This window comes from Garra rufa, unplaced genomic scaffold (assembly GCF_049309525.1).
Source record: "Garra rufa unplaced genomic scaffold, GarRuf1.0 hap1_unplaced_002, whole genome shotgun sequence".
Taxonomy (NCBI): Eukaryota; Metazoa; Chordata; class Actinopteri; order Cypriniformes; family Cyprinidae; genus Garra; species Garra rufa.
The window spans coordinates 4,413,965-4,558,143 of record NW_027394277.1 but is presented as its reverse complement, the minus strand read 5'-3'; the positions used below and the strand labels follow the sequence as shown (position 1 = coordinate 4,558,143).

General features: G+C 37.7%; 2 protein-coding genes across 2 annotated transcripts; both read right to left on the bottom strand.

The window, feature by feature from the left end:
• Positions 1-66,655: 66,655 nt before the first annotated feature.
• On the bottom strand, positions 66,656-85,608 carry gmppb (GDP-mannose pyrophosphorylase B). The gene is made up of 10 exons (XM_073832509.1): positions 85,454-85,608; positions 76,973-77,169; positions 76,642-76,722; positions 76,500-76,548; positions 76,270-76,412; positions 75,020-75,178; positions 72,121-72,199; positions 70,440-70,567; positions 69,690-69,872; positions 66,656-67,340 (listed from the first exon to the last, which is right to left on the bottom strand). The coding sequence occupies exons 2-10, from the start codon at positions 77,099-77,101 to the stop codon at positions 67,209-67,211; spliced, it is 1,083 nt and encodes a 360-aa protein (XP_073688610.1). The 5' UTR covers positions 77,102-77,169; positions 85,454-85,608; the 3' UTR covers positions 66,656-67,208.
• A 7,457-nt stretch (positions 85,609-93,065) lies between these two features.
• ip6k1 (inositol hexakisphosphate kinase 1) lies at positions 93,066-124,796 on the bottom strand. Its single transcript, XM_073832508.1, has 5 exons — positions 124,526-124,796; positions 108,841-109,045; positions 108,091-108,272; positions 105,040-105,215; positions 93,066-94,953 (listed from the first exon to the last, which is right to left on the bottom strand). Exons 1-5 carry the CDS (start codon positions 124,746-124,748, stop codon positions 94,438-94,440), a joined length of 1,302 nt encoding a protein of 433 aa, XP_073688609.1. The 5' UTR covers positions 124,749-124,796; the 3' UTR covers positions 93,066-94,437.
• Positions 124,797-144,179: the final 19,383 nt, after the last annotated feature.

The following is a 144,179-nucleotide window of genomic DNA, read 5'->3' as shown; positions in this document are numbered from 1 at the left end:
ATAGTAAATATAGCTTAAGCTCTGTCTACCAGTAAATATAACTTAGGCTCTGCCCAATAGTAAATATAGCTTAAGCTCTGTCTTCGAGTAATATAGCTTAAGCTCTGCCCAATAGTAAATATAGCTTAAGCTCTGTCTACCAGTAAATACAGCTTAGGCTCTGACTAACAAATTTACCTTACACTCTAAAAAGTGCTGGGTTATTTTTGTAAACACATTGCTGGGTTAATTGTGCTGGGTCAAAATTCTGGGTTGTTTGAGGCACTGTAAACACACAGTTGGGTTGATCATGCTGGGTCTTTTACTATGAACACCTGGGTTGGGTTATTTTGACCCAACCGGTTTGTTTATTTTTTTCACTTCATCGAACATTCTGGATTCTTCACTCGTCTCGTCGCCAGGCGGTCCCGCACCTCGCAGCAAGCAGGATTATAAGGTAAATTAATAATATGATCATATAATTATTTACCTTTATTTTTAATAAGTTGTGTTTTAGAGCACACTGATTTCACTGTTTAATGCAATATTTGATATGTCGCTGTGCGGGGTTGGCATTTTATTCCGTGAATGATGAACGTTGTAACTTAAGCAGCCTAGCGATGTACTTTTTTGCCTCAACAATCGCTTTATTGTTATATAAAGTGTGTGTGTGTGTGTGTGTGTGTGTGTGTGTGTGTGTGTGTGTGTGTGTGTGGTGTTATTTGTATAACTTACAGTATACATATGGCCTTTATTTTAACGCCTTATGGAAAGAGTACGTCAGAAATACGGGGGTAAGTTCCTTTACTGTCTGCATACTGTATGGCTTTGTAATGTTTTGTCAAAATTAGATAATTTCATACACAAATTGATCTTTTAAGGGCATATTTTTTCAAGTAAATGTCTGCGACATGCCGAATCCGACGATAGATCCATATGTTTTATGTTGAGCATTTTCGCGCTTTTTTCCTTGAGTATCTGCATTAGCTAAAACGCTATGTCCCTTACTTTAATAATGTTAAACCACAATATGACTCGTATGTACTATTGTTTATCACTTAAATGTAATGTTGTCTTAGCTACAGTATGTAAAGTTAGACTGAATCTCTCGTGGTGTATGTGGCCGTTCACATGTCGCGTTTTTTGCGCACTGAAGTTCGTTAATTCAAATGTAGATGCCAATATACGCTCATAATGGAAGCTCGTTTTTTCCAGGCGCGGGACATGGTTGCTTAGCAACGGCAGACGCCATGGGAGAGCAAGCTGCGTTTTGGAAAGAAAGAAAGCGACGCGCCTTGCGTTTTCACGCGTTTTTAGGCGCGGCATGTCAACGGCCCCTAACTCTTCCTCTATTTTAGTGAATGCCTGTGTTGCATTACAAACTAGGAGACCAGTATAAACTTTAAACTTATTGAACCACATTTGTTTTTCAGATTTTATCAGATTTCACAAGACTTTAGGAAGCTATATCCAGAGGCAGACTTTTTGAAGACTGGGCTACAGTTGCAGACCTAATTCTTGCCAGTGCTCAGCAAGGGACATTCCTGGGTGACATGACTTAAGGTAAGCTTTTTCTTATAATATGTCAATCTATAAAAACAATATGCAACTGTATTTGACACACATCAACTGGTAAATACAATGGTACAGTAACACTTAACTAGTTGCTTATTAGCTTGTATATTGGCTGTTAATTAGTACTTATGAAGCACATACTGATGCCTTATTCTGCATGAGCATATTCTACATCCCTGAATCTGACCCCATACCTAAACTTAACCTGCAGTAGTTGAATGAGGGTGGGAATTAATTTGCATTATTTAAAGGAATGAAGAAATCTTCATATGAAAGTGTTTCAGTTTGTTGTTTTGATTATAAAATATGTTTCACAGTTTGCATATTATTCCTATTTTTTAGATGCTAAAGGGGAAAGTGCTTTCAAAGTCCTGCCCACTCTGGATAAAAGGTCTTCAGACCCACAACCACGGAATCCCGGAGGCCATTCATTGACGTACAACCTGTAAGTTTTGTTTTACGTTTTCTGCTCTAATAAGGGTGTATATATATATATATATATATATAAACACAGTGGTGGCCAAAATTATTATAACAGTAGTATTTTCACCAGCTAAAAAATGATTTTAAGTAAGTGTTTGTTATCTTTTGCTGTAGTGTGTCAGTAAGAAATATCAGTTTACATTTCCAAACATTCATTTTGCCTTTAATTGTGATAATCCAGTGAGGTTTTTGTTTGCACAACAGCCAATCCTCCACACAGAGATCTGATCTCATCATCATCCAGTCCGTCTGGAATGACATGAAGAAACAGAACAAACTGAGACAGACTAAACCCAGAAGAACTGTGACAACGTCTCCAAGATGCTTCAAGAGACCTACCTGCAAAGCTACCTGAAAAACTATGTGCAAGTGCACCTATAGGGCAAAAGCGGCTTTAAACGCAAAAGGATGGTCAAACCAAATGTTGATTTAATTTAGTTAATCAAGCTTAATTGATAAAGAACATTTATGACATTATTTTTGACAGCATCATTTTGTGACATTTTTAGACAAGTGCTTAAAACTTTCAACAGTACTGTAGCTTTGCAGGTAGGTCTCTTGGAGCATCTTGGAGACGCTGTCACAGTTCTTCTGGATGATGATGAGATCAGATCTCTGTGTGGAGCACTGGCTGTTGTGCAAACAAAAATGTCACTGGATTATCACAATGGCAAAATGAATGGAAATGTAAACCGATATTTCCTACTGACACACTACAGCAAAAAATAGAAATCACTGACTTAAAACATTATTTAGCTGGTGAAAATAAAAGTGTTCTAATAATTTTGGCCACAACTGTATGAAAAGTTGAGATGTAAAATGAGCATTTATTTCATGCCTCTGTGTTTGTTCATAAAATACACTTAACTTAAAATGTTAGTTATGTTGCAAGACTAAATGCCGTATAATTAACAGGTGGGGACCAACATGGTGGATTTGAGCCTTGGGATGAGACAACAACATTTCTAGACCTTCGCCGTTGTTCCAGGCCATGCCATTGAAGCGGACTTGTTGCCCGGGAATTTCTCCAGCTTGCAGTATATCATATTGATGGACATAAGTCTTCATGTGTGAAGTTTTTGAGAGCAACAGTTTTTTGTTTTTTTTTGGCCACTTGTAACATGTTTTGTAAGAATTGTCTGGTGGACTCTTTGTTTGGCTTAGTTTTAATGGCACAATGTTTGGAATGATTCTAATGTGGTAATAATTAATTTGAGTGTTCTGCTGCTGTAATGTTGACATAAAGAATAGGAATATATTGTGCCTTGTTTACAGTTCTGTGTTTAAAAGAAACTGATCTACTAAAACCGTTATTTGTGTCTGTAAGTGTTTGACAAAATGTGTGACAGCTGCACCTATTTGAAAACTGTATTAAAAAGAAATATGTAAACTCATTAAATTGACATTTACAGATGCATTTTTTTGTGTTGTGTAACTGTATTACAGAAAAACAATAATAATTTTACATTCTTTTGTGATTTATATATTATTATTGGTAAATATAAAGGTAGCAAGGCAATTAGACAACAAATAACCCAATATTTAGGTAGTGTTTAACCCAGCAACACAGTTAATCTGACCCACTGGTTGGGTCAAATAAACAACCCAGCATTTTGGGTCAAATAATTTAACCCAGCACTTGGGTCAAAACAACCCAACGCGTGTTCTGTCCCATAGTTACCCAGCAGCTGGGTTATGGTTGGGTTATTTTTTAACCCAGCACTTTTTAGAGTGTAGGCTCTGCCTAATGGTAAATATAGCTTAAGCTCTGTCTACTCGTAAATATAGCTTAAGCTCTATCTACCAGTACATATGGCTTAGGCTCTGTCTACCAGTAAATATAGCTTAAGCTCTGTCTACCAGTAAATATAGTTTAGGCTGTCTTCGAGTAAATATAGCTTAAGCTCTGTCTACCAGTAAATATAGCTTAAGCTCTGTCTACCAGTAAATATAGCTTAAGCTCTGTCTACCAGTAAATATAGCTTAGGCTCTGTCTTCCAGTAAATATAGCTTAAGCTCTGTCTACCAGTAAATATAGCTTAAGCTCTGTCTACCAGTAAATATAGCTTAGGCTCTGCCCAATAGTAAATATAGCTTAAGCTCTGTCTTCGAGTAATATAGCTTAAGCTCTGCCCAATAGTAAATATAGCTTAAGCTCTGTCTTCGAGTAATATAGCTTAAGCTCTGCCCAATAGTAAATATAGCTTAAGCTCTGTCTTCGAGTAATATAGCTTAAGCTCTGCCCAATAGTAAATATAGCTTAAGCTCTGTCTACCAGTAAATATAGCTTAAGCTCTGTCTACCAGTAAATATAGCTTAAGCTCTGTCTACCAGTAAATATAGCTTAGGCTCTGTCTTCCAGTAAATATAGCTTAAGCTCTGTCTGCCAGTAAATATAGCTTAAGCTCTGTCTACTCGTAAATATAGCTTAAGCTCTATCTACCAGTACATATGGCTTAGGCTCTGTCTACCAGTAAATATAGCTTAAGCTCTGTCTACCAGTAAATATAGTTTAGGCTGTCTTCGAGTAAATATAGCTTAAGCTCTGTCTACCAGTAAATATAGCTTAAGTTCTGTCTACCAGTAAATATAGCTTAAGCTCTGTCTACCAGTAAATATAGCTTAGGCTCTGTCTTCCAGTAAATATAGCTTAAGCTCTGTCTACCAGTAAATATAGCTTAAGCTCTGTCTACCAGTAAATATAGCTTAGGCTCTGTCTTCGAGTAACTATAGCTTAAGCTCTGTCTACCAGTAAATACAGCTTAGGCTCTGACTAACAAATTTACCTTAGGCTCTGCCTAATGGTAAATATAGCTTAAGCTCTGTCTACTCATAAATATAGCTTAAGCTCTATCTACCAGTACATATGGCTTAGGCTCTGTCTACCAGTAAATATAGCTTAAGCTCTGTCTACCAGTAAATATAGTTTAGGCTGTCTTCGAGTAAATATAGCTTAAGCTCTGTCTACCAGTAAATATAGCTTAAGCTCTGTCTACCAGTAAATATAGCTTAAGCTCTATCTACCAGTAAATATAGCTTAGGCTCTGTCTTCCAGTAAATATAGCTTAAGCTCTGTCTACCAGTAAATATAGCTTAAGCTCTGTCTACCAGTAAATATAGATTAGGCTCTGTCTACCAGTAAATATAGCTTAGGCTCTGACTAACAAATGTACCTTAGGCTCTGCCCAATATTTAATATAGCTTAGGCTCTGTCTACCAGTAAATATAGCTTAAGCTCTGTCTACCAGTAACTATAGCTTAGGCTCTGCCCAATAGTAAATATAGCTTAAGCTCTGTCTACCAGTAAATATAGCTTAGGCTCTGTCTTCGAGTAACTATAGCTTAAGCTCTGTCTACCAGTAAATATAGCTTAAGCTCTGTCTACCAGTAAATATAGCTTAAGCTCTGTCTACCAGTAAATATAGATTAGGCTCTGTCTACCAGTAAATATAGCTTAGGCTCTGACTAACAAATGTACCTTAGGCTCTGCCCAATATTTAATATAGCTTAGGCTCTGTCTACCAGTAAATATAGCTTAAGCTCTGTCTACCAGTAACTATAGCTTAGGCTCTGCCCAATAGTAAATATAGCTTAAGCTCTGTCTACCAGTAAATATAGCTTAGGCTCTGTCTTCGAGTAACTATAGCTTAAGCTCTGTCTACCAGTAAATACAGCTTAGGCTCTGACTAACAAATTTACCTTAGGCTCTGCCTAATGGTAAATATAGCTTAAGCTCTGTCTACTCATAAATATAGCTTAAGCTCTATCTACCAGTACATATGGCTTAGGCTCTGTCTACCAGTAAATATAGCTTAAGCTCTGTCTACCAGTAAATATAGTTTAGGCTGTCTTCGAGTAAATATAGCTTAAGCTCTGTCTACCAGTAAATATAGCTTAAGCTCTGTCTACCAGTAAATATAGATTAGGCTCTGTCTACCAGTAAATATAGCTTAGGCTCTGACTAACAAATGTACCTTAGGCTCTGCCCAATATTTAATATAGCTTAAGATCTGTCTACCAGTAAATATAGCTTAAGCTCTGTATACCAGTAAATATAGCTTAAGCTCTGTATACCAGTAAATATAGCTTAGGCTCTGACTAACAAATGTACCTTAGGCTCTGCCCAATAGTAAATATAGCTTAAGATCTGTCTTCGAGTAAATATAGCTTAAGCTCTGTATACCAGTAAATATATCTTAGGCTCTGTCTTCGAGTAAATATAGCTTAAGCTCTGCCCAATAGTAAATATAGCTTAAGCTCTGTCTTCGAGTAAATATAGCTTAAGCTCTGTATACCAGTAAATATAGCTTAGGCTCTGTCTACCAGTAAAAACAGCTTAGGCTATGACTGACAAATGTACCTTAGGCACTTCCTAATAGTAAATATAGCTTAAGCTCTGTCTTCGAGTAAATATAGCTTAAGCTCTGTCTACCAGTAAATATAGCTTAAGCTCTGTCTACCAGTACATATAGCTTAAGCTCTGTCTACCAGTAAATATAGCTTAAGATCTGTCTACCAGTAAATGCAGCTTAGGCTCTAACTAACAAATGTACCTTAGGCTCTGCCTAATAGTAAATATAGCTTAAGCTCTGTCTACCAGTAAATATAACTTAGGCTCTGCCCAATAGTAAATATAGCTTAAGCTCTGTCTTCGAGTAATATAGCTTAAGCTCTGCCCAATAGTAAATATAGCTTAAGCTCTGTCTACCAGTAAATATAGCTTAGGCTCTGTCTTCGAGTAACTATAGCTTAAGCTCTGTCTACCAGTAAATACAGCTTAGGCTCTGACTAACAAATTTACCTTAGGCTCTGCCTAATGGTAAATATAGCTTAAGCTCTGTCTACTCGTAAATACAGCTTAAGCTCTATCTACCAGTACATATGGCTTAGGCTCTGTCTACCAGTAAATATAGCTTAAGCTCTGTCTACCAGTAAATATAGTTTAGGCTGTCTTCGAGTAAATATAGCTTAAGCTCTGTCTACCAGTAAATATAGCTTAAGTTCTGTCTACCAGTAAATATAGCTTAAGCTCTGTCTACCAGTAAATATAGCTTAAGCTCTGTCTACCAGTAAATATAGCTTAAGCTCTGTCTACCAGTAAATATAGCTTAGGCTCTGTCTTCCAGTAAATATAGCTTAAGCTCTGTCTACCAGTAAATATAGCTTAAGCTCTGTCTACCAGTAAATATATCTTAGGCTCTGCCCAATAGTAAATATAGCTTAAGCTCTGTCTTCGAGTAATATAGCTTAAGCTCTGCCCAATAGTAAATATAGCTTAAGCTCTGTCTACCAGTAAATATAGCTTAGGCTCTGTCTTCGAGGAACTATAGCTTAAGCTCTGTCTACCAGTAAATACAGCTTAGGCTCTGACTAACAAATTTACCTTAGGCTCTGCCTAATGGTAAATATAGCTTAAGCTCTGTCTACTCGTAAATAAAGCTTAAGCTCTATCTACCAGTACATATGGCTTAGGCTCTGTCTACCAGTAAATATAGCTTAAGCTCTGTCTACCAGTAAATATAGTTTAGGCTGTCTTCGAGTAAATATAGCTTAAGCTCTGTCTACCAGTAAATATAGCTTAAGCTCTGTCTACCAGTAAATATAGCTTAAGCTCTGTCTACCAGTAAATATAGCTTAAGCTCTGTATACCAGTAAATATAGCTTAGGCTCTGTCTTCGAGTAACTATAGCTTAAGCTCTGTCTACCAGTAAATACAGTTTAGGCTCTGACTAACAAATGTACCTTAGGCTCTGCCCAATAGTAAATATAGCTTAAGCTCTGTCTTCGAGTAAATATAGCTTAAGCTCTGTATACCAGTAAATATAGCTTAGGCTCTGTCTTCGAGTAACTATAGCTTAAGCTCTGTCTACCAGTAAATACAGCTTAGGCTCTGACTAACAAATTTACCTTAGGCTCTGCCTATTGGTAAATATAGTTTAAGCTCTGTCTACTCGTAAATATAGCTTAAGCTCTATCTACCAGTACATATGGCTTAGGCTCTGTCTACCAGTATATATAGCTTAAGCTCTGTCTACCAGTAAATATAGTTTAGGCTGTCTTAGAGTAAATATAGCTTAAGCTCTGTCTACCAGTAAATATAGCTTAAGCTCTGTCTACCAGTAAATATAGCTTAAGCTCTGTCTACCAGTAAATATAGCTTAGGCTCTGTCTTCCAGTAAATATAGCTTAAGCTCTGTCTACCAGTAAATATAGCTTAAGCTCTGTCTACCAGTAAATATAGCTTAGGCTCTGTCTACAAGTACATATGGCTTAGGCTCTGTCTACCAGTAAATATAGCTTAGGCTCTGTCTTCCAGTAAATATAGCTTAAGCTCTGTCTACCAGTACATATAGCTTAAGCTCTGTCTTCGAGTAAATATAGCTTAAGCTCTGTATACCAGTAAATATAGCTTAGGCTCTGTCTTCGAGTAATATAGCTTAAGCTCTGTTTACCACTAAATACAGCTTAGTCTCTGACTAACAAATGTACTTTAGGCTCTGCCTAATAGTAAATATAGCTTAAGCTCTGTCTACCAGTAAATATAGCTTAAGCTCTGTATACCAGTAAATATAGCTTAAGCTCTGTCGACCAGTAAATATAGCTTAGGCTCTGACTAACAAATGTACCTTAGGCTCTGCCCAATAGTAAATATAGCTTAAGATCTGTCTTCGAGTAAATATAGCTTAAGCTCTGTATACCAGTAAATATATCTTAGGCTCTGTCTTCGAGTAAATATAGCTTAAGCTCTGCCCAATAGTAAATATAGCTTAAGCTCTGTCTTCGAGTAAATATAGCTTAAGCTCTGTATACCAGTAAATATAGCTTAGGCTCTGTCTACCAGTAAAAACAGCTTAGGCTATGACTGACAAATGTACCTTAGGCACTGCCTAATAGTAAATATAGCTTAAGCTCTGTCTTCGAGTAAATATAGCTTAAGCTCTGTCTACCAGTAAATATAGCTTAAGCTCTGTCTACCAGTACATATAGCTTAAGCTCTGTCTACCAGTAAATATAGCTTAAGATCTGTCTACCAGTAAATGCAGCTTAGGCTCTAACTAACAAATGTACCTTAGGCTCTGCCTAATAGTAAATATAGCTTAAGCTCTGTCTACCAGTAAATATAACTTAGGCTCTGCCCAATAGTAAATATAGCTTAAGCTCTGTCTTCGAGTAATATAGCTTAAGCTCTGCCCAATAGTAAATATAGCTTAAGCTCTGTCTACCAGTAAATATAGCTTAGGCTCTGTCTTCGAGTAACTATAGCTTAAGCTCTGTCTACCAGTAAATACAGCTTAGGCTCTGACTAACAAATTTACCTTAGGCTCTGCCTAATGGTAAATATAGCTTAAGCTCTGTCTACTCGTAAATATAGCTTAAGCTCTATCTACCAGTACATATGGCTTAGGCTCTGTCTACCAGTAAATATAGCTTAAGCTCTGTCTACCAGTAAATATAGTTTAGGCTGTCTTCGAGTAAATATAGCTTAAGCTCTGTCTACCAGTAAATATAGCTTAAGCTCTGTCTACCAGTAAATATAGCTTAGGCTCTGTCTTCCAGTAAATATAGCTTAAGCTCTGTCTACCAGTAAATATAGCTTAAGCTCTGTCTACCAGTAAATATAGCTTAGGCTCTGCCCAATAGTAAATATAGCTTAAGCTCTGTCTTCGAGTAATATAGCTTAAGCTCTGCCCAATAGTAAATATAGCTTAAGCTCTGTCTTCGAGTAATATAGCTTAAGCTCTGCCCAATAGTAAATATAGCTTAAGCTCTGTCTTCGAGTAAATATAGCTTAAGCTCTGTATACCAGTAAATATAGCTTAGGCTCTGTCTTCGAGTAATATAGCTTAAGCTCTGTTTACCACTAAATACAGCTTAGTCTCTGACTAACAAATGTACTTTAGGCTCTGCCTAATAGTAAATATAGCTTAAGCTCTGTCTACCAGTAAATATAGCTTAAGCTCTGTATACCAGTAAATATAGCTTAAGCTCTGTCGACCAGTAAATATAGCTTAGGCTCTGACTAACAAATGTACCTTAGGCTCTGCCCAATAGTAAATATAGCTTAAGATCTGTCTTCGAGTAAATATAGCTTAAGCTCTGTATACCAGTAAATATATCTTAGGCTCTGTCTTCGAGTAAATATAGCTTAAGCTCTGCCCAATAGTAAATATAGCTTAAGCTCTGTCTTCGAGTAAATATAGCTTAAGCTCTGTATACCAGTAAATATAGCTTAGGCTCTGTCTACCAGTAAAAACAGCTTAGGCTATGACTGACAAATGTACCTTAGGCACTGCCTAATAGTAAATATAGCTTAAGCTCTGTCTTCGAGTAAATATAGCTTAAGCTCTGTCTACCAGTAAATATAGCTTAAGCTCTGTCTACCAGTACATATAGCTTAAGCTCTGTCTACCAGTAAATGCAGCTTAGGCTCTAACTAACAAATGTACCTTAGGCTCTGCCTAATAGTAAATATAGCTTAAGCTCTGTCTACCAGTAAATATAACTTAGGCTCTGCCCAATAGTAAATATAGCTTAAGCTCTGTCTTCGAGTAATATAGCTTAAGCTCTGCCCAATAGTAAATATAGCTTAAGCTCTGTCTACCAGTAAATACAGCTTAGGCTCTGACTAACAAATTTACCTTAGGCTCTGCCTAATGGTAAATATAGCTTAAGCTCTGTCTACTCGTAAATATAGCTTAAGCTCTATCTACCAGTACATATGGCTTAGGCTCTGTCTACCAGTAAATATAGCTTAAGCTCTGTCTACCAGTAAATATAGTTTAGGCTGTCTTCGAGTAAATATAGCTTAAGCTCTGTCTACCAGTAAATATAGCTTAAGCTCTGTCTACCAGTAAATATAGCTTAAGCTCTGTCTACCAGTAAATATAGCTTAGGCTCTGTCTTCCAGTAAATATAGCTTAAGCTCTGTCTACCAGTAAATATAGCTTAAGCTCTGTCTACCAGTAAATATAGCTTAGGCTCTGCCCAATAGTAAATATAGCTTAAGCTCTGTCTTCGAGTAATATAGCTTAAGCTCTGCCCAATAGTAAATATAGCTTAAGCTCTGTCTTCGAGTAATATAGCTTAAGCTCTGCCCAATAGTAAATATAGCTTAAGCTCTGTCTTCGAGTAATATAGCTTAAGCTCTGCCCAATAGTAAATATAGCTTAAGCTCTGTCTACCAGTAAATATAGCTTAAGCTCTGTCTACCAGTAAATATAGCTTAAGCTCTGTCTACCAGTAAATATAGCTTAGGCTCTGTCTTCCAGTAAATATAGCTTAAGCTCTGTCTGCCAGTAAATATAGCTTAAGCTCTGTCTACTCGTAAATATAGCTTAAGCTCTATCTACCAGTACATATGGCTTAGGCTCTGTCTACCAGTAAATATAGCTTAAGCTCTGTCTACCAGTAAATATAGTTTAGGCTGTCTTCGAGTAAATATAGCTTAAGCTCTGTCTACCAGTAAATATAGCTTAAGTTCTGTCTACCAGTAAATATAGCTTAAGCTCTGTCTACCAGTAAATATAGCTTAGGCTCTGTCTTCCAGTAAATATAGCTTAAGCTCTGTCTACCAGTAAATATAGCTTAAGCTCTGTCTACCAGTAAATATAGCTTAGGCTCTGCCCAATAGTAAATATAGCTTAAGCTCTGTCTTCGAGTAATATAGCTTAAGCTCTGCCCAATAGTAAATATAGCTTAAGCTCTGTCTACCAGTAAATATAGCTTAAGCTCTGTCTACCAGTAAATATAGCTTAAGCTCTGTCTACCAGTAAATATAGCTTAGGCTCTGTCTTCCAGTAAATATAGCTTAAGCTCTGTCTACCAGTAAATATAGCTTAAGCTCTGTCTACCAGTAAATATATCTTAGGCTCTGCCCAATAGTAAATATAGCTTAAGCTCTGTCTTCGAGTAATATAGCTTAAGCTCTGCCCAATAGTAAATATAGCTTAAGCTCTGTCTACCAGTAAATATAGCTTAAGCTCTGTCTACCAGTAAATATAGCATAAGCTCTGTCTACCAGTAAATATAGCTTAGGCTCTGTCTTCCAGTAAATATAGCTTAAGCTCTGTCTACCAGTAAATATAGCTTAAGCTCTGTCTACCAGTAAATATAGCTTAGGCTCTGCCCAATAGTAAATATAGCTTAAGCTCTGTCTTCGAGTAATATAGCTTAAGCTCTGCCCAATAGTAAATATAGCTTAAGCTCTGTCTACCAGTAAATATAGCTTAAGCTCTGTCGACCAGTAAATATAGCTTAGGCTCTGTCTTCCAGTAAATATAGCTTAAGCTCTGTCTACCAGTAAATATAGCTTAAGCTCTGTCTACCAGTAAATATAGCTTAGGCTCTGCCCAATAGTAAATATAGCTTAAGCTCTGTCTACCAGTAAATATAGCTTAAGCTCTGTCGACCAGTAAATATAGCTTAGGCTCTGACTAACAAATGTACCTTAGGCTCTGCCCAATAGTAAATATAGCTTAAGATCTGTCTTCGAGTAAATATAGCTTAAGCTCTGTATACCAGTAAATATATCTTAGGCTCTGTCTTCGAGTAAATATAGCTTAAGCTCTGCCCAATAGTAAATATAGCTTAAGCTCTGTCTTCGAGTAAATATAGCTTAAGCTCTGTATACCAGTAAATATAGCTTAGGCTCTGTCTACCAGTAAAAACAGCTTAGGCTATGACTGACAAATGTACCTTAGGCACTTCCTAATAGTAAATATAGCTTAAGCTCTGTCTTCGAGTAAATATAGCTTAAGCTCTGTCTACCAGTAAATATAGCTTAAGCTCTGTCTACCAGTACATATAGCTTAAGCTCTGTCTACCAGTAAATATAGCTTAAGATCTGTCTACCAGTAAATGCAGCTTAGGCTCTAACTAACAAATGTACCTTAGGCTCTGCCTAATAGTAAATATAGCTTAAGCTCTGTCTACCAGTAAATATAACTTAGGCTCTGCCCAATAGTAAATATAGCTTAAGCTCTGTCTTCGAGTAATATAGCTTAAGCTCTGCCCAATAGTAAATATAGCTTAAGCTCTGTCTACCAGTAAATATAGCTTAGGCTCTGTCTTCGAGTAACTATAGCTTAAGCTCTGTCTACCAGTAAATACAGCTTAGGCTCTGACTAACAAATTTACCTTAGGCTCTGCCTAATGGTAAATATAGCTTAAGCTCTGTCTACTCGTAAATATAGCTTAAGCTCTATCTACCAGTACATATGGCTTAGGCTCTGTCTACCAGTAAATATAGCTTAAGCTCTGTCTACCAGTAAATATAGTTTAGGCTGTCTTCGAGTAAATATAGCTTAAGCTCTGTCTACCAGTAAATATAGCTTAAGTTCTGTCTACCAGTAAATATAGCTTAAGCTCTGTCTACCAGTAAATATAGCTTAGGCTCTGTCTTCCAGTAAATATAGCTTAAGCTCTGTCTACCAGTAAATATAGCTTAAGCTCTGTCTACCAGTAAATATAGCTTAGGCTCTGCCCAATAGTAAATATAGCTTAAGCTCTGTCTTCGAGTAATATAGCTTAAGCTCTGCCCAATAGTAAATATAGCTTAAGCTCTGTCTTCGAGTAATATAGCTTAAGCTCTGCCCAATAGTAAATATAGCTTAAGCTCTGTCTTCGAGTAATATAGCTTAAGCTCTGCCCAATAGTAAATATAGCTTAAGCTCTGTCTACCAGTAAATATAGCTTAAGCTCTGTCTACCAGTAAATATAGCTTAAGCTCTGTCTACCAGTAAATATAGCTTAGGCTCTGTCTTCCAGTAAATATAGCTTAAGCTCTGTCTACCAGTAAATATAGCTTAAGCTCTGTCTACCAGTAAATATATCTTAGGCTCTGCCCAATAGTAAATATAGCTTAAGCTCTGTCTTCGAGTAATATAGCTTAAGCTCTGCCCAATAGTAAATATAGCTTAAGCTCTGTCTACCAGTAAATATAGCTTAGGCTCTGTCTTCGAGTAACTATAGCTTAAGCTCTGTCTACCAGTAAATACAGTTTAGGCTCTGACTAACAAATTTACCTTAGGCTCTGCCTAATGGTAAATATAGCTTAAGCTCTGTCTACTCGTAAATATAGCTTAAGCTCTATCTACCAGTACATATGGCTTAGGCTCTGTCTACCAGTAAATATAGCTTAAGCTCTGTCTACCAGTAAATATAGTTTAGGCTGTCTTCGAGTAAATATAGCTTAAGCTCTGTCTACCAGTAAATATAGCTTAAGCTCTGTCTACCAGTAAATATAGCTTAAGCTCTGTCTACCAGTAAATATAGCTTAGGCTCTGTCTTCCAGTAAATATAGCTTAAGCTCTGTCTACCAGTAAATATAGCTTAAGCTCTGTCTACCAGTAAATATAGCTTAGGCTCTGCCCAATAATAAATATAGCTTAAGCTCTGTCTTCGAGTAATATAGCTTAAGCTCTGCCCAATAGTAAATATAGCTTAAGCTCTGTCTTCGAGTAATATAGCTTAAGCTCTGCCCAATAGTAAATATAGCTTAAGCTCTGTCTTCGAGTAATATAGCTTAAGCTCTGCCCAATAGTAAATATAGCTTAAGCTCTGTCTACCAGTAAATATAGCTTAAGCTCTGTCTACCAGTAAATATAGCTTAAGCTCTGTCTACCAGTAAATATAGCTTAGGCTCTGTCTTCCAGTAAATATAGCTTAAGCTCTGTCTACCAGTAAATATAGCTCAAGCTCTGTCTACCAGTAAATATAGCTTAGGCTCTGCCCAATAGTAAATATAGCTTAAGCTCTGTCTTCGAGTAATATAGCTTAAGCTCTGCCCAATAGTAAATATAGCTTAAGCTCTGTCTACCAGTACATATAGCTTAGGCTCTGTCTACCAGTAAATATAGCTTAAGCTCTGTCTACCAGTAACTATAGCTTAGGCTCTGCCCAATAGTAAATATAGCTTAAGCTCTGTCTACCAGTAAATATAGCTTAGGCTCTGTCTTCGAGTAACTATAGCTTAAGCTCTGTCTACCAGTAAATACAGCTTAGGCTCTGACTAACAAATTTACCTTAGGCTCTGCCTAATGGTAAATATAGCTTAAGCTCTGTCTACTCATAAATATAGCTTAAGCTCTATCTACCAGTACATATGGCTTAGGCTCTGTCTACCAGTAAATATAGCTTAAGCTCTGTCTACCAGTAAATATAGTTTAGGCTGTCTTCGAGTAAATATAGCTTAAGCTCTGTCTACCAGTAAATATAGCTTAAGCTCTGTCTACCAGTAAATATAGCTTAAGCTCTATCTACCAGTAAATATAGCTTAGGCTCTGTCTTCCAGTAAATATAGCTTAAGCTCTGTCTACCAGTAAATATAGCTTAAGCTCTGTCTACCAGTAAATATAGATTAGGCTCTGTCTACCAGTAAATATAGCTTAGGCTCTGACTAACAAATGTACCTTAGGCTCTGCCCAATATTTAATATAGCTTAGGCTCTGTCTACCAGTAAATATAGCTTAAGCTCTGTCTACCAGTAACTATAGCTTAGGCTCTGCCCAATAGTAAATATAGCTTAAGCTCTGTCTACCAGTAAATATAGCTTAGGCTCTGTCTTCGAGTAACTATAGCTTAAGCTCTGTCTACCAGTAAATACAGCTTAGGCTCTGACTAACAAATTTACCTTAGGCTCTGCCTAATGGTAAATATAGCTTAAGCTCTGTCTACTCATAAATATAGCTTAAGCTCTATCTACCAGTACATATGGCTTAGGCTCTGTCTACCAGTAAATATAGCTTAAGCTCTGTCTACCAGTAAATATAGTTTAGGCTGTCTTCGAGTAAATATAGCTTAAGCTCTGTCTACCAGTAAATATAGCTTAAGCTCTGTCTACCAGTAAATATAGCTTAAGCTCTATCTACCAGTAAATATAGCTTAGGCTCTGTCTTCCAGTAAATATAGCTTAAGCTCTGTCTACCAGTAAATATAGCTTAAGCTCTGTCTACCAGTAAATATAGATTAGGCTCTGTCTACCAGTAAATATAGCTTAGGCTCTGACTAACAAATGTACCTTAGGCTCTGCCCAATATTTAATATAGCTTAGGCTCTGTCTACCAGTAAATATAGCTTAAGCTCTGTCTACCAGTAACTATAGCTTAGGCTCTGCCCAATAGTAAATATAGCTTAAGCTCTGTCTACCAGTAAATATAGCTTAGGCTCTGTCTTCGAGTAACTATAGCTTAAGCTCTGTCTACCAGTAAATACAGCTTAGGCTCTGACTAACAAATTTACCTTAGGCTCTGCCTAATGGTAAATATAGCTTAAGCTCTGTCTACTCGTAAATATAGCTTAAGCTCTATCTACCAGTACATATGGCTTAGGCTCTGTCTACCAGTAAATATAGCTTAAGTTCTGTCTACCAGTAAATATAGCTTAAGCTCTGTCTACCAGTAAATATAGCTTAAGCTCTGTCTACCAGTAAATATAGCTTAAGCTCTGTCTACCAGTAAATATAGCTTAGGCTCTGTCTTCCAGTAAATATAGCTTAAGCTCTGTCTACCAGTAAATATAGCTTAAGCTCTGTCTACCAGTAAATATATCTTAGGCTCTGCCCAATAGTAAATATAGCTTAAGCTCTGTCTTCGAGTAATATAGCTTAAGCTCTGCCCAATAGTAAATATAGCTTAAGCTCTGTCTACCAGTAAATATAGCTTAGGCTCTGTCTTCGAGTAACTATAGCTTAAGCTCTGTCTACCAGTAAATACAGTTTAGGCTCTGACTAACAAATTTACCTTAGGCTCTGCCTAATGGTAAATATAGCTTAAGCTCTGTCTACTCGTAAATATAGCTTAAGCTCTATCTACCAGTACATATGGCTTAGGCTCTGTCTACCAGTAAATATAGCTTAAGCTCTGTCTACCAGTAAATATAGTTTAGGCTGTCTTCGAGTAAATATAGCTTAAGCTCTGTCTACCAGTAAATATAGCTTAAGCTCTGTCTACCAGTAAATATAGCTTAAGCTCTGTCTACCAGTAAATATAGCTTAGGCTCTGTCTTCCAGTAAATATAGCTTAAGCTCTGTCTACCAGTAAATATAGCTTAAGCTCTGTCTACCAGTAAATATAGCTTAGGCTCTGCCCAATAGTAAATATAGCTTAAGCTCTGTCTTCGAGTAATATAGCTTAAGCTCTGCCCAATAGTAAATATAGCTTAAGCTCTGTCTTCGAGTAATATAGCTTAAGCTCTGCCCAATAGTAAATATAGCTTAAGCTCTGTCTTCGAGTAATATAGCTTAAGCTCTGCCCAATAGTAAATATAGCTTAAGCTCTGTCTACCAGTAAATATAGCTTAAGCTCTGTCTACCAGTAAATATAGCTTAAGCTCTGTCTACCAGTAAATATAGCTTAGGCTCTGTCTTCCAGTAAATATAGCTTAAGCTCTGTCTACCAGTAAATATAGCTCAAGCTCTGTCTACCAGTAAATATAGCTTAGGCTCTGCCCAATAGTAAATATAGCTTAAGCTCTGTCTTCGAGTAATATAGCTTAAGCTCTGCCCAATAGTAAATATAGCTTAAGCTCTGTCTACCAGTACATATAGCTTAGGCTCTGTCTACCAGTAAATATAGCTTAGGCTCTGTCTTCGAGTAACTATAGCTTAAGCTCTGTCTACCAGTAAATACAGCTTAGGCTCTGACTAACAAATTTACCTTAGGCTCTGCCTAATGGTAAATATAGCTTAAGCTCTGTCTACTCATAAATATAGCTTAAGCTCTATCTACCAGTACATATGGCTTAGGCTCTGTCTACCAGTAAATATAGCTTAAGCTCTGTCTACCAGTAAATATAGTTTAGGCTGTCTTCGAGTAAATATAGCTTAAGCTCTGTCTACCAGTAAATATAGCTTAAGCTCTGTCTACCAGTAAATATAGCTTAAGCTCTATCTACCAGTAAATATAGCTTAGGCTCTGTCTTCCAGTAAATATAGCTTAAGCTCTGTCTACCAGTAAATATAGCTTAAGCTCTGTCTACCAGTAAATATAGATTAGGCTCTGTCTACCAGTAAATATAGCTTAGGCTCTGACTAACAAATGTACCTTAGGCTCTGCCCAATATTTAATATAGCTTAGGCTCTGTCTACCAGTAAATATAGCTTAAGCTCTGTCTACCAGTAACTATAGCTTAGGCTCTGCCCAATAGTAAATATAGCTTAAGCTCTGTCTACCAGTAAATATAGCTTAGGCTCTGTCTTCGAGTAACTATAGCTTAAGCTCTGTCTACCAGTAAATATAGCTTAAGCTCTGTCTACCAGTAAATATAGCTTAAGCTCTGTCTACCAGTAAATATAGATTAGGCTCTGTCTACCAGTAAATATAGCTTAGGCTCTGACTAACAAATGTACCTTAGGCTCTGCCCAATATTTAATATAGCTTAGGCTCTGTCTACCAGTAAATATAGCTTAAGCTCTGTCTACCAGTAACTATAGCTTAGGCTCTGCCCAATAGTAAATATAGCTTAAGCTCTGTCTACCAGTAAATATAGCTTAGGCTCTGTCTTCGAGTAACTATAGCTTAAGCTCTGTCTACCAGTAAATACAGCTTAGGCTCTGACTAACAAATTTACCTTAGGCTCTGCCTAATGGTAAATATAGCTTAAGCTCTGTCTACTCATAAATATAGCTTAAGCTCTATCTACCAGTACATATGGCTTAGGCTCTGTCTACCAGTAAATATAGCTTAAGCTCTGTCTACCAGTAAATATAGTTTAGGCTGTCTTCGAGTAAATATAGCTTAAGCTCTGTCTACCAGTAAATATAGCTTAAGCTCTGTCTACCAGTAAATATAGATTAGGCTCTGTCTACCAGTAAATATAGCTTAGGCTCTGACTAACAAATGTACCTTAGGCTCTGCCCAATATTTAATATAGCTTAAGATCTGTCTACCAGTAAATATAGCTTAAGCTCTGTATACCAGTAAATATAGCTTAAGCTCTGTATACCAGTAAATATAGCTTAGGCTCTGACTAACAAATGTACCTTAGGCTCTGCCCAATAGTAAATATAGCTTAAGATCTGTCTTCGAGTAAATATAGCTTAAGCTCTGTATACCAGTAAATATATCTTAGGCTCTGTCTTCGAGTAAATATAGCTTAAGCTCTGCCCAATAGTAAATATAGCTTAAGCTCTGTCTTCGAGTAAATATAGCTTAAGCTCTGTATACCAGTAAATATAGCTTAGGCTCTGTCTACCAGTAAAAACAGCTTAGGCTATGACTGACAAATGTACCTTAGGCACTTCCTAATAGTAAATATAGCTTAAGCTCTGTCTTCGAGTAAATATAGCTTAAGCTCTGTCTACCAGTAAATATAGCTTAAGCTCTGTCTACCAGTACATATAGCTTAAGCTCTGTCTACCAGTAAATATAGCTTAAGATCTGTCTACCAGTAAATGCAGCTTAGGCTCTAACTAACAAATGTACCTTAGGCTCTGCCTAATAGTAAATATAGCTTAAGCTCTGTCTACCAGTAAATATAACTTAGGCTCTGCCCAATAGTAAATATAGCTTAAGCTCTGTCTTCGAGTAATATAGCTTAAGCTCTGCCCAATAGTAAATATAGCTTAAGCTCTGTCTACCAGTAAATATAGCTTAGGCTCTGTCTTCGAGTAACTATAGCTTAAGCTCTGTCTACCAGTAAATACAGCTTAGGCTCTGACTAACAAATTTACCTTAGGCTCTGCCTAATGGTAAATATAGCTTAAGCTCTGTCTACTCGTAAATACAGCTTAAGCTCTATCTACCAGTACATATGGCTTAGGCTCTGTCTACCAGTAAATATAGCTTAAGCTCTGTCTACCAGTAAATATAGTTTAGGCTGTCTTCGAGTAAATATAGCTTAAGCTCTGTCTACCAGTAAATATAGCTTAAGTTCTGTCTACCAGTAAATATAGCTTAAGCTCTGTCTACCAGTAAATATAGCTTAAGCTCTGTCTACCAGTAAATATAGCTTAAGCTCTGTCTACCAGTAAATATAGCTTAGGCTCTGTCTTCCAGTAAATATAGCTTAAGCTCTGTCTACCAGTAAATATAGCTTAAGCTCTGTCTACCAGTAAATATATCTTAGGCTCTGCCCAATAGTAAATATAGCTTAAGCTCTGTCTTCGAGTAATATAGCTTAAGCTCTGCCCAATAGTAAATATAGCTTAAGCTCTGTCTACCAGTAAATATAGCTTAGGCTCTGTCTTCGAGTAACTATAGCTTAAGCTCTGTCTACCAGTAAATACAGTTTAGGCTCTGACTAACAAATTTACCTTAGGCTCTGCCTAATGGTAAATATAGCTTAAGCTCTGTCTACTCGTAAATATAGCTTAAGCTCTATCTACCAGTACATATGGCTTAGGCTCTGTCTACCAGTAAATATAGCTTAAGCTCTGTCTACCAGTAAATATAGTTTAGGCTGTCTTCGAGTAAATATAGCTTAAGCTCTGTCTACCAGTAAATATAGCTTAAGCTCTGTCTACCAGTAAATATAGCTTAAGCTCTGTCTACCAGTAAATATAGCTTAGGCTCTGTCTTCCAGTAAATATAGCTTAAGCTCTGTCTACCAGTAAATATAGCTTAAGCTCTGTCTACCAGTAAATATAGCTTAGGCTCTGCCCAATAGTAAATATAGCTTAAGCTCTGTCTTCGAGTAATATAGCTTAAGCTCTGCCCAATAGTAAATATAGCTTAAGCTCTGTCTTCGAGTAATATAGCTTAAGCTCTGCCCAATAGTAAATATAGCTTAAGCTCTGTCTTCGAGTAATATAGCTTAAGCTCTGCCCAATAGTAAATATAGCTTAAGCTCTGTCTACCAGTAAATATAGCTTAAGCTCTGTCTACCAGTAAATATAGCTTAAGCTCTGTCTACCAGTAAATATAGCTTAGGCTCTGTCTTCCAGTAAATATAGCTTAAGCTCTGTCTACCAGTAAATATAGCTCAAGCTCTGTCTACCAGTAAATATAGCTTAGGCTCTGCCCAATAGTAAATATAGCTTAAGCTCTGTCTTCGAGTAATATAGCTTAAGCTCTGCCCAATAGTAAATATAGCTTAAGCTCTGTCTACCAGTACATATAGCTTAGGCTCTGTCTACCAGTAAATATAGCTTAAGCTCTGTCTACCAGTAACTATAGCTTAGGCTCTGCCCAATAGTAAATATAGCTTAAGCTCTGTCTACCAGTAAATATAGCTTAGGCTCTGTCTTCGAGTAACTATAGCTTAAGCTCTGTCTACCAGTAAATACAGCTTAGGCTCTGACTAACAAATTTACCTTAGGCTCTGCCTAATGGTAAATATAGCTTAAGCTCTGTCTACTCATAAATATAGCTTAAGCTCTATCTACCAGTACATATGGCTTAGGCTCTGTCTACCAGTAAATATAGCTTAAGCTCTGTCTACCAGTAAATATAGTTTAGGCTGTCTTCGAGTAAATATAGCTTAAGCTCTGTCTACCAGTAAATATAGCTTAAGCTCTGTCTACCAGTAAATATAGCTTAAGCTCTATCTACCAGTAAATATAGCTTAGGCTCTGTCTTCCAGTAAATATAGCTTAAGCTCTGTCTACCAGTAAATATAGCTTAAGCTCTGTCTACCAGTAAATATAGATTAGGCTCTGTCTACCAGTAAATATAGCTTAGGCTCTGACTAACAAATGTACCTTAGGCTCTGCCCAATATTTAATATAGCTTAGGCTCTGTCTACCAGTAAATATAGCTTAAGCTCTGTCTACCAGTAACTATAGCTTAGGCTCTGCCCAATAGTAAATATAGCTTAAGCTCTGTCTACCAGTAAATATAGCTTAGGCTCTGTCTTCGAGTAACTATAGCTTAAGCTCTGTCTACCAGTAAATACAGCTTAGGCTCTGACTAACAAATTTACCTTAGGCTCTGCCTAATGGTAAATATAGCTTAAGCTCTGTCTACTCATAAATATAGCTTAAGCTCTATCTACCAGTACATATGGCTTAGGCTCTGTCTACCAGTAAATATAGCTTAAGCTCTGTCTACCAGTAAATATAGTTTAGGCTGTCTTCGAGTAAATATAGCTTAAGCTCTGTCTACCAGTAAATATAGCTTAAGCTCTGTCTACCAGTAAATATAGCTTAAGCTCTATCTACCAGTAAATATAGCTTAGGCTCTGTCTTCCAGTAAATATAGCTTAAGCTCTGTCTACCAGTAAATATAGCTTAAGCTCTGTCTACCAGTAAATATAGATTAGGCTCTGTCTACCAGTAAATATACTGTAGCTTAGGCTCTGACTAACAAATGTACCTTAGGCTCTGCCCAATATTTAATATAGCTTAAGATCTGTCTACCAGTAAATATAGCTTAAGCTCTGTATACCAGTAAATATAGCTTAAGCTCTGTATACCAGTAAATATAGCTTAAGCTCTGTATACCAGTAAATATAGCTTAAGCTCTGTCGACCAGTAAATATAGCTTAGGCTCTGACTAACAAATGTACCTTAGGCTCTGCCTAATAGTAAATATAGCTTAAGCTCTGTCTAGCAGTAAATATAGCTTAAGCTCTGTATACCAGTAAATATAGCTTAAGCTCTGTCGACCAGTAAATATAGCTTAGGCTCTGACTAACAAATGTACCTTAGGCTCTGCCCAATAGTAAATATAGCTTAAGATCTGTCTTCGAGTAAATATAGCTTAAGCTCTGTTTACCAGTAAATATATCTTAGGCTCTGTCTTCGAGTAACTATAGCTTAAGCTCTGTCTACCAGTAAATATAGCTTAGGCTCTGACTAACAAATGTACCTTAGGCTCTGCCCAATAGTAAATATAGCTTAAACTCTGTCTTCGAGTAAATATAGCTTAAGCTCTGTATACCAGTAAATATAGCTTAGGCTCTGTCTTCGAGGAACTATAGCTTAAGCTCTGTCTACCCGTAAATACAGCTTAGGCTCTGACTAACAAATTTACCTTAGGCTCTGCCTAATGGTAAATATAGCTTAAGCTCTGTCTATTCGTAAATATAGCTTAAGCTCTATCTACCAGTACATATGGCTGAGGCTCTGTCTACCAGTAAATATAGCTTAAGCTCTGTCTACCAGTAAATATAGTTTAGGCTGTCTTCGAGTAAATATAGCTTAAGCTCTGTCTACCAGTAAATATAGCTTAAGCTCTGTCTACCAGTAAATATAGCTTAAGCTCTATCTACCAGTAAATATAGCTTAAGCTATATTTATATAAGCTCTGACTAACAAATGTACCTTAGGCTCTGCCCAATATTTAATATAGCTTAAGATCTGTCTACCAGTAAATATAGCTTAAGCTCTGTATACCAGTAAATATAGCTTAAGCTCTGTATACCAGTAAATACAGCTTAAGCTCTGTATACCAGTAAATATAGCTTAAGCTCTGTCGACCAGTAAATATAGCTTAGGCTCTGACTAACAAATGTACCTTAGGCTCTGCCTAATAGTAAATATAGCTTAAGCTCTGTCTACCAGTAAATATAGCTTAAGCTCTGTATACCAGTAAATATAGCTTAAGCTCTGTCGACCAGTAAATATAGCTTAGGCTCTGACTAACAAATGTACCTTAGGCTCTGCCCAATAGTAAATATAGCTTAAGATCTGTCTTAGAGTAAATATAGCTTAAGCTCTGTATACCAGTAAATATAGCTTAGGCTCTGTCTTCGAGGAACTATAGCTTAAGCTCTGTCTACCAGTAAATATAGCTTAGGCTCTGACTAACAAATGTACCTTAGGCTCTGCCCAATAGTAAATATAGCTTAAACTCTGTCTTCGAGTAAATATAGCTTAAGCTCTGTATACCAGTAAATATAGCTTAGGCTCTGTCTTCGAGGAACTATAGCTTAAGCTCTGTCTACCCGTAAATACAGCTTAGGCTCTGACTAACAAATTTACCTTAGGCTCTGCCTAATGGTAAATATAGCTTAAGCTCTGTCTATTCGTAAATATAGCTTAAGCTCTATCTACCAGTACATATGGCTTAGGCTCTGTCTACCAGTAAATATAGCTTAAGCTCTGTCTACCAGTAAATATAGTTTAGGCTGTCTTCGAGTAAATATAGCTTAAGCTCTGTCTACCAGTAAATATAGCTTAAGCTCTGTCTACCAGTAAATATAGCTTAAGCTCTGTCGACCAGTAAATATAGCTTAGGCTCTGACTAACAAATGTACCTTAGGCTCTGCCTAATAGTAAATATAGCTTAAGCTCTGTCTACCAGTAGATATAGCTTAAGCTCTGTATACCAGTAAATATAGCTTAAGCTCTGTCGACCAGTAAATATAGCTTAGGCTCTGACTAACAAATGTACCTTAGGCTCTGCCCAATAGTAAATATAGCTTAAGATCTGTCTTCGAGTAAATATAGCTTAAGCTCTGTATACCAGTAAATATAGCTTAGGCTCTGTCTTCGAGGAACTATAGCTTAAGCTCTGTCTACCAGTAAATATAGCTTAGGCTCTGACTAACAAATGTACCTTAGGCTCTGCCCAATAGTAAATATAGCTTAAACTCTGTCTTCGAGTAAATATAGCTTAAGCTCTGTATACCAGTAAATATAGCTTAGGCTCTGTCTTCGAGGAACTATAGCTTAAGCTCTGTCTACCCGTAAATACAGCTTAGGCTCTGACTAACAAATTTACCTTAGGCTCTGCCTAATGGTAAATATAGCTTAAGCTCTGTCTATTCGTAAATATAGCTTAAGCTCTATCTACCAGTACATATGGCTTAGGCTCTGTCTACCAGTAAATATAGCTTAAGCTCTGTCTACCAGTAAATATAGTTTAGGCTGTCTTCGAGTAAATATAGCTTAAGCTCTGTCTACCAGTAAATATAGCTTAAGCTCTGTCTACCAGTAAATATAGCTTAAGCTCTATCTACCAGTAAATATAGCTTAAGCTATATTTATATAAGCTCTGACTAACAAATGTACCTTAGGCTCTGCCCAATATTTAATATAGCTTAAGATCTGTCTACCAGTAAATATAGTTTAGGCTGTCTTCGAGTAAATATAGCTTAAGCTCTGTCTACCAGTAAATATAGCTTAAGCTCTGTCTACCAGTAAATATAGATTAGGCTCTGTCTACCAGTAAATATAGCTTAGGCTCTGACTAACAAATTTACCTTAGGCTCTGCCTAATGGTAAATATAGCTTAAGCTCTGTCTACTCATAAATATAGCTTAAGCTCTATCTACCAGTACATATGGCTTAGGCTCTGTCTACCAGTAAATATAGCTTAAGCTCTGTCTACCAGTAAATATAGTTTAGGCTGTCTTCGAGTAAATATAGCTTAAGCTCTGTCTACCAGTAAATATAGCTTAAGCTCTGTCTACCAGTAAATATAGCTTAAGCTCTATCTACCAGTAAATATAGCTTAGGCTCTGTCTTCCAGTAAATATAGCTTAAGCTCTGTCTACCAGTAAATATAGCTTAAGCTCTGTCTACCAGTAAATATAGATTAGGCTCTGTCTACCAGTAAATATAGCTTAGGCTCTGACTAACAAATGTACCTTAGGCTCTGCCCAATATTTAATATAGCTTAGGCTCTGTCTACCAGTAAATATAGCTTAAGCTCTGTCTACCAGTAACTATAGCTTAAGCTCTGCCCAATAGTAAATATAGCTTAAGCTCTGTCTACCAGTAAATATAGCTTAGGCTCTGTCTTCGAGTAACTATAGCTTAAGCTCTGTCTACCAGTAAATACAGCTTAGGCTCTGACTAACAAATTTACCTTAGGCTCTGCCTAATGGTAAATATAGCTTAAGCTCTGTCTACTCATAAATATAGCTTAAGCTCTATCTACCAGTACATATGGCTTAGGCTCTGTCTACCAGTAAATATAGCTTAAGCTCTGTCTACCAGTAAATATAGTTTAGGCTGTCTTCGAGTAAATATAGCTTAAGCTCTGTCTACCAGTAAATATAGCTTAAGCTCTGTCTACCAGTAAATATAGCTTAAGCTCTATCTACCAGTAAATATAGCTTAGGCTCTGTCTTCCAGTAAATATAGCTTAAGCTCTGTCTACCAGTAAATATAGCTTAAGCTCTGTCTACCAGTAAATATAGATTAGGCTCTGTCTACCAGTAAATATAGCTTAGGCTCTGACTAACAAATGTACCTTAGGCTCTGCCCAATATTTAATATAGCTTAAGATCTGTCTACCAGTAAATATAGCTTAAGCTCTGTATACCAGTAAATATAGCTTAAGCTCTGTATACCAGTAAATATAGCTTAGGCTCTGACTAACAAATGTACCTTAGGCTCTGCCCAATAGTAAATATAGCTTAAGATCTGTCTTCGAGTAAATATAGCTTAAGCTCTGTATACCAGTAAATATATCTTAGGCTCTGTCTTCGAGTAAATATAGCTTAAGCTCTGCCCAATAGTAAATATAGCCTAAGCTCTGTCTTCGAGTAAATATAGCTTAAGCTCTGTATACCAGTAAATATAGCTTAGGCTCTGTCTACCAGTAAAAACAGCTTAGGCTATGACTGACAAATGTACCTTAGGCACTTCCTAATAGTAAATATAGCTTAAGCTCTGTCTTCGAGTAAATATAGCTTAAGCTCTGTCTACCAGTAAATATAGCTTAAGCTCTGTCTACCAGTACATATAGCTTTAGCTCTGTCTACCAGTAAATATAGCTTAAGATCTGTCTACCAGTAAATGCAGCTTAGGCTCTAACTAACAAATGTACCTTAGGCTCTGCCTAATAGTAAATATAGCTTAAGCTCTGTCTACCAGTAAATATAACTTAGGCTCTGCCCAATAGTAAATATAGCTTAAGCTCTGTCTTCGAGTAATATAGCTTAAGCTCTGCCCAATAGTAAATATAGCTTAAGCTCTGTCTACCAGTAAATATAGCTTAGGCTCTGTCTTCGAGTAACTATAGCTTAAGCTCTGTCTACCAGTAAATACAGCTTAGGCTCTGACTAACAAATTTACCTTAGGCTCTGCCTAATGGTAAATATAGCTTAAGCTCTGTCTACTCGTAAATATAGCTTAAGCTCTATCTACCAGTACATATGGCTTAGGCTCTGTCTACCAGTAAATATAGCTTAAGCTCTGTCTACCAGTAAATATAGTTTAGGCTGTCTTCGAGTAAATATAGCTTAAGCTCTGTCTACCAGTAAATATAGCTTAAGTTCTGTCTACCAGTAAATATAGCTTAAGCTCTGTCTACCAGTAAATATAGCTTAGGCTCTGTCTTCCAGTAAATATAGCTTAAGCTATGTCTACCAGTAAATATAGCTTAAGCTCTGTCTACCAGTAAATATAGCTTAGGCTCTGCCCAATAGTAAATATAGCTTAAGCTCTGTCTTCGAGTAATATAGCTTAAGCTCTGCCCAATAGTAAATATAGCTTAAGCTCTGTCTTCGAGTAATATAGCTTAAGCTCTGCCCAATAGTAAATATAGCTTAAGCTCTGTCTTCGAGTAATATAGCTTAAGCTCTGCCCAATAGTAAATATAGCTTAAGCTCTGTCTACTAGTAAATATAGCTTAAGCTCTGTCTACCAGTAAATATAGCTTAAGCTCTGTCTACCAGTAGATATAGCTTAGGCTCTGTCTTCCAGTAAATATAGCTTAAGCTCTGTCTACCAGTAAATATAGCTTAAGCTCTGTCTACCAGTAAATATATCTTAGGCTCTGCCCAATAGTAAATATAGCTTAAGCTCTGTCTTCGAGTAATATAGCTTAAGCTCTGCCCAATAGTAAATATAGCTTAAGCTCTGTCGACCAGTAAATATAGCTTAGGCTCTGACTAACAAATGTACCTTAGGCTCTGCCTAATAGTAAATATAGCTTAAGCTCTGTCTACCAGTAAATATAGCTTAAGCTCTGTATACCAGTAAATATAGCTTAAGCTCTGTCGACCAGTAAATATAGCTTAGGCTCTGACTAACAAATGTACCTTAGGCTCTGCCCAATAGTAAATATAGCTTAAGATCTGTCTTCGAGTAAATATAGCTTAAGCTCTGTATACCAGTAAATATAGCTTAGGCTCTGTCTTCGAGGAACTATAGCTTAAGCTCTGTCTACCAGTAAATATAGCTTAGGCTCTGACTAACAAATGTACCTTAGGCTCTGGCCAATAGTAAATATAGCTTAAACTCTGTCTTCGAGTAAATATAGCTTAAGCTCTGTATACCAGTAAATATAGCTTAGGCTCTGTCTTCGAGGAACTATAGCTTAAGCTCTGTCTACCCGTAAATACAGCTTAGGCTCTGACTAACAAATTTACCTTAGGCTCTGCCTAATGGTAAATATAGCTTAAGCTCTGTCTATTCGTAAATATAGCTTAAGCTCTATCTACCAGTACATATGGCTTAGGCTCTGTCTACCAGTAAATATAGCTTAAGCTCTGTCTACCAGTAAATATAGTTTAGGCTGTCTTCGAGTAAATATAGCTTAAGCTCTGTCTACCAGTAAATATATCTTAAGCTCTGTCTACCAGTAAATATAGCTTAAGCTCTATCTACCAGTAAATATAGCTTAAGCTATATTTATATAAGCTCTGACTAACAAATGTACCTTAGGCTCTGCCCAATATTTAATATAGCTTAAGATCTGTCTACCAGTAAATATAGTTTAGGCTGTCTTCGAGTAAATATAGCTTAAGCTCTGTCTACCAGTAAATATAGCTTAAGCTCTGTCTACCAGTAAATATAGATTAGGCTCTGTCTACCAGTAAATATAGCTTAGGCTCTGACTAACAAATGTACCTTAGGCTCTGCCCAATATTTAATATAGCTTAAGATCTGTCTACCAGTAAATATAGCTTAAGCTCTGTATACCAGTAAATATAGCTTAAGCTCTGTATACCAGTAAATATAGCTTAGGCTCTGACTAACAAATGTACCTTAGGCTCTGCCCAATAGTAAATATAGCTTAAGATCTGTCTTCGAGTAAATATAGCTTAAGCTCTGTATACCAGTAAATATATCTTAGGCTCTGTCTTCGAGTAAATATAGCTTAAGCTCTGCCCAATAGTAAATATAGCTTAAGCTCTGTCTTCGAGTAAATATAGCTTAAGCTCTGTATACCAGTAAATATAGCTTAGGCTCTGTCTACCAGTAAAAACAGCTTAGGCTATGACTGACAAATGTACCTTAGGCACTTCCTAATAGTAAATATAGCTTAAGCTCTGTCTTCGAGTAAATATAGCTTAAGCTCTGTCTACCAGTAAATATAGCTTAAGCTCTGTCTACCAGTACATATAGCTTAAGCTCTGTCTACCAGTAAATATAGCTTAAGATCTGTCTACCAGTAAATGCAGCTTAGGCTCTAACTAACAAATGTACCTTAGGCTCTGCCTAATAGTAAATATAGCTTAAGCTCTGTCTACCAGTAAATATAACTTAGGCTCTGCCCAATAGTAAATATAGCTTAAGCTCTGTCTTCGAGTAATATAGCTTAAGCTCTGCCCAATAGTAAATATAGCTTAAGCTCTGTCTACCAGTAAATATAGCTTAGGCTCTGTCTTCGAGTAACTATAGCTTAAGATCTGTCTACCAGTAAATACAGCTTAGGCTCTGACTAACAAATTTACCTTAGGCTCTGCCTAATGGTAAATATAGCTTAAGCTCTGTCTACTCGTGAATAGAGCTTAAGCTCTATCTACCAGTACATATGGCTTAGGCTCTGTCTACCAGTAAATATAGCTTAAGCTCTGTCTACCAGTAAATATAGTTTAGGCTGTCTTCGAGTAAATATAGCTTAAGCTCTGTCTACCAGTAAATATAGCTTAAGTTCTGTCTACCAGTAAATATAGCTTAAGCTCTGTCTACCAGTAAATATAGCTTAAGCTCTGTCTACCAGTAAATATAGCTTAAGCTCTGTCTACCAGTAAATATAGCTTAGGCTCTGTCTTCCAGTAAATATAGCTTAAGCTCTGTCTACCAGTAAATATAGCTTAAGCTCTGTCTACCAGTAAATATATCTTAGGCTCTGCCCAATAGTAAATATAGCTTAAGCTCTGTCTTCGAGTAATATAGCTTAAGCTCTGCCCAATAGTAAATATAGCTTAAGCTCTGTCTACCAGTAAATATAGCTTAGGCTCTGTCTTCGAGTAACTATAGCTTAAGCTCTGTCTACCAGTAAATACAGTTTAGGCTCTGACTAACAAATTTACCTTAGGCTCTGCCTAATGGTAAATATAGCTTAAGCTCTGTCTACTCGTAAATATAGCTTAAGCTCTATCTACCAGTACATATGGCTTAGGCTCTGTCTACCAGTAAATATAGCTTAAGCTCTGTCTACCAGTAAATATAGTTTAGGCTGTCTTCGAGTAAATATAGCTTAAGCTCTGTCTACCAGTAAATATAGCTTAAGCTCTGTCTACCAGTAAATATAGCTTAAGCTCTGTCTACCAGTAAATATAGCTTAGGCTCTGTCTTCCAGTAAATATAGCTTAAGCTCTGTCTACCAGTAAATATAGCTTAAGCTCTGTCTACCAGTAAATATAGCTTAGGCTCTGCCCAATAGTAAATATAGCTTAAGCTCTGTCTTCGAGTAATATAGCTTAAGCTCTGCCCAATAGTAAATATAGCTTAAGCTCTGTCTTCGAGTAATATAGCTTAAGCTCTGCCCAATAGTAAATATAGCTTAAGCTCTGTCTTCGAGTAATATAGCTTAAGCTCTGCCCAATAGTAAATATAGCTTAAGCTCTGTCTACCAGTAAATATAGCTTAAGCTCTGTCTACCAGTAAATATAGCTTAAGCTCTGTCTACCAGTAAATATAGCTTAGGCTCTGTCTTCCAGTAAATATAGCTTAAGCTCTGTCTACCAGTAAATATAGCTCAAGCTCTATCTACCAGTAAATATAGCTTAGGCTCTGCCCAATAGTAAATATAGCTTAAGCTCTGTCTTCGAGTAATATAGCTTAAGCTCTGCCCAATAGTAAATATAGCTTAAGCTCTGTCTACCAGTAAATATAGCTTAGGCTCTGTCTTCGAGTAACTATAGCTTAAGCTCTGTCTACCAGTAAATACAGCTTAGGCTCTGACTAACAAATTTACCTTAGGCTCTGCCTAATGGTAAATATAGCTTAAGCTCTGTCTACTCGTAAATATAGCTTAAGCTCTATCTACCAGTACATATGGCTTAGGCTCTGTCTACCAGTAAATATAGCTTAAGCTCTGTCTACCAGTAAATATAGTTTAGGCTGTCTTCGAGTAAATATAGCTTAAGCTCTGTCTACCAGTAAATATAGCTTAAGTTCTGTCTACCAGTAAATATAGCTTAAGCTCTGTCTACCAGTAAATATAGCTTAGGCTCTGTCTTCCAGTAAATATAGCTTAAGCTATGTCTACCAGTAAATATAGCTTAAGCTCTGTCTACCAGTAAATATAGCTTAGGCTCTGCCCAATAGTAAATATAGCTTAAGCTCTGTCTTCGAGTAATATAGCTTAAGCTCTGCCCAATAGTAAATATAGCTTAAGCTCTGTCTTCGAGTAATATAGCTTAAGCTCTGCCCAATAGTAAATATAGCTTAAGCTCTGTCTTCGAGTAATATAGCTTAAGCTCTGCCCAATAGTAAATATAGCTTAAGCTCTGTCTACTAGTAAATATAGCTTAAGCTCTGTCTACCAGTAAATATAGCTTAAGCTCTGTCTACCAGTAAATATAGCTTAGGCTCTGTCTTCCAGTAAATATAGCTTAAGCTCTGTCTACCAGTAAATATAGCTTAAGCTCTGTCTACCAGTAAATATATCTTAGGCTCTGCCCAATAGTAAATATAGCTTAAGCTCTGTCTTCGAGTAATATAGCTTAAGCTCTGCCCAATAGTAAATATAGCTTAAGCTCTGTCTACCAGTAAATATAGCTTAGGCTCTGTCTTCGAGTAACTATAGCTTAAGCTCTGTCTACCAGTAAATACAGTTTAGGCTCTGACTAACAAATTTACCTTAGGCTCTGCCTAATGGTAAATATAGCTTAAGCTCTGTCTACTCGTAAATATAGCTTAAGCTCTATCTACCAGTACATATGGCTTAGGCTCTGTCTACCAGTAAATATAGCTTAAGCTCTGTCAACCAGTAAATATAGTTTAGGCTGTCTTCGAGTAAATATAGCTTAAGCTCTGTCTACCAGTAAATATAGCTTAAGCTCTGTCTACCAGTAAATATAGCTTAAGCTCTGTCTACCAGTAAATATAGCTTAGGCTCTGTCTTCCAGTAAATATAGCTTAAGCTCTGTCTACCAGTAAATATAGCTTAAGCTCTGTCTACCAGTAAATATAGCTTAGGCTCTGCCCAATAGTAAATATAGCTTAAGCTCTGTCTTCGAGTAATATAGCTTAAGCTCTGCCCAATAGTAAATATAGCTTAAGCTCTGTCTTCGAGTAATATAGCTTAAGCTCTGCCCAATAGTAAATATAGCTTAAGCTCTGTCTTCGAGTAATATAGCTTAAGCTCTGCCCAATAGTAAATATAGCTTAAGCTCTGTCTACCAGTAAATATAGATTAAGCTCTGTCTACCAGTAAATATAGCTTAAGCTCTGTCTACCAGTAAATATAGCTTAGGCTCTGTCTTCCAGTAAATATAGCTTAAGCTCTGTCTACCAGTAAATATAGCTCAAGCTCTGTCTACCAGTAAATATAGCTTAGGCTCTGCCCAATAGTAAATATAGCTTAAGCTCTGTCTTCGAGTAATATAGCTTAAGCTCTGCCCAATAGTAAATATAGCTTAAGCTCTGTCTACCAGTACATATAGCTTAGGCTCTGTCTACCAGTAAATATAGCTTAAGCTCTGTCTACCAGTAACTATAGCTTAGGCTCTGCCCAATAGTAAATATAGCTTAAGCTCTGTCTACCAGTAAATATAGCTTAGGCTCTGTCTTCGAGTAACTATAGCTTAAGCTCTGTCTACCAGTAAATACAGCTTAGGCTCTGACTAACAAATTTACCTTAGGCTCTGCCTAATGGTAAATATAGCTTAAGCTCTGTCTACTCATAAATATAGCTTAAGCTCTATCTACCAGTACATATGGCTTAGGCTCTGTCTACCAGTAAATATAGCTTAAGCTCTGTCTACCAGTAAATATAGTTTAGGCTGTCTTCGAGTAAATATAGCTTAAGCTCTGTCTACCAGTAAATATAGCTTAAGCTCTGTCTACCAGTAAATATAGCTTAAGCTCTATCTACCAGTAAATATAGCTTAGGCTCTGTCTTCCAGTAAATATAGCTTAAGCTCTGTCTACCAGTAAATATAGCTTAAGCTCTGTCTACCAGTAAATATAGATTAGGCTCTGTCTACCAGTAAATATACTGTAGCTTAGGCTCTGACTAACAAATGTACCTTAGGCTCTGCCCAATATTTAATATAGCTTAAGATCTGTCTACCAGTAAATATAGCTTAAGCTCTGTATACCAGTAAATATAGCTTAAGCTCTGTATACCAGTAAATATAGCTTAAGCTCTGTATACCAGTAAATATAGCTTAAGCTCTGTATACCAGTAAATATAGCTTAAGCTCTGTCGACCAGTAAATATAGCTTAGGCTCTGACTAACAAATGTACCTTAGGCTCTGCCTAATAGTAAATATAGCTTAAGCTCTGTCTAGCAGTAAATATAGCTTAAGCTCTGTATACCAGTAAAAATAGCTTAAGCTCTGTCGACCAGTAAATATAGCTTAGGCTCTGACTAACAAATGTACCTTAGGCTCTGCCCAATAGTAAATATAGCTTAAGATCTGTCTTCGAGTAAATATAGCTTAAGCTCTGTTTACCAGTAAATATATCTTAGGCTCTGTCTTCGAGTAACTATAGCTTAAGCTCTGTCTACCAGTAAATATAGCTTAGGCTCTGACTAACAAATGTACCTTAGGCTCTGCCCAATAGTAAATATAGCTTAAACTCTGTCTTCGAGTAAATATAGCTTAAGCTCTGTATACCAGTAAATATAGCTTAGGCTCTGTCTTCGAGGAACTATAGCTTAAGCTCTGTCTACCCGTAAATACAGCTTAGGCTCTGACTAACAAATGTACCTTAGGCTCTGGCCAATAGTAAATATAGCTTAAACTCTGTCTTCGAGTAAATATAGCTTAAGCTCTGTATACCAGTAAATATAGCTTAGGCTCTGTCTTCGAGGAACTATAGCTTAAGCTCTGTCTACCCGTAAATACAGCTTAGGCTCTGACTAACAAATTTACCTTAGGCTCTGCCTAATGGTAAATATAGCTTAAGCTCTGTCTGTTCGTAAATATAGCTTAAGCTCTATCTACCAGTACATATGGCTTAGGCTCTGTCTACCAGTAAATATAGCTTAAGCTCTGTCTACCAGTAAATATAGTTTAGGCTGTCTTCGAGTAAATATAGCTTAAGCTCTGTCTACCAGTAAATATAGCTTAAGCTCTGTCTACCAGTAAATATAGCTTAAGCTCTATCTACCAGTAAATATAGCTTAAGCTATATTTATATAAGCTCTGACTAACAAATGTACCTTAGGCTCTGCCCAATATTTAATATAGCTTAAGATCTGTCTACCAGTAAATATAGTTTAGGCTGTCTTCGAGTAAATATAGCTTAAGCTCTGTCTACCAGTAAATATAGCTTAAGCTCTGTCTACCAGTAAATATAGATTAGGCTCTGTCTACCAGTAAATATAGCTTAGGCTCTGACTAACAAATGTACCTTAGGCTCTGCCCAATATTTAATATAGCTTAAGATCTGTCTACCAGTAAATATAGCTTAAGCTCTGTATACCAGTAAATATAGCTTAAGCTCTGTATACCAGTAAATATAGCTTAGGCTCTGACTAACAAATGTACCTTAGGCTCTGCCCAATAGTAAATATAGCTTAAGATCTGTCTTCGAGTAAATATAGCTTAAGCTCTGTATACCAGTAAATATATCTTAGGCTCTGTCTTCGAGTAAATATAGCTTAAGCTCTGCCGAATAGTAAATATAGCTTAAGCTCTGTCTTCGAGTAAATATAGCTTAAGCTCTGTATACCAGTAAATATAGCTTAGGCTCTGTCTACCAGTAAAAACAGCTTAGGCTATGACTGACAAATGTACCTTAGGCACTTCCTAATAGTAAATATAGCTTAAGCTCTGTCTTCGAGTAAATATAGCTTAAGCTCTGTCTACCAGTAAATATAGCTTAAGCTCTGTCTACCAGTACATATAGCTTAAGCTCTGTCTACCAGTAAATATAGCTTAAGATCTGTCTACCAGTAAATGCAGCTTAGGCTCTAACTAACAAATGTACCTTAGGCTCTGCCTAATAGTAAATATAGCTTAAGCTCTGTCTACCAGTAAATATAACTTAGGCTCTGCCCAATAGTAAATATAGCTTAAGCTCTGTCTTCGAGTAATATAGCTTAAGCTCTGCCCAATAGTAAATATAGCTTAAGCTCTGTCTACCAGTAAATATAGCTTAGGCTCTGTCTTCGAGTAACTATAGCTTAAGATCTGTCTACCAGTAAATACAGCTTAGGCTCTGACTAACAAATTTACCTTAGGCTCTGCCTAATGGTAAATATAGCTTAAGCTCTGTCTACTCGTAAATATAGCTTAAGCTCTATCTACCAGTACATATGGCTTAGGCTCTGTCTACCAGTAAATATAGCTTAAGCTCTGTCTACCAGTAAATATAGTTTAGGCTGTCTTCGAGTAAATATAGCTTAAGCTCTGTCTACCAGTAAATATAGCTTAAGTTCTGTCTACCAGTAAATATAGCTTAAGCTCTGCCCAATAGTAAATATAGCTTAAGCTCTGTCTACCAGTAACTATAGCTTAGGCTCTGCCCAATAGTAAATATAGCTTAAACTCTGTCTACCAGTACATATAGCTTAGGCTCTGTCTACCAGTAAATATAGCTTAAGCTCTGTCTACCAGTAACTATAGCTTAGGCTCTGCCCAATAGTAAATATAGCTTAAGCTCTGTCTACCAGTAAATATAGCTTAGGCTCTGTCTTCGAGTAACTATAGCTTAAGCTCTGTCTACCAGTAAATACAGCTTAGGCTCTGACTAACAAATTTACCTTAGGCTCTGCCTAATGGTAAATATAGCTTAAGCTCTGTCTACTCATAAATATAGCTTAAGCTCTATCTACCAGTACATATGGCTTAGGCTCTGTCTACCAGTAAATATAGCTTAAGCTCTGTCTACCAGTAAATATAGTTTAGGCTGTCTTCGAGTAAATATAGCTTAAGCTCTGTCTACCAGTAAATATAGCTTAAGCTCTGTCTACCAGTAAATATAGCTTAAGCTCTATCTACCAGTAAATATAGCTTAGGCTCTGTCTTCCAGTAAATATAGCTTAAGCTCTGTCTACCAGTAAATATAGCTTAAGCTCTGTCTACCAGTAAATATAGATAAGGCTCTGTCTACCAGTAAATATACTGTAGCTTAGGCTCTGACTAACAAATGTACCTTAGGCTCTGCCCAATATTTAATATAGCTTAAGATCTGTCTACCAGTAAATATAGCTTAAGCTCTGTATACCAGTAAATATAGCTTAAGCTCTGTATACCAGTAAATATAGCTTAAGCTCTGTATACCAGTAAATATAGCTTAAGCTCTGTATACCAGTAAATATAGCTTAAGCTCTGTCGACCAGTAAATATAGCTTAGGCTCTGACTAACAAATGTACCTTAGGCTCTGCCTAATAGTAAATATAGCTTAAGCTCTGTCTAGCAGTAAATATAGCTTAAGCTCTGTATACCAGTAAAAATAGCTTAAGCTCTGTCGACCAGTAAATATAGCTTAGGCTCTGACTAACAAATGTACCTTAGGCTCTGCCCAATAGTAAATATAGCTTAAGATCTGTCTTCGAGTAAATATAGCTTAAGCTCTGTTTACCAGTAAATATATCTTAGGCTCTGTCTTCGAGTAACTATAGCTTAAGCTCTGTCTACCAGTAAATATAGCTTAGGCTCTGACTAACAAATGTACCTTAGGCTCTGCCCAATAGTAAATATAGCTTAAACTCTGTCTTCGAGTAAATATAGCTTAAGCTCTGTATACCAGTAAATATAGCTTAGGCTCTGTCTTCGAGGAACTATAGCTTAAGCTCTGTCTACCCGTAAATACAGCTTAGGCTCTGACTAACAAATTTACCTTAGGCTCTGCCTAATGGTAAATATAGCTTAAGCTCTGTCTATTCGTAAATATAGCTTAAGCTCTATCTACCAGTACATATGGCTTAGGCTCTGTCTACCAGTAAATATAGCTTAAGCTCTGTCTACCAGTAAATATAGTTTAGGCTGTCTTCGAGTAAATATAGCTTAAGCTCTGTCTACCAGTAAATATAGCTTAAGCTCTGTCTACCAGTAAATATAGCTTAAGCTCTATCTACCAGTAAATATAGCTTAAGCTATATTTATATAAGCTCTGACTAACAAATGTACCTTAGGCTCTGCCCAATATTTAATATAGCTTAAGATCTGTCTACCAGTAAATATAGCTTAAGCTCTGTATACCAGTAAATATAGCTTAAGCTCTGTATACCAGTAAATACAGCTTAAGCTCTGTATACCAGTAAATATAGCTTAAGCTCTGTCGACCAGTAAATATAGCTTAGGCTCTGACTAACAAATGTACCTTAGGCTCTGCCTAATAGTAAATATAGCTTAAGCTCTGTCTACCAGTAAATATAGCTTAAGCTCTGTATACCAGTAAATATAGCTTAAGCTCTGTCGACCAGTAAATATAGCTTAGGCTCTGACTAACAAATGTACCTTAGGCTCTGCCCAATAGTAAATATAGCTTAAGATCTGTCTTCGAGTAAATATAGCTTAAGCTCTGTATACCAGTAAATATAGCTTAGGCTCTGTCTTCGAGGAACTATAGCTTAAGCTCTGTCTACCAGTAAATATAGCTTAGGCTCTGACTAACAAATGTACCTTAGGCTCTGGCCAATAGTAAATATAGCTTAAACTCTGTCTTCGAGTAAATATAGCTTAAGCTCTGTATACCAGTAAATATAGCTTAGGCTCTGTCTTCGAGGAACTATAGCTTAAGCTCTGTCTACCCGTAAATACAGCTTAGGCTCTGACTAACAAATTTACCTTAGGCTCTGCCTAATGGTAAATATAGCTTAAGCTCTGTCTATTCGTAAATATAGCTTAAGCTCTATCTACCAGTACATATGGCTTAGGCTCTGTCTACCAGTAAATATAGCTTAAGCTCTGTCTACCAGTAAATATAGTTTAGGCTGTCTTCGAGTAAATATAGCTTAAGCTCTGTCTACCAGTAAATATAGCTTAAGCTCTGTCTACCAGTAAATATAGCTTAAGCTCTATCTACCAGTAAATATAGCTTAAGCTATATTTATATAAGCTCTGACTAACAAATGTACCTTAGGCTCTGCCCAATATTTAATATAGCTTAAGATCTGTCTACCAGTAAATATAGTTTAGGCTGTCTTCGAGTAAATATAGCTTAAGCTCTGTCTACCAGTAAATATAGCTTAAGCTCTGTCTACCAGTAAATATAGATTAGGCTCTGTCTACCAGTAAATATAGCTTAGGCTCTGACTAACAAATGTACCTTAGGCTCTGCCCAATATTTAATATAGCTTAAGATCTGTCTACCAGTAAATATAGCTTAAGCTCTGTATACCAGTAAATATAGCTTAAGCTCTGTATACCAGTAAATATAGCTTAGGCTCTGACTAACAAATGTACCTTAGGCTCTGCCCAATAGTAAATATAGCTTAAGATCTGTCTTCGAGTAAATATAGCTTAAGCTCTGTATACCAGTAAATATATCTTAGGCTCTGTCTTCGAGTAAATATAGCTTAAGCTCTGCCCAATAGTAAATATAGCTTAAGCTCTGTCTTCGAGTAAATATAGCTTAAGCTCTGTATTCCAGTAAATATAGCTTAGGCTCTGTCTACCAGTAAAAACAGCTTAGGCTATGACTGACAAATGTACCTTAGGCACTTCCTAATAGTAAATATAGCTTAAGCTCTGTCTTCGAGTAAATATAGCTTAAGCTCTGTCTACCAGTAAATATAGCTTAAGCTCTGTCTACCAGTACATATAGCTTAAGCTCTGTCTTCGAGTAACTATAGCTTAAGATCTGTCTACCAGTAAATACACCTTAGGCTCTGCCTAATAGTAAATATAGCTTAAGCTCTGTCTACCAGTAAATATAACTTAGGCTCTGCCCAATAGTAAATATAGCTTAAGCTCTGTCTTCGAGTAATATAGCTTAAGCTCTGCCCAATAGTAAATATAGCTTAAGCTCTGTCTACCAGTAAATATAGCTTAGGCTCTGTCTTCGAGTAACTATAGCTTAAGATCTGTCTACCAGTAAATACAGCTTAGGCTCTGACTAACAAATTTACCTTAGGCTCTGCCTAATGGTAAATATAGCTTAAGCTCTGTCTACTCGTAAATATAGCTTAAGCTCTATCTACCAGTACATATGGCTTAGGCTCTGTCTACCAGTAAATATAGCTTAAGCTCTGTCTACCAGTAAATATAGTTTAGGCTGTCTTCGAGTAAATATAGCTTAAGCTCTGTCTACCAGTAAATATAGCTTAAGTTCTGTCTACCAGTAAATATAGCTTAAGCTCTGCCCAATAGTAAATATAGCTTAAGCTCTGTCTACCAGTAACTATAGCTTAGGCTCTGCCCAATAGTAAATATAGCTTAAGCTCTGTCTACCAGTAAATATAGCTTAGGCTCTGTCTACCAGTAAATATAGCTTAAGCTCTGTCTACCAGTAACTATAGCTTAGGCTCTGCCCAATAGTAAATATAGCTTAAGCTCTGTCTACCAGTAAATATAGCTTAGGCTCTGTCTTCGAGTAACTATAGCTTAAGCTCTGTCTACCAGTAAATACAGCTTAGGCTCTGACTAACAAATTTACCTTAGGCTCTGCCTAATGGTAAATATAGCTTAAGCTCTGTCTATTCATAAATATAGCTTAAGCTCTATCTACCAGTACATATGGCTTAGGCTCTGTCTACCAGTAAATATAGCTTAAGCTCTGTCTACCAGTAAATATAGTTTAGGCTGTCTTCGAGGAAATATAGCTTAAGCTCTGTCTATCAGTAAATATAGCTTAAGCTCTGTCTACCAGTAAATATAGCTTAAGCTCTATCTACCAGTAAATATAGCTTAGGCTCTGTCTTCCAGTAAATATAGCTTAAGCTCTGTCTACCAGTAAATATAGCTTAAGCTCTGTCTACCAGTAAATATAGATTAGGCTCTGTCTACCAGTAAATATAGCTTAGGCTCTGACTAACAAATGTACCTTAGGCTCTGCCCAATATTTAATATAGCTTAAGATCTGTCTACCAGTAAATATAGCTTAAGCTCTGAATACCAGTAAATATAGCTTAAGCTCTGTATACCAGTAAATATAGCTTAAGCTCTGTATACCAGTAAATATAGCTTAAGCTCTGTCGACCAGTAAATATAGCTTAGGCTCTGACTAACAAATGTACCTTAGGCTCTGCCTAATAGTAAATATAGCTTAAGCTCTGTCTAGCAGTAAATATAGCTTAAGCTCTGTATACCAGTAAATATAGCTTAAGCTCTGTCGACCAGTAAATATAGCTTAGGCTCTGACTAACAAATGTACCTTAGGCTCTGCCCAATAGTAAATATAGCTTAAGATCTGTCTTAGAGTAAATATAGCTTAAGCTCTGTTTACCAGTAAATATATCTTAGGCTCTGTCTTCGAGTAACTATAGCTTAAGCTCTGTCTACCAGTAAATATAGCTTAAGTTCTGTCTACCAGTAAATATAGCTTAAGCTCTGCCCAATAGTAAATATAGCTTAAGCTCTGTCTACCAGTAACTATAGCTTAGGCTCTGCCCAATAGTAAATATAGCTTAAGCTCTGTCTACCAGTAAATATAGCTTAGGCTCTGTCTACCAGTAAATATAGCTTAAGCTCTGTCTACCAGTAACTATAGCTTAGGCTCTGCCCAATAGTAAATATAGCTTAAGCTCTGTCTACCAGTAAATATAGCTTAGGCTCTGTCTTCGAGTAACTATAGCTTAAGCTCTGTCTACCAGTAAATACAGCTTAGGCTCTGACTAACAAATTTACCTTAGGCTCTGCCTAATGGTAAATATAGCTTAAGCTCTGTCTATTCATAAATATAGCTTAAGCTCTATCTACCAGTACATATGGCTTAGGCTCTGTCTACCAGTAAATATAGCTTAAGCTCTGTCTACCAGTAAATATAGTTTAGGCTGTCTTCGAGGAAATATAGCTTAAGCTCTGTCTACCAGTAAATATAGCTTAAGCTCTGTCTACCAGTAAATATAGCTTAAGCTCTATCTACCAGTAAATATAGCTTAGGCTCTGTCTTCCAGTAAATATAGCTTAAGCTCTGTCTACCAGTAAATATAGCTTAAGCTCTGTCTACCAGTAAATATAGATTAGGCTCTGTCTACCAGTAAATATAGCTTAGGCTCTGACTAACAAATGTACCTTAGGCTCTGCCCAATATTTAATATAGCTTAAGATCTGTCTACCAGTAAATATAGCTTAAGCTCTGAATACCAGTAAATATAGCTTAAGCTCTGTATACCAGTAAATATAGCTTAAGCTCTGTATACCAGTAAATATAGCTTAAGCTCTGTCGACCAGTAAATATAGCTTAGGCTCTGACTAACAAATGTACCTTAGGCTCTGCCTAATAGTAAATATAGCTTAAGCTCTGTCTAGCAGTAAATATAGCTTAAGCTCTGTATACCAGTAAATATAGCTTAAGCTCTGTCGACCAGTAAATATAGCTTAGGCTCTGACTAACAAATGTACCTTAGGCTCTGCCCAATAGTAAATATAGCTTAAGATCTGTCTTAGAGTAAATATAGCTTAAGCTCTGTTTACCAGTAAATATATCTTAGGCTCTGTCTTCGAGTAACTATAGCTTAAGCTCTGTCTACCAGTAAATATAGCTTAGGCTCTGACTAACAAATGTACCTTAGGCTCTGCCCAATAGTAAATATAGCTTAAACTCTGTCTTCGAGTAAATATAGCTTAAGCTCTGTATACCAGTAAATATAGCTTAGGCTCTGTCTTCGAGGAACTATAGCTTAAGCTCTGTCTACCCGTAAATACAGCTTAGGCTCTGACTAACAAATTTACCTTAGGCTCTGCCTAATGGTAAATATAGCTTAAGCTCTGTCTATTCGTAAATATAGCTTAAGCTCTATCTACCAGTACATATGGCTTAGGCTCTGTCTACCAGTAAATATAGCTTAAGCTCTGTCTACCAGTAAATATAGTTTAGGCTGTCTTCGAGTAAATACAGCTTAAGCTCTGTCTACCAGTAAATATAGCTTAAGCTCTGTCTACCAGTAAATATAGCTTAAGCTCTATCTACCAGTAAATATAGCTTAAGCTATATTTATATAAGCTCTGACTAACAAATGTACCTTAGGCTCTGCCCAATATTTAATATAGCTTAAGATCTGTCTACCAGTAAATATAGCTTAAGCTCTGTATACCAGTAAATATAGCTTAAGTTCTGTCGACCAGTAAATATAGCTTAGGCTCTGACTAACAAATGTACCTTAGGCTCTGCCTAATAGTAAATATAGCTTAAGCTCTGTCTACCAGTAAATATAGCTTAAGCTCTGTATACCAGTAAATATAGCTTAAGCTCTGTCGACCAGTAAATATAGCTTAGGCTCTGACTAAGAAATGTACCTTAGGCTCTGCCCAATAGTAAATATAGCTTAAGATCTGTCTTCGAGTAAATATAGCTTAAGCTCTGTATACCAGTAAATATAGCTTAGGCTCTGTCTTCGAGGAACTATAGCTTAAGCTCTGTCTACCAGTAAATATAGCTTAGGCTCTGACTAACAAATGTACCTTAGGCTCTGCCCAATAGTAAATATGGCTTAAACTCTGTCTTCGAGTAAATATAGCTTAAGCTCTGTATACCAGTAAATATAGCTTAGGCTCTGTCTTCGAGGAACTATAGCTTAAGCTCTGTCTACCCGTAAATACAGCTTAGGCTCTGACTAACAAATTTACCTTAGGCTCTGCCTAATGGTAAATATAGCTTAAGCTCTGTCTATTCGTAAATATAGCTTAAGCTCTATCTACCAGTACATATGGCTTAGGCTCTGTCTACCAGTAAATATAGCTTAAGCTCTGTCTACCAGTAAATATAGTTTAGGCTGTCTTCGAGTAAATATAGCTTAAGCTCTGTCTACCAGTAAATATAGCTTAAGCTCTGTCTACCAGTAAATATAGCTTAAGCTCTATCTACCAGTAAATATAGCTTAAGCTATATTTATATAAGCTCTGACTAACAAATGTACCTTAGGCTCTGCCCAATATTTAATATAGCTTAAGATCTGTCTACCAGTAAATATAGCTTAAGCTCTGTATACCAGTAAATATAGCTTAAGCTCTGTATACCAGTAAATATAGCTTAAGCTCTGTATACCAGTAAATATAGCTTAAGCTCTATCGACCAGTAAATATAGCTTAGGCTCTGACTAACAAATGTACCTTAGGCTCTGCCTAATAGTAAATATAGCTTAAGCTCTGTCTACCAGTAAATATAGCTTAAGCTCTGTATACCAGTAAATATAGCTTAAGCTCTGTCGACCAGTAAATATAGCTTAGGCTCTGACTAACAAATGTACCTTAGGCTCTGCCCAATAGTAAATATAGCTTAAGATCTGTCTTCGAGTAAATATAGCTTAAGCTCTGTCTACCAGTAAATATATCTTAGGCTCTGTCTTCGAGTAAATATAGCTTAAGCTCTGCCCAATAGTAAAAATAGCTTAAGATCTGTCTTCGAGTAAATATAGCTTAAGCTCTGTATACCAGTAAATATATCTTAGGCTCTGTCTTCGAGTAAATATAGCTTAAGCTCTGCCCAATAGTAAAAATAGCTTAAGCTCTGTCTTCGAGTAAATATAGCTTAAGCTCTGTCTACCAGTAAATATAGCTTAAGCTCTGTCTACCAGTAAATATAGTTTAGGCTGTCTTCGAGTAAATATAGCTTAAGCTCTGTCTACCAGTAAATATAGCTTAAGCTCTGTCTACCAGTAAATATAGCTTAAGCTCTGTCTACCAGTAAATATAGCTTAAGCTCTGTCTACCAGTAAATATAGCTTAAGCTCTGTATACCAGTAAATATAGCTTAGGCTCTGTCTTCGAGTAACTATAGCTTAAGCTCTGTCTACCAGTAAATACAGTTTAGGCTCTGACTAACAAATGTACCTTAGGCTCTGCCCAATAGTAAATATAGCTTAAGCTCTGTCTTCGAGTAAATATAGCTTAAGCTCTGTATACCAGTAAATATAGCTTAGGCTCTGTCTTCGAGTAACTATAGCTTAAGCTCTGTCTACCAGTAAATACAGCTTAGGCTCTGACTAACAAATTTACCTTAGGCTCTGCCTAATGGTAAATATAGCTTAAGCTCTGTCTACTCGTAAATATAGCTTAAGCTCTGTCTACCAGTACATATGGCTTAGGCTCTGTCTACCAGTAAATATAGCTTAAGCTCTGTCTACCAGTAAATATAGTTTAGGCTGTCTTCGAGTAAATATAGCTTAAGCTCTGTCTACCAGTAAATATAGCTTAAGCTCTGTCTACCAGTAAATATAGCTTAAGCTCTGTCTACCAGTAAATATAGCTTAAGCTCTGTCTACCAGTAAATGTAGCTTAGGCTCTGTCTTCCAGTAAATATAGCTTAAGCTCTGTCTACCAGTAATAGCTTAAGCTCGGTCTACCAATAAATATAGCTTAGGCTCTGTCTACAAGTACATATGGATTAGGCTCTGTCTACCAGTAAATATAGCTTAGGCTCTGACTAACAAATGTACCTTAGGCTCTGCCCAATATTTAATATAGCTTAAGCTCTGTCTTCGAGTAAATATAGCTTAAGCTCTGTATACCAGTAAATATAGCTTAGGCTCTGTCTTCGAGTAATATAGCCTAAGCTCTGTTTACCACTAAATACAGCTTAGTCTCTGACTAACAAATGTACTTTAGGCTCTGCCTAATAGTAAATATAGCTTAAGCTCTGTCTACCAGTAAATATAGCTTAAGCTCTGTATACCAGTAAATATAGCTTAAGCTCTGTCGACCAGTAAATATAGCTTAAACTCTGTCTACCAGTAACTATAGCTTAGGCTCTGCCCAATAGTAAATATAGCTTAAGCTCTGTCTACCAGTAAATATAGCTTAGGCTCTGTCTTCGAGTAACTATAGCTTAAGCTCTGTCTACCAGTAAATACAGCTTAGGCTCTGACTAACAAATTTACCTTAGGCTCTGCCTAATGGTAAATATAGCTTAAGCTCTGTCTACTCATAAATATAGCTTAAGCTCTATCTACCAGTACATATGGCTTAGGCTCTGTCTACCAGTAAATATAGCTTAAGCTCTGTCTACCAGTAAATATAGTTTAGGCTGTCTTCGAGTAAATATAGCTTAAGCTCTGTCTACCAGTAAATATAGCTTAAGCTCTGTCTACCAGTAAATATAGCTTAAGCTCTATCTACCAGTAAATATAGCTTAGGCTCTGTCTTCCAGTAAATATAGCTTAAGCTCTGTCTACCAGTAAATATAGCTTAAGCTCTGTCTACCAGTAAATATAGATTAGGCTCTGTCTACCAGTAAATATAGCTTAGGCTCTGACTAACAAGCTCTGACAGTGAGTTCAGTCCTCAGACGAGAAAGAACGACGGCGCGTAAGTGTCTACTTTAATACTATTTCACTAGGCGGTCGTTACTTAGAGTTGCTGCTAAAAGCACTTTGTCGTTTCTGTTTAATTACTTATTCCTAAGTATTAATTTTAAGCCGCTGTTCTCTTAAGCACTCTGTAGTTTCTATTCACTTATTCGTTAATATTAAATTTGAGCTGCTTCTAAAACGCACTCTGTAGTTTCTATTTACTTATTGGTTAATATTAAATTTGAGCTGCTTCTAAAACGCACTCTGTAGTTTCTATTTACTTATTGGTTAATATTAAATTTGAGCTGCTTCTAAAACGCACTCTGTAGTTTCTATTTACTTATTGGTTAATATTAAATTTGAGCTGCTTCTAAAACGCACTCTGTAGTTTCTATTTACTTATTGGTTAATATTAAATTTGAGCTGCTTCTAAAACGCACTCTGTAGTTTCTATTTACTTATTGGTTAATATTAAATTTGAGCTGCTTCTAAAACGCACTCTGTAGTTTCTATTTACTTATTGGTTAATATTAAATTTGAGCTGCTTCTAAAACGCACTCTGTAGTTTCTATTTACTTATTGGTTAATATTAATTTTGAGCTGCTTCTAAAACGCACTCTGTAGTTTCTATTTACTTATTGGTTAATATTAAATTTGAGCTGCTTCTAAAACGCACTCTGTAGTTTCTATTTACTTATTGGTTAATATTAAATTTGAGCTGCTTCTAAAACGCACTCTGTAGTTTCTATTCACTTATTCGTTAATATTAATTTTGAGCTGCTTCTTAAAGTACTCTGTTGTTCTATTTAATTATTCGTTTGTTTTATTTACATCTATTCACTGTTAGAAAAGGAGTGTTCTTCTGTTATTTGTCCTGCGATTGTTTTTGCTTTAAATTCTAGTTTTTATTGCAATCATTAAAATTGATAACTGAGCGTACGGCCAAGGGAAGCTTTTGTTTTTGTCATATCGTTCCCTTCTGGAGCTATTACAAGTGCGAAGCTGTTGCTTTTTGAGTTTCGATTGAGCCATTTTGCGTGCGGGCGAGACATTCGCGGCTCACTGAGCCTAGGAGGCGTCCCTAGCTTTTATCATTGAAGCACTGTTTGGTTGTCTATTTAACTGCGTCAGAACAGCTGACGCTGAAGCGTCAGCGGAAGCGTTCAGCCTCCTCGCGTGAAGACCGACGAGAGTAAAGACTGCGACTTTTCCTGCGCGACTTCTCCGAGCAACGACACCGACAACGCACTTAAGTACTCCTCTCCTTTATTTCACTCTTCTTTCTGTCCTCCTCTATCATGTGTTTCCAACTCATTCCGGTGGTCTCTTCACACCGCACTAATATCACACGCACACGTCGACGCAATATTTCTAACCTGCGTCCTATCGACACTTCTTCCACTGAACCTTTCTCTTTCACGGTTGGACTCTGGAACTGTCAATCAGCTGTCAACAAATCTGACTTCATTTCAGCATTTTCTGTGCAATCTGGTTTGAGCATTCTAGGCTTGACTGAGACCTGGATTCGTCCAGAAGACTCTGCAACCCCAGCTGCTCTTTCTAATAACTTTTCCTTCTCTCACACCCCTCGTCAGACTGGAAGGGGTGGGGGGACGGGACTTCTTATTTCTAACAACTGGAAATACTCAACCCATTCTCCTCTATGCAATTATAGTTCATTTGAATCTCATACAATCACTGTAACATCTCCTATCGAACTCCACATTGTGGTAATCTACCGCCCTCCTACTCAACTTGGCATCTTCTTAGAAGAGCTGGATGGGCTGCTGTCCTCGTTTCCAGAGGATGGCAGCCCACTTCTAGTCTTTGGGGACCTCAACATTCACCTTGACAAACCCTATGCTGCTGACTTCAATTCACTTCTAGCTTCATTTGATCTACAACGTGTTATCACTACATGCACTCATAAATCTGGCAACCAACTTGATCTCATTTACATGCGAAATTGTATTTCAGACAATATTGTGGTCAAACCTATATACATCTCTGACCACTTCTTCATTACATTTGACCTACATCTTGCTACTTGTGCACTCCCAACCCCTCTACCTGTTACTTTTAGAAGAAACCTACGCTCTCTCTCACACTCCCATCTTTCTTCTTTAGTATCCTCCTCCCTTCCCTCTCCTACTCACTTCTCATCCCTGGACACTAATGCAGCAACTGACACCTTATGCTCCACTATTACCTCCTGTCTAGATGCTATATGCCCTCTCTCCTCCAGGCCAGCACGATCTGCTCCGACAACCCCTTGGTTATCCGATGTTCTTCGTGAGCATCGTTCCAAACTTAGGGCAGCTGAGAGAAAATGGCACAAATCTAAGGATCCATCCGACCTCAGTATGTATCGGTCTATGCTCTCATCTTTCGCTACCCAAGTACATACAGCCAAATCTTCATACTTCCACAACAGGATCAACAATTCCCCGGACGCACGCAACCTTTTCAAAACATTTAATACACTGCTTTGTCCCCCTCCACCACCTCCCACAACTTCTATAACAGCTGATGATTTCGCCACATTTTTTACAGACAAAACTACATCGATCAATAATAAGTTCTCAGCTCCACACATACAGGAACTAAAATTGACCACAATCACGGCTGGAACCCCCCACTTCTCCTTCTGTCCTTGCTCGGAGGCAGAAGTAACCAAACTTTTCCTCTCCAGCCATCCGACGACATGTCCTTTAGATCCTATCCCCTCACACCTTCTCCAAGCAATCTCCCCTACAATCCTACCGGCGCTCACACACATCATCAACACATCTCTTCTCACAGGCACTTTTCCCACTACATTTAAGCAGGCCCGGGTAACCCCACTGCTCAAAAAACCTACACTTAACTCCTCACTCATAGACAACTACAGACCTGTCTCCCTCCTTCCATTCATAGCAAAAACACTGGAACGGGCTGTTTTCAACCAGCTATCCTTATTCCTCTCACAGAACAATCTACTGGACTCTAACCAATCAGGGTTCAGAAGCGGCCATTCAACTGAGACTGCGCTACTGTCTGTCACTGAAGCCTTGCGGACGGCAAAAGCTGAGTCCAAATCATCGGTACTCATCTTGCTGGACCTATCTGCAGCTTTTGACACTGTGAATCACCAGATCCTCCTGTCCACCCTCTCAATGCTGGGTATTACAGGGACTTCACTTCGCTGGTTCAAATCCTACCTCTCTGGTAGGTCTTTCAGAGTGGCCTGGGGAGGCGAGGTATCCAAAACTCATCAACTGGTCACTGGGGTTCCTCAGGGTTCAGTTCTTGGACCTCTCCTCTTCTCCATATACACTACATCTCTGGGCCCCATCATACAGGCACATGGCTTCTCCTACCATTGCTATGCTGATGACACACAGCTCTATCTTTCTTTCAAACCAGACGATCCATCGGTAGCTGCACGGATCTCAGGTTGCCTAGCGGATATCTCTGCATGGATGAAGGAACACCATCTACAGCTCAATCTAGCAAAGACGGAACTCCTTATCTTTCCTGCCACTCCATCTCTACAGCATGACTTCTCCATCCAGTTAGGTTCATCAACAATTACCCCATCAACTTCAGCCAGAAATCTGGGTGTTATCTTTGACAACCAACTGACTTTTAAAGACCACATAGCTAAGACCGCTCGATCTTGCAGGTTTGCATTGTACAACATCAGAAAGATCAGGCCCTTCCTAACAGAGCATGCTACACAACTCCTCGTCCAGGCCCTGGTCATTTCCAGGCTGGACTACTGCAATGCTCTTTTAGCTGGTCTTCCAGCATGTACAATCAAGCCTCTACAAATGATTCAGAATGCAGCAGCACGACTGGTCTTCAACGAGCCCAAAAAGGCCCATGTTACACCTCTCTTCATATCCCTGCACTGGCTACCGGTTACAGCACGCATCAAATTCAAGACACTGATGCTGGCCTATAGGACAGCCACCGGATCATCACCTGCCTACCTCCATTCACTACTACACATCTACACTCCTTCCAGAAGACTGAGATCCTCTAGTGAAAGACGCCTCATTGTACCACCACAGAGAGGCATGAAATCACTGTCCAGAACATTCTCGTTCAACGTTCCTGCCTGGTGGAATGATCTTCCCACCCCTATCCGGAATGCAGACTCCTTAACAGCTTTCAAACGACTGCTGAAAACCCATCTTTTTCGACACTATCTGACTCAATAAAAAAAAAAAAAAAAAAAAAAAAAAAAAATATCCTCCCTTCTAGCCTGTTTTTCCTCTCTTTCTTGATCTTCTCCTTCTAGCCTGCACTCTTCTAACAACGCCTGATATATGGTATTTTTGAACACTTCCTATGTTGATCTGCCTCCTTAGGATGAATCACTTGTTGTATTCCCAATTGTAAGTCGCTTTGGATAAAAGCGTCGGCTAAATGAATAAATGTAAATGTAAATGTAACAAATGTACCTTAGGCTCTGCCCAATATTTAATATAGCTTAGGCTCTGTCTACCAGTAAATATAGCTTAAGCTCTGTCTACCAGTAACTATAGCTTAGGCTCTGCCCAATAGTAAATATAGCTTAAGCTCTGTCTACCAGTAAATATAGCTTAGGCTCTGTCTTCGAGTAACTATAGCTTAAGCTCTGTCTACCAGTAAATACAGCTTAGGCTCTGACTAACAAATTTACCTTAGGCTCTGCCTAATGGTAAATATAGCTTAAGCTCTGTCTACTCATAAATATAGCTTAAGCTCTATCTACCAGTACATATGGCTTAGGCTCTGTCTACCAGTAAATATAGCTTAAGCTCTGTCTACCAGTAAATATAGTTTAGGCTGTCTTCGAGTAAATATAGCTTAAGCTCTGTCTACCAGTAAATATAGCTTAAGCTCTGTCTACCAGTAAATATAGCTTAAGCTCTATCTACCAGTAAATATAGCTTAGGCTCTGTCTTCCAGTAAATATAGCTTAAGCTCTGTCTACCAGTAAATATAGCTTAAGCTCTGTCTACCAGTAAATATAGATTAGGCTCTGTCTACCAGTAAATATAGCTTAGGCTCTGACTAACAAATGTACCTTAGGCTCTGCCCAATATTTAATATAGCTTAGGCTCTGTCTACCAGTAAATATAGCTTAAGCTCTGTCTACCAGTAACTATAGCTTAGGCTCTGCCCAATAGTAAATATAGCTTAAGCTCTGTCTACCAGTAAATATAGCTTAGGCTCTGTCTTCGAGTAACTATAGCTTAAGCTCTGTCTACCAGTAAATACAGCTTAGGCTCTGACTAACAAATTTACCTTAGGCTCTGCCTAATGGTAAATATAGCTTAAGCTCTGTCTACTCATAAATATAGCTTAAGCTCTATCTACCAGTACATATGGCTTAGGCTCTGTCTACCAGTAAATATAGCTTAAGCTCTGTCTACCAGTAAATATAGTTTAGGCTGTCTTCGAGTAAATATAGCTTAAGCTCTGTCTACCAGTAAATATAGCTTAAGCTCTGTCTACCAGTAAATATAGCTTAAGCTCTATCTACCAGTAAATATAGCTTAGGCTCTGTCTTCCAGTAAATATAGCTTAAGCTCTGTCTACCAGTAAATATAGCTTAAGCTCTGTCTACCAGTAAATATAGATTAGGCTCTGTCTACCAGTAAATATAGCTTAGGCTCTGACTAACAAATGTACCTTAGGCTCTGCCCAATATTTAATATAGCTTAAGCTCTGTCTACCAGTAAATATAGCTTAAGCTCTGTATACCAGTAAATATAGCTTAAGCTCTGTATACCAGTAAATATAGCTTAAGCTCTGTATACCAGTAAATATAGCTTAAGCTCTGTCGACCAGTAAATATAGCTTAGGCTCTGACTAACAAATGTACCTTAGGCTCTGCCTAATAGTAAATATAGCTTAAGCTCTGTCTAGCAGTAAATATAGCTTAAGCTCTGTATACCAGTAAATATAGCTTAAGCTCTGTCGACCAGTAAATATAGCTTAGGCTCTGACTAACAAATGTACCTTAGGCTCTGCCCAATAGTAAATATAGCTTAAGATCTGTCTTAGAGTAAATATAGCTTAAGCTCTGTTTACCAGTAAATATATCTTAGGCTCTGTCTTCGAGTAACTATAGCTTAAGCTCTGTCTACCAGTAAATATAGCTTAGGCTCTGACTAACAAATGTACCTTAGGCTCTGCCCAATAGTAAATATAGCTTAAACTCTGTCTTCGAGTAAATATAGCTTAAGCTCTGTATACCAGTAAATATAGCTAAGGCTCTGTCTTCGAGGAACTATAGCTTAAGCTCTGTCTACCCGTAAATACAGCTTAGGCTCTGACTAACAAATTTACCTTAGGCTCTGCCTAATGGTAAATATAGCTTAAGCTCTGTCTATTCGTAAATATAGCTTAAGCTCTATCTACCAGTACATATGGCTTAGGCTCTGTCTACCAGTAAATATAGCTTAAGCTCTGTCTACCAGTAAATATAGTTTAGGCTGTCTTCGAGTAAATACAGCTTAAGCTCTGTCTACCAGTAAATATAGCTTAAGCTCTGTCTACCAGTAAATATAGCTTAAGCTCTATCTACCAGTAAATATAGCTTAAGCTATATTTATATAAGCTCTGACTAACAAATGTACCTTAGGCTCTGCCCAATATTTAATATAGCTTAAGCTCTGTCTACCAGTAGATATAGCTTAAGCTCTGTATACCAGTAAATATAGCTTAAGCTCTGTATACCAGTAAATATAGCTTAAGCTCTGTATACCAGTAAATATAGCTTAAGCTCTGTCGACCAGTAAATATAGCTTAGGCTCTGACTAACAAATGTACCTTAGGCTCTGCCTAATAGTAAATATAGCTTAAGCTCTGTCTAGCAGTAAATATAGCTTAAGCTCTGTATACCAGTAAATATAGCTTAAGCTCTGTCGACCAGTAAATATAGCTTAGGCTCTGACTAACAAATGTACCTTAGGCTCTGCCCAATAGTAAATATAGCTTAAGATCTGTCTTAGAGTAAATATAGCTTAAGCTCTGTTTACCAGTAAATATATCTTAGGCTCTGTCTTCGAGTAACTATAGCTTAAGCTCTGTCTACCAGTAAATATAGCTTAGGCTCTGACTAACAAATGTACCTTAGGCTCTGCCCAATAGTAAATATAGCTTAAACTCTGTCTTCGAGTAAATATAGCTTAAGCTCTGTATACCAGTAAATATAGCTTAGGCTCTGTCTTCGAGGAACTATAGCTTAAGCTCTGTCTACCCGTAAATACAGCTTAGGCTCTGACTAACAAATTTACCTTAGGCTCTGCCTAATGGTAAATATAGCTTAAGCTCTGTCTATTCGTAAATATAGCTTAAGCTCTATCTACCAGTACATATGGCTTAGGCTCTGTCTACCAGTAAATATAGCTTAAGCTCTGTCTACCAGTAAATATAGTTTAGGCTGTCTTCGAGTAAATACAGCTTAAGCTCTGTCTACCAGTAAATATAGCTTAAGCTCTGTCTACCAGTAAATATAGCTTAAGCTCTATCTACCAGTAAATATAGCTTAAGCTATATTTATATAAGCTCTGACTAACAAATGTACCTTAGGCTCTGCCCAATATTTAATATAGCTTAAGATCTGTCTACCAGTAAATATAGCTTAAGCTCTGTATACCAGTAAATATAGCTTAAGCTCTGTATACCAGTAAATATAGCTTAAGCTCTGTATACCAGTAAATATAGCTTAAGCTCTGTCGACCAGTAAATATAGCTTAGGCTCTGACTAACAAATGTACCTTAGGCTCTGCCTAATAGTAAATATAGCTTAAGCTCTGTCTACCAGTAAATATAGCTTAAGCTCTGTATACCAGTAAATATAGCTTAAGCTCTGTCGACCAGTAAATATAGCTTAGGCTCTGACTAACAAATGTACCTTAGGCTCTGCCCAATAGTAAATATAGCTTAAGATCTGTCTTCGAGTAAATATAGCTTAAGCTCTGTATACCAGTAAATATAGCTTAGGCTCTGTCTTCGAGGAACTATAGCTTAAGCTCTGTCTACCAGTAAATATAGCTTAGGCTCTGACTAACAAATGTACCTTAGGCTCTGCCCAATAGTAAATATAGCTTAAACTCTGTCTTCGAGTAAATATAGCTTAAGCTCTGTATACCAGTAAATATAGCTTAGGCTCTGTCTTCGAGGAACTATAGCTTAAGCTCTGTCTACCCGTAAATACAGCTTAGGCTCTGACTAACAAATTTACCTTAGGCTCTGCCTAATGGTAAATATAGCTTAAGCTCTGTCTATTCGTAAATATAGCTTAAGCTCTATCTACCAGTACATATGGCTTAGGCTCTGTCTACCAGTAAATATAGCTTAAGCTCTGTCTACCAGTAAATATAGTTTAGGCTGTCTTCGAGTAAATATAGCTTAAGCTCTGTCTACCAGTAAATATAGCTTAAGCTCTGTCTACCAGTAAATATAGCTTAAGCTCCATCTACCAGTAAATATAGCTTAAGCTATATTTATATAAGCTCTGACTAACAAATGTACCTTAGGCTCTGCCCAATATTTAATATAGCTTAAGATCTGTCTACCAGTAAATATAGCTTAAGCTCTGTATACCAGTAAATATAGCTTAAGCTCTGTATACCAGTAAATATAGCTTAAGCTCTGTATACCAGTAAATATAGCTTAAGCTCTGTCGACCAGTAAATATAGCTTAGGCTCTGACTAACAAATGTACCTTAGGCTCTGCCTAATAGTAAATATAGCTTAAGCTCTGTCTACCAGTAAATATAGCTTAAGCTCTGTATACCAGTAAATATAGCTTAAGCTCTGTCGACCAGTAAATATAGCTTAGGCTCTGACTAACAAATGTACCTTAGGCTCTGCCCAATAGTAAATATAGCTTAAGATCTGTCTTCGAGTAAATATAGCTTAAGCTCTGTTTACCAGTAAATATATCTTAGGCTCTGTCTTCGAGTAACTATAGCTTAAGCTCTGTCTACCAGTAAATATAGCTTAGGCTCTGACTAACAAATGTACCTTAGGCTCTGCCCAATAGTAAATATAGCTTAAACTCTGTCTTCGAGTAAATATAGCTTAAGCTCTGTATACCAGTAAATATAGCTTAGGCTCTGTCTTCGAGGAACTATAGCTTAAGCTCTGTCTACCCGTAAATACAGCTTAGGCTCTGACTAACAAATTTACCTTAGGCTCTGCCTAATGGTAAATATAGCTTAAGCTCTGTCTATTCGTAAATATAGCTTAAGCTCTATCTACCAGTACATATGGCTTAGGCTCTGTCTACGAGTAAATATAGCTTAAGCTCTGTCTACCAGTAAATATAGTTTAGGCTGTCTTCGAGTAAATATAGCTTAAGCTCTGTCTACCAGTAAATATAGCTTAAGCTCTGTCTACCAGTAAATATAGCTTAAGCTCTGTCTACCAGTAAATATAGCTTAAGCTCTGTCTACCAGTAAATATAGCTTAAGCTCTGTATACCAGTAAATATAGCTTAGGCTCTGTCTTCGAGTAACTATAGCTTAAGCTCTGTCTACCAGTAAATACAGTTTAGGCACTGACTAACAAATGTACCTTAGGCTCTGCCCAATAGTAAATACAGCTTAAGCTCTGTCTTCGAGTAATATAGCTTAAGCTCTGCCCAATAGTAAATATAGCTTAAGCTCTGTCTACCAGTACATATAGCTTAGGCTCTGTCTACCAGTAAATATAGCTTAAGCTCTGTCTACCAGTAAATATAGCTTAGGCTCTGCCCAATAGTAAATATAGCTTAAGCTCTGTCTACCAGTAAATATAGCTTAAGCTCTGTCTACCAGTAAATATAGCTTAAGCTCTGTCTACCAGTAAATATAGCTTAAGCTCTGTCTACCAGTAAATATAGCTTAGGCTCTGTCTTCGAGTAACTATAGCTTAAGCTCTGTCTACCAGTAAATACAGTTTAGGCACTGACTAACAAATGTACCTTAGGCTCTGCCCAATAGTAAATACAGCTTAAGCTCTGTCTTCGAGTAAATATAGCTTAAGCTCTGTATACCAGTAAATATAGCTTAGGCTCTGTCTTCGAGTAACTATAGCTTAAGCTCTGTCTACCAGTAAATACAGCTTAGGCTCTGACTAACAAATTTACCTTAGGCTCTGCCTAATGGTAAATATAGCTTAAGCTCTGTCTACTCGTAAATATAGCTTAAGCTCTATCTACCAGTACATATGGCTTAGGCTCTGTCTACCAGTAAATATAGCTTAAGCTCTGTCTACCAGTAAATATAGTTTAGGCTGTCTTCGAGTAAATATAGCTTAAGCTCTGTCTACCAGTAAATATAGCTTAAGCTCTGTCTACCAGTAAATATAGCTTAAGCTCTGTCTACCAGTAAATATAGCTTAGGCTCTGTCTTCCAGTAAATATAGCTTAAGCTCTGTCTACCAGTAAATATAGCTTAAGCTCTGTCTACCAGTAAATATAGCTTAGGCTCTGTCTACAAGTACATATGGATTAGGCTCTGTCTACCAGTAAATATAGCTTAGGCTCTGACTAACAAATGTACCTTAGGCTCTGCCCAATATTTAATATAGCTTAAGCTCTGTCTTCGAGTAAATATAGCTTAAGCTCTGTATACCAGTAAATACAGCTTAGGCTCTGTCTTCGAGTAATATAGCCTAAGCTCTGTTTACCAGTAAATACAGCTTAGTCTCTGACTAACAAATGTACTTTAGGCTCTGCCTAATAGTAAATATAGCTTAAGCTCTGTCTACCAGTAAATATAGCTTAAGCTCTGTATACCAGTAAATATAGCTTAAGCTCTGTCGACCAGTAAATATAGCTTAGGCTCTGACTAACAAATGTACCTTAGGCTCTGCCCAATAGTAAATATAGCTTAAGCTCTGTCTACCAGTAAATATATCTTAGGCTCTGTCTTCGAGTAAATATAGCTTAAGCTCTGCCCAATAGTAAAAATAGCTTAAGATCTGTCTTCGAGTAAATATAGCTTAAGCTCTGTATACCAGTAAATATATCTTAGGCTCTGTCTTCGAGTAAATATAGCTTAAGCTCTGCCCAATAGTAAAAATAGCTTAAGCTCTGTCTTCGAGTAAATATAGCTTAAGCTCTGTCTACCAGTAAATATAGCTTAAGCTCTGTCTACCAGTAAATATAGTTTAGGCTGTCTTCGAGTAAATATAGCTTAAGCTCTGTCTACCAGTAAATATAGCTTAAGCTCTGTCTACCAGTAAATATAGCTTAAGCTCTGTCTACCAGTAAATATAGCTTAAGCTCTGTCTTCGAGTAAATATAGCTTAAGCTCTGTATACCAGTAAATATAGCTTAGGCTCTGTCTTCGAGTAACTATAGCTTAAGCTCTGTCTACCAGTAAATACAGCTTAGGCTCTGACTAACAAATTTACCTTAGGCTCTGCCTAATGGTAAATATAGCTTAAGCTCTGTCTACTCGTAAATATAGCTTAAGCTCTATCTACCAGTACATATGGCTTAGGCTCTGTCTACCAGTAAATATAGCTTAAGCTCTGTCTACCAGTAAATATAGTTTAGGCTGTCTTCGAGTAAATATAGCTTAAGCTCTGTCTACCAGTAAATATAGCTTAAGCTCTGTCTACCAGTAAATATAGCTTAAGCTCTGTCTACCAGTAAATATAGCTTAAGCTCTGTCTACCAGTAAATGTAGCTTAGGCTCTGTCTTCCAGTAAATATAGCTTAAGCTCTGTCTACCAGTAATAGCTTAAGCTCTGTCTACCAGTAAATATAGCTTAGGCTCTGTCTACAAGTACATATGGATTAGGCTCTGTCTACCAGTAAATATAGCTTAGGCTCTGACTAACAAATGTACCTTAGGCTCTGCCCAATATTTAATATAGCTTAAGCTCTGTCTTCGAGTAAATATAGCTTAAGCTCTGTATACCAGTAAATATAGCTTAGGCTCTGTCTTCGAGTAATATAGCCTAAGCTCTGTTTACCACTAAATACAGCTTAGTCTCTGACTAACAAATGTACTTTAGGCTCTGCCTAATAGTAAATATAGCTTAAGCTCTGTCTACCAGTAAATATAGCTTAAGCTCTGTATACCAGTAAATATAGCTTAAGCTCTGTCGACCAGTAAATATAGCTTAGGCTCTGACTAACAAATGTACCTTAGGCTCTGCCCAATAGTAAATATAGCTTAAGCTCTGTCTACCAGTAAATATATCTTAGGCTCTGTCTTCGAGTAAATATAGCTTAAGCTCTGCCCAATAGTAAAAATAGCTTAAGCTCTGTCTTCGAGTAAATATAGCTTAAGCTCTGTCTACCAGTAAATACAGTTTAGGCTCTGACTAACAAATGTACCTTAGGCTCTGCCCAATAGTAAATATAGCTTAAGCTCTGTCTACCAGTAAAAACAGCTTAGGCTATGACTGACAAATTTACCTTAGGCACTGCCTAATAGTAAATATAGCTTAAGCTCTGTCTTCGAGTAAATATAGCTTAAGCTCTGTCTACCAGTAAATATAGCTTAAACTCTGTCTACCAGTACATATAGCTTAAGCTCTGTCTACCAGTAAATATAGCTTAAGATCTGTCTACCAGTAAATGCAGCTTAGGCTCTAACTAACAAATGTACCTTAGGCTCTACCCAATAGTAAATATAGCTTAAACTCTGTCTTCGAGTAATATAGCTTAAGCTCTGCCCAATAGTAAATATAGCTTAAGCTCTGTCTACCAGTAAATATAGCTTAGGCTCTGTCTTCGAGTAACTATAGCTTAAGCTCTGTCTACCAGTAAATACAGCTTAGGCTCTGACTAACAAATTTACCTTAGGCTCTGCCTAACGGTAAATATAGCTTAAGCTCTGTCTACTCGTAAATATAGCTTAAGCTCTATCTACCAGTACATATGGCTTAGGCTCTGTCTACCAGTAAATATAGCTTAAGCTCTGTCTACCAGTAAATATAGTTTAGGCTGTCTTCGAGTAAATATAGCTTAAGCTCTGTCTACCAGTAAATATAGCTTAAGCTCTGTCTACCAGTAAATATAGCTTAAGCTCTGTCTACCAGTAAATATATCTTAGGCTCTGCCCAATAGTAAATATAGCTTAAGCTCTGTCTACCAGTAAATATAGCTTAGGCTCTGTCTTCGAGTAACTATAGCTTAAGCTCTGTCTACCAGTAAATACAGCTTAGGCTCTGACTAACAAATTTACCTTAGGCTCTGCCTAATGGTAAATATAGCTTAAGCTCTGTCTACTCGTAAATATAGCTTAAGCTCTATCTACCAGTACATATGGCTTAGGCTCTGTCTACCAGTAAATATAGCTTAAGCTCTGTCTACCAGTAAATATAGCTTAAGCTCTGTCTACCAGTAAATATAGTTTAGGCTGTCTTCGAGTAAATACAGCTTAAGCTCTGTCTTCCAGTAAATATAGCTTAAGCTCTGTCTACCAGTAAATATAGCTTAAGCTCTATCTACCAGTAAATATAGCTTAGGCTCTGTCTTCCAGTAAATATAGCTTAAGCTCTGTCTACCAGTAAATATAGCTTAAGCTCTGTCTACCAGTAAATATAGATTAGGCTCTGTCTACCAGTAAATATAGCTTAGGCTCTGACTAACAAATGTACCTTAGGCTCTGCCCAATATTTAATATAGCTTAAGATCTGTCTACCAGTAAATATAGCTTAAGCTCTGTATACCAGTAAATATAGCTTAAGCTCTCTATACCAGTAAATATAGCTTAAGCTCTGTATACCAGTAAATATAGCTTAAGCTCTGTCGACCAGTAAATATAGCTTAGGCTCTGACTAACAAATGTACCTTAGGCTCTGCCTAATAGTAAACATAGCTTAAGCTCTGTCTACCAGTAAATATAGCTTAAGCTCTGTATACCAGTAAATATAGCTTAAGCTCTGTCGACCAGTAAATATAGCTTAGGCTCTGACTAACAAATGTACCTTAGGCTCTGCCCAATAGTAAATATAGCTTAAAATCTGTCTTCGAGTAAATATAGCTTAAGCTCTGTTTACCAGTAAATATATCTTAGGCTCTGTCTTCGAGTACCTATAGCTTAAGCTCTGTCTACCAGTAAATATAGCTTAGGCTCTGACTAACAAATGTACCTTAGGCTCTGCCCAATAGTAAATATAGCTTAAACTCTGTCTTCGAGTAAATATAGCTTAAGCTCTGTCTATTCGTAAATATAGCTTAAGCTCTATCTACCAGTACATATGGCTTAGGCTCTGTCTACCAGTAAATATAGCTTAAGCTCTGTCTACCAGTAAATATAGTTTAGGCTCTGTCTTCGAGTAAATATAGCTTAAGCTCTGTCTACCAGTAAATATAGCTTAAGCTCTGTCTACCAGTAAATATAGCTTAAGCTCTGTCTACCAGTAAATATAGCTTAAGCTCTGTCTACCAGTAAATATAGCTTAAGCTCTGTATACCAGTAAATATAGCTTAGGCTCTGTCTTCGAGTAACTATAGCTTAAGCTCTGTCTACCAGTAAATACAGTTTAGGCTCTGACTAACAAATGTACCTTAGGCTCTGCCCAATAGTAAATATAGCTTAAGCTCTGTCTTCGAGTAAATATAGCTTAAGCTCTGTATACCAGTAAATATAGCTTAGGCTCTGTCTTCGAGTAACTATAGCTTAAGCTCTGTCTACCAGTAAATACAGCTTAGGCTCTGACTAACAAATTTACCTTAGGCTCTGCCTAATGGTAAATATAGCTTAAGCTCTGTCTACTCGTAAATATAGCTTAAGCTCTATCTACCAGTACATATGGCTTAGGCTCTGTCTACCAGTAAATATAGCTTAAGCTCTGTCTACCAGTAAATATAGTTTAGGCTGTCTTCGAGTAAATATAGCTTAAGCTCTGTCTACCAGTAAATACAGCTTAGGCTCTGACTAACAAATTTACCTTAGGCTCTGCCTAATGGTAAATATAGCTTAAGCTCTGTCTACTCGTAAATATAGCTTAAGCTCTATCTACCAGTACATATGGCTTAGGCTCTGTCTACCAGTAAATATAGCTTAAGCTCTGTCTACCAGTAAATATAGTTTAGGCTGTCTTCGAGTAAATATAGCTTAAGCTCTGTCTACCAGTAAATATAGCTTAAGCTCTGTCTACCAGTAAATATAGCTTAAGCTCTGTCTACCAGTAAATATAGCTTAGGCTCTGTCTTCCAGTAAATATAGCTTAAGCTCTGTCTACCAGTAAATATAGCTTAGGCTCTGCCCAATAGTAAATATAGCTTAAGCTCTGTCTTCGAGTAATATAGCTTAAGCTCTGCCCAATAGTAAATATAGCTTAAGCTCTGTCTTCGAGTAATATAGCTTAAGCTCTGCCCAATAGTAAATATAGCTTAAGCTCTGTCTTCGAGTAATATAGCTTAAGCTCTGCCCAATAGTAAATATAGCTTAAGCTCTGTCTACCAGTAAATATAGCTTAAGCTCTGTCTACCAGTAAATATAGCTTAGGCTCTGTCTTCCAGTAAATATAGCTTAAGCTCTGTCTACCAGTAAATATAGCTTAAGCTCTGTCTACCAGTAAATATAGCTTAGGTTCTGCCCAATAGTAAATATAGCTTAAGCTCTGTCTTCGAGTAATATAGCTTAAGCTCTGCCCAATAGTAAATATAGCTTAAGCTCTGTCTACCAGTACATATAGCTTAGGCTCTGTCTACCAGTAAATATAGCTTAAGCTCTGTCTACCAGTAAATATAGCTTAGGCTCTGCCCAATAGTAAATATAGCTTAAGCTCTGTCTACCAGTAAATATAGCTTAGGCTCTGTCTTCGAGTAACTATAGCTTAAGCTCTGTCTACCAGTAAATACTGCTTAGGCTCTGACTAACAAATTTACCTTAGGCTCTGCCTAATGGTAAATATAGCTTAAGCTCTGTCTACTCGTAAATATAGCTTAAGCTCTATCTACCAGTACATATGGCTTAGGCTCTGTCTACCAGTAAATATAGCTTAAGCTCTGTCTACCAGTAAATATAGTTTAGGCTGTCTTCGAGTAAATATAGCTTAAGCTCTGTCTACCAGTAAATATAGCTTAAGCTCTGTCTACCAGTAAATATAGCTTAAGCTCTGTCTACCAGTAAATATAGATTAGGCTCTGTCTTCCAGTAAATAAAGCTTAAGCTCTGTCTACCAGTAAATATAGCTTAAGCTCTGTCTACCAGTAAATATAGCTTAGGCTCTGTCTACAAGTACATATGGCTTAGGCTCTGTCTACCAGTAAATATAGCTTAGGCTCTGACTAACAAATGTACCTTAGGCTCTGCCCAATATTTAATATAGCTTAAGCTCTGTCTTCGAGTAAATATAGCTTAAGCTCTGTATACCAGTAAATATAGCTTAGGCTCTGTCTTCGAGTAAATATAGCTTAAGCTCTGTTTACCACTAAATACAGCTTAGTCTCTGACTAACAAATGTACTTTAGGCTCTGCCTAATAGTAAATATAGCTTAAGCTCTGTCTACCAGTAAATATAGCTTAAGCTCTGTATACCAGTAAATATAGCTTAAGCTCTGTCGACCAGTAAATATAGCTTAGGCTCTGACTAACAAATGTACCTTAGGCTCTGCCCAATAGTAAATATAGCTTAAGCTCTGTATACCAGTAAATATATCTTAGGCTCTGTCTTCGAGTAACTATAGCTTAAGCTCTGTCTACCAGTAAATACAGCTTAGGCTCTGACTAACAAATTTACCTTAGGCTCTGCCTAATGGTAAATATAGCTTAAGCTCTGTCTACTCGTAAATATAGCTTAAGCTCTATCTACCAGTACATATGGCTTAGGCTCTGTCTACCAGTAAATATAGCTTAAGCTCTGTCTACCAGTAAATATAGTTTAGGCTGTCTTCGAGTAAATATAGCTTAAGCTCTGTCTACCAGTAAATATAGCTTAAGCTCTGTCTACCAGTAAATATAGCTTAAGCTCTGTCTACCAGTAAATATAGCTTAAGCTCTGTCTACCAGTAAATATAGCTTAGGCTCTGTCTTCCAGTAAATATAGCTTAAGCTCTGTCTACCAGTAAATACTGTATAGCTTAAGCTCTGTCTACCAGTAAATATAGCTTAGGCTCTGTCTACAAGTACATATGGCTTAGGCTCTGTCTACCAGTAAATATAGCTTAGGCTCTGACTAACAAATGTACCTTAGGCTCTGCCCAATATTTAATATAGCTTAAGCTCTGTCTTCGAGTAAATATAGCTTAAGCTCTGTATACCAGTAAATATAGCTTAGGCTCTGTCTTCGAGTAATATAGCTTAAGCTCTGTTTACCACTAAATACAGCTTAGTCTCTGACTAACAAATGTACTTTAGGCTCTGCCTAATACTAAATATAGCTTAAGCTCTGTCTACCAGTAAATATAGCTTAAGCACTGTCGACCAGTAAATATAGCTTAGGCTCTGACTATCAAATGTACCTTAGGCTCTGCCCAATAGTAAATATAGCTTAAGATCTATCTTCGAGTAAATATAGCTTAAGCTCTGCCCAATAGTAAATATAGCTTAAGCTCTGTCTTCGAGTAAATATAGCTTAAGCTCTGTATACCAGTAAATATAGCTTAGTCTCTGTCTTCAAGTAAATATAGCTTAAGCTCTGTCTACCAGTAAAAACAGCTTAGGCTATGACTGACAAATGTACCTTAGGCACTGCCTAATAGTAAATATAGCTTAAGCTCTGTCTTCGAGTAAATATAGCTTAAGCTCTGTCTACCAGTAAATATAGCTTAAGCTCTGTCTACCAGTACATATAGCTTAAGCTCTGTCTACCAGTAAATATAGCTTAAGCTCTGTCTACCAGTAAATGCAGCTTAGGCTCTAACTAACAAATGTACCTTAGGCTCTGCCTAATAGTAAATATAGCTTAAGCTCTGTCTACCAGTAAATATAGCTTAGGCTCTGCCCAACAGTAAATATAGCTTAAGCTCTTTCATTGAGTAATATAGCTTAAGCTCTGCCCAATAGTAAATATAGCTTAAGCTCTGTCTACCAGTACATATAGCTTAGGCTCTGTCTACCAGTAAATATAGCTTAAGCTCTGTCTACCAGTAAATATATCTTAAGCTCTGTCTACCCGTAAATATAGCTTAAGCTCTGTCTACCAGTAAATATAGCTTAAGCTCTGTCTACCAGTAAATATAGCTTAAGCTCTGTCTACCAGTAAATATAGCTTAGGCTCTGTCTACAAGTACATATGGCTTAGGCTCTGTCTACCAGTAAATATATCTTAGGCTCTGACTAACAAATGTACCTTAGGCTAAGCCCAATATTTAATATAGCTTAAACTCTGTCTTCGAGTAAATATAGCTTAAGCTCTGTATACCAGTAAATATAGCTTAGGCTCTGTCTTCGAGTAAATATAGCTTAAGCTCTGTTTACCACTAATTACAGCTTAGTCTCTGACTAACAAATGTACTTTAGGCTCTGCCTAATAGTAAATATAGCTTAAGCTCTGTCTACCAGTAAATATAGCTTAAGCTCTGTATACCAGTAAATATAGCTTAAGCTCTGTCGACCAGTAAATATAGCTTAGGCTCTGACTAACAAATGTACCTTAGGCTCTGCCCAATAGTAAATATAGCTTAAGATCTGTCTTCGAGTAAATATAGCTTAAGCTCTGTATACCAGTAAATATATCTTAGGCTCTGTCTTCGAGTAAATATAGCTTAAGCTCTGCCCAATAGTAAATATAGCTTAAGCTCTGTCTTCAAGTAAATATAGCTTAAGCTCTGTATACCAGTAAATATAGCTTAGGCTCTGTCTTCGAGTAAATATAGCTTAAGCTCTGTCTACCAGTAAAAACAGCTTAGGCTATGACTGACAAATTTACCTTAGGCACTGCCTAATAGTAAATATAGCTTAAGTTCTGTCTTCGAGCAAATATAGTCTAAGCTCTGTCTACCAGTAAATATAGCTTAAGCTCTGTCTACCAATACATATAGCTTAAGCTCTGTCTACCAGTAAATGCAGCTTAGGCTCTAACTAACAAATGTACCTTAGGCTCTGCCTAATAGTAAATATAGCTTAAGTTCTGTCTACCAGTAAATATAGCTTAGGCTCTGCCCAATAGTAAATATAGCTTAAGCTCTGCCCAATAGTAAATATAGCTTAAGCTCTGTCTACCAGTACATATAGCTTAGGCTCTGTCTACCAGTAAATATAGCTTAAGCTCTGTCTACCAGTAAATATATCTTAAGCTCTGTCTACCAGTAAATATAGCTTAAGCTCTGTCTTCGAGTAAATATAGCTTAAGCTCTGTCTACCAGTAAATATAGCTTAGGCTCTGTCTACCAGTAAATATAGCTTAAGCTCTGCCCAATAGTAAATACAGCTTAAGCTCTGTCTACAAGTACATATAGCTTAGGCTCTGTCTACCAGTAAATATAGCTTAAGCTCTGTCTACCAGTAAATATATCTTAAGCTCTGTCTACCAGTACATATAGCTTAGGCTCTGTCTACCAGTAAATATAGCTTAAGCTCTGTCTACCAGTAAATATATCTTAAGCTCTGTCTACCCGTAAATATAGCTTAAGCTCTGTCTACCAGTAAATATAGCTTAAGCTCTGTCTTCGAGTAAATATAGCTTAGGCTCTGTCTTCGAGTAAATATAGCTTATGCTCTGTCTACCAGTAAATATAGCTTAGGCTCTGTCTACCAGTAAATACAGCTTAGGCTCTGACTAACAAATGTACCTTAGGCTCTGCCTAATAGTAAATATAGCTTAAGCTCTGTGTACCAGTAAATATAGCTTAGGCTCTGTCTACCAGTAAATACAGTTTAGGCTCTGTCTACCAGTAAATATAGCTTAAGCTCTGCCCAATAGTAAATACAGCTTAAGCTCTGTCTACAAGTACATATAGCTTAGGCTCTGTCTACCAGTAAATATAGCTTAAGCTCTGTCTACCAGTAAATATATCTTAAGCTCTGTCTACCAGTACATATAGCTTAGGCTCTGTCTACCAGTAAATATAGCTTAAGCTCTGTCTACCAGTAAATATATCTTAAGCTCTGTCTACCCGTAAATATAGCTTAAGCTCTGTCTACCAGTAAATATAGCTTAAGCTCTGTCTTCGAGTAAATATAGCTTAGGCTCTGTCTTCGAGTAAATATAGCTTATGCTCTGTCTACCAGTAAATATAGCTTAGGCTCTGTCTACCAGTAAATACAGCTTAGGCTCTGACTAACAAATGTACCTTAGGCTCTGCCTAATAGTAAATATAGCTTAAGCTCTGTGTACCAGTAAATATAGCTTAGGCTCTGTCTACCAGTAAATACAGTTTAGGCTCTGACTAGCGAATGTACTTTAGGCTCTGCCTAATAGTAAATATAGTTTAATATTTGTTAAAAGTATACAGGTTCATGTTAATTCACAGTACATAAACTAATGTTAAAAGATACAAATTTACATTTTAATCATGTATGAATACTTTTTTAGCTTAATATTAATTAACATTAATAAATACTATTTAATTATTGTTCATATTAACTAATAAAGTTAATGTTTACAAATGAAACTGCATGATAAAGGGTTGCCAAAATTTTATATATTGTTCTCGCCCTGTGTGTGGATCTTAATGTGTAACCCTTTCATTGCTGTAACCTTTAAATCCAAACTGGCAGAGGGTTACTGTGAACGCATGTGCCTGCTGGGCACCGTTTTCCTGATGCTACCAGAATGGCGACTGCACTGATGGCAAGGGCCCGCCATCGCTGCTTGCAGCTATATTTTTTACTGGCTTTTTCTGAAAACAAGACAATATTTTTTACTTGTCTAGAAAATCCTTCTTGATTTGAGAATTTTTAGATATTTTGGCTGAAAATGACAAAAAAAATAGAAGGTTCATAAGCTGACATTAACTAAGAATGAACAACGGTGTTTATTAATCTTAGTTCATTTGAACATTTACTAATGCATTATTAAAATCAAAAGTTGTGCTTGTTTACATTAGTAAATGCACTGTGAATAAATGTATTGTTCATGTCACATTAACCAATGGGATATTAAAGTGTTAGCAAAATTTCCATTTGGATTCATCAAAAAAAAGCCAAAAAGATGTTTTCACATAACTTTTTTTTAATACAAAAGACATCAAGACCAAAAATCTTTGTGTACACAGACGTCTTTTCATCTTTGTTCATCCGCACAGGAAGTAACCATCAGATTTCTGCATGACCTTGAGTGATGAATAAAAAAACGATTTGCATAATTTAGTACATACAAGTTTTAGGTGTGAACAGTCTTTACAGTAATCATCTACTGCATCATCTGATACATAAACATACATATTTCATTCTTTCTACAGGCACCGAGTTTTATCCTGAAAGCATTACATGTCTCCGTTTACGAACGGAAAGCTAGACAGCTCACTAGTGTCTCAAAATCAACAAAATGTACCAAAGCAAGGTTCTGCATGGTCTAATTGTCAGTAATAGGGAACACAATGCAGAGGGAAATAAAAACAGCACTTGAGGGGTCAGACACCAAAGTCAGTAACTGCATACTTCAGATAACTTCACAAATAACACCAGTCCCATCAGCGGTCGATTCTCCCTATCATCCAGCGGTTCACTTTCCAAACACACTCGGGCACTTCGTGAGGGGTGGGAAAGGTTTTTCACATGATGATTCGTGGTTCAGGAACAGAGTCTGTGATGGATTTATGAGGCAGAACATTGGCACCGTTGATGTAGAGTTCATCGTTCACGATCACATCTTCACCCAGAACCGTAACGTTTTCCATCCGCACCTGACCGACACAAATCACACAGTATGCGTCATAAAAGTAGCCAAATGCAGTGTTGGAGGTAACACATTACAAGCAACGCAAGTTATGTAATAATAATACTTTTTCCAAGTAACTAGTAAAGTAACGCATTACTTTTTAAATGACAAGAAAATATCGGAGTTACTTTTTCAAATAAGTAACACCAGTTACTTTTTCCCCTCATTTATTGTTTAATAGCTCGCCTGTCCACATGTTAAGAGAAATTGTGATAAAGATGTTACTTAAATTAAATTAATTTATCTCGCTCACTTAAAAAACAAATACAGCGTTTTTTTTTTTTTAATTACTCAAGATAATCTAACATTTGTTTTCCCTTTTTATTACTAAAGAGTTTTCTCTTCTTCTGTGGTCTACTGTACAAATGTGAATTTACTTTTCTCCAAAGAGGCTTTTGGTGTAAAAAGGCTTTTCCATTTGCCAAAAATATAACTTTTCATATTAAAAACAAACAAGGAAGCCCTGCTCAGATTTGAAAAGTAACGCAAAAGTAACGTAACACATTACTTTCCACAAAAAGTAACTAAGTAACGTAATTAGTTTTTCAAATAAGTAACGCTAGTTACTTTTCCCCCCCATTTACTGATTAAAAGCTCTCCTGTCCCCATGTTTGAGAGAAATTGTGAGTAAGATGTTACTTTAAATCTAGAATAAATGTGAACATGCATTAATTCATCTCACTCATTAAAAAAACAAATACAGTGTTCTTCAAAATGAATAAAAACAGAAATTCAACGCAAACCTGCAATAATTAAATACGTTGAATCATACAAATATCCTTTCTGTATTTAATCCCATTTTATTAACCGATGTCTTTGCTGCCGACCTTCAATGATCCAATTCATCCACACTAACAAGCAAAAATTAGTCAAGATAATCTAACATTAGTTTTCCTTTTTTAAAATTGCTTTAGAGTTGACTTTTTTCTTCTGTGGTCTACTGTACAGACGTCAATTTACTTTTCTTGAAGCCTGAGGCTTTTGGTGTGAAAAGGCTTTTACATTTGACAAAAATAGAACTTTTTATATTAAAAACAAACAAGCCCTGTCCAGATTTAGAAAGTAACACAAAAGTAACGTAATGCATTACTTTTTTAGGGGGAAACTCAATATTGTAATGCATTACTTTTTAAAGTAACTTTCCCCATCATGCCAAAACAACCCAGTAATAGTTTCATGCTTGTCCACATTTATGAAATGACAAGTGGTTACTACTTTCATGCTTTGAAAAAAAAAAAGGTTAAAATTCTTCATAAAAGAGTTGAAACTGCTATGAAGAAAATAAATGAAAAGGTGGCGCTCTATTAATCAGCACTGCAAAAAATGCTCTTTTTACTTAGATTTTTATTCATTTTCAGCCTAAATGTCTAACAATTCATAATCAAGAAGTAAAAATTCTTGTCTTGTTTTCAGAAAAATCTAGTCAAAATTAGGTGTTTTTGCTTAAAACAAGCTAAATAATCTGCCAGTGGGGTTAGAAAAAAAAATCTTATTTCAAACCGAAAACCTGATTTTTTTTCCCCCATTGGCAGATTATTGAGCTTGTTTCAAGCAAAAAAATCCTTCTTGATTTAAGAATTTTTTGATATTTTGGCTGGAAACAAGACAAAAATCTAAGAAAGAAAACAATTTTTGCAGTGTAAATGAAAAATTTGTATTGCCATCTCAAACAACTTTTTACAGTTTGGCAAATTATATGCATTTTAATAATCAACAATTGCTATTAAGTAAAGAATTTCTTATTGTAATTATTCTACTAAATGTCTTAGTGATCTCCACTTGATTTTTAATGCCTTGGATGTGCATGCTTCAGAAACAAAACAAATGTCAATGAAATTATAAAGAAATTTCGGTAACACTTTCTACGCACTGCAAAGAATGCTTTTCTTACTTAGAAATTTGACACAAACCTGTGCGCTCTATTGCTCAACACTGCAAAGAATGCTTTTTTTTCAGATTTTTTTTGGTTGTTTTCAACCAAAATATCTAAAAATTCTTAAATCAAGAAGGATTTTCTAGACGAGTAAAAAATCTGTTCTCAGAAAAAACAAGTCAAAATTAAGTGAGTTTTTGCTTAGAACAAGCTAAATAATCTGCCAACGGGGTAAACGGAATACAAGATTTTAAAAAGAGAACAAGATTATTTTGATTGTTTCAAGCAAAAATGCACTGAATTTTGACTTGGTTTTTCTGAAAACAAGACCATTTTTACTCGTCTAGAAAGTCCTTCTTGATTTAAGAATTTTTAGATATTTTGGCTGGAACCAAGACAAAAAATCTAAGCAAGAAAAGCATTTTCTGCAGTGAAACTCACCCACTGCCCCACTGATGAGCTCCATCCCACAATGCACGACTCCAGCCAGGAATGTGAGCGTATGTGCGCCCCCTTCAGGACGGTGCAGCGCTTTACTCTCACGCCATCCTCCAGAACAACACCAGCTCCGATCGTCACATTGGGCCCGATGGTACAGTTTTCACCAATCACCGCCGTCGGGTCCTGGGTTGAGGTTAATTGACAAAAAGTAAGTCATATATTTTTGTTAGTATCATATTCTGCTTACTATATACTTACAAGCAGGGATTGAAATTATTTTTTTCACTCAGCAACCAATTTGGTTACTAAATATTTAAGTTACCAGCCATTCGTAACTTTTCCCAACAAAAAAACTGAAATACACCAATAGCGTGAGGCTGCTAACATGTGGCAAAGCTAGCGTTGCAAATCATTTGGTGCCAGTACTAGTACAAAAAAATAACATCTTAATATTTTCTAGGATTTTATTAACAACAGTATTGATTATTCATTATTATTACATGTAATTGCATCAAATAGTTCTATAGATGTGTGTCTTTCCCCATTCAAATAAATAAAGCTCTATTTGCTCTGAACATCTGTTAGAAAAACAGCTGACTTGCTTTAAAAGAATGCTACAAAACATAAGGAGAGATTATTTAGTGCTACTACCTTGTGTTCACAGTCTACGTATGAATATGAATATAAACAAGACAGAACATGAAGTAAAAGGTAATAAATGTTGACATAAGGAGTGGAAATGTGTCTCACCACAAGAACGTTTCCCAGGAAGCCCGGTCCGGTGCGGAGCCGCTCAGGGGCCTGCTGTCGTACCGACTGAAGATACATGCACATGCCTGTTAGGAAGTCTTTGGGCTGGCCAATGTCCATCCAGAAACCTGAAACACACACACACAATTAACAAAACTAAACGTATATCAGCGAGTTTAGTAAATATGAGATGCATACTATAACTGGATGTGATTGAAATTAAACCAAGTGTGTAAAGAAGGCACTCAGGGAGAGAATATAAATATAAATATTAGGCAGCACAACTTTTTCCAACACTGAGTGTAAATCAGCATATTAGCATGACTTCTGAAGGATCACACTAAAGAGTAAGTTCATAAATGATGTCACTGATTTTGGAAAAAAAAAAAAAAAAAAAAAAACACAAAATGACTTATTTTCAATATAAAAAAAAATTAAATCTGATGCTGCCCCAAAACTAACAATGCATGAAAGCCAATCTTCTTACTAATCTTTCACATGTCCAAGACTGTTAAAAAGGTAAGAAAAGAAAAAAAAAATCCAGTCCACAATTACCTTTTATATTGAAAATAAGTCATTATATGTGTTTTCTTTTTTTTTCAAAATCAGTGACATCATTTATGAACTTGGCAATTAAAGAGTCAAAATCCTGATTTTTTTCAAAAGATCAGGACTGAGGTTGATTAACAGATTTACGCAAAAAAAAAATTTTTTTAAATATTTATCCACTACATTTTTACAGCAGTTTAATTTGGTGAATGTTTTCATCCACGAACATGACGAAAGGGTAGTAAATTTGCCCAGAGCATCCAAAAATTTCAAAGCATTTTCTTAAAATATGTGTCAAAGTAAGATTTCTCACAAAAAATCATTTAATTTGCTTTAACAGAGAAAAAGTTGTGGCCAAATTAAGGCTCAACAGGACCCCACAGTGGACAAAAACGTCCACAACAACACATAAGGGTTAAGACTTATTAAATTTCAATTTATATGAAATAAGACCTAAAATGTAATGGAAATATACATACATACAGTATATGTAATATTTAATGTGATTAATGTAAAAAAAAAAAAATTAATTCTAAACTAAAATGTCATTAATGATATTTATTACTACAATATACCCTGAACTTTCCATGACAGCAGACAAAATTGATTTTTATTAGCAATATTTTCATCAGTGTTTATATTTTTCTATTCACCTTTATAAAGTTTTTTTTTGCATCACTTTTCATTTCAAATAATTACAATTCAACAAATTCTACAGGGCTGCTACCAGGCAGATTAAATCATTTACACTGCAAAATTACAAGTGCAATGAATAATATAGAAATAATGTTCTAAGATTCATTTTTTAAACACATTCATGAATTTACAAACAAGACATCTTCATTCTGTCCAATGAGTGTGAACAGCCATTAGGTCCGTCAGACCAAAGATATTTTAGCGGTAATGTGACCAAAAATATTTAAGAATCTGAATTTTTAAAACATTATTTAAGACTTTTTAAGATTTTTTTAATGAGCCGCGGACACCCTTGATAAACATTAGAAACTTCTTTAAAAAAAAACATTACAAATCTTACTGATCCCAATTTTTTTGAACGGCAATGTATATCACTGAAAGTAGCTGGAGTACTGATAATATAACGGCTGTATTGGAATAATCCTTTATCCTTTACCTTGCAGCTCCATGGCATAAAGGTGTCCCTCCTCGGCCATGACAGGAAATATTTCCTTCTCAATGGAAGTGGGTCGCAACTGAGTACAAAATACAGAAAAGATCAGCTTCAGCAAAATGAAAACAAGTTAAATATTAATGGAATAGTAAAGAAAATTGTCCCACTTCCTCAAAGATTTTACTCGCAAACTGACCTAAGATACTGTCTCACAAAAATCCAATCAGAGTTTGAGGAGAAACTGTCTGTCAACATCTACATTTCAATGCACACATTTATGCATTTGACAGACACTTTGAAACTCAGAAGTGGTATGAATGCATTTACATTGCAACTGTATAAATACATAATAAATTAATTAAAAATACATTTCCTTTTTGACCTTTTTTGACCGTTTTTTTATGCACCTGTCAAGCTTAAGATTTTGGCTATTTGGGTGTTTCATAAAGTGTTTTTCAGACTAGTGGGAAGAAAACATCCAGAAGACACTTTTAAGAGTTTCTTTTAAAGCACTGTATCTACTTGTGTCAACAGATTTCAATTACAATACATATTTTTAAAGGCCATGAGTTTTTTCTCCTACACTGAGCCATAAATCTCCACTTCAGTAGCACTTACGCACACCAAACTTTACATTTCTATTCCTGTCTATATCCTGAAGGTTTTTACAGAGGGATTTGTTCATATATAATCAGCTTGATTTTATACATTTTAGTCCCTCCCAAAAATATATTGTTTTTTGTCTAAGTATTTTTTGACAAAATGAGATCCCTCTGTAAAAACACTTTCTAATATGTCAAAAAAAAAAATTAAACAAGAATTTTGAAACAGACTTCATCCAGTGTTTAGAGTTTTGTACTAGAAATGTATGCAAATTAGCACATATTTCATTAAATAATGTCTCATTTGCATATTTAAACCTAACATTTTAGAAAACTTGTAAAACAAAAAATGTTTGAAATTATCAATGTAATCAATCAACTGAGTAAGTAAAGTGATAACTATTAGTTAATTTTTTTTTTACCCTATTCACCTGCAGTGTCTTGCCTATAAAATATTATAAGTGGATCTTCCAGTATCAAAAACAGTAAGACTCTGACTTCTTTTTCGCATCATGATGAAAGCCTTTTCATAAAGTTATTTTATAATGTGTTACAGTACAAACTGCAATTCAATGACGATATATTTTACATCATGCACTGCAAAAAATGCTTTTCTTACTATTTTTTTGTCTCGTTTCCAGACAAAATATCAAAAAATTCTAGATGGGTAAAAATTATTTAATCCTTCTAAGAATTTTTTGATATTTTGGCTGGAAACAAGATACAAAAATCTAAGTAAGAAAATCACTTTTTGCAGTGTGAGAATGATAATTTGAGAGGAGAAATATGCCCGTCATGAATTGCCACAATTAAGCAATAAGGTACTTGAGGCCGTGCTGTATCGTGAATAAATCACGGCTGAAGGGCGTTGTTAGGCAACCCTGCAACCCCTTCAGCCGTGATTTATTCATGATACAGCACGGCCTCAAGTACCTTATTGCTTTTATAAAACGGTTACCACACAATAAAAATATTAAAATCAAAAATATATATTAATTTATATATATTAAGTTGTACGTTTTCATAAAGTAAAATCATTAACTGCCTTCCGCTGTAAAAAGTAGTCCCTAACTGCTGCAGCTGTGTTTACGTTGCTAAGGGTGGTTGCTAAGGGGGTTCAATGATACACAAAACCGTTGAGTGAAGCGGTCATAGCAGTGCCGTATCATGAATACGACACAGCTGCTGACCAATCAGAATTGAGGAATGGAACTAACCGTTTTATAATGCAATATAATGTACTTTAATAATGTACAAAACCATGCTTTAGGCTTTAAAGGGATAGTTCACCCAAAAATGAAAATGTGATGTTTATCTGCTTACCCCCAGAGCATCCAAGAAGTAGGTGACTTTGTTTCCTCAGCAGAACACAAACGAAGATTTTTAACAAAAACCGGTGCAGTCTGCCAGCCAAATAATGGCAGTCAATGGTTACCAAATCTTTAGAGGAAAGAAAAACATGCACATACAAATTACATCCTGCGACTCGTGACGATACATTGATGTCTTAAGACACGAAACGATTGGTTTTTGTGAGAAACTGAACAGTATTTGTCTCAGCATTTTTACCTTTGATACACAGCCACGTCCATCTGTCATGAGCACGAGTTTAGCTTTCGGCTCGTTACATGTGAACGCGCTCTGGCGTAGCATACGCAAACGCCGGAAGCGATCTGTCGCATGTATACGACACTCATTGTTTACACAGTGCACAGAGATTGAGGGTATAGCGGCTATTCAAAATGGTAATTACTTGCGCTTATCCTGATTGTTTAAACCGATTTAAAGCTGAAAGATTACATTTGCTTGCGCAAACTCATCCGGGACTTTTAACCGATTTCCCCTCAAGGCATTTGCGTATTCTACGCCAGAGCGCTACACGGGTAACGAGCCGGATGCAAAGCTCGTGCTCATGACAGATGGACATTGCTGTGTATCAAAGGTAAAAAATGATATAAATACTGTTCAGTTTCTCACAAAAAACGATCGTTTCGTGTCTTAGGACATCAGTGTATCATCACGAGCCGCAGGGTGTAATTTGGATTTGTCTGTGCATGTTTTTGTTTTACTTTTAAAGGTCTGGTGCCCATCCACCTCTATTATTTGGCTGGCAGACTGCACCGTTTTTTGATAAAAATCTTCGTTTGTGTTCTGCTGAGGAAACAAAGTCACCTACTTCTTGGATGCCCTGGGGGTAAGCAGATAAACATCAAATTTTCATTTTTGGGTGAACTATCCCTTTAAGCAATACAGTATGTATTGATTGCAGTTGAACATTCTTATAAAATGACAGTCCTGACCTGGATTCTCTTCAGCATGGCAGGACTGAAGATGTACATCCCAGCATTGATTTTGTTGGAGACAAACACTTGCGGCTTCTCAACAAAACGGTGTATTCGTCCTGTGTCTCCTTCATACACAACCACACCATACTTGGATGGTTCTTCCACTTTTGTCACCTGAAACATCGTAAAAAAAAATTACATTTTAGTATATTTGACCTATATTTAAAATGACATTTAAGTATACTTGACTTATACATAGAAAAAGTATATTTGAGCTCTACTTGTGCTGTGAGAATCTGTGTTTGCATTGTTATACGCTAGGTGCGCCATTACACATCTTCTGAACAGAATTTACAAAACACAAGTGAAGAAGAAACCGAAACAACAGATGCTTCCACATGTAATCTAAACAGCATCAAAACCATAGATATGGAAAACTGAGTAACGTTATGGAATAAAATGAAAGAGGTAATAATGCCTGTCAAGCTTTGGGGTGTTGATCAGTGTTTTTTGTAGCTTTTTGTTCAAAATGTTGTTTATTTATTTTGTATTTATAAAAATTACCCACATTCAAGTGTTTATAAAAATGAGGGAAGCATGATGCTAGAATAAAACGTTTTTGTTTACAAGCAGATGCCATTCTTTCTTTTGATGTTTTGTTGAGATATTCATAGCAAAATATATGCAAATTAATACCTAAATTGAGACATAGTAGTATAAGTGTGATGTAAAGAAAACTTACGAGTATACTTGCAGTATAAAACCACTAAACTAGTAGTTTACTTCAAAGTGTACTAAAAATGCATAAATAGTATTTAATTAGTAAACAGTATCAGTGTATATAAGTCCACTTTTAGTATACTTGCAGTACAAACTGAAAACATAGATCCTAGTTGTGTACTCAAAGTATACTTGTATATACTATAAAGTGGACCAATTTATCCCAAGGAGTATTGAAATAGTACACTTAAAAGTATACTACTAGTACACTGATATTTGTATACTTACTTCATAAAGTATACCTAAAAATATACTTAAGTATACTTAATAAAATAAACTTCAAGTATACTTCTTTTTGGTAAGGGACATCAGGTTAAGATCTAAAAAAAAGTACTTGTCTCATACAGTGCCTTGAAAGGAGCTGTTAAACGTCTTATGATAAGAGTATGGAGATGAGTCATAATTCAGCATTGCATAATTCAAATCTCAGACAGTGAGACCATAGTTTCCACAACATTTCAGATTTGCAAATGAAATTGGCTTACAACAATCGTGCCCTCTCTGCCGTGCCGCTGGTGGAACTTCAGCATATCGTCGAAGGGGAAATCGCAGATTACATCACTATTGAGAACGAAAAACGGCTCCTCGTTGTCGGTCAGCAACTCTCGGGCCAAAGCCAAAGGACCAGCTTAGAAAACAAAAACAAAAAAGCAGATTTACAGTATTACTCTGGATGAGTTTGTGCTATCAAAGCGATATGAAAGTGTTCACCTACCGGTGCCTAGAGGCTCCTTTTCATGCGAAAGGGAGATTTTTATTCCAAGCTGTGCAAATCACAAATAACACTGCATGACTTTGATATTCACCACGTATGATGAGAAAGTGCATTTTAAATGAGCCAAACCCGATAAGCATACCCTCTGCTCTTGAGCTCTCATCTCTCGCTCCAACAGGTCAGACATGTAGCTCACAGCCAAGATGACATGACGCACTCCAGCCTGAACACACCAAGAAAGACACCAAAAGTTAATATCTATGTGGTTGACAGAAGGCTGGGATTGGGTAGCAATATTAAAACCTGTTCTGGCCCAGTTCAGGGCTGGTTATAAGTTACTATTTGGCTGAGATTTGACCCAGTTATGGCCCATGTGTGGCTCACGTCTGTTCCAGATCTGGGCCAGAAGTCAATTGCTATGTGGGATATGACTGTAAATCCAAATTGAAAGAGGAAAAAAATCAAACACCTACCTTGACTAAAGCCTCCACCTGATGGAGCAGGATTGGTTTGTTGCAGAATTCGACCAGCGGTTTGGGCACAGTGAGCGTGAGCGGCCGTAACCTCGTGCCATAGCCACCGACGAGAATCAGAGCTTTCATTATGGGTCAGTAGAGCAGGACGCAGTCAGTGCAGAAGGGCATCAGGTGTAATTATTTATATGCAGAGCCTGAAAAAGAAAATGAGATACATTTTGAGTCAAAGTCGGCTTTATTGTCAATTCTGCCAGGTAAAATTGCGTTACTCTCAGATCCTTAGTGCATAGCTGATAATGTTAAATACAAAAGGTAGAATTTAAAAATTATAAATAAATACAATTATACATATAATCTAACATTTTTTCTTTTATTATAATATACATGTAAGGGCAGACGGCAGAGAGTGCAAACCAAACAGAGTACATGACATTACATTGAGCAGGCGCTTTTATCCAAAGCGACTTACAAAAGAGGACAATGGTAGCAATCAAAAACAACAAGAGTCTCACTTAGCCTAATGTAGTACATGTATCAAGGTTTTTTAAATTTTATAATAAATAAAAAGAAAATAGATCAAATTAAAAAAAAAGAAAAAGCAAGCAAGTGTTAGAGGCCTAAAAATAGATAGATAGAACAGAAGAACAGCGAAGCTAGTTTTAGTTATTTTTTTGTTTGCTTTTTTGTTTAAAGAAAACAAGCGCTAAGTTAATTGATAGAGATTTTTTTTGCTTTTTTGTTGTTGTTTTGTTTTAAGAAAACAAGCAGTAAGTAAATTAATAGAGATAAAATACAACAAGAACAGAGAAGCTAGTGTTAGTTTTTTTTTTTGTTTGCTTTTTTGTTGTTGTTTTATTATTATTATTATTATTATTATTTGTAGTTCTTGTTTTTGTTTTGCTTCTTTTAGAAAACAAGCAGTAAGTAAATTAATAAAAGACAGAAAACAACAAGAACCAGGAAGCTGGTGTTAGTTATTTTTTTTGTTGTTGATTTTTTTTTTTAAGAAAACAATAGAATAGAGAAAGAATACAACAATAATCGAAAAGCTAGTGTTAGTTATTTTTTTGTTTGCTCTTTTTTGTTGTTTTATTTATTTATTTTAAGAAAACAAGCAGTAAGTAAATTAATAAAGATAGAAAACAACAAGAACCGGGAAACTAGTGTTAGTAAGTTTTTTTTTTTTTTTTTTTTTGCTTTTTTTTAAGAAAACAAGCAGTAAGTAAATGAATAGAGAAAGAATACAACAAGAATCGAAAAGCTAGTGTTAGTTATTTTTTTGTTTGCTCTTTTTTGTTGTTTTATTCATTTATTTTTATTTTTTTAAAAAAACAAGAAGTAAATTAATAGAGATAAAATACAACAAGAACAGAGAAGCTAGTGTTAGTTTTTTTGTTTGCTTTTATGTTGTTGTTTTATAATTATATTTTGTAGTTGTTGTTTTTGTTTTGCTTTTTTTAAGAAAACAAGCAGTAAATAAATTAATAAAGACAGAAAACAACAAGAACCGGGAAACGTCTAGGTTACGAAGGTAACCCTCGTTCCCTGAAGGAGGGAACGGAGACGTTACATGGGATCTCGCCTGAGAGACCGATCATCTCTGAGCCTTATATAAAAAAGGCCAATTGCAAATTGGCGAGTGGACGTGCGCGTCGGCCACTCCCCCGTACATACGGGTATATAAGATGGCGGCGCGCATCACTCAAACAGGTTTTCGCTGTAGAGCCGTCAAGCCGGCGTCAGCGCGATGCCAGGGGCGTGGCAGGGGAATGTAACGTCTCCGTTCCCTCCTTCAGGGAACGAGGGTTACCTTCGTAACCTAGACGTTCCCCTTCAGTCGAATCACTTCGACGTTACATGGGAACTAGCCCTATGGAAAAGGCCACGACCCTGACGCCGCGTTACGCACAACTTCACGTGCTGACAAGTATATGTGCCGGCAGGCGAAGTGTAACGTAACCTTCCCAACGCCCTGAGGCCCAATAAGGGGGCCCTTCCAGGGATGCCAGTTGTACTGAAGCATGGGTTGGGGGGCGGAGCACATGAATTTTACATGTGGAAATGAGAATAATTCAATATATCCATAAAGGCTTTTAGGGATATACGAGGGAAACAGCGGTCTCCTCCGCTGGATGATAAAAACTAAGCCACAACCTGCGGGGCGAAGGAGACCCAGGCAGGATCACAGTGCAGGACTACTCCACGCCTAGCCCTGACTGCGGGGCAGGAGGACCCAGGGTTCGCCGGAGGGAACATTCTGGGAAATAGCGCACGGATCCACGTGGGAATGGCGCCGCAAGCCGACACCAGCCGGTCTTCCCGCTCACCTGTGAGTCCTCATGTTAGGACACGGGAGAACGGCCTCTGCGCAAGGTTGTAGAACCAAGCGAAGGTAGGGTGTCGCCCAGCCCCCAGCTTCTGGTTTTTACATCTGCTGGTGAGGTGCCGTGAACCAAGGATCATGGCTGTCCCTGAGTATAACAGGGAGAAGGCATCTACCACCCATTTAGCCAACCTCAGTTCGGGGAGCATTCCCTTTCTGCTGAATCCCGAGGCAGATGAAGCTGCTTGGTGCGGCTGAAGTGCCGAGTGATTCAAGTTTCACATATTTAACGACACAACATCGCAAGGCTGGGTCTGCCTCCTCCAGCGCAGAGCTTGCAGATTCACCACCTGATCGCGGAAAGGCGTGGTGGGAACCTTGGGCACCGGGCCGGGGTCTCGACGGTAACGTGGAAGACGCCGGGCCCGAATTTCTCGACACACTTTGCTGGCAGAGAAGCTTGTAGGCCCTCTTAATGGGAGCCAGGGCAGTCAGGAGCGCTGTCTTAATGACAGGAATCTTAGCTCGACTGAGGCCAGTGGCTCCAATGGAGCGACCCGCGGCCCTGGAAGGCGACGGGGAGGTCCAAGAGGTATGAGGTGCGTTCTAAGCACCTCTGAGGAACCTGAGCTTGTCGGTATTCTACCCTCTTAAAGGAAGCGTTACTCTGAAAGAGGCAGCTGGCAATGAGAGGAATCGGAAGACGAGCGGATGTGGCTGGCCTACCGATATACTCCAAACTAGCTGCGTCACGGGGTGGAGTCGCCATCCTGCTGGTGGGTGGACTGCCGTGAGAGCCGATAGGCTGCACGGTTGAGTTTCCCTGCTTCAAGTGAATGGCAAGTAGCAAAATCTGCCACGTTGGACTCCATGGGAGCAGATGGGGAGGTTGTAAGCCTCTGTCGTACATGGCAACCCAACCCGTGGTAAGCCACGGGCTGGCTTGTCGGCCAAACTGCGGGAAAACGCCAGTCCGGAGTGGGCCGAGATGCCATGCCCATCATGGGACTCGATCGTGCTGAAGCAGTCTCACATGAACAAGCTTAGCGGCTCTTAAGCGGCTTAGAGCTGTCATGTGCCCCAGGAGCCTCAAATTTGAGAGGACCGCTATGTTGTGCCTGATTGACTCAGGAACTACAGCACTGACTGCGCGCTCTTGGTAGTAAGGCGGGCTGTCTTGTGGACCGAGTCGGGCTCCCGACCGAGGGAACGAATTCCTTCGGTTGGCCTGAAGGACCAGATGGCGGGGGTGCCGAAGCACCAGGTCCCCAAGTTCGCACAACGGAACTCACGAGTGGGCTGGCAAAGCACCAGTCGAAGAGACGGTTGATGATGCGAAGTCCTGTCTGCCGAAGAGGGGACAGGGGAGCTCCCATGGCCTAAAAAAGGCAGGAAGGAGGGGGACTGGCCAAATGGAAGCACCTCACGCTGAAGAGCTCGACCCCCGGAGCAGACCGACGAGGGGGTGTGCATCGGGGAGAATCGAGACGCGACAGCGGGTGCCCTTCAGGCAGATGGCTGCAACCCAGCCCTGGAGACGGAAACATACCTGTATGTGCTTCGTCGTGAGCGAGTGTGCCGACAGCCTGAAAGGGATCGGGACAGAGCTCCATCCAGGGCGGATATTAACCCACCACATTAACTGGACACGTGAAGTCGGGCTTTACTGAGAGATCCCGACTTCGTCCCGGGGGAGGGACAGGCTGGATCGCGTTCTTCGCCAGTAGGAACGCGACCTCCGCAGGCAGAACAGAGGCACGCCTGCCCGAATAAGAATGTAAGGGGTACCTCTGAGTCTGGGCGGACGCCTGGGGCCGGGCCGTACCGTCCGTATCAACCAGCGTAGTGGTATCAACGGAACGTTGACCGACGTGACCGTGGTGGGGCAGCCTATGGGGAGACAGGGAAGGAGACAGAACCCAGAAGGATGAACAACCTGGAAAAATGTCTAACTGCACTAAGCAGTGCTTACCTTCTTCCCTGGATCCCGCACTGGCGAAGGCCGGCCGCGAGTCTGGTTCCGAGGAGTGTAAGTGCTGCTCAGGAAGGAAACTCGAGGCCGAAGCCAGAGGTGAGAAATTTGCTCTTTTTGAGAAAATGTGGGTACCGTCAACCGATGGCCGACGGCAGCATTGAAGTACACAGAGGCTCCCGGCCCTCCACCGGGAGCGGGGAGCGTTAGATGTTAGCATCCCCTAAAGAGCAGTCTCAATCACCTGTAGAGGCCCGCGTCAGGGACGTTTCGCAGTTTTCCTGCGAGTGTTTCGGGCCGGTCCCTTTGCCGCGGGCGGCGCCACTCTCCTGCGGCTGGCTCTGCGCTTGCGGGCCCTTCTCGCCGACCTGGCGTCGTGGGCCTCCGCGGAGGGGGGAGCCGTAGATGTTGCGGCTGCAGGGGGGCGCGCTCGGCGACGTGCAGGCGGAGGTGGTGCCTCCGGCAGCGGGATGGAAGCTTTGCGGCGGGGCAAGATGTGTTTAACCGCCTCCGTCTGTCTGTGGGCTGCCGAGAACTGGTGGGCAAAGTCCTCGACAGCGTCGCCGAAAAGGCCACTCTGGGAGATGGGAGCGTCGAGAAAGCGTGCTTTGTCGGTATCTGCCATCTGGGCCAGAGAGAGCCATAGGTGTCGCTCCTGGACCACAGCCGTGGACATCACCTGACCAAGGGCCCGTGCCGCGACCTTCGTCGCACGAAGGGCGAAGTCGGTGGCAGCGCGGAGTTCCTGCATCGTGCCTTGGTCAGGACCACCCTCGTGCAGCTGTTTCAACCCCTTGGCCTGGTAGACCTGCAGGGCTGCCATCGCATGCAGGGCCGAGGCGGCCTGGCCCGCTGAGTGAAAGGCGCGGCCGCAAGGGCGGACGAGCGCTCGCAGGCCTTGGAGGGGAGACGCGGTCGGTCCCGCCAGGTGGCGGCGCCACGCGGGCAGAGGTTGCACTGCCACAGCGCGCTCGACCTGGGGAACCGACACATATCCCTGGCCGCCCCGCCATCAAGGGTGGCGAGGGGAGAGGAGCTGGGCAGCGGGCAAGATGAAAAGGGCGCCCGCCAGTCTTAACCAACTCCTCGTGCACCTCCGGGAAGAATGGCACCGGGGAGGGCGAGGCGATGCCGCCGGAGCCGTCCCCAGGAACCAGTCGCCCAGCCGAGAAGGATCGGCCGAGGGCGATGGAGTAACCTCCAGACCGATCCCCCTGGCGGCTCGGAGAAGCATAGCCGAGAGCTCGGAGTCTGTGTCCGACGGCGCAGCAACCGCGGAGGGGCGCCGCGCCGCCGGAAGAGCGTCCTCACTCCCTGACTCTCCCTCTGACGCAGCGACTGACATCTCTTCCCCCTGTGGAGCGCCAAAGGAGACGCCCAGCCCGGCTGGCGGGGAGGTGTACTGCTTCGGCATCTCGACGGGGGTATGCTGGCGGGCGGAAGACCGCAGGGCTTTTGGAGCCGGCGGAACGTTCGGCACCGTGACTCGGAATTCCCCCTCGTGCCTCGCCACAGCGGCGGAAAAGCTTCGCGGGCCGTGGGGCGCGAAGAGGGGCCTGCCCGCGAGCGAGCGGCGGGTCCTCAGCATACCCATGGTCATGCTTTCGCAATGAATGCATGAACCATCCGTGAAAGCTGCTTCAGCATGTTCGATGCCCAGACATACGAAGCAGCTTTCATGTCCGTCCAGTGAGGTGAGGTAACCGCCGCACCCAGAAGCGCACGGCCGGAAAGCCATTCTGAAAAGAACGTCTTTACACAGCCGTGAGAATTGCTCTTTTAGTCCCGGTCTGCCCAGGGAGGAAACCGCGGCACCACTGTGCACTCAATGGGGCTTGCTCGCTGGAGAGCAGGAGGCTTTTTGTGGCCGTGAAAACGGCCGCCCGCGGGACCCCGCTGGCGGCGCCGAGAAATTCACTCTTTCAGTAGATTGTCTCTTATTCGATCGGCGCACACCAGCAGAGAAGAGCAGCAGCAGGAACGTGAAGTTTTCTTCTTTTGGAGAAGCAGAAGGCTTGAGCATGAAGGCTCTGAAAGCGAAATTCTGTTTGAGTGATGTGCGCCGCCATCTTATATACCCGTATGTACGGGGAGTGGCGACGCGCACGTCCACTCGCCAATTTGCAATTGGCCTTTTTTATATAAGGCTCAGAGATGATCGGTCTCTCAGGCGAGATCCCATGTAACGTCGAAGTGATTCGACTGAAGGGGAACTAGTGTTAGTAAGTTTTTTTTTTTGCTTTTTTTTTAAGAAAACAAGCAGTAGGTAAATTAATAGAGAAAGAATACAACAAGAACCGGGAAACTAGTGTTAGTAAGTTTTTTTTTGTTTTTGTTTTTTTTGCTTTTTTTTAAGAAAACAAGCAGTAAGTAAATTAATAGAATAGAAGCTAGTGTTAGTTAGTTATTTTTTGGTTTTTGTTTGCTTTTTTTGTTGTAGTTTTTTTTTTTTTTAAAGACAACAAGCAGTAAGTAAATAAATAGAAATAGAATACAACTAGAACCGAGAAGCTAGTGTTGGTTTTTTTTTTTTTTTTTTTTGCTTTTTTGATTGTTTGTTTTTTGGTTTGTTTTTTTGTTTTTTAAGAAAACAAGCAGTGAGTAAATTAATAGAGAAAGAATACAACAAGAATCGAAAAGCTAGTTTTAGTTATTTTTTGTTTGCTCTTTTTTTGTTGTTATATTTTTTTTATTTTTTGTTGTTTTTTTTTGTTCTAAGAAAACAAGCAGTAAATAAATTAATAGAATAGAAGCTAGTGTTAGTTAGTTTTTTTTTTGGTTTTTGTTTGCTTTTTTTGTTGTAGTTTTTTTTTTTTTTTTAAAGAAAACAAGCAGTAAGTAAATAAATAGAAATAGAATACAACGAGAACCGAGATGCTAGTGTTAGTTTTTTTTTTTTTTTTTTTTTTTTTTGCTTTTTTGATTGTTTGTTTTTTGGTTTGCTTTTTTGTTTTTTAAGAAAACAAGCAGTGAGTAAATAAATAGAAATAGAATACAACGAGAACCGAGAAGCTAGTGTTAGTGTTTTTTTTTTTTTTTTTTGCTTTTTTGATTGTTTGTTTTTTGGTTTGCTTTTTTGTTTTTTAAGAAAACAAGCAGTGAGTAAATAAATAGAAATAAGAACCGAGAAGCAAGTGTTAATTAGATTTGTTGTTGTGTTTTTTTTAAGAAAACAAGTAAGTAAATTAATAGAAAATAAGTCTAAAAGGGCAAGCTTTTTCTTTGTTTTAGAATAGAATTAGAATAGAGGGTGCTAGAGTTAGGACATACAGAGAATTAAAATTGCATTACTCTCAGATCCTTAGTGCATAACAAATAATATTAAACACAAAAGGTGGAATTTAAAAATTACAAATAAATACAATTATACATATAATCTAAAAAAAAAAAAAAAAAGTATGACAGAGAGAAACCAAACAGTATAGTGGAACTAACAGATTTAACAAGTCCTAATTATATCAGTGTACATAAAGGGCTTCGGACACTTGTACTCTGATCATCACAAAGGAAAATATTTGATACCTTTACCTTTACGTTCCAAGAGAACACACCCACCGAACACACCTGGAATACCTGAAAATCATCTCTCTAACAACGACTCATCTTTAACTTGACTGATATTTTATACTACAGTCCCACTAACTCCTTCTTTATTAATAATAATAATAATAATAATATGTTTAATTTTTTATAGCGCCTTTCAAGAACCCAAGGTCACTTTTACAAAATAATACAAGCAGAAAAACAAATAATACAAGCAATTGGCAAACAAGATACATCAGAAAAGCAGAGGGGACATTCAGACAAGCAAGTGTTTAAAAGTTTTAGTTATTATTAATATTACCAACATTTTTGAATAACACCAAACCTATGAAAACCATGAGATAACACAAACTGCCAATGATAAAATGACAAATGTAAAACAATGGGGTGATTTTTATAACGATACTGATGGAGTTTCCATATATATTCCCATTATAAATAATATTTTATTTTTGTAATTCATTTTGTATTTTAATCAGTTTACAGCTAACACGATAATTACAACAATCTATTTTAAAATATAAAATATAACGAATACAATTTAACAATTAACGTTATGTGTAACAATTATTGTATCAATGTGTTCTGCTACTGTAACGTTACTTCAAGCTCATGTTTCATGATTTAATGACAAACTCACCCAGTAACCGATACACCTGCTGCTCTGGTTGAATTATTATCTTCAAATGGTCAACAAAACAAAGGAACTTCCACAGATAAACTCTTTTTACGCTTTAAGCGGGTGTCTCTATGTCAGATTTGCAGGTCTATAACAATATTCTGTGATGAAGTCAGTTTAGTTCCGTATTGATGACGCGGCTCTAGATCTGTGTCGTCACGGGTCACTGGACTGTACCACTTTTGCAAAGGTACCACTGGAAATTTGCCTTACATTACGTAAGATTTAACGTCTTGCAAACATCTTTTAAACGATTGAAAAGTATTTTATAGCTATGTATTTACGACATAATACCTTACGTTGCTTATTATAAGCAAACAAATGGATTAACCGTTATATTGTCTCTGGTTTCCCCCCATTAGAATGACACAGGCGGCCACATGGACCAATCATTTCATAACAACGTGGCGCGGAAGTGAATAAGAACAGAATCAACTCCATAAGAAAAGTCAACCAGCTGCATTTCTACATACGTATGCATAGTATGGACAGATCATATGACCAGCTGAATACTATTAGATGAGCACTATTTCTGATGAGAACATAACTAGAAATGGCTTTAGTTGGATGCTGACACTTCTGTCTTCTTCTTAATCATTTCATAATTTATTCATTTTGTGTTCAACACTGACTTGAAATGGTTGACTTCCTCTAAGTGTCCACCAGATGTCATCAAAAACCTAACTTGAAACTTTTAAGTGCTGTCAAACGATTAATTGCATTGAAAATTGTTTTTTTGTTTGTTTTTTTGTTTACATAATATATCAAAGTGTACTTTGTATATTTATTAAATATATGTTTATATTTAAATGTATTTACATGTTTATATTCATATGTGACCCTGGAGCACAAAACCAGTCATAAGGTTAAATTTTACAAAACTAAGATGTATACATCATATGAAAGCTCAGTAAATAAGCTTTCTATTGATGTATGGTTTGTTAGGATAGGACAATATTTGGCCGAGATACATCTATTGGAATATCTGGAATCTGAGGGTGCAAAAAATCTAAATACTGAGAAAATCACCTTTAAAGTTGTCCAAATTAAGTTCTTAACAATGCATATTACTAATCAAAAATGACATTTTTGAGTTACATCGAGTTATAAAGTCAGAATTAGAAGATATAAATATAGATTTATGGATAAAGTCAGAACTGTGAGATAAAATGAATAAATGTTATGTAAAAATGTTCATAGTAATATGTTTAAATATATTTCATGCTGTAACTGTAGGGCTCATACAGCATGTCCCCAATGAACAGCATATATCAAATTTATGCTTTAAAAGCAGAGTAATCATAGCAGTTTTCATCCATAGTACGTCCGTTTAAAAGTCTGTGTCTTTGATGACAGTGTTTTATTAAAATGATATGCATTGCAATTTTGACATTAAAAGCACAATATTTTTTTTTCTCTTATTCCATGGATTTCACCTGTTTACCTCCACTTGTCACCAGTGTTTTTCTGCAACGACTGCTCTAAATTGGTCTATAAAATGTATTTATAATTTATTATGCATACTGCAAATGTAAAATGTCTATGATCTGTTTTGCACATTTTCTGTGTGATTAACTGGTTCTCTGATTCTGTCAGTACTCTGTGAGTTTCAAGAACTCCATAAAAACACAAAGACATGTGTAATGTATGTGTTGATCTTACAGTATGTCAAAGCATGATTTGGACCTTTAAAATGATGTGTTTGCAATAGTGGAGTAGTAGTTACATGATACACATCACAGCATGGACTCCAGTCCCAAATTTGATGATTTGTAACTTGACATAATTAAAGAAGACTTGCGACTCAACTTGGACTTGGACATCAATGACTCCAGACTTGACTTGGACTTGACCCTGTGACAAGTCTGATGCCCATTTTACAGACTAAATGTATTTAGCCAGAAATCATGCACCGTAATCATACATATTTGACTCAATTGATCCATTAGAATCACTAAATCGTTAACAAATGAAACTTAAAAAAAAAATAAAATAAATTATTTATTCAATTAGGCCTATATTTGTTGACCAACAATGATTAATTCCTCAATGAAACACCACTAATTATTACATATTTTATAATTACATTTACTATAGACTATTATTGACTTTAAATTCACTGTAGTAATTAATACAGACACACCAATTTGGTCAAACAGCACTTATTACTTGTTTAGGACTTGAAGCGTAAAGTTGAGGACTTGCAACTCGGCTTGGACTTGTCCGTCTTGACTCGAGACTTGAAAGCAAAGACTCCAGAGTTACTTGTGACTTGCAAAACAATGACTTGGTCCCACCTCTGCATCACAGATCAGTGATGATGAAAATACTAGAAAAAGAAATGCTAAATTAAACCCAAACAAAAGCAATTTCACTGAGCTTTACACAGAATGTGCTTTTAAATACGAATCTATCACTACATTTCCCAAAGTATTGGCAAACCCCCTTCTAATGAACAGGTTTGAACACTTTCCATTTCCATGAGTACAAATCTTAATTTTTAAGCATATAATGATATTCTAAGGAGATTGTGTGCTTCTAATTATATAGCATATAACAATTTGGACACAATCCTTTTCTCTTCTAACATGAGTTAACATAAGTGTGTATAAAGCAAGGTTTAAACAGAAATGACTGATTCAGTCAGTGTGGAAGAACTTGGCTGGTTTGCATAAAGCCAAGTCACATATAATCCCAGTTGAACACCTCTGGAGTGACTTTCAATGCAGACCTTGAGCTAAAAACTCATCAACAAACACCAATGACTTGTACGTATGGGTAGACACTTACAACATTGGTGCAACAGAGATGGAAATACATTTTTAAATACATGAATTATGTTTCCGTCTTTGTTGCCACAGTTTTGAAAGTGCATTTTTCTGTTCTAAAGATAGGGGTGTCCCAATACTTTTGCCCATAAAGTGTATGTACAAGTCATTGGTGTTTGGTTTTGGAGTTTTTGGCTCAAGGTCTGCATTTAAAGTCACACCAGAGGTGTTCAACCGAGATTAGGACTTGGCTTTATGCAGACCACTCGAGTTCTTCCACACTGACTGAATCAATCATTTCTGTTTGAACATTGCCTTATACACAGAGGCATTGCCATGTTAGAATAGAAAGGGTCCTGCCCAAACTGTTGCTATTATATTAGAAGTACAAAATTCCCTAGAGTATCATTATATGGTTAAACATTAAGATTTGTACTCACGGAAATTACTGAAGTAGTCAAACCTGTTCATTAGAGTACTTTTGGCAATATAGTGTACAAAGACAGACAGAACAGTCTTCTTTTTCAAATGTGCGTCAGAATTTAATTCATGAAGTGTACTTAGATAACTTAAGCGCTTTTACTCCGGTTAGGATAAGGTTAAATAGGATTGAGCAATTGTCGGAAATTGTAGGCTGTTCTCTCATTTTGATCTCCACTGATCTTGTCCCAGTAGTAGGGTACAATGACCTCTTTGAATACTATAATAAGTTCATGTTATGACAACTCAGTTAGCAAATTTCTGCTTATTTCTCTGAATTGACTGATGATTCCTCATCCTGCACATGTTGAACTAGTATCTACAATTGTTAAGGGTGGCATATTCATTCTCAAGCAGCTTTTCAAGCATGTCTCTCTGAACAGTTAGTGGTTAATAATTTTCAGTTGTGATTTGTGCTGTCTTCTCTAGCCTTTTGCTCTCATCACTATTTCACAGGAAATGCATTTGTTTTAGTGGAGTTTTGTTTTGTACAAATGAATCGCAGTTGTTCAGTTCAAAGAAATTGTTTAACAATGGCAGGTTGGTTGATTTTAAATATTTGTATTATTACAATTAGGGGTGTGCGATATGACGATTTTTGATTGTGGGCGACCAAAATGTCTCCACGATCTGCTTTTGAATGAACATGGTAGTATCGTGCTACAGTGTGCCCCTGTCTTAATATGCTGTTCAACACAAGTATATTAAGTTCAATCAAAAAACTACATCATTTGCATGTGCTTTAAAGCCTTGCTGGTTAAAATAACGTTTTAACATTATTTCGTCTGTGTGCTGTAAACGTGTCAAACAGAGGCTGATTACTGGACTAAGCTATCTTTGGCATCTGATTCGCTAATACTGTCAAAAACACACAAGGATTACACATAAACACAGCTGGTTATGTCTAAAAAAAGAGTGAAAGTAAACAGTTGTGCGTCTGTATATTAGATGTGTGCAGCTCTTAAAGCGAAAGAGCTGAAGATGCTGCCGATTGTCATTAAAGGGACAGTTCACCCAAAACCTTAGTCACTCACATGTTGACCCAAACCTCTATTATTTTTTTTATCTTGTGCTGAACACAAAAGAAGATATTTTGAAGAATGTGGATAACAGTAGCACTTAGATAGTGGGAAAAAATAAAATACTTTGGGACCAGCAGCTGTTTGGTGACCCACATTATTCAAAATACGTTTTATGTTCAACATGTTTTATGCTTAAAAACAACTTGAGAGTGAGTAAATGATGAGACAATTGTCCTTTTTGGCTGATGGTAGACTAATAAAACAAAACACAAAGGAAAATCAATAATTTATTGATTGAAAATCAATAAATTAAAGCACTGTTTGTTTTATTTGTATAATATGTGTATTTGTATTTTTTAATAACAAAGACAAAATAATGGCAAAGATTTTTATCTTCGCCCACTTTGGCCTAAACATCTGCCATCTTTTATTTTGTATTTTGGTACCTTGGGGTTTTAGTTTTAAAAGAGAGAAATTAGTTTGGCTGTGCTGCTCAGACAACTTGTAAAATAGTCAAACCAACATGACAAAGAATCGTGATAAAATCGAGAAATTTCTGAAAAAAATTGTGCTAAATTTTTGCCATATCGCCATATTGTGATATATTTTTTCCATATCCCCATATTGTGATATATTTTTGCCATATCGCCATATTGTGATATATTTTTGCCATATCGCCCAGCTCTAGTGTACACAGAATTCCTATTTCTGTCATGAGTTTAGCATGGTATTGTACGTGACAATATTAATGTGTTTATTTATAACATACATGAAACCACCCCATTGCAGATCTGTACAGGTGGAGCTGGGGAAGGTGGAGGGTTTCTGAAGTGCATTGCAACTGTTACAGCAAACGCTACACTCTTAAAAATAAAGGTGCTTCACGATGCCATAGAAAAACCTTTTATGTCTAAATGGTGCCATAAAGGGTTCTTCAGATTATAAAAAGGTAAGAGATGGTTCTTTAAAGAGCCTTTGACTGAATGGTTCTTTGTGGAACCAAAAATGGTTCTTCTATAGCATTGCTTGAAGAATCTTTTAAAGCACCTTTATTTTTAAAGAGTTTCATGGCAGAACTTTGTATTTAACCTTTTTTGTGAACTTGCAGTTTATTTGGTCAACGCGAAACAACAAAATATTAAAGAGACAAGACAATGTTTCTTAAATAAACAATTTATAGCTCACATTCAAAGTTGTCATATTATATTTTTCCTAAAAAAATACCCATCCATGCAACAACAATAAAGATAAATGGATCATTTTCAGGATGATGGTGTAGTCATTTTCTTTCTTTTTAATGCCGTTCCTCTCTCATGCGTCTACACAAATGAAAGGTTACGTATTCCTTGCTGTTCTTAAATGTAACTTGAGTACATTGTGAGAGAAACGTGGCATTTGTTCTTCAAATATTTCCCTTCAGCGTATACAGAAATGATCTGACGACGGTGTTAAACAAACACTCCTGGGTATCCCAGTTATGGCTATTGACCAAAATCACACGTCTAAATACAGACACATCCCTACGGCACGACTCCGCGTAGATGCCATGTTTTATAATGTTGATTATTTATACACGTGATCCAAGTCAATAAATGTAGGACGAGACGAATGAACGGATGAAAGTTAATATATTTGCTCAACTGCTACTACGGGGAGATATGATGTCTGTTTCCCAGAGAATGAAGGAAAGTGCCCATTTTTGAGAAAAACAATGACACCATAGTGCAATAAATGCTTCACCTAGACAGAAAACATGCGAGACGTGTCACGATGAGGAGACGCTCTCCACTCGACTGCTGACGGGACTCACAAGAACGAACCTAGAAACGAATCTTGCTACATTTGCTGATGGTGGGCAAAACGTCACTGTGTACACTCTCAGACAAAAAGCAGAGGTACGCTTTCAAAAGGCACTAATATATACCATTTAGACACTAATTAGTTCACTTTAGGCGCCAAAATGCACCTTTTAAGTAGGGTTGCAAAGGGGTGGAAAACTTCTGGTAAATTTTCGTAAACCTTCCAAAAATCCCTTGAAGTTTCCAAAAAATCCTGAAAGATTCCAAAAATCCCTGGAAGTTTAAAAAAACAATCTTGGAAGATTCCAAAAATCCTGGAAGATTCCATAAAAAAAAAAATCCAGGAATATAAAAAAAAAATCCTGGAATATTCCGAAAAAATCCTGGAATACTCAAAAAAAAAAAAATCCTGGATGATTAAAAAAAAAAATCCTGGAAGATTACGGAAAAAAAATCCAGGAATATTAAAAAAAAAAAATCCTGGAATATTCCGAAAAATCCTGGAATATTCCAAAAATATCCTGGAAGGTTCCAAAAATCCCTGAAATATTCCCAAAATATCCTGGAAGGTTCCAAAAATCCCTGGAAGTTTCCAAAACATCCCTGGAAGATTCCAAAAAAACCTGGAAGATTCCAAAAAATATCCTGGAATGTTCCAAAAAAAAATCCTGGAAGATTAAAAAAAAAAAAAAAAAAATCCTGGAAGATTCCAAAAATCCCTGGAAGATTAAAAACAAATCCTGGAATATTCTGAACAAAAGTCCTGGAAGATTCCAAAAATATTCTGGAATAAAAAAAAATTCTGGAAGATTCCAAAAATCCCTGGAAGATTAACAAAAAAAAAAAAAATCCTGGAAGATTCCAAAAAAAAAAAAAATCATGGAAGATTCCAAAAAATCTGGAATGTTTCAATTTTTTTTGGAATGTTTCCGAAATTCGAAATTTTCCACCTTTTTGCAACCCTATGCTTAAGTAAGGTACATCTTTTGTGTCTTTTTTTCTGAGAGTGTATCGTGCAATTAAAAGACAACCCTTTGAAATAACTAAATATAAACGAATAACAAAAATAAAAATCATGCTCTTGTGATGTGTTTATAATCATTTACAGTGCGGATGTTAGTGAGCACTAACTAAAATAACTTTCTTAATCGGTTTATGTTGTTTTTTAAAAAATATTTAAACATGCCTAAAACTAAAAAAAAAAAATAATAATCTGAGGATTGAAATAGTTTAAAACACTGATAAAAATGATTTTCTACCTTAGTATTTATGTCTTGTTTTCTAGTATAAATATCTACAAATATTTGAATCAAGATACATTTAGCTAACAAGTAAAATGACTTAAGATATTATGTCTAGTTTTCAAAATAAATAATCTAATTTTTCTTTGTTTTTGCCTAAAACGAGCAAAAATATCTGCCAATGGGGCAAGAAAAATAATCTTGTTTAGCCTTTTAATTAAGATTATTTTTCTTACCAAAAAAATATCTTAAGTCACTTTACTTGTCAAGTAAATGCATCCTGATTCAAGATATTTATGATATTTATACTAGAAAACAAGACAAAAATACGTCAAAAAAATCATTTTTTTCCAGTGAATATTAAGACTTGTTTTATAAAAATGATTTTGATTTTTCTTTTTTGTTTTAAGGATGTTTAAATATTTGGACAGATTAAGAAAATTACTTGTTTATTTTTACAGTGAGGCTTTTCTCTGTGACGATAACCACGTTACTGACAGGGAAAGACTTTGTAACACAAGGGTAATCTAAATTCAAGACTACAAATACACTAAATCCCACCGATAACCCCTACGACTGCTAAAATCACAGAGGAGGGGATCAACGAAAATGTAAAAACACTAAAATGTAATGATTGCTTTAAATGTACAGAGTAAGATAGCTACCAAAATGCCCAAAATATAATAACAATAAAATTAAAAAAGCATCATCTGACCGGTTAAATAGGCTCGGAGAGCTAAGCTGTGAATTCGACTATTGCCATAAGGCTAGATTCATCCTCTTGTCATCAAAGATGAGTGGTTTATAACCTCCTTTTAAATGCCCTCAACTCCTAAGTAAAGCTTTGACCAACTATGAGCTAGATTTGCTCCCTTTTAAACTCCTGGAGAAATACTGTTTATACAGAGAATCTTTAATATATCACACTCCCTCATCCAAAAAAATAAAGAAATTGCAAAAAAATCATTGCATGAAAGTATTTTTAAAACTATTACGATTTTTTCGTTTTTGCACGGTGACATTATTTTTATATTTAAGCATATCTTCCCTCTCATTGGTACAGTATAATGTGAAGAAAGTACAATTCCTTTTTATTTATTCTGTTTTAAAACAATGCATGTCTGGATATTTGGGAAGAAATGCTTTCAGGCTGATTTCGTCATGAAAACAATGTCACGAAAATCTTCATCTTTAGTTTATGCAACATGCCAATTATCTTTTTTGTTTTTGGGGGTGAAATGTGACCTGGACTTTTCTTCTCACACAGATTCACGCAAACACACACGTTCACGCATACGCAATCCCACACTCTTGGAGAGACCCTGACAGCGGAGGCGGCCTGAGTACGTGATTCATTCCTGCAGAGCTTCAGCTGACCACATGGTGGCGATGAATCCATGTGACAAACAAACTGAAAGCGTCTTCTGTTGAGGGGAGGCTAGTGGCCATTTCTTTCCTGACAGCAGAGACAAGAACCTTCATAGGTAGAGGTCACCTCCATTTCTTGCGTACACCAATCCCTCATGAAATATTGAGACACAGAAAACACAGGTTTGTGTCAGTGTGCAATCTTTACAAACATCTGTGAAAATGTCAAAGCTGCTGGGTGGCAACTAAAGGAGCGACTCGGCTCGGCTACTGGTTCTCGTCACGGAGTTCCTGCAAAATGTTGATGAGGCTCTCTAATCCGAAAACGTAGCCGCGGTCAGGTCCGTCGTGGACGGTTTGGTCATCCCGGAAACCTTTGAAGGTGCTGTGAGCGAAGTCTATCATCCGGACGTCTACGCTCAGCATCTGAGGAGGCGTGTGAGGCTCTGAGGCCGGCGGGTTCTCCGCAGAACCGAGAGGAGTGGCTTGATTTTCCTTTTCTGATGGCAGTTCTGATGGTTTCTGCCAGCCGTCCACAGACTCTGGGTCTTTGCCCTCGTAAATGATGAGCAGCGAGCTGGAGTAGAAGCGGTACGAGGCCTGGCGCTCCAGGACAGCCTTCAGGCTGCATAGTTTGCTCAGGATTGGCTCGAAAAGGTCCTTGCGCAGCTGCGTCCCATTGTGCATGTACTGAAAGAGTGCATGTCGAAATCCCTCAATTGAAAGACTACGGCCATAGTACTTGTTCCTGCATAGATAATGGCCGGTGTCCATCTGGTAGACCTGCGGAACAAACACAGGAGACACAGAGGGGTTGAACGATTGGGAAAAACTCTTTGAGGTGAACAACAACTGCAACGGTCAATGTGGGTTGTTCAAGTCTTTTAAAGGATTAGTTCACTTTTGTTTGCACTGTAGGTCTTGATGCCCAATTCTGGTTTGTTGCCTTCACTACACTAAATAAAGGTGCTTCACGATGCCATAGAAGAACCTTTTTTGTCTAAATGGTTCCATATAGAACCTTAAACATCTGAAGAACCTTTCTGTTCCTGTGGTGAAAGAAGGTAGAAGGAGAAATGGTTCTTTAAAGAACCTTTGACTGAATGGTTCTTTGTGGAACCAAAAATGTTCTTCTATAGCATCGCTTTAAGAACCTTTTAAAGCACCTTTATTTTTAAGAGTGTATATCCGACTTTTTGGGCTGTCCGTTTTACACGTTTCAATTGTTTACTCCTTTCAATTGTAAGCCATATCCGATTCATGCGTTACACTTGCCATACCATCGTGCGTGCGTTGTTGTTGTTGTTTACCTCCTTCACACGTGCTTCCTCCTGAGAATAATATGCAATCAGTGCTGATCAAACGAGTCACAACTGACAAATTGAAAAAAAAAATATGATGCATGATTTGTTGGACTATGCTACACCCGTTTGAAGTCGATTATGTTAATAATAAGAAAGATTTTCCTCCTTCTTGTTGTTATTTTCTTGTTAATAATTACTATATTAAGGGGAGACACTGCAGGCAAAAATGCTTTTTTTATGCACCTGTCAAGTTTGAGATTTTGGGCTTTTTAAAGTGTAGGGGAAAGAAAACATCCAAAAGACACTGCTAAGTGTTTCTTTTAGATCACTTTATCTATTTGTGTCAATAGATTTCAATAACAATGCACATTTTTAAAGGCTGTTTTCTTAAAACTGTTTTTTTCTCCTACACTGAGCCATAAATCTCCACTTCAATAGCACTTAGTATACTTAAAAGTATACTTTTATAAACTAGAAAGTAGGCCAATTTTGTACCAATGAGTTTTGAAATAGTACACTTAAAAGTACACTTACTACTACACTGATATTTATATAAAGTATACTTAAAAATATACTTGAACTTTACTTAAGTATACTATATAAAATAAACTTCAAGTATACTTCTTTTTGGTAAGGATAATCAAGAGATATCAAAGTTTTCTGTTGAAGCCAATGACTTATGTAGTAAATCTGTCAAAACAAACAAAGACATTCCCAGAGAGTTGGAAAACAGCAATAATTACACCGGTCTATAAATCGGGGGATAAGGAGGTACCTAGTAATTATAGGCCTATCGCTAGTTTCGAAAGTTCTGGAGGAGATTGCGCTGAGCAATTAGTGGAACATTTAAAGTCTAACCAGTTGCTTCATCCACAGCAATTCGGATTGAGAGACAAATAATCCACTAAAATAGCCAACTGTTATTTGTGACCCTGGACCACAAAACCAGTCATAAGGTTAAATTTTACAAAACTGAGATATATACGTCATATGAAAGCTCAATAATTAAGTTTTCTATTGATGTATGGTTTGTTAGGATAGGACAATATTTGGCCGAGATACATCTATTGGAAAATCTGGAATCTAAGGGTGCAAAAAATCAAAATACTGAGAAAATCACCTTTAAAGTTGTCCAAATTAAGTTCTTAACAATGCATATTACTAATCAAAAATGACATTTTGATAGGTTTACAGTAGGAATTTTACAAACAATCCTCATGGAACATGATCTTTACTTAATTTTTTTGGCATAAAAGAACAGCGACTTAAGACTGGTTTTGTGGTCCAGGGTCACATTTGCTTAAAAAAAATAAAAGCCTGATTGGATAAAGGAAATGTTGTCGGGGCAGTGTTTCTGGACCTAAAGAAGGCCTTTGACACTGTTAATCACAGTATTTTATGAAATAAATTAAATCAGCTTAAAATGTCATCAGAAGCTTTAGAGTGGTTTGCGTCAGTTATTTGTGTGTGCTAACAACATGGGATTACCACAAGGCTCTGTACTTAGTCTATTGTTGTTTACAATGTATATAAATGACCTACCTAATCCGTGTGTCTACTAAAACTCCTAGCCTGGCAGGTGACTCAGGCATTGCTGAATATTTCTAATGGCTTGAGATTTAACTCTTAAATGTTAAGTTTCCATATGCTTCTTCATACGAAATAGGCCTGCAAGGGATGTATTTGAGGTGCAGATTAAGAGTGAAGTAGTGAATGAAGTCAAGTATCTTGGCATCATTCTCGATAAGAATTTAAAGTATTTGTAGGAAGGTCAAACCAAACCTAAATAGTTTTCGTTTTATTTTTAGAAGGGATCTGTTATGTCAAACTGCAAAATTAAACAAGGATGTAAAGATATTTTTACATTTATCATATTGCATAGGCCAAAAATTTGTACGGACCCCCCAATCATTATGGGCTCCAACTCGGTTAACTTGCTGATTTTTCTTAAGTACATAACGTTACGTGAGTATTCACAAACTGTGTTATTTACGGTGTAAATGCTTTGAAATAATATTTAACGTTTTCAAGTCCATGTATTATTTGTAGCACGCAAGTGTCCGCCTATAAATTCTATTTTTTGATAAAATACAAACAATAAATGTGTTTTACGCTCTTTAATTTGTAGTGAGATAACGTCTAGGTTACGAAGGTAACCCACGTTCCCTGAAGGAGGGAACGGAGACGTTACATGGGATCTCGCCTGAGAGACCGATCATCTCTGAGCCTTATATAAAAAGGCCAATTGCAAATTGGCGAGTGGACGTGCGCGTCGGCCACTCCCCCGTACATACGGGTATATAAGATGGCGGCGCGCATCACTCAAACAGGTTTTCGCTGAAGGGCCGTCAAGCCGGCGTCAGCGCGATGCCAGGGGCGTGGCAGGGGAATGTAACGTCTCCGTTCCCTCCTTCAGGGAACGTGGGTTACCTTCGTAACCTAGACGTTCCCCTTCAGTCGAATCACTTCGACGTTACATGGGAACTAGCCCTATGGAAAAGGCCACGACCCTGACGCCGCGTTACGCAACAACTTCACGTGCTGACAAGTATACGTGCCGGCAGGCGAAGTGTAACGTAACCTTCCCAACGCCCTGAGGCCCAATAAGGGGGCCCTTCCAGGGATGCCAGTTGTACTGAAGCATGGGTTGGGGGGGCGGAGCACATGACATTTTTACATGTGGAAATGAGAATAATTCAATATATCCATAAAGGTTTTTAGGGATACACGAGGGAAACAGCGGTCTCCTCCGCTGGAATAAATAAAAACTAAGCCACAACCTGCGGGGCGAAGGAGACCCAGGCAGGATCACAGTGCAGGACTACTCCGCGTCTAGCCCTGACTGCGGGGCAGGAGGACCCAGGGTTCGCCGGAGGGAACATTCTGGGAAATAGCGCACGGATCCACATGGGAATGGCGCCGCAAACCGACACCAGCCGGTCTTCCCGCTCACCTGTGAGTCCTCATGTTAGGACACGGGGAAACGGCCTCTGCGCAAGGTTGTAGAACCAAGCGAAGGTAGGGTGTCGCCCAGCCCGCAGCTTCTGGTTTTTACATCTGCTGGTGAGGAGCCGTGACCCAAGGATCATGGCTGTCCCTGAGTATAACAGGGAGAAGGCATCTACCACCCATTTAGCCAACCTCAGTTCGGGGAGCATTCCCTTTCTGCTGAATCCCGAGGCAGATGAAGCTGCTTGGTGCGGCTGAAGTGCCGAGTGATTCAAGTTTCACATATTTAACGACACGACATCGCAAGGCTGGGTCTGCCTCCTCCAGGGCAGAGCTTGCAGGTTCACCACCTGATCGCGGAAAGGCGTGGTGGGAACCTTGGGCACCGGGCCGGGGTCTCGACGGTAACGTGGAAGACGCCGGGCCGAATTTCTCGACACACTTTGCTGGCAGAGAAGCTTGTAGGCCCTCTTGATGGTAGCCAGGGCAGTCAGGAGCGCTGTCTTAATGACAGGAATTTTAGCTCGACTGAGGCCTGTGGCTCCAATGGAGCGACCGCGGCCCTGAAAGGCGACGGGGAGGTCCAAGAGGTATGAGGTGCGTTCTAAGCACCTCTGAGGAACCTCAGCTTTTAAGCACCTCTAAGGAACCTCAGCTTGTCGATATCCTACCCTCTTAATGGAAGCCAGGGCAGTCAGGAGCGCTGTCTAAATGACAGGAATTCTAGCTCGACTGAGGCCCGTGGCTCCAAGGAGCGACCCGCGGCCCTGAAAGGCGGCGGGGAGATCCAAGCGGTATGAGGTGCGTTTTTTTGAGCACCTCTGAGGAACCTGAGCTTGTCGGTATTCTACCCTCTTAAAGGAAGCCAGGGGAGTCAGGAGTGCTGTCTAAATGACAGGAATTCTAGCTCGACTGAGGCCCATGGCTCCAAAGGAGCAACCCGCGGCCCTGAAAGGCGACGGGGGGTCCCAGAGGGTATGAGGTGCTACTTGACAGAGAAAACTTGTAGGTCTCCTGCCCTCTTGACGGGAGCCAGGGCGGTCAGGAGCGCTGTCTTAATGACAGGAATACTAGCTCGACTGAGGCCAATGGCTCAATTGGAGCGTCCCGCAGCTCTGAAGGCGACGGGAAGGCCCCAAGAGGGTGAGGGGTGCGTTCTGGGCACCTCTGCGAAACCTCACGGTCAGTGAATGCTTGCCTACTTAGCTCCATCTACTGCATGTGATACGCGGCGAAGCAGCGGCATATACTTGGAGAGTCGAGGGGACAGCCTGCGCTCAACTCTCCTGCAGGAAGGGAAGCATTACTGCAGTCGTGTATCTCTGTGGAAAGCCAGCAAAAATAGACCTCATCTCAGTGCGCAAGCCTGCCTAGTCAAGGGAGCTCGGTACTGAGTGATAGTTGTATCACGGTCTGTGAAGGCCGGAGAGGTCTGGGGTGTCATACCGTGCCCTACAGGGAGGGACTGCCGCGAGGGAACGGTTACTAAGACCTGAGTCCGGGTGGGCCATTGTTGTAGCGCAACCAACAGACTTACTCCTCGTCCTCCCTGGACTTGCACATTGTCTGTGCAAGGAGGCTCGCTGGGGAAGGGCGTACTTGGGCCCCGGAGGTCAGCTGTGAGCCAGCGTTACTCAGAAAGAGGCAGCTGGCAAAGGGAGGAATCGGAAGACGAGCGAATGTGGCTGGCCTACCGATATACTCCAAACTAGCTGCATCACGGGGTGGAGTCGCCATCCTGCAGGTGGGTGGACTGCCGTGAGAGCCGACAGGCTGCACGGTTGAGTTTCCCTGCTTCAAGTGAATGGCAAGTAGCAAAATCTGCCATGTTGGACTCCATGGGAGCAGATGGGGAGGTTGTAAGCCTCTGTCGTACATGGCAACCCAACCCGTGGTAGCCACGGGCTGGCTTGACGGCCAAACTGCGGGAAAACGCCAGTCCGGAGTGGGCCGAGGTGCCATGCCCATCATGGGACTCGATCGTGCTGAAGCGGTCTCACATGAACAAGCTTAGCGGCTCTAAGCGGCTTAGAGCTGTCATGTGCCCCAGGAGCCTCAAATTTGAGAGGACCGCTATGTTGTGCCTGATTGACTCAGGAACTACAGCACTGACTGCGCGCTCCTAGTAGTAAGGCGGGCTGTCTTGTGGACCGAGTCGGGCTCCCGACCGAGGGAACGAATTCCTTCGGTTGGCCTGAAGGACCAGATGGCGGGGGTGCCGAAGCACCAGGTCCCCAAGTTCGCACAACGGAACTCACGAGTGGGCTGGCAAAGCACCAGTCGAAGAGACGGTTGATGATGCGAAGTCCTGTCTGCCGAAGAGGAGACAGGGGAGCTCCCATGGCCTAAAAAAGGCAGGAAGGAGGGGGACTGGCCAAATGGAAGCACCTCACGCTGAAGAGCTCGACCCCCGGAGCAGACCGCCGAGGGGGTGTGTGTCGGGGGGAAATCGAGACGCGACAGCGGGTGCCCTTCAGGCAGATGGCTGCAACCCAGCCCTGGAGACGGAAACATACCTGTATGTGCTTCGTCGTGAGCGAGTGTGCCGACAGCCTGAGAAGGGATCGGGACAGAGCTCCATCCAGGGCGGATATTAACCCACCACACTTAACTGGACACGTGAAGTCGGGACTGAGAGATCCCGACCTCGTCCCGGGGGAGGGACAGGCTGGATCGCGTCCTTCGCCAGTAGGAACGCGACCTCCGCAGGCAGAACAGAGGCACGCCTGCCCGAATAAGAATGTAAGGGGTACCTCTGAGTCTGGGCGGACGCCTGGGGCCGGGCCGTACCGTCCGTATCAACCAGCGTAGTGGTATCAAGGGAACGTTGACCGACGTGACCGTGGTGGGGCAGCCTAAGGGGAGACAGGGAAGGGGACAGAACCCAGAAGGATGAGCGTCCTGGGGAAGTGTCTGACTGCACTAAGCAGTGCTTACCTTCTTCCCTGGATCCCGCACTGGCGAAGACCAGCCGCGAGTCTGGTTCCGAGGAGTGTAAGTGCTGCTCAGGAAGGAAACTCGAGGCCGAAGCCAGAGGTGAGAAATTTGCTCTTTTTGAGAAAATGTGGGTACCGTCGACCGTTGGCCGACGGCAGCATTGAAGCACACAGTGGCTCCCGGCCCTCCACCGGGAGCGGGGAGCGTAGATGTTAGCATCCCCTAAGGAGCAGTCTCAATCACCTCTGGAGGCCCGCGTCAGGGACGTTTCGCAGTTTTCTTGCGAGTGTTTCGGGCCGGTCCCTGTGCCGCGGGCGGCGCCACTCTCCTGCGGCTGGCTCTGCGCTTGCGGGCCCTTCTCGCCGACCTGGCGTCGTGGGCCTCCGCAGGGAGGCGAGCCGTAGATGTTGCGGCCGCAGGGGGGCGCCCTCGGTGCCTCCGGCGGCGGGATGGAAGCATCGCGGCGGGGCAGGATGTGAAGCGCCTCCGTCTGTCTCTGGGCTGCCGAGAACTGTTGGGCGAAGTCCTCGACAGAGTCGCCGAATAGGCCCCTCTGGGAGATGGGAGCGTCGAGAAAGCGTGCTTTGTCGGCATCTGCCATCTGGGCCAGAGAGAGCCACAGGTGTCGCTCCTGGAACCACAGCCGTGGACATCACCTGACCAAGGGCCCGCGCCGCGACCTTCGTCGCACGAAGGGCGAAGTCGGTGGCAGCGCGGAGTTCCTGCATCGTACCTTGGTCAGGACCACCCTCGTACAGCTGTTTCAACCCCTTGGCCTGGTAGACCTGCAGGGTCGCCATCGCATGCAGGGCCGAGGCGGCCTGGCCCGCAGCGTGAAAAATGCGGCCCGCAAGGGCGGACGAGCGCTCACACGCCTTGGACGGGAGACGCGGCCGGCCCCGCCAGGTGGCAGCGCCACGCGGGCAAAGTTGCACCGCCATAGCGCGCTCGACCTGGGGAACCGACGCATACCCCCTGACCGCCCCGCCATCAAGGGTGGCGAGGGGAGAGGAGCTGGGCAGCGGGCGAGATGAAAAGGGCGCCCGCCAGGTCTTAACCAGCTCCTCGTGCACCTCCGGGAAGAATGGCACCGGGGGAGGGCGAGGCGATGCCGCCGGAGCCGTCCCCAGGAACCAGTCGCCCAGCCGAGAAGGATCGGCCGAGGCCGATGGAGTAACCTCCAGGCCGATCCCCCTGGCGGCTCGGAGGAGCATAGCCGAGAGCTCGGAGTCTGCCTCCGACGGGGCAGCAACCCCGGAGGGGCGCCGCGCCGCCAGAAGAGCGTCCTCACTCCCTGACTCTCCCTCTGACGCAGCGTCAGACATCTCTTCCTCCTGTGGAGCGCCAAAGGAGACGCCCAGCCCGGCTGGCGGGGAGGCGTACTGCTTTGGCATCTCGACGGGGGTATGCTGGCGGGCGGAAGACCGCAGGGCTTTTGGAGCCGGCGGAACGTTCGGCACCGTGACTTGAAATTCCCCCTCGTGCCTCGCCACAGCGGCGGAAAAATTCCGCAGGCCGTGGGGCGCGAAGGGGGGCCTGCCCGCGAGCGAGCGGCGAGTCCTCAGCATTCCCATGGTCATGCTTTCGCAATGAATGCATGAACCATCCGTGAAAGCTGCCTCAGCATGTTCGATGCCCAGACATGTGAAGCAGCTTTCATGTCCGTCCAGTGAGGTGAGGAAACAGCCACACCCAGAAGCGCACGGCCGGAAAGCCATTCTGAAAAGAACGTCTTTACACAGCCGTGAGAAATTGCTCTTTTAGTCCCAGTCTGCCCAGGGAGGAAACCGCGGCACCACTGTGCACTCAATGGGGCTTGCTCGCTGGAAAGCAGGAGGCTTTTATGGCCGTGAAAACGGCCGCCCGCGGGACCCCGCTGGCGGCGCCGAGAAATTCACTCTTTCAGTAAACTTGTTTCTTATTCAATCGGCGCACACCAGCAGAGAAGAACAGCAGCAGCAGGAACGTGAAGTCTTTCTTGACGACGTCAAAAGGCTTGAGCATACCGGCTCTGAAAGCGAAAGTCTGTTTGAGTGATGCGCGCCGCCATCTTATATACCCGTATGTACGGGGGAGTGGCCGACGCGCACATCCACTCGCCAATTTGCAATTGGCCTTTTTATATAAGGCTCAGAGATGATCGGTCTCTCAGGCGAGATCCCATGTAACGTCGAAGTGATTCGACTGAAGGGGAACTATATTTGCCTCAGATCAAGCGGCATGTGAATCAATGATCTTTTCCTCTTTAATATTTGCAGCATGAAATAAACATGAAAAAGTATTTGAAGGCATTCATAAAAATGAATAAACACGTTTAATGAAATCGATCAGAGTTATAAAAAATAAGTCAATAAAACATCTTATAATATACATAACATTTAGCCTACCTCAGAAAAGCCAACAAGCCTATAACTTTGCCAACATTGTTTTATTTTTCTCATAAATCAGCCAGTTAACTGAGTTGAAGCCTATGTTTTTATTGCTGTTTTTCATGTTAAATGTGAAGACAAGTTGGATGCCACAGACTTTTTTTTTTTTTGGCCGAAGTATAAGCTAAATGTTCACATTAACTTTGCGCAACAATTTTATTACATGAATTATTTCATTTTAAAGTAGTAATTTAAAGCATTCTAAAGATACATTTTAAATTGTCTGTGGGGCAAATATTCGTTTCATTTCTGTAAAGCGCTCCTACTCAAGTCAGAAACGGCACAAAGCTGAAGAATGTTCGTTTTCTTTAGCTATTTTACAAAAGCACAACGTTTTGTTGATATTGTGAGTGCACACAAATAAAAGTAGACCTTTTTTTTCATATCAACTTCAAATTTGGAACATAACTTATTTAGATGTGAGGCTTCAATTTGATATCAATTTTAGAATAAAACAGTAAATTTAAACTTCTATAATTTGTTGATACTTTTTTTTTTTTTTTTGAAAAAATTCCACTTCTGCAATAATCTGCAGATTGTCCTCTTCAAAAAGAGACCAACTTTAGATCTGTATTCCAAAGTGTTCATGAATTACAACAATTGAAGTTTGGATAGTGCACTTTCATGCCTATTTTAAAAAATGGGGGTGACAGTTAAGGGGTTAAATGTTTAAATTAATATTGTGAAATGCATCAAGTGTTTTATGTCTATAGATTTTATTTTAGGCAAGTTGTGTTGATTTGAGAGGGCTAAATTGATCAAACATGCTCAACTCATTGCTGCTGGCTGCTTGGTCGTTACTTTAAAAACAAAAGCTTGAATTTAACAAACGTAAAATGTTCCAAACTTATTTCTAATTTAACTTCATAAAGAGATGAAATGAAATCTAGCCACTTTGCCATTAAAATCCCAAACTGAACTGTTGTAATGGCTGCAACACGGGCTCTGTTCTGATAAGTTGTTGGACAAGGGCAGGGTTCGGGCCTGAGCGTCCAATATAAATACAACTATATTTCTAAAAACTTGGCATGTGATTATTGAACTTTTCCTTTTCTTTATCATGGACACTTGCAGTATTTGTCATTTAGCAATCTGTGTGCGTACACAATCAATCTCAGGCTCTGGACGGACACCAACATTCTTCAACACAGTGCTAATGAGAGTGAAATATTACTTGTTGGCTCCAAATCTCTTGTCCAATCACTTGTAAAACCAATCATTTCAGCGTCTCGGGTCAAAGGCATACACACCTGCATGCCGCACACACGCACTCCTAACGTGGCAGACGTGCTCTGCTCGCACTTCTTCATCTGGCGGGCGGCTTTCTCCTCTGAAGCGTCATCGCCGTGTTGCCGGGTGCCCATCTTCAAGTCCAGAATGCAGGGGTAGACGAAATGATGGACTACGTTCTCCAACAGCAGGAATTCTGGTGGAGGTTTAGGGTCAAGAATCATAAACAACAGAGGAAACATATATGCACAACGCATATTTACATCAGTGTCTATCTGAATGCTCAGTTCTGATTGCCTGAAATGGACGTTTTAAAACACGTTTAAGGCACAGTAGTTGCAGTCAACTTTTATCAATAATTATCAACATTTTTTGTGGAAATAAAAGGCTTTGATACTAAAAAGCTGTATTTTTTGTGCTGTTTTTGAAGCAATTAAACTTACAGCTTCATTGTTTTTTGAGACACGCTAGACCCCTGGTGAAAAAACAAGCAAAAAACCAGCCTAGGTTGGTTGGCTGGTTTTAGCTGGTCAGAAGGCTGGTTTTAGAGGGGTTTTGGCCACTTTAGACCAGCTGAAACCAGCTAAGACCAGCCAACCAGCCTAGGCTGGTTTTAGCTGTTTTTTCAGCAGGGACACTAGCTGTAGATTTAATTATTTGTTATTTAATTAGTCTGTGAAACATTTTGTGAAGTAAACTACAGGACCTGATAATCTCATAAAACGAATGTTTACTTGCATTACTGGACAAAGCCATCTAAAAGAACAGTGTGTGTTTTCCATAAGCCCATTGACTTTGACAAGCTTGACAATATTATCACAATCTGCCTGCCAATCATTTCTAGCCAAATTCTCTCTTAGAAACAAACAGCTCCCTGTCTTTAGAGAACCATTTATGATTAATGAGGATTTTGGGTCCTTAAGACATGAGCATCTGCTTCCTATTGCTCAGCTTGTGGAAATACAGCAAGTTCTGGCACTCTCCTGACAGAAAGACTTCTACTCTCCTCCTTTTCTTTGATTCCACATGATTTAGAAATGTTTGTGCATGGCATGAAATTTACTCTTGCCTGTCAAAAGATTTTAGGATAAAGTTTGCCTTTACAAGACAAAAAAAGGTAATGATAGCACAGTCTTTCCACAGTACTGTCTTTACAGCTGTACACCTGTGACTAGTTTCTTACACCTTTCCTAAATTCAAATTTAAATTCAAATTCAAAAATTCAAATTCAAAAATTCAAATTCAAAAACTCAAAAATTCAAATTCAAAAACTTAAATACTAAAATTCTAATTCAAATTCAAATTTTAAAAAGCTCTTTTCAAGTCTTTAATTTTGTAAATCCTTTCCAGCACTTTACAGCTGTGGTGAATTACATATTTACCTACTTATAAGTACTTCTTCATAATATTAAATCAGATGTGAAAAGATACACTTGTTTTGAATTATTCCCAAATATTCTTAATGTAATGTTAATTACTAATTAAATAATATAATTTAATAAAATATAAAGTATTCTTCCATTACTGCCAAGCTACATTAAGTGTAAGGATCCTAAACAAAAAGTTCAGATGTAATTTTGCAGATGGTCATGAGTGTCTCATTAAGACGCACTTGACAATTCATGAATGCTTCATAGCTCAACGATTATTAAAGCTTAGTAAATTACAATGCTTTTGAGAAACAACCCACAAGTCTCTGTTTCATCATTTTTATGCTTAACAGCTTTTTGGAAAATGCAGCCCTCATGACATATGACTCATAGAGCCATTAAAGCAGAACAACTACAGCTAATTGCATAATTTCTAGTGTTGATGGATGGAGTTAAGGTTAACAAGCAACTCGTTACTTTTAGGATTTGGTTTCAACTATAACTTGTGTTTTTTATTTTCAAGTCATGTTTTGAAGTAGGGACCCCTCTCACATTTTATGTCACAGGCATACATAATTAGGCCCTCTCTTAATTTTTTTTATCTAAAAAGCAAACTATTCAGACAAATAGTGTATTATTGCAATTACAATGTCAAGCCATTTTAAGGCGAGACACTGCAGGTGAATAGAGTAAAAAAAATAACTAATAGTTATCGCCTTACCCAGTTGATTGATTACAATGATAATTTCAAACATTTTTTGTATTACAAGCTTTCTAAAATGTTACGATGAGGCATTATTTAATGAAATATACACTAATTTGCATACATTTCTAGTACAAAAATTGAAACACTGGACGAAGTCAGTTTCAAAATTCTTCTTCTTTTTTTTTTTTAAATTAGAGTCAAAAGTATCTCATTTCGTCATGCCATAATTCAGAAAAACAGATTTAAGGCACAGTAGTTCCAGTCAACTTTTATCAATAATTATCACAATTTCATTGTGGAAATAAAAGGCTTTGATACTGAAAAGCACAGTGATAATTGTGCTGTTTTTGAAGCAATTAAACTTGTTGAAAGACACTACACACTAGGTGTAGATTTAATTAATCGTTATTTAACAAATTTCGAACCTCTGTAATTAGTCTGTGAAACATTTTGTAAGTTAAACTACAGGCCTGTGGTATACCTGATAATCTCATAATTCGAAGATGAAACCAAATCTAATTTCTTGACGCCATAATTGAGAAAAAAAAACTTAATTTTTACAGTTTTTTTGGGGGGAATAAAATGTTGTATAAAATCAAGCAAATCATAAATGAACAAATCCCTCTGGAAAAACCTTCAGGATATAGACAGGAATAAAAATGTAAAGTTTAGTGTGTAAGTGCTACTGAAGTGGAGATTTATGGCTCAGTGTAGGAGAAAATACTCACAGCCTTTAAAAATATGGATTGTAATTTAAATCTATTGACACAAATAGATACAGTGCTTTAAAAGAAACACTTAACAGTGTCTTTTGAATGTTTTCTTTCCACCAGTCTGAACTTCATGAAAAACCAAAAAGCCCAAAATCTTAACCTTGACAGATGCATCCCTTAAGCAGTTTAATGTAGCTGACTGCTGTCCAGATTTCTCCACTTTTTCCCCCAAAACAAAATGAAACTATTTCATTTTCTATTTGTCATTTTAGAGCAGGATACTGTAGAGTTTCCTGTCTTTGGACTCGGAGCGCATGCGGCTGAGCTGTTGTTTGTGGCAGCGCAGACTCCAGGGGTTGTGGCTGATCTTCTCTGAGCTCAGGCCGCTGTTGCTGTCCAGCATCTGGAAGGGCACATCCGAATGCATCTGTAGGTCCAGAAGAGGGCTCTTCAACTCCTGCAGACTACACAGACACACTAATTACCATCAATGCAATGCAAGGGTGACTGTTGAGAAAGCTTTTGTCATATTAAAATGAATGTATTTCATATCAGGGCTTGCAAAATCGCTGGGACTATTGTGCGATGGGCTATCTTAAAGTACAGGTCCTTAAAAACTCCTCAATTTAGTTGTATCAAATTTACGACCACAAAAAGTTTTAAATACATTAAATAGTATAAAAAAAGTCTTAAACTATAATTTTAAGAGGTCAAACAGTTGGAGACGGATAGACAAGAATCGCAATTCTCCAATGCAGTAAGTTCAATTTCAGTAATTTTCCATTGCAAAACCATACAATAAGATCCAAAACATATGTAAACAAAACATATTTCATATATGAATATTTGTTTTTCCACTCTTCATGAATAAGGTACACCTTGTGGTCATAATACATCTGTATAAGTATTAGAGGTTCAAATATCCATTTTTTAAATGTATGCATTTATATATTTTGTTGTGTTTCACCTCTTGAGGTCTTACGGTGGATTCTGTTACACATATGACCAGCATAAAGACTTTTATTCACTTACTTGTCATTGCCGTCGCCGTCGTGAGCAGGTCGGTCCTCTTTGTGCTCACTGCTGGAGCGGTGGAGGCTACGGCGAGAGTGTTTTCTCCGCGGCTGGTCTCTTTCGGACAGCTCTTCGTGGTCCAGCCCCTCGCTCTCTTCGTATGGATATGCCACCAGATTGATGTAGCCATCAGAGTCACCCTCAAAACACACCAGCACCACACCTGCAACATCAACATTAACATGACAACCACTGAGAACTTGTGCATGCTAAAGAATTCAACAAAGAAAAAAACACATGAGCTGCACATGATGACTCTATTCCAGGTTATAGACTAAATTATTGTTCCAATAGTGATTCTTCACTAATAATAATGCGTCATTTTTTGCTTGTTGTGCATTCAAGCTGTTAATAAATTGGCAAGCCTAAAGCCATAGTCATGCAATTTTATGAAAATCAAGACTGATAATTCAGCTGGTACCAAAAACTGAATTCTAACTACAATCCGCCAAAATGAAGCTCTGGTTTAACTTGAAAAAATTATAACAGAATAATCATTCACACTGATTGTTTGCCTTGTTTTAGACAAGCCAGCTCAGTCATTTCCGGTCAACTGAATTGTGCTGTTAATAGCAGTGGTGGAAAGAGTACTGAACAATTATACTCAAATACAAGTACCGTTACATTGCTGAAATTGTACTTTATTACAAGTAAAAGTACTGGTGTTAAAAAAGTAATTAAGTAAAAGTACAAATTACTCTTCATAAATCTACTCAGAGAAAAAAAAGTGGAATTATACAAATTAAATGATAGGCTAATCAGCCTATATATTTTCCATTCATTACATAACACCTGGCGCGGATTAATGCACAGGCTTACATAGGCTGCAGCCTAGGGGCCTCACGTGTTCAGGGGGTCTCGGATTGGCCAGCCAATTTTTTTTTTTTTTTTTTTTACTTAAGCGCGAACCAGGCACGGCGCCGGGATTCCAGTTTGGATGGGCCAGACCAATTGTGAACGTTAAATTAAAAACGTTATCTAATCACTGTTTAACCTAATAAAAATTACTAATAGCTTGCTCTTTAAATATTTTGTTGCATTGTAAAAAAGTTTCGGTGCATAGGACGGACTAGAGGTCTGCATTCCCGCGGGAACCGCGGGACCCGACCACATTTCTTGCGGCGCGGGAATAAATTTCCAAATAAAAGCGGTTGCGGTCGGTAACTCTGGTGTAATTCGAACGGGAGCGGGCGGTAACAATATCCCGTTCCCGACGTCTTTTCACTTGAACGCAGAACCCTTCCGGCTGCGCTGAAGATGCGCTCAATGCTGCTGACAGGACAGTCCGAGCCGCTCTTGATCATATTCATTGTAGTCATGCTAACATGGTCTGGTGTTTTTTTTTTAATCACCATTGAATGTCTAAAATATAATTTTGATCTAACATTTGATCTATGACGGGCTGAATGCAAGCTATACGTCTTAAAAGTGGAACATGGAAATATAATGGATGTACTGCGAAAAAAAGTTTTATATACTCTGTATTGTTTCCTAATAGTTAAATGTGAGATTCTGGAAACGAGAACTAAATTTAGCGGGAATGGTCGGGAAGAAAATTATTTTAAGCGGGCAGCGGGTGAACAAAGCGTGAATATATAGCGGGAGCGGGTGAGTGCGGAATAAAACCTCGCGGGAGCGGGACTAGAAAAGCAGTCCCGCGCAGACCTCTAGGACGGACCTTTCCGCGATCGCTCTCCGTGGTTCTGACCAAAGAAGAGCGCTTTGGAATCTCCATTACGCATCATAAGCATGATTCCTGAGCTGCGTTTCCCGATAACGTTGTCTCTTAGCGCGCTACGAAGACTCTTAAGGTATAACTTAACTAAAGGTTAAACCATTGCTAGGCGTCTTCAGGGCTATCATCCATTCGCGAGGCAGAGGCGCTGAGAGGCAGAGGCGCTGGCGCCCTCCTAGCAATGGCGCTGGTCGCGCTAGCATCCTGGGGTGGCAGAGACAAATATATGTGCTAGGTGATGTGGGTCTTGGCTCTCTTCATCTCCTGGTTGCAGTGATGACTCCGAGACTGTACATGCGCGTTTAAGGTACCTAAACAACGACTGTTGCAACAGGGCCGAGGGCTGGGTTGGAAAATATGTGAGGTCATTATGTTTTTTAATTTAATCAATGTTGATTATGAAAGTGAGCATGCAGTGAGCATGCAGCATGAGAAAGATATGATGCATCATGAGATGTGCAATATGTCTGGAGACATGGGTAAAACATTTTGACCACTTCATTAAGTTTTGTTTTGTAGTCTCTTTTTTAAAAGATTTTCGTTTTGTATAAATTGTATCTTAATTTTGATGTTTTATCAACTAATTGCCTGTATTTAATAACAAGCAAATATATAGCAGACAATGTAATAAGGCGCCGACACTTGCATTGCATGTGAACTGGAGGGTGCCGAAACTCAGCTTGTGCCTCACAGATTTGAGAAATATAGGCTATCTATTATAGAAAGTTTGAAATATCTACTTTTAAACGAAAATATTCAAAACTAAAATAAATAGGCTAGCCTTCTCTATGAATATGTAATCATATGAAATGTGCATTTCTCTCTGGCATTCATGGCGAGACCACATCGTCAACTTCATCTTTGCTGCGACACAGAAAACACCAGTTTATTAATAAATAATTAAATGTCTCCTTGTGGTCCTGCGCTTGAGTGCGGCTATATTACGTAAACGCTCATCTATCGGGTATATGGCCTAAGTAATGAAATTAATATAAAGGGGCGATTTGTCTACGAATGGCTTAAATGAACAACTATACTAGTCGACTAGAAAAAAACTTTAGTCGGAGGCAGCCCTTATTCCACGTATTTGCAGTCCATTCTGGGTTGAGCGAGCGACCCTGAGTGGAATGGGCAAGCGGAATATTCAGAAATGCGCTCTCCGCTCACATGCTCTGATCGGAACAAACCCGAACCACTGTGCTGAACTTGTGCAGAAACATCAAAGACAGGTTAGACATAATCAGCTTTTTAAAATTAACTCTTTAAAACTAATATTTAGACTATTTTAGCACAAATTATGAGCTTATTGCCGATTTTTTTTATAATTCTTGACAAAATTAGAATATATTTAAAAAAAAAAAAAAAAAGTTTTTTGAAGAAAAATTTTGGATGGGCCTGTTGAAAAGTGGGTGGGCCTAGGCCCGTCAGGGCGCAAACAAAAGAAGACCCTAATTGGCCAATAAGAAACATTTAAAAAAAACAAGCAGGTTATTGGGTAGATATGAATTGGTTATCCAATCAGCTGCTGCTGGTCAAATCATGTCAATCATTTTCATTTACGTCACTGCTATTGCTGGACGGCATAGTGGCAGAATGGCTGAAAGAAAGCATGAAAGTGGAGCACAAAAACGTAAATTACTAAAGTTACACTTGAAGGAAAGGGGAGGGGAGGGGGGCTCACACAAAGAGCAGCCTAGGGGCCCCTGACGACCTTAATCCACCCCTGCATAACACAATAAGAAATAAAAAGTATGCAGTATGCCTTACTATTATATATATATATTTAAGATATTAAAACAAGTACACAGTAGGAAATGAAATAAACAAATTAGGAATTAATTAATACAGTCTGTATTACAATGATGATAGATTTGCATGTTCTAGTTAGAGCTGGGCAAAATGGCCTAAAAATAAAATCCATGATTTTTTCACAAACAATCCGATTTACGATTTAAATAGCCTTTAGTGGCTCCCTTTATTTGTTTTTCTGTGCCACATTCGAGTTAATCTATAAAATCGATTTATCGCCCAGCCCTAGTTCTGGTGATGATTACCTTATCAATAGATATAGTCACTGCTCTTCTGAGTGTTCAAATCCATTCTGTACATTCTGTCAAGTTCAACAATAATTCCGTACAAATTCAAAGTTTAAATGCAGGCCTGTGTTTTGACGCATTGGCAGTGTATGTGTAATGATGCATAAGAAGGCTCAGAAGAGATGCACATGTGTGGGAAGGACAGACTGATAGTGACTAGTGGGAAGGGCTGAGTAATCCCATCATGCCTCTGTGCTGAAGCTCATTTTAGTCCTCGGTGATGTCAGCCCAGCAACGTGAGCTCATGAATGAAGACGGCGATGATGTTAATGAGCTAATTCAGGAAGAGCTCTGTTTAATAGGCTTTGCAGATGTACATCAGCAGCCTTGAGAAGACTTGTGTTGCACAGCCAGGCTCTGGACTTTCTTTCAGGCATCTTCTCAGACCAGGCTTTTATATTTTGCATAATTAGGATATACGTTTTCTATATTAAGGCCTGGGGTGGAATTGAGTTTTCAAGTTGCGTTAATTGCTGAAGCTTTAATCATGGTATATGGTTTTATCACGATGTTGAAATACACTGCAAAACAGTGTTGTGATAAATTATATATTTTTAAAAGCAGATCGCAGAGACATTTTAATCGTCCATGATCAAAAATCGTCATCTCGCACACCCCTAGCCTATACACGAAATCTATTTCGGCCTTTACACAAAATATATTTCACTTAAATCGATAACAGATTAACAAAATGAAAGAAAAAATTGTGCTGAGTTTCATATCATTGTAATGCGCTCCGAAGTTCACAAAAAGAAAACCGAAACAGCAGAAAGCCGTTTTCTTTATTTCTTTAAAAGCTTTATAGTTTTGATTGATGTTTTGCTTCTATCTAGGTTCTATCTCTTTTGCTATTTTATCTGTCTATGACCAACCAGCGTTGGTTTGACCACGTCACCATGACCTAGTCGTTACTATTATTATAGGCAAAGAAAAAGTTTAAAAAATACAATTATTATCCAGTATTTCTTCCACTCAAATGGTAATAATACAGAGGAACGCAGGAACAGAAACGTTTAAATACTAATTCTGCTCAGAATGAACACTTCTAATTTTTATTTTCTGTTTTAAGCCATGCTTTATGCAATTGACCAGTATTGGTATCGCCCAAAAGTTGTTTGTTAAAATCTGCATCGTATCAGCCAAAAATCATATCAGTGCAACCCTACTAATCACAGTTGCAAAAAAGAATTGTTTTAAAACATTACCTATATTTCAGCTTTGATGGTCAAAATTATACAATAAGTCACAGTTAATTACAATCTTGCCAAATTATTAATGCACACATATTTATTCAATAAAACAAGAGCCATTCTTACTGCATAAAATGGAATTTGGGGAAAAAAATAAAACACAGGGCCCTAATTACTAGGGATGCATCGTTGTATCCGGCGGTAATATTTATTGGACATTTTTTTTATTATTTTAAAGCCATCTGCATATCGGAATTAGCATGAAAAGGGCTGATACCGATGGTTTATTAATTAACTGCATGAAGACAATCAGTTGCATAATCCAATGTTTATCTCTGGTCAAAATAATTAAATACTTGCCAAAAATACCATTATTAACTGGTGTTTTTTCTACTCAAATGGGTTTCAGAATGTAATAAAACAGAGGAACGCAGGAACAGAATGTTTAAATACATATTCTGCTCAGAATTAACCTAATCTAATTTTTTTTCTTCCATTTTTAAGCCATGCTATATGCAATTGACCAATATCGGTATCAGAATCGGCTAGTAGTTGTTTGTTAAAATCTGTATCGGTATCAGCCAAAAAAAAAAAAAAAAACTAACAATTCTGCTCGGAATGAACCAATCTATTTTCTTTTTTTCTTTTTTTTTTTAAGCCATGCTATATGCAACTGACCAATATCGGTATCAGAATTGGCCAATAGTTGTTTGTTAAAATCTGTATCGGTCTCAAGAGAAGAATTGTTTTAAAACATTACCTAGATTTCGGCTTTAGTGGTCAAAATGATACAGTAAGTCACAGTTGTCTTACTAAATTATTAATGCACACATATTTATTCAGTTAAACAGAAGTTGAACGCTTTTTGCAAACTGTAGAGTGGAAAGCATGTCTCCTTTTGAAAGCCAGCAATAGCTGAAGGTTAGCTAAAGAGGTGATATGATTTTGTAATCCCTAAAACTTCTGCAACACTTCTAACACTCATCTTTAGAGTTTGTGCTCATCCCACTCTGTTGACATTTGAAAACAATGCCATGTGATTCGTAAGGACAGGTCTATTTATAATCCTTGCTGTGACTAGATGAGAAAAAATAACAAGCCTCAATGTTACTCCCGCGAGGCCTGAAATAGTCAGTGGAACTTACAGATGTCCAGCATGCGTTTAGCCCCATCAAAACTCACAGGGTGAAGCGGTTCATATGGAAGGCATGCTGTGAATCTCGAACATGAGATGTTTCGGGGGGTGGTGCCGGTGAACACAGGACAAATTGTAAAACATACACATGTGCACCGCAGACAAATAATAGCGGCTCAAACTGCCTGTTATGGGCTGTGCGGACGACTCTATTTCTAAGTCTGCAAACCTATTTTTAGACCACAACGTCATTTCCAAGTATTCACGTATCTCAAAATGTCATCTTAATCTCATAAGTGTCGAGAAAAACGATAAAGACAATTTATTATTTTAACTGCATCACAATCGCAAGACAAGAAACAGATGCAGAAGTTAAGAACAACTCATGTATGTGAAATATGGCAAATATGTAGAGTTTGTAACTCTAGGGTTCCACTTTGCAAATAAAAAAGTTATTAAAATAGATGCTGATTAACTTTTGTAGCTTGAATAATCAATATAGTTTATGTGAAGAAGTTGTTATATTTAAGAGCCTATTAAATGTTTGAAATAATGGTTATCAATTATACTTTCATGTTAAATGGCTATACTTAAGGGAAGACACTGTTTGCAAAAACACTGTTTTTTCATGCACCTGTCAAGTTTGAGATTTGGGGCTTTTTGGTGTTTCATAAAGTGTTTTTTCAGACTAGTAGAAAGAAAACACCCACAAGACACTGTTAAGTGTTTCTTTTATAGCACTTTATCTATTTGTGTCAACAGATTTCAATTACAATACGTATTTTCTCAAAATGAGTTTTTTCTCCTGCACTGAGCCATAAATCTCCACTTCAGTAGCACTTACACACACCAAACTTTACATTTTTATACCTGTCTATATCCTGAAGGTTTTTACAGAGGGATTTGTTCATATATAATTTGCTTGATTTTTTTTACAACATTTTATTCCTCCCAAAATGGTAAAAATATATTGTTTTCTGCCTGTTCTTAGTATTTTTTTTTTAATTATGGAGTGACAAAATGAGATGCAAAAACATCTGACTCTAATATGTCAAAAAAATTAGACAAGAATTTCGAAAACTGACTTCATCCAGTGTTTAGAGTTTTGTACTGGAAATGTATGCTAATTAGCGCATATTTCAATCAATAATGTCTCATTTGCATATGAAAACCTAATATTTTAGAAAACTTGCAATACAAAAAATGTTTGAAATTATCAATGTAATCAATCAACTGAGTAAGTAAGGTGATAACTATTAAGTTTTTTTTTTACCCTATTCAGCTGCAGTGTCTCGCCTTAATGGCTAAAATTAAGGGGGAAATGCATTTAATGGAGACATTAGTACCATTATTGGTATCAATTAGTATCACTAATAATAATTTAGTAAAAAGACGCCAGTACATATTTAAAATACACCATCTTTGTTGTTTCTACAATAATTTGGAAACTCAATGTGAAACTATGACAATATAAATATATTAATATATGCAGCTAATCATCATAAATTACAGAAAAATTTGTGATTATTTATATCGATTGACAGATAGCACACGTACATCTCGGAGGCGTCTATTGGACGTCTGCATTTACATCTGCAAGACATTTCACGTCGTTTGTTCATCTGCAATACGTCTATTTGACGTTTCCTTTCAGATGGCAAATAGACGTCTATTAGATGTCTTTAAGATGTTTATGATTTAGAATGAATGTAAAGCCGACATCTTACTGTAGACAGCAGATGCTTTTCAGATCAAAAAATCATTACAAGCACCGACAGTGAAAGACTGTTTAGAAGTGCATCGCATGTCTTCCATTAGAAGAGAAAGAGCTGGTTGTTGCTGGTTACTGTATGATGACTGAAATCACCAAATGGCCTTAAACCATTAGTAAATAAACTACAGACAGTTATGTTGTCTAATACACGCGACAACTGTATTTATTCTGACAGCGCTGCAGGAGCTCCTTAGCCAGGGTTCAAAGTCCAAAGATGAGAATCATTCATAAATCTGCTGCTGTCAGCAAAAAGTAGTAATGAGGTCTTCTTGCAGGTTTCCGCCAAAATAAAAGTCAACATTCATGAATCTTAGTATTGTCATTTTACTGTTGTTCTGTAAAATAAAATAAAAAAGACAAAAATAATGATAGAAATCATTGCAACAGCTCTATTAATACATTTATTCTAACATTCTCATTTGCTCAGCAAGGCTGCATTTATTTGTGCATTAAAAACACATGCCTGATTCAAAAAATGGCCAAAGAATGTTATTTTACTAACTTCTTATTCATTTTAAGTTAAATTGTGCTTTGTTGGTAGGCTATAACGTCTACTAGAATGTTAAAAATGTTCAGTGTTAAGAAAATATTTTTAATATTTTAATATATATATATTTTTTTTTTTTCTGAAAAGCAAGACAAAACTGTAAAAAGCACATTTTGGCTATTTAATTTATGCAATGGTGAATAAAATTGGCAAAATACATGGGGGAGAAAACACGAAAAACATGTTTGCTAATCAGCCTTCGGCCCAGTGTGTAATTGTGTTTGGCTTCTTTCGCCAAGAATTTACATTTCAGTGCATCCCTAACTAAAATGTACTTTTTGGAACAGTTTTAAAGTTTTATTACATTTTTGTTCCTGAAATCCACCTTACCACTGGGAATAATCCAGTTTTTTTTTTTTTTCATCAAAAGTACAAATAAAAACGCTGCTATTTAAATCCAGATGATTTTTTTTTTTTGAACAACCCATTTTCAAGATTTGATCCGATCAGATGGCCAAAATACGATCAGATTACCTTTGAACAACTGGCCCCTGGACTCTGGCTTTTCTCTGACTTGACACTGATGTCAAACATCCCTCTCCACTGCACCTGCTCCTCAGGGCTCTGTTTCCTGCGGTCGCTACATCAGAGCAACTATCCCATAATGATGTTCTTGTCTCTAATGACAATTCACATCCTGCCTCAGACTAGGCTCTGTGCAGCAGACAGACCTCACCATCTGACAGCAAACAGGCGTTCAGATGAATAAGTGAGAACAGAGGCCGGGTGTCATCGAGCGCTACATGACACAGACAACAGGAACATAAGGATGACAAAACAGGAAATGAGAAGACGGACTGTTTAAATTCACCTTGCTGCATACTGCATGGAAAAGTGGCAAGAGATTTATCAAACCGGCAAACTGTAATTTAAAAGGTTTACATCAGACTATCTATGAGCAATTCTAGTGATGCATTATGATTTTTTTTTAATGAATGTGTCATGTACATACATTGCTTATATTCAGAGTTGGGGGAAGTTACTTTTAAATGTACAATATTACGGAAAGTAATGCATTACAGTATTGCTTTACTCTCTAAAAAAGTAACTAATTGCGTTACTTGGTTACTTTTTATGGAAAGTAACGCATTACAGTACTGTGTTACTCTCTAAAAAAGTAACTAATTGCGTTACTTGGTTACTTTTTATGGAAAGTAACGCATAACAGTACTGCGTTACTCTCTAAAAAAGTAACTAATTGCGTTACTTGGTTACTTTTTATGGAAAGTAACGCATTACAGTACTGCGTTACTCTCTAAAAAAGTAACTAATTGCGTTACTTGGTTACTTTTTATGGAAAGTAACGCATTACAGTACTGCGTTACTCTCTAAAAAAGTAACTAATTGCGTTACTTGGTTACTTCTTATGGAAAGTAACGCATTACAGTACTGCGTTACTCTCTAAAAAAGTAACTAACTGCGTTACTTGGTTACTTCTTATGGAAAGTAACGCATTACAGTACTGCGTTACTCTCTAAAAAAGTAACTAACTGCGTTACATTGGTTACTTCTTATGGAAAGTAACACATTACAGTACTGCGTTACTCTCTAAAAAAGTAAGTAATTGCGTTACTTGGTTACTTTTTATAGAAGTAACGCATTACAGTACTGCGTTACTCTCTAAAAAAGTAATTAATTGCGTTACTTGGTTACTTTTTATAGAAGTAATGCATTACAGTACTGCGTTACTCTCTAAAAAAGTAACTAACTGCGTTACTTGGTTACTTCTTATGGAAAGTAACGCATTACAGTACTGCGTTACTCTCTAAAAAAGTAACTAACTGCGTTACTTGGTTACTTCTTATGGAAAGTAACACATTACAGTACTGCGTTACTCTCTAAAAAAGTAACTAATTGCGTTACTTGGTTACTTTTTATAGAAGTAACACATTACAGTACTGCATTACTCTCTAAAAAAGTAATTAATTGCGTTACTTGGTTACTTTTTATAGAAGTAATGCATTACAGTACTGCGTTACTCTCTAAAAAAGTAACTAACTGCGTTACTTGGTTACTTCTTATGGAAAGTAACGCATTACAGTACTGCGTTACTCTCTAAAAAAGTAACTAATTGCGTTACTTGGTTACTTTTTATAGAAGTAATGCATTACAGTACTGCGTTACTCTCTAAAAAAGTAACTAACTGCGTTACTTGGTTACTTCTTATGGAAAGTAACGCATTACAGTACTGCGTTACTCTCTAAAAAAGTAACTAACTGCGTTACTTGGTTACTTCTTATGGAAAGTAACGCATTACAGTACTGCGTTACTCTCTAAAAAAGTAACTAACTGCGTTACTTGGTTACTTCTTATGGAAAGTAACACATTACAGTACTGCGTTACTCTCTAAAAAAGTAACTAATTGCGTTACTTGGTTACTTTTTATAGAAGTAACGCATTACAGTACTGCATTACTCTCTAAAAAAGTAATTAATTGCGTTACTTGGTTACTTTTTATAGAAGTAATGCATTACAGTACTGCGTTACTCTCTAAAAAAGTAACTAACTGCGTTACTTGGTTACTTCTTATGGAAAGTAACGCATTACAGTACTGCGTTACTCTCTAAAAAAGTAACTAATTGCGTTACTTGGTTACTTTTTATAGAAGTAATGCATTACAGTACTGCGTTACTCTCTAAAAAAGTAACTAACTGCGTTACTTGGTTACTTCTTATGGAAAGTAACGCATTACAGTACTGCGTTACTCTCTAAAAAAGTAACTAATTGCGTTACTTGGTTACTTCTTATGGAAAGTAACGCATTACAGAACTGCATTACTCTCTAAAAAAAGTAACTAACTGCGTTACTTGGTTACTTCTTATGGAAAGTAACGCATTACAGTACTGCGTTACTCTCTAAAAAAGTAACTAATTGCGTTACTTGGTTACTTCTTATGGAAAGTAACGCATTACAGTACTGCGTTACTCTCTAAAAAAGTAACTAATTACGTTACTTGGTTACTTCTTATGGAAAGTAACGCATTACAGTACTGCGTTACTCTCTAAAAAAGTAACTAATTGCGTTACTTGGTTACTTCTTATGGAAAGTAACGCATTACAGAACTGCATTACTCTCTAAAAAAAGTAACTAACTGCGTTACTTGGTTACTTTTTATTGAAAGTAACGCATTACAGTACTGCGTTACTCTCTAAAAAAGTAACTAACTGCGTTACTTGGTTACTTTTTATGGAAAGTAACGCATTACAGTACTGCGTTACTCTCTAAAAAAGTAACTAACTGCGTTACTTGTTTACTTCTTATGGAAAGTAATGCATTACAGTACTGCGTTACTCTCTAAAAAAGTAATTAATTGCGTTACTTGGTTACTTTTTATAGAAGTAACGCATTACAGTACTGCGTTACTCTAAAAAAGTAACTAACTGCGTTACTTGGTTACTTCTTATGGAAAGTAACGCATTACAGTACTGCGTTACTCTCTAAAAAAGTAACTAATTGCGTTACTTGGTTACTCTTTATAGAAGTAACGCATTACAGTACTGCGTTACTCTCTAAAAAAGTAATTAATTGCATTACTTGGTTACTTTTTATAGAAGTAACGCATTACAGTACTGCGTTACTCTCTAAAAAAGTAATTAATTGCGTTACTTGGTTACTTTTTATAGAAGTAACGCATTACAGTACTGCGTTACTCTCTAAAAAAGTAACTAATTGCGTTACTTGGTTACTTTTTATAGAAGTAACGCATTACAGTACTGCGTTACTCTAAAAAAGTAACTAACTGCGTTACTTGTTTACTTCTTATGGAAAGTAACGCATTACAGTACTGCGTTACTCTCTAAAAAAGTAACTAACTGCGTTACTTGGTTACTTTTTATAGAAGTAACGCATTACAGTACTGCGTTACTCTCTAAAAAAGTAACTAATTGCGTTACTTGGTTACTTTTTATAGAAGTAACGCATTACAGTACTGCGTTACTCTCTAAAAAAGTAATTAATTGCGTTACTTGGTTACTTTTTATAGAAGTAACGCATTACAGTACTGCGTTACTCTCTAAAAAAGTAATTAATTGCGTTACTTGGTTACTTCTTATGGAAAGTAACGCATTACAGTACTGCGTTACTCTCTAAAAAAGTAACTAATTGCGTTACTTGGTTACTTTTTATAGAAGTAACGCATTACAGTACTGCGTTACTCTCTAAAAAAGTAACTAACTGCGTTACTTGGTTACTTCTTATGGAAAGTAACGCATTACAGAACTGCATTACTCTCTAAAAAAAGTAACTAACTGCGTTATTTGGTTACTTTTTATTGAAAGTAACGCATTACAGTACTGCGTTACTCTCTAAAAAAGTAATTAATTGCGTTACTTGGTTACTTTTTATAGAAGTAACGCATTACAGTACTGCGTTACTCTCTAAAAAAGTAACTAATTGCGTTACTTGGTTACTTCTTATGGAAAGTAACGCATTACAGTACTGCGTTACTCTCTAAAAAAGTAACTAATTGCGTTACTTGGTTACTTTTTATAGAAGTAACGCATTACAGTACTGCGTTACTCTCTAAAAAAGTAATTAATTGCGTTACTTGGTTACTTCTTATGGAAAGTAACGCATTACAGTACTGCGTTACTCTCTAAAAAAGTAACTAATTGCGTTACTTGGTTACTTTTTATAGAAGTAACGCATTACAGTACTGCGTTACTCTCTAAAAAAGTAACTAACTGCGTTACTTGGTTACTTCTTATGGAAAGTAACGCATTACAGAACTGCATTACTCTCTAAAAAAAGTAACTAACTGCGTTACTTGGTTACTTTTTATTGAAAGTAACGCATTACAGTACTGCGTTACTCTCTAAAAAAGTAATTAATTGCGTTACTTGGTTACTTTTTATAGAAGTAACGCATTACAGTACTGCGTTACTCTAAAAAAGTAACTAACTGCGTTACTTGGTTACTTCTTATGGAAAGTAACGCATTACAGTACTGCGTTACTCTCTAAAAAAGTAACTAATTGCGTTACTTGGTTACTTTTTATAGAAGTAACGCATTACAGTACTGCGTTACTCTCTAAAAAAGTAATTAATTGCGTTACTTGGTTACTTTTTATAGAAGTAACGCATTACAGTACTGCGTTACTCTCTAAAAAAGTAATTAATTGCGTTACTTGGTTACTTTTTATAGAAGTAACGCATTACAGTACTGCGTTACTCTCTAAAAAAGTAACTAATTGCGTTACTTGGTTACTTTTTATAGAAGTAACGCATTACAGTACTGCGTTACTCTAAAAAAGTAACTAACTGCGTTACTTGTTTACTTCTTATGGAAAGTAACGCATTACAGTACTGCGTTACTCTCTAAAAAAGTAACTAACTGCGTTACTTGGTTACTTTTTATAGAAGTAACGCATTACAGTACTGCGTTACTCTCTAAAAAAGTAACTAACTGCGTTACTTGGTTACTTTTTATAGAAGTAACGCATTACAGTACTGCGTTACTCTCTAAAAAAGTAATTAATTGCGTTACTTGGTTACTTTTTATAGAAGTAACGCATTACAGTACTGCGTTACTCTCTAAAAAAGTAATTAATTGCGTTACTTGGTTACTTCTTATGGAAAGTAACGCATTACAGTACTGCGTTACTCTCTAAAAAAGTAACTAATTGCGTTACTTGGTTACTTTTTATGGAAGTAACGCATTACAGTACTGCGTTACTCTCTAAAAAAGTAACTAACTGCGTTACTTGGTTACTTCTTATGGAAAGTAACGCATTACAGAACTGCATTACTCTCTAAAAAAAGTAACTAACTGCGTTACTTGGTTACTTTTTATTGAAAGTAACGCATTACAGTACTGCGTTACTCTCTAAAAAAGTAATTAATTGCGTTACTTGGTTACTTTTTATAGAAGTAACGCATTACAGTACTGCGTTACTCTCTAAAAAAGTAACTAATTGCGTTACTTGGTTACTTCTTATGGAAAGTAACGCATTACAGTACTGCGTTACTCTCTAAAAAAGTAACTAATTGCGTTACTTGGTTACTTTTTATAGAAGTAACGCATTACAGTACTGCGTTACTCTCTAAAAAAGTAATTAATTGCGTTACTTGGTTACTTCTTATGGAAAGTAACGCATTACAGTACTGCGTTACTCTCTAAAAAAGTAACTAATTGCGTTACTTGGTTACTTCTTATTGAAAGTAACGCATTACAGTACTGCGTTACTCTCTAAAAAAGTAACTAACTACGTTACTTGGTTACTTCTTATGGAAAGTAACGCATTACAGTACTGCGTTACTCTCTAAAAAAGTAACTAATTGCGTTACTTGGTTACTTCTTATTGAAAGTAACGCATTACAGTACTGCGTTACTCTCTAAAAAAGTAACTAACTGCGTTACTTGGTTACTTCTTATGGAAAGTAACGCATTACAGTACTGCGTTACTCTCTAAAAAAGTAACTAATTGCGTTACTTGGTTACTTTTTATAGAAGTAACGCATTACTTTTGCTTTACTTTTTAAACCTGGGCAGGGCTTGCTTGTTTGTTTTTAATATTTTTAATTTATTTTATAAGTTCTATTTTTGCCAAATGTAAAAGCCTTTTCACACCAGAAGCCTCAGGCTGAAGGAAAAGTAAATTTATGTCTGTACAGTACAATACAAAAGAAGAAAATTCAACACTCTTCAGCAATAAAAAAAGAACAAATGTCAGTTTATCTTGATGGTTGAACTGGATCATCGAAGGTCAGCAGAGGTATTCGGCCAATCACAACGCACCGGATAACTGGCCAATCAGAGAACACCTCGGTTTCCATCAACGATGAGTTTTGTAAAAATTTAAGTGTTTTAGAAAGGCGGGGCAAAGAGGAGCAACAATAATGTACAGTATGTGGACAATAATGTTTTTTGAACCTCAAACTGCATAAACACATTGCATTACAACAAATACACAAAATAATGCTCTTTTTAGCAACATCATAAACCCCTTTAACTAACTGCAAAAATTGAATAATCAAAATCTACTGATTAATCAGTGGAATAATCAATGATTATTCGATTAATCGCTCCAATAACCATTAGATTAATCGATTAGCAAAATAATAATTTGTTTCAGCCTTATTGTGTTGTGTCTCGCCGTACTTTCAGCATCTGTTCAGACAACGTGTCACCTTAAAAACAGTGCAATGTATCTAGATCATTGTTCTTACCTTTGTACTCAGGGGTGAACTCCTTCATCTCTGGCGGCAGGGACTCGTAGAAGCGCTGCTCGCGGGTGATGAGCGGTTTGCAGACGGTGTGGTCGTCGTAGCGCATCATGCTGGTGTGGCCGCCCACCTGGTGAATGAAGGGCTCCAGGGGAACCCCGCCGCGGCTGTCCTGCCCCTGGCTGGCGCTGTGCTTGCCCGCCTCCATAGTGTGCGGGACACACATGGCGTTAGAGGGCCGCGTCGAGCTGGGGGCATGGGCTCGGGCGCGCAGGCCTGGCGAGCGCGGGGTGCAGGGGGGCGGCTGAGAGCGCACGCTGCCGCCGGGAGGGGGAGGAGCCAGCACGCTGGGCGCTGGGATGGATCAAGAGCGCCGGGAGCGCTGGGAGAGATCCTTAATGCTGCCTCCTACAGGAGAAAGAAAAAATCACAATTTAGGTTCTAACAAAAGAGTGCCAAGTATTGAGGTGTCTGTGTTCGTTTGGTTAGTAACTACATTGAGTCAACATGTAACCCTATGTAACCCTAAAACTTATGTTCCACAACTTAAAGACAAATGGATTTGTTGTCTCTTGTGTTTTCATATTCAAGTGATTATAAGCTAGATGCAGCTTTTTTTGGTATTCCCTGCTAAAAAAAACTGCTAAAACCAGCTGGTTAGTTGGTTTTAGCTGGTCATCCAGCCTGGTCTTAGCTGGTCAGCAGACTGGATTTAGAGGGTTTTTGCCCACTTTCCCAGCTGGTCAGGTTGGGAGACCAGCTAAAACCAGCTACTTCCAGCTTAAACCAGCTAAGACCAGCCAACCAGTTTTGGCTGGTCATCCAGCCTGGTCTTAGCTGGTCAGCAGGCTGGTTTAAAAGGGTTTTTGGCCACTTTCTCAGCTGGTCTTAGCTGGGAGACCAGCTAAAACCAGCTATTTCCCGCTTAAACCAGCTAAGACCAGCCAACCAGCTTAGGCTGGTCTTACCTGGTCATAGCTGGTCAGCAGGCTGGTTTTAGAGGGTTTCTGGCCACTTTCTCAGCTGGTCAGACTGGGAGACCAGCTAAAACCAGCTACTTCCAGCTTAAACCAGCTAAGACTAGCCAACGACTTGAAAGCGTTTTTTTTTTTTTTTAGTTTGATGCCAAATGTTTCCTCCTATTCAAATTTGACATTGAAGGGGTGTATGCAACATATTTGTCCACATTCAAATACAATTTTCAAGAAAAAAAAAAAAAAACGGGGGAAAATAAATGTAGAAGATGTTCACATAGGACACTATTAACACGACTATATACATTAAACCATTCAGAAAAATTTGGGCACAAATGGGTTAAGTGGAAATTACTCATCAAACTCTAACTGCATGATGAATTTACTTATTTCCTTTGCTAATTTTACTTTAATTAGTTAAGTAGATTTGACTTAATAACATACTTAAATTTTACTTAAAAAATGTGCGTGCAAAAACGTACTTATTGTTTTTTTTTTCAGTGTTAATTGTTTAAGGCGAAATTACCTGTGCCAGTATTTACATTGTGCCAAAATAAAAACATGAAATATACAAATTAAACAACCTTCCTTACAAAAAGTTGTGGTTTTGCAAGTACAAAGCAAGTTCTTTGAAGAACAAGACACAAGAAAAACAAAGACAAATTAACACAGATTATTATTTTGCAAGACCTAATGCACATGCATTTTCAAATTCAATCCTGTATATAAATATGGTTGACATTCCAGACATGAAATAAATGCTTCGAATTATGACTGGGTCATAAACAAAGCAAGCAAAGAGCACTTCCTCTATAACTACTAAATCCATCAATCACCTCAACACGAGCTCAATGAAGTTGTCTACAATGCACACTCTTATTTACACTTTGTTGCTTTAATGAAAAGGTTGTCGACGGTGTGGAACAGTGAGTGATGCTCACTTAATAAAAATACCAATGGTTTGAGTGGAACTGAGTGGATTCTGACTAACTTCAACACATCTGATTGGTCATTGGCTCAATGCATTATAGCTATATATTGTCAGAATTACTGTGGCACTAATATTCAGTTTTGCCCAGCCTTTCATGAGGATGAGTAAATAATAACAGAATTTTCATTTTTGCATGATCAGTTTAATAGACACAAAATAACAGCCTGGATAATAAATCAAACCACACAGCAGCTCAACAAAACCAACAGAGGTTTATAACCCTCCATTACTGCATCTCCAGAGCGTTTCCCAGAATGCTGTGTAGCCCTACAAACACAGCTGGTATCTGCTGATCTCAGAGCCTTTATTACATTAGCCTGAGTCCCATCGGCACAAAGCAAACTCATCTCTAGCAACGCCTTCCATCTAATCCTCGTTTTACCCAACATGCCGCAGCACACATGTTGGGCTCTCATCAGCTACTACAAAAACAGACACGTGAATGTTTGGCATGCCCTCAGAATTGAAGCTGTCTTTGAAGCCTTGATGGAATGAGTCTGATGCATGGACTGCTTTATTCAGGGCAAAAGATGCTTAATTGAAGTATTGATCCAGCAGTGCCTGAACATGCATTCCAGGCATTTGTGATAAAGCCCCGCTGGACCAGTTTGAGTGTGAATATCCTCTGTCAGCTTTAGCCGCTGTATCATTTTCCAATTCATGGGAGTCAATTCGCTCACACCTGCTAGAGATGTGCAATATGACATTCACTCGCCACCGCTAGACAGACCAGTTCACCTCAAAACATCAAGCTGTTTCTCTTGTGATTGGCTGAGCATCTGTTGGGTGTCTCGCTAACGTGTTCGTTTTTTTCTAAGACAACATTTCTAAATAGTTAAGTGATCTTATTGTGTCAACCTTCCAAACTCACTGAGAATCAATGACAGCATTAACGTGACTGCGTAATATTCATTCAAAAATTACAGTTTAGATGTTTTGTGGTCGATTCCTATGGAAGTCCATTTCCGCCACTGAATAATAAAATAAAGAAAGGTAATTGCGACTTTATATCTCGCAATACTGACTTTATGTTTCAAAATTTCGAGTTTACATCTTGCAATTCTGACTTTTTTCTCAGAATTGTGAATTTGTATCTCACAATCCTAAGAAAAAAGTCAGAACTGCGTGATATAAAGTCAGAATTGTGAGATATAAACTTGCAAATCTTACTTACAGGTCTGCCTGTGATAGTTAGAATTGCAAGAGATCAACTCTAAATACTGTGAAATAAAGTCACAATTCTGACAATTTTTTTAAGAATTGCAAGTTTATATCTCACAATTCTGACTTTATAACGCAACTGCGAGTTATTAAGTTGTAACTAGATAAAAAAGTTCATCAAGACAATTTTTAAGTTGGCTTGAAAAAGCCTGATCAGAAAGTGTGAAAAGTTTTAAAAAGTTTTATGTTTCAGAAATTGTAGAAAATGTTATGGTTTTCAGTCCAATAAGATCGAAGTTTACAGTAGTTTTAAAGCTTGAATGTTTTGAAGGCAATACAGGCTGTCAGATAAATGGATTAGAATGTTTAGAATGTTGCTAACATGATGTTAGCATTAGTAGCCTGTTGTTAGCATTATTAGCAAGTTACTAGCATGATTAACATGTTTCCAGCTTGATTAACATGTTGTTAGCATGTTTCTTCCATTATTAGCATTTTGTTAACATGTTTCTAGCCTAATTAGCAAGTTGTTAACATGTTGCTAGCATGATTAGCATGTTGTTAGCATGTTTCAAGCATGATTAGCATGTTGTTAACATGTTTCTAGCATGATCAGCAAGTTATTAGCATGTAAATGGCATGATTAGCATGTCATTAACATTTTTTTACATGACTAGCATGTTACTAGCATGTTGCTAGCATGATTAGAATGTTGCTAACATGACGTTAACATTAGTAGCCTGTTGTTAGCATTATTAGCAAGTTACTAGCATGATTAACATGTTTCCAGCTTGATTAACATGTTGTTAGCATGTTTCTTCCATTATTAGCATTTTGTTAACATGTTTCTAGCCTAATTAGCAAGTTGTTAACATGTTTCTAGCATGATTAGCATGTTGTTAGCATGTTTCAAGCATGATTAGCATGTTGTTAACATGTTTCTAGCATGATCAGCAAGTTATTAGCATGTAACTTGCATTAGCATTTTTTTACATGACTGGCATGTTACTAGCATGTTGCTAGCATGATTAGAATGTTGCTAACATGACGTTAACATTAGTAGCCAGTTGTTAGCATTATTAGCAAGTTACTAGCATGATTAACATGTTTCCAGCTTGATTAACATGTTGTTAGCATGTTTCTTCCATTATTAGCATTTTGTTAACATGTTTCTAGCCTAATTAGCAAGTTGTTAACATGTTTCTAGCATGATTAGCATGTTGTTACCATGTTTCAAGCATGATTAGCATGTTGTTAACATGTTTCTTGCATGATTAGCAAGTTATTAGCATGTAACTTGCATGATTAGCATGTCATTAGCATTTTTTTACATGACTAGCATGTTACTAGCATGTTGCTAGCATGATTAGAATGTTGCTAACATGACGTTAACATTAGTAGCCTGTTGTTAGCATTATTAGCAAGTTACTAGCATGATTAACATGTTTCTAGCTTGATTAACATGTTGTTAGCATGTTTCTTCCAAGATTGGCATGTTGTTAATATGTTTCTAGCCTAATTAACAAGTTATTAGCATGTTTCAAGCATTATTAGCATGTTGTTACCATGTTTCAAGCATGATTAGCATGTTATTTGCATGTTATTATTATGATTAGCATGTCATTAGCATTTTTTTACATGACTAGCCTGTTACTAGCATGTTGCTAGCATGATTAGAATGTCGCTAACATGATGTTAGCATTAGTAGCATGTTGTTAGCATTATTAGCAAGTGACTAGCATGATTAACATGTTTCTAGCTTGATTAACATGTTGTTAACATGTTTAGTATGTTATTAGCATGTTTTAACATGACTAGCCTGTTACTAGCATTAGTAGCCTGTTGTAAGCATGGTTAGCAAGTAACTATGTTTCCAGCATGATTAGCATGTTGTTAACATGTTTCTAGCCTGATTAGCATGTCACTAACATGATTCTAGTTGCTAGGATAGATAGATAGATAGATAGATAGATAGATAGATAGATAGATAGATAGATAGATAGATAGATAGATAGATAGATGCTAGCAGATTTGCTAATTATGCTAGAAACATGCTAATGACATGCTAGTAACTTGCTAATCATGCTAGAAACATATTAAACATGCTAGAAAAATAAAAACAAAAAATAGCCAACCTAAAGTTTGTCTTGACATAGCTGTATTACAGATGAACTGGTCGATCCAAACTAAGATGTGACACAATTTTATCCTTATCAGTTGTTTTTGCTCAGCTACCATTTTTTGCTGCTGGCCAGCAAATGTTCATTTCTGCTTGCTCTGCAGCTGCTCTTCCTCTCGACTCATTAAACGCCTGTATTGATGACAAAATCTGGTTACATAATAACGTTCTGAAATGTAATAATGATAAAGCTGAGGTTATTGTATTTGCTCCACCATCCTTTAAAAAAGTCTGAAGTGAGTTTTTCTATTGATTATTAAATCCAACTCAAACTATTACAAATCTGGGTGCTGTATTTGAATCTTCATTACATTCAAAGACTTCATAACATTTCCACACAAATGACACATTTAGGAAATGACCACAATGAAGTTTGTGTTAATATCCAGAACAGAGATCTTCCAAAATGTTTGTTGTGCACTTAGATAGCTGTTTGAGGGCTGATAGACCGTACTGTGAGGGATGTGCTGCACTTAAATGTGGCCAGCACTTAAAGAACTGTAGTGAAAGTACATTAATCATTGTCAATGCTGCTGAACGATACTAGTAATGATCAATACCCATTTATTAATAATGAAGAAACATGAGCTGTTTGATATTCAAATAACAATACAAAGGAATGCTACAATCCCAACAGTGAAATACTTAGCATCAGCATAAAACACAAAGAACTCCAGGTATACTGTTGTATCTTGCTGACCTACTAATAAGCTGCTAATTGGAAATTCCTGGTACTCATTACTGATTGAAGCCATTCAAGGAAAGTAGAACGATGCTACATGACGCCTCAGGCATCTCAACAGGACATGAGGGAGAGCGACCCCATTTATAATGCTTTATATGCCCTACACTCTTAACAATTTAAAAGTTCCTTTAAAACCTTTCAGTGAACAGTTCTTCAAAGAACCATTTTGAAGAACATTTAAAAAAAATCTAAAGAACCTTTTTTTACTATAAAAAACCTTTTCTGCATTTAAAAGGTTTTATGGATGTTCAAGGTTCTTCTTTAAAAATCTTTTAGTGAACAGTTCTTAAAAGAACCATTTTGAAGAACATTTAAAAAAAATCTAAAGAACCTTTTCTGCATTTAAAAGGTTTTATGGATGTTCAAGGCTCTTCTTTAAAAATCTTTTAGTGAACAGTTCTTAAAAGAACCATTTTGAAGAACATTTAAAAAAAATCTAAAGAACCTTTTCTGCATTTAAAAAGTTTCATGGATGTTCAAGGCTCTTCTTTAAAATCTTTCAGTGAACAGTTCTTAAAAGAACCATTTTGAATAGGGCTGCACGATTAATCGTTTTTAAACCGAAATCGCGATTTGAAAGACCTGCGATTATTTCGATTTATTATCAAATGTGGTAACAAGCATTTAAGTCGTTTCTGACAGGTCGCTTCATGTGCACATTACGTCTTCATGCTTATATTACGTTTGATGCAGAGTTTAACCAATAGGGGGCATTTTAACACTGCATGTAGAGACATGCACAGGACGTATTTTTCAGTCCCGCGTCCGCAGAAATATGTTTATCTCGTTCAGTTCCCGCCTCGACATTGTCCCGCTCCTGCCCACATAAAAGTAACCTATATAGTTTTTTTCAGTACATCAATTGAATTTACATGAAACAGTTTTGTAACATCTCGTAATTTCACAAAACCCCAGCATAAACGCTCCTGATAAAATATTTGTTAAATAGGCTAAGCATCAACATTCACAAACCACTGTTATTCTTAACAGAAGAGCAAGCATGAGCTACTGTGTGTATCCATAGCAGAATGCAAGTAGACAAAGCTAAAGTTGACATCTCAGTTCATATGCGATCTCATAAAGCTCTAACACAATGAATATTATGCACAATGAATCTTTCACAATGTCTACACTTCGTGTGTTTTAATTCGCGAGCACGCAATATTCAGCACTGTGCAAGAATGTTTGAGCAGTGAGTGGATTCTAACCTCTGATGACTGCCTATTCTTGTACTTACTAATCATAGCTGTAAGTTATATACTAGTTGTTCTTGCTGCTTTTGTGCAATAGATTAATAACAATATTTGCTTTTTAGATAGCCTATTTCTATTTTGCGGGGGTCCCGCGAATCATTTTATTTTCCCGCGTCCCGAACAGCCGCACTCGCCCATCAAGTTATGTCCCGCGCCGCAGTCGGTTGCCTCGGGTCCCGCTATATACTCCCGTGGGAGTGCAGGTCTCTACTGCATTTACTGAGCAAATAACATTAACGCCATTTGGAAAAGATGAGCGGGAGCAGCGGCTCAACTTCCCAACAAAGTGTCTCTTAATGTAGGTTATCTTCAGTGTTTTACTGATGTAAAATTGTTCACAGTGTGTTTGGATTCCTAAAAGTTTAAGATTTTAATAATATTTTATTATCAAATTATATATATATATATATATATATATATATAAAAAAATCTAAAGAACCTTTTTTCGACTATAAAGAACCTTTTTTTGCATTTAAAATGTTCCATGGATGGTTTCAAAGGTTTCAAGGCTCTTCCTAAAAAAACTTTCAGTGAGCAGTTCTTAAAAGAACCATTTTGAAGAACATTTTAAAAATCTAAAGAACCTTTTTTGACAATAAAGAACATTTTCTGCATTTAAAAGGTTTCATGGATGTTCAAGGCTCTTCCTTAAAAATCTTTTAGTGCACAGTTCTTAAAAGAACCATTTTGAAGAACATTTTGAAAATCTAAAGAACCTTTTTTGACAATAAAGAACATTTTCTGCATTTAAAAGGTTTCATGGATGTTCAAGGCTCTTCCTAAAAAATCTTTTAGTGCACAGTTCTTAAAAGAACCATTTTGAAGAACATTTTAAAAATCTAAAGAACCTTTTTTGACAATAAAGAACATTTTCTGCATTTAAAAGGTTTCATGGATGTTCAAGGCTCTTCCTTAAAAATCTTTTAGTGCACAGTTCTTAAAAGAACCATTTTGAAGAACATTTTAAAATCTAAAGAACCTTTTTTGACAATAAAGAACCTTTTCTGCATTTAAAGGGTTCCATGGATATTCAAGGTTCTTCTTTAAAATCTTTCAGTGAACAGTTCTTAAAAGAACCATTTTGAAGAACATTTTAAAATCTAAAGAATCTTTTTCTGCATTTGAAAGGTTTTATGGATGTTCAAGGCTCTTCCTTAAAATCCTTTCAGTGAACAGTTCTTAAAAGAACCATTTTAAAGAATATTTTAAAAATCTAAAGAACCTTTTTTCAACTATAAAGAACCTTTTTTTGCATTTAAAAGGTTCCATGGATGTTCAAGGCTCTTCCTTAAAATCCTTTCAGTGAACAGTTCTTAAAAGAACCATTTTGAAGAACATTTTAAAAATCTAAAGAATCTTTTCCTGCATTTGAAAGGTTTTATGGATGTTCAAGGCTCTTCCTTAAAACCTTTCAATAAACATTTCTTAAAAGAACCATTTTGAAGAACATTTTAAAATCTAAAGAATCTTTTTCTGCATTTGAAAGGTTTTATGGATGTTCAAGGCTCTTCCTTAAAATCCTTTCAGTGAACAGTTCTTAAAAGAACCATTTTAAAGAATATTTTAAAAATCTAAAGAACCTTTTTTCAACTATAAAGAACCTTTTTTTGCATTTAAAAGGTTCCATGGATGTTCAAGGCTCTTCCTTAAAATCCTTTCAGTGAACAGTTCTTAAAAGAACCATTTTAAAGAATATTTTAAAAATCTAAAGAACCTTTTTTCAACTATAAAGAACCTTTTTTTGCATTTAAAAGGTTCCATGGATGTTCAAGGCTCTTCCTTAAAATCCTTTCAGTGAACAGTTCTTAAAAGAACCATTTTGAAGAACATTTTAAAAATCTAAAGAATCTTTTCCTGCATTTGAAAGGTTTTATGGATGTTCAAGGCTCTTCCTTAAAACCTTTCAATAAACATTTCTTAAAAGAACCATTTTGAAGAACATTTTAAAATCTAAAGAATCTTTTTCTGCATTTGAAAGGTTTTATGGATGTTCAAGGCTCTTCCTTAAAATCCTTTCAGTGAACAGTTCTTAAAAGAACCATTTTAAAGAATATTTCAAAAATCTAAAGAACCTTTTTTCAACTATAAAGAACCTTTTTTTGCATTTAAAAGGTTCCATGGATGTTCAAGGCTCTTCCTTAAAATCCTTTCAGTGAACAGTTCTTAAAAGAACCATTTTGAAGAACATTTTAAAAATCTAAAGAATCTTTTCCTGCATTTGAAAGGTTTTATGGATGTTCAAGGCTCTTCCTTAAAACCTTTCAATAAACATTTCTTAAAAGAACCATTTTGAAGAACATTTTAAAATCTAAAGAATCTTTTTCTGCATTTGAAAGGTTTTATGGATGTTCAAGGCTCTTCCTTAAAAATCTTTCAGTGAACAGTTCTTAAAAGAACCATTTTGAAGAGCATTTTAAAAATCTCAAGAACCTTTTTTGACTATAAAGAACCTTTTCTGCATTTGAAAGATTTTATGGATGTTCAAGGCTCCTCCTTAAAAATCTTTCAATGAACAGTACTTAAAAGAGTAATTTTGAAGAACATTTTAAAATGTAAAGAATCTTTTTCTGCATTTAAAAGGTTCCATGGATGTTCAAGGCTCTTCCTTAAAATCCTTTCAGTAAACAGTTCTTAAAAGAACCATTTTAAATAACATTTTAAAAATCTAAAGAACCTTTTTTCGACTATAAAGAACCTTTTTCTGCATTTAAAAGGTTCCATGGATGGTTTCAAAGGTTTCAAGGCTCTTCCTTAAAATCCTTTCAGTAAACAGTTCTTAAAAGAACCATTTTAAATAACATTTTTAAAATCTAAAGAACCTTTTTTCGACTATAAAGAATCTTTTTCTGCATTTGAAAGGTTTTATGGATGTTCAAGGCTCTTCCTTAAAAATCTTTCAGTGAACAGTTCTTAAAAGAACCATTTTGAAGAGCATTTTAAAAATCTAAAGAACCTTTTTTGACTATAAAGAACCTTTTCTGCATTTGAAAGATTTTATGGATGTTCAAGGCTCCTCCTTAAAAATCTTTCAATGAACAGTACTTAAAAGAGTAATTTTGAAGAACATTTTAAAATGTAAAGAATCTTTTTCTGCATTTAAAAGGTTCCATGGATGTTCAAGGCTCTTCCTTAAAATCCTTTCAGTAAACAGTTCTTAAAAGAACCATTTTAAATAACATTTTAAAAATCTAAAGAACCTTTTTTCGACTATAAAGAACCTTTTTCTGCATTTAAAAGGTTCCATGGATGGTTTCAAAGGTTTCAAGGCTCTTCCTTAAAATCCTTTCAGTAAACAGTTCTTAAAAGAACCATTTTAAATAACATTTTTAAAATCTAAAGAACCTTTTTTCGACTATAAAGAATCTTTTTCTGCATTTAAAAGGTTCCATGGATGTTCAAGGCTCTTCCTAAAAAATCTTTTAGTGAACATTTCTTAAAAGAACCATTTTGAAGAACATTTTAAAAATCTAAAGAACCTTTTTTGACTATAAAGAACCTTTTATGCATTTGAAAGGTTTTATGGATGTTCAAGACTCTTCCTTAAAAAAACTTTGATTATATTGTTGCTATTTTTTTGCCACTGACTTCATAATGATAATAAAATATCATAATTATATAAGTCCTTTTAAAGAACAAATATTTTGATGATACTTTGACATTGGAGTCAAAAAGGTGGAAGGTAACAACAAGTTACCTTCAGTTACTTTACTTTTAAGTAAAAAAAAATTAACAATCTCGGTGTCATACGTAAACAAACACTTGTGTAAACACAATTGCTCCTAATATTGCACCACCAAACATTATCGCAGTTATGTCCACATATTGTTAGATACTGTGAGTCAATAAAGCAATTATCGCACCAGACCTACATCTGCCAGCCAGATTTATGGAAACATTTGAATTGATGTCCATAAAGTATAAAAACAGCAGCACTACTAATGCTGTGATCTAACTCTTGCAATTCAACAGAGCTAGAGAACAGAACTACTGTACTGTAGTTTACTCGGCTGTCTACTCAGCTGTTTTTATCATAATAATAAATCCTTTTTTTTAAGCAGATCAGAATATTAGAATGATTTCTGAAAAATTCAATGCTTTGAAATCACAGGGATAAATTACATTTTGAAATATATTAAAATAGAAAACAGTTATTTTAAATAGTTGAATACTTCAAAATTGTACCGCTTTTGCTGTCATTTGGATCAAATACATGCAGACTTGGTGAGCAAAAGAGACTTTTTAAAAAAGCATTTAAAATCTTACTGTTCTAAAGCTTTTGACTAATAGTGTGCATCTTATTAATTATGCTGAAGCAAGTAGATGAGCCCAGAAAATTGCATGCTTATAGATGTAATGTATAATTTAATGTACTTTTACACTATTTCATTTAAATACAGTAAAACATATGCACAGGACAGACATGGACACATGGACAGACACTTGTTTTTATGCACACTTCTCACAGTTGAATTAAAGATAATTAAAAATGCCAAATATCAGCTGATATCTCAGCCTTGGCAATATATTGTTCAACCACTAGATATAAGCATTCAAAATGTATAGATCAAAAAATGTCAGATCAATTTTGCTGATTTTCAGATGCACTTCACCATGTCCACTGCAAATAAAAAAGACATTCATACAGGTTTGGAATGACATAGGGTGGGATTTTCTTTTTTCTCTTTAAATACTAAGCACATGAAAACAAAACTCAGCAGTATTTATTTCGGCTCGGCTCTTCTGCCAAATGTTGCTTGGAAAGAGACTCGCAAACAACATTAATCTGCTCTTAAGTCTTTCCGACGTGCCTGAATGGAGACTGTCCCCACAGTAAATGAGATTTGTAGGGCTCGTCTGCTTACATCACTTGTCTCTGTGTCAGTACACAAGCGTCAGCTTTAGTGGCTATTTAAGGGCTCATCTTCACTGAACTGGGCATTCATTCACTGAATTGTCTCAATTCACAGCCAATCTTTAAATATAAAAAGTATTTCCAATGATATAAAAGCACATCTAAGATGAATTACGCCCTACACTCTTAAAGATAAAGGTGCTTCACAATGCCATAGAAGAACTTTTTTTTGTCTAAATAATTTCATAAAGAACCTTTAACATCTTAAGAACATTCTCTTTTTGTGGCGAAAGAATGTTCTTCTGATTATAAAAAGGTGAATATAGATGGTTCTTTAATTAACCTATGACCGAATGGTTCTTTGTGGAACCAAATATGGTTCTTCTATGGCATCGCTGTGAAAAACCTTTTAAGCACCTTTATTTTTAAGAGTGTAATCTTAAGATTATTTGAACTTGACCTTAAATAAGTTTTCCAATCAGGTAGATTACAACATATTTAATTTCATTTCAGCTTCAAGTTTGTTACCGTTACACTGACATTGGCGAAAAATGTAGAATCAAAGAACTCAAAGAATGATTCAGCAAGAAACAACAAAACTACAGCAATATTTGGAAATGTTACAAGACTAACATATTGACTAATGTCAAAGAAGTGATTTTTTTTTTTTTTTTGGAAAATAAACAAAAAGCCATTCTGAACTTAAATCTTTTATGACCTTATATTACAACACAGCTCAGACTATTCTGCTGCACATATAACATATACAATTCAATCTCAGACTATTCTCATGCACATTTAACATATAAAATAATCCCCATAAAAAAACATACATGAAATTACTCTATATAGGTGGAGCTGGGGAAGGTGAAGGGTTTCTAAAGCAAAGCGTTTCTAAAGCAAAGCAGATTAATTAAATATCGGGAAATATCAGTTGATCGATTTACCGATATTTTTCCAGATTATTTTAGAATTTTACCATGATTGGATATCGGTTTTGTAATATCGGACACACCGATAAATGCTGCCATCTTGTGGGTGCAAAAGAAAAGACAATCTGTTCAGGTGCTGATTCATCTAATAAAGCAATACAGTGATCTGTCACAACACATTAAAGAGTGGAGACTGGCTAATATTTTCCCGATATTTAAGCATTTTACCATAATCTGATATCGGTTTTGTAATATCGGATTCACCGATAAACGCTGTCAAATTTGCAAAAAGAAAAAGAAAAAGAAAAGACAATCTGTTCATGTGTTGATTCAACTAATAAAGCAATACAGTGATCTGTCACAACACATTAAAGAGTGGAGACTGGCTAATATTTTCCCGATATTTAAGCATTTTACCATAATCTGATATCGGTTTTGTAATATCAGATTCACCGATAAACGCTGTCAAATTTGCAAAAAGAAAAAGAAAAAGAAAAGACAATCTGTTCATGTGTTGATTCAACTAATAAAGCAATACAGTGATCTGTCACAACACATTAAAGAGTGAAGACTGGCTAATATTTTCCCGATATTTAAGCATTTTACCATAATCTGATATCGGTTTTGTAATATCGGATTCACCGATAAACGCTTCCATCTTCTGAAATTAAATCTTTTATAACCTTATATTACAACACAGCTTAGACTATGCACTAAACAGTTGTGGCACTTGCTTTACACTCACACTACACATGCTCTATCAGAGTAAAACACCTGGGGCCTCATGTATCAACGCTGCGTACGCACAAAAACTTTGCGTACGCCAGATTTCACGCTCACGTTTGGATTTACTAACGATGAAATTAACGTGAGAATGTGTGTTGATCCACGCCAACTCCATGTCTGGTGTACGTGTATTTTTTGTGCGTGTGTTTGTTTTATTTCCCTTGGCGACTCCTAGAGGCAATTATTTTAAATTGCACACTACAAAGTATCGCACCAACACATGTGAAAAACCTTGCTATTAATTTATAATTGATAAAATGGGTTAATTGAGACAATATTTTTCTACCAATTATGTGATTTAGAACATATAAAAGCATTTGCAAATGTATACAACCCTTGGTCTATGGCAATGTTGTCCTTATACATCAATGGCCGAATCCGAAGGGAACGTTTAGGGATCACAGTGATTTTCTGGCCCACGATGATGACTGGCTTATAAGCCGTTTCAGATTTCCAAAAGCTATCCTCTTGGAGCTCTTTCCTGAGTTGGGTCCAAATTTGGAGACAGCGAGGAGCCACGCATTACCCGTTCCCTTAAAGGTGCTGATAACGCTTGGTTTCCTGGCAAATTGTTCTTTCCAAAGGGAACTGGCAGATCGCTCGGGGTTAAGCCAGTCGTCTTTGAGCCGTGCAATGCCAGCTGTATGGGACGGGATCATCCGCATGTCTAGCAGGTATATAAGATTTCCATACCATGCAGTTGACCAGCCAAACAAAGCGCAATTTGCAGCGATCACCGGTTTTCCTAATGTAAGCGCAAGCGATCGACTGCACGGACATTGCTATAAAGGCGCCATCTGAAGAACAATTTGGATACGTGAATCGGAAACAGCTAAGTTTTACTTTATTTTATTTTATTGAGCGTAATTATTTAACTGCATATCAGGAGACCGCGGTTATCCATTAAAGACGTGGCTGTTAACCCCCCTCAACAACCCACAAACTGACCAAGAGCGCAGATACAATGATGCCCATTCTCGCACTTGTAGAGCGGGCGATTGGGCAGCTGAAATGCCGGTGGCACCAGAGCCGTGCACAGACCTTTTGAGGGGCATGTGCTGAAACTGAAAAAAGGGCACCCCCCCCCCCAACCCCAACCCCTCCACCACCAAAAAAATAACACACAATAATATTCTTATTTTATATTTAATTAGTATTAATAACTTTTATACAGATAATATACATATAGAGGGTATGTAAATATCTTATGTATATATATATATATATATATATATATATATATATATATATATCTTATGTAAACTAATTCAAACAACACTGTGATCCACTGGGATGTCCCTCTCAATGGCTATATAGGCTATATAATATGATGAAATGTTAATAAATTACATCATGTAATTTACAAGCATCAGCAAATTCAGCAGATAACCATAAAATCAAAATAGAAATGCCTTATAAAATATTTTACCTAGCTGACAAGGATCACTCGGTTGCTTTGTGTCAAACTAAATCACATTATGTCAACATCACACCGTGTGGTGAGGCATTATATGAACCTTTATAGACATAGGCCTACTATTGTTTATTTCATAAAGACAACGTTGCACTTATTCAAACAAGATATTTTACCGTTACAAGACAACGATGTTCATCTGCTTGCGCTCTATGACTCTGACTGATGCGCTGAAACGTAGGCTAAGTCGCCGCTGTTCTCCACCTGCACCTTTACATCGGACCATTTCTTTTTTAATTCGTTCATAGTGCGATGTTCAGACCCCACTGCGTTAACCGCGTCAGCTAAACTCTCCCACTCTATTTTTTTTTTTTTTACAAACTTGCAAATAACAGTTTTTCTCCGGTCTACCGGTGAGGAGCACCTTCAAATCACATTCTGTTAAGTTTCTCTTGCTTGCTTTTTGTTTGGTTTTGCCAAAGTGGAGTCATTACCATATTAATACGGGGGAGGAGGCAGGGAGGGGTTTTGCGCTCGTGCATGTGCGCTCAATTTCACGTTAATTCGGATGTACAAAGAGATATGCGTGGAATTCCGCGTACGCAGTGTTTCATACATCTGATTTTTTTACTGCGTACGCACATTTACAGCTTTGTCCGTACGCAATGTTTTAGTTATAATTCAACGCAAGTCTTTGTACATGAGGCCCCTGGTCTCTCATTCACCAAACACCCACACTTCAGTTTGCGCTACACATGCAAACAAACAACACCATCACTGAGCGAAATTCAGTCTTAGTGAGCAGATATTTCCTTTATCTCTCTGGGGTCTAAGTAGGCTTTTGGACCCTGAAAAATTCTGATATGTCAAGACATTAGTGCATTTCTCAGTTTCTTATATAAATATTAAATGCTAAAGACTGATTGCACTGTATTTAGCACAAACTGTGCTACAATAATGTGAGCAGCATGAATGTACATGCTCATGTTTTAGAGAAAAAAATAATGAATTCACTGAAATAAGGCCATAAAAGACATACAGAACATTTCTTTAGGACATTTTTGAAAACTCCATTTACTTCATGTAAAGATGTGTTTTTCTCATGTCTGTGTGTCAATTATTTGAGTTTTGGATCATTTTTGTGACGCCTTTCAGAAAGTGACAGTCACTGAACTGAATTTGATCAACATTGAGTTCTGTCATAAGAACTATGTTTAACAACTGAGAGTTTAACATATTCGTAGAGAGTAGAGGTCGATCAATTTACCAATATTTTCCCGATATTTAGGCATTTTACCATAATCGGATATTAGTTTTGTAATATCGCATTTTATTTTTGAAGAAAGAGCAGGAATATGCAGCTTATTTTTATTTTAAGTCACACACATCATAACAGCTCTTTTTTTAAACACGCACCAAAAATGACATTTTCCAGATGTTATAACAAATTATCTGTGTGCTATTTTGAGCTGAAACTTCACAGACACATTCTGGGGACACCCAAGACTAATATTACATCTTGTAAAAAGGGGCATAATAGGTGTCCTTTAAAAATGTACAATGTCAACTCATTTATGCTCTATTCTACTGTTATAAAAGCTCATTCAACTTCTCCCGAAGTATTTTACATGAACACTCTGCAAAAATGCTTTTCTAGCTTAGATTTTTTTGTCTTGTTTCCAGCCAAAATTTCTAAAAATTCTTGAATCAAGAAGGATTTTCTAGATGAGTAAAAATTATTTTCTTGTTTTCAGAAAAAACAAGTCAAAATGAAGTGAGTTTTTGCTTAGAACAAGCAAAATAATCTGCCAGTGGGGTATGAAAAAAATCTTATTTCAAACAGAAAACGATTATTTTTCTTACCCCATTGGCAGATTATTTTGCTTGCACAAAAATGCACTTATTTTTTTCTGAAAACAAGACAATTTTACTCATCTAGAATATCCTTCTTGATTTAAGAATTTTTTGATATTTTGGCTGGAAACAAGACAAAAAATCTAAGCTAGAAAAGCATTTTTTGCAGTACAATTCTTCTAGTTCTCAAATAGGTTTCAAATAGGTTTCCTAAACACCCCCCATCTGCAAACATTTATGACTTTATTAGACTCTAATGGCAAAGATCCCTAATTGTATAACAAGACAATCTCTAAAAAGTAGTAACATGGCCAGCCACTATAGTGGCACCTTGGCATAATACAACAGTACTAATTCTGCTACTGTTAATTCACTTAAACTAATCTGATGAATTGAAAACATGGAAAGTAATAGTCAAGCACTAGCCAATAAAACTGCTGTGCACACATTATTCCCCCACCACTGAAATAACTATCTACTATCTCTGCTTATTTTTTAGTGCAGAATATTTCAGCCTTTAAGAATAAGAATGAATATCATTCACATGTTAGACTTCCTCAGTCACTCTGAGATCATTTTTAGAGTTTACAGTGCATCAAATATGCAGTGTGTCCATTGATATCAATAGGAATAATGTGCTGGAAACACACAGACTCCCAATGCATATGGCTGTCTATAGTGTCTATAGTTTCTACTTACTAAATATGAGATTAGATCCAGCAGAAAAGCGGAAGATGCAGTCGTCTCCATTTAGCATCGGAGTCCACCTTCTGCATCTTTCTGCATGCGTCAATGAGTGTCTGAACGTCTCGCGACGTGTTATTTCAGTCAGACATATTAGTTTCTCATTCCCAAACACAGCGGCAGTTCAGCATCGGTGTCTGGACGAAAAAAGACGTCTCAAGGACGGATCTGTTTTGACACATTAGTGGGAGTGGTTGAGGATGAGGGGAGGAGACTGAGGCAGAATGAAAGTGTGAGACAGACATAAGCAAAGACAGGTGGCCCCGCTAAGCCTCTTTGAGCAGCCACCTGAGTGTTTGCAGGCAGACTAGAGCCTTACACTCACTGCTGGCCACGAGAGCCACAGGGTTAATTTTAGATGTGCTCATGCCTGGATTACAAGGACAAAGTATGAATCAGGGGTGCCATCAAAGGCTGGGGAGATTATGGTGGAGCTCAAGGAGGCATGAGGGATCAGAGACACTCAAGCTGTTTTTCTAGTGTTCACACCACAGTGTGCGGCTCTGTTCGGGAGAGACCATGGCACGTTAAACCACAGTGACTGGGACGGCAGGATTTCAAAAGTGAATAAAATGTGCTCGTTTTTTAGGAGTGCACAACTTTGTACACCTAAAATTGTGTGAATACCCTGCTGAAAAAACCAGCATATGCTGGTTTGATATGTTTTGGTGCTGGGATGCTGGTTTTAGCTGGTTAATGCTGGTCATTTGCTGGTTTATGCTGGTCCTTAGCTGGTTAACGCTGGTCCTTTGCTGGTTTATGCTGGTCCTTAGCTGGCAAATGCTGGTCCTTAGCTGGTTAATGCTGGTCCTTAGCTGGTTAATGCTGGTCATTTGCTGGTTAATGCTGGTCCTTAGCTGGTTTATGCTGGTCCTTAGCTGGTTTATGCTGGTCCTTAGCTGGTTAATGCTGGTCATTTGCTGGTTAATGCTGGTCCTTAGCTGGTTAATGCTGGTCCTTTGCTGGTTTATGCTGGTCCTTAGCTGGTTAATGCTGGTCCTTAGCTGGTTAATGCTGGTCCTTAGCTGGTTAATGCTGGTCATTTGCTGGTTAATGCTGGTCCTTAGCTGGTTAATGCTGGTCCTTTGCTGGTTAATGCTGGTCCTTAGCTGGTTTATGCTGGTCCTTTGCTGGTTTATGCTGGTCCCTTGCTGGTTTATGCTGGTCCTTAGCTGGTTAATGCTGGTCCTTAGCTGGTTAATGCTGGTCCTTAGCTGGTTAATGCTGGTCCTTTGCTGGTTAATGCTGGTCCTTTGCTGGTTTATGCTGGTCCCTTGCTGGTTTATGCTGGTCCTTAGCTGGTTAATGCTGGTCCTTAGCTGGTTAATGCTGGTCCTTAGCTGGTTTATGCTGGTCCTTTGCTGGTTTATGCTGGTCCCTTGCTGGTTTATGCTGGTCCCTTGCTGGTTTATGCTGGTCCTTAGCTGGTTAATGCTGGTCCTTAGCTGGTTAATGCTGGTCCTTAGCTGGTTAATGCTGGTTCTTTGCTGGTTTATGCTGGTCGTGTTGCTGGTCAAGGACCAGCATAAACCAGCAAAGGACCAGCATTAACCAGCAACATGACCAGCATAAACCAGCAAAGAACCAGCATAAACCAGCAAAGAACCAGCATATACCAGCTAAAACCATCATCCCAGCACCAAAACATATCTAACCAGCATATGCTGGTTTTTTCAGCAGGGTATGTGTCAGTGTAGCTATAAAATAAGAATGGTTTATTATTAAATTGGTTTGAGAAATCCCTTGAGACTCAATTTAGCTTCCATTCTCTG

Excerpts from the sequence above, each read along its gene's own strand:
- gmppb (XM_073832509.1), bottom strand. The coding sequence starts at position 77,101 with ATGAAAGCTCTGATTCTCGTCGGTGGCTATGGCACGAGGTTACGGCCG. Across the intron at positions 76,723-76,972 it reads AGGTGGAGGCTTTAGTCAAG|GCTGGAGTGCGTCATGTCAT; the intron begins GTAGGTGTTTGA and ends TGGTGTGTTCAG. Across the intron at positions 72,200-75,019 it reads CCATGCTGAAGAGAATCCAG|TTGCGACCCACTTCCATTGA; the intron begins GTCAGGACTGTC and ends TTTTGTACTCAG.
- ip6k1 (XM_073832508.1), bottom strand. The coding sequence starts at position 124,748 with ATGTGTGTCCCGCACACTATGGAGGCGGGCAAGCACAGCGCCAGCCAG. Across the intron at positions 109,046-124,525 it reads GTTCACCCCTGAGTACAAAG|GTGTGGTGCTGGTGTGTTTT; the intron begins GTAAGAACAATG and ends TTGATGTTGCAG. Across the intron at positions 94,954-105,039 it reads TGCGTGTGTGCGGCATGCAG|GTCTACCAGATGGACACCGG; the intron begins GTGTGTATGCCT and ends TTTGTTCCGCAG.